The sequence below is a fragment of the Misgurnus anguillicaudatus genome, chromosome 17 (genome assembly GCF_027580225.2).
Source record: "Misgurnus anguillicaudatus chromosome 17, ASM2758022v2, whole genome shotgun sequence".
Taxonomy (NCBI): domain Eukaryota; kingdom Metazoa; phylum Chordata; class Actinopteri; order Cypriniformes; family Cobitidae; genus Misgurnus; species Misgurnus anguillicaudatus.
The window spans coordinates 7036961-7177500 of NC_073353.2; the positions used below are offsets into that span (position 1 = coordinate 7036961).

The 140540-nt window shown below is 37.1% G+C and overlaps 4 protein-coding genes across 6 annotated transcripts in view; 2 read left to right on the plus strand and 2 right to left on the minus strand.

The window, feature by feature from the left end:
* crfb4 (cytokine receptor family member b4) overlaps positions 1-466 on the plus strand; it is a 13610-nt gene extending 13144 nt beyond the window's left edge. For both annotated transcript variants that reach the window (XM_073854894.1, XM_073854893.1), the window contains exon 7: positions 1-466. This exon is cut by the window's left edge and continues 1493 nt beyond it. The gene's annotated coding sequence lies outside the window, so the exon portion shown is untranslated.
* Positions 467-23879: 23413 nt separating this feature from the next.
* On the plus strand, positions 23880-97123 carry LOC129452002 (piezo-type mechanosensitive ion channel component 2). Its single transcript, XM_073854824.1, is given in 52 exon segments — positions 23880-24030; positions 27731-27826; positions 45368-45469; positions 45570-45615; positions 48189-48342; positions 48422-48632; positions 48714-48927; positions 53807-53972; positions 54292-54382; positions 54496-54629; positions 56079-56342; positions 56693-56801; positions 57902-58083; positions 58796-58944; positions 59842-60009; positions 60319-60360; positions 60982-61014; positions 61976-62073; positions 63485-63645; positions 63759-63935; positions 65364-65510; positions 66828-67028; positions 68998-69202; positions 69722-69823; positions 69918-70083; positions 71222-71465; positions 72640-72736; positions 72983-73142; positions 73268-73357; positions 73436-73503; positions 74961-75070; positions 76076-76190; positions 77898-77984; positions 81314-81480; positions 81975-82162; positions 83126-83263; positions 83371-83508; positions 83621-83879; positions 84365-84553; positions 88494-88692; positions 88856-88985; positions 89200-89347; positions 89518-89732; positions 89923-90081; positions 91631-91778; positions 92101-92289; positions 92569-92661; positions 93127-93296; positions 94700-94816; positions 95600-95679; positions 95754-95973; positions 96418-97123. Coding segments are annotated over 52 exon segments (7653 nt in total). The 5' UTR covers positions 23880-23966; the 3' UTR covers positions 96671-97123.
* Positions 97124-99913: 2790 nt separating this feature from the next.
* Positions 99914-121536, minus strand: LOC129451881 (bactericidal permeability-increasing protein). 2 transcript variants are annotated; one of them, XM_055215367.2, is made up of 16 exons: positions 121481-121536; positions 115216-115322; positions 114621-114732; positions 112446-112574; positions 111897-112052; positions 111579-111642; positions 111430-111490; positions 108803-108894; positions 108475-108651; positions 108167-108226; positions 107764-107931; positions 102126-102193; positions 101920-101962; positions 101763-101826; positions 101069-101145; positions 99914-100638 (listed from the first exon to the last, which is right to left on the minus strand). In XM_055215367.2, exons 2-16 carry the CDS (start codon positions 115313-115315, stop codon positions 100570-100572), a joined length of 1440 nt encoding a protein of 479 aa, XP_055071342.2. In that variant the 5' UTR covers positions 115316-115322; positions 121481-121536; the 3' UTR covers positions 99914-100569. The 2 variants fall into 2 exon arrangements, with proteins under 2 accessions (XP_055071342.2, XP_055071343.2); XM_055215368.2 differs by lacking the exon at positions 121481-121536 and adding an exon at positions 120182-120213.
* A 9731-nt stretch (positions 121537-131267) lies between these two features.
* LOC129451882 (bactericidal permeability-increasing protein-like) overlaps positions 131268-140540 on the minus strand; it is a 30005-nt gene continuing 20732 nt past the window's right edge. Inside the window, exons 11-16 of the mRNA XM_055215369.2 lie at positions 137352-137519; positions 135348-135415; positions 135154-135196; positions 135004-135067; positions 134743-134819; positions 131268-131896 (exon numbers count right to left, since the gene is read on the minus strand). Of these exons, the coding sequence (XP_055071344.2) occupies positions 131834-131896; positions 134743-134819; positions 135004-135067; positions 135154-135196; positions 135348-135415; positions 137352-137519 (483 nt within the window). The 3' untranslated portion in view covers positions 131268-131833. The remainder of the gene's footprint in view (positions 131897-134742; positions 134820-135003; positions 135068-135153; positions 135197-135347; positions 135416-137351; positions 137520-140540) is intronic.

Consider the following 140540-nt stretch of genomic DNA (forward strand, 5'->3'; position numbering starts at 1 on the left):
GCTTTTACTCTTTGTGTCACGATCCGGTTAATGTTTTCCCCTATCTTGTACTTTTATTTACGAACATTTATGAACAAAATAAACCAAACAGGAACCAAAACAAAGACAGGCCTGAGAAGACAGTTAACCTGAGGACCAGTAAAGAAAAGAACTACACAGAACTACAAACATGGCAGACAGAGACATGACTTCAAAATAAAAGTACAAGATAGGAGAAACACAAGGACTGGATCGTGACACTTTGAACTCGTTCCTGATGATTTGTGTACAGCTTTTTCCCAGTAATTGTTTCATATCAGCTTTACCAAAAACATTTCAGTGTATAAATAATTTGACTGACATATATTTGGTGTTAGTAGACAATCAGTGATTTGGAGAATTGTTGGAGCAAGCAGGTTCAATGTGGATCTGATGATGTTTGGGCTTCAGTGGTGCTTTCTAGAAAGGAATAGAGCATGATCCATGATCTTTAGCATACAAGCTTCATTTAAATGTTGCCTGTATCTCATCAGAGACCCTCACAACTGACGGTACACAAGAAACAAATACTGTATCAGTCAGGAATTTGTGATGATAAAGTCACCTGCTGAGCTGCGGTATCCCAACACTGGTTTCACATTCATACTGTGTTATACATTTAAAGGGGTCATGAACTGGATTATTTTATTATTTTAATAATTATTTTAATAGGCCTATCACCTAAAAACATCACAATTAGTAAGTAGTAAGTTTTTCTCTATCATGTTTTTGAGCCTCTATTTTAAAATATAGTCTTGAGTACTCTACTAAAGATCTGGGAACCGTTGGCGCTTTGAATGGCCAAGGACCACCCATGAGACCATATGACATGTAAAGCAACCAATCACATTTCGCTTTGTGCCGCATCATGTTTAGGGATGTCTCCACAATAAAATACAGGGTCCTAAGGGGTTTTGAAAAGTATGTAATTTGATTTAAGTAATTTCCAGGTCTGGAAAAATATGGAAAAAAATAAATCAGAGTATGGAAAACTATTTACGTTTCCTGACTATTGTCCCTATTTTGTTTTCTAAGTATAAAATTAAGAATTTCTAAATGTATATAATAAATATATTTTATATTCAATTGTTTTTTCATGGCAATTGGATCAGTCTGCCAGCACTGCCAAAATATCGTTTACACTTACAAATTTCATTTTTGGGTAAATTAATAACCCTTTAAAAATTGTGACTGATTTATAATTTTGTTCGTTAAGGTCACAAAGGCAATATTTTCAAATAGAATTTCTAAATATTTTATTTATAATTAGCTTATTGTTTAAACAGTCTTTTCAAGTTTGTTTTACCTAACAGCCAATTAAGCATTGTCATTTGACTTTAGCTCTATTTTCAAATGATCTGCTTAATTGTACATGAACATCCCTTCTGTTTCTGTATTTACTATTTTAACAGTGTGAGTCCTAGCTAATGGACCCCCCCCCCCCTTCACTTCCTGTCTAGCTACTTTCCTATCCTAATAAAAGGCAAAAACACCAATACTACATGTTTAGAATGTAACATACTTGTTAGCAGTTGAATTTTTTAAAAGTTTATCAGAACAAGTTAAATATGGTAGGGATCTGTAAATCTGTAGGGAAGTCTGGAAATTTGGTCTGGAAAGTATGGAATTTTGAATTGAAAATTGTGTAGGAAGGCAGGAACCATCATTTGCAAACTTCTCTAAGTTTATAACAATAATATGTATTTTCATGGTAATGGTATTTTTAAACCACATATTACAAGTGATTACTGTCCAAGTTTTCAGACAATAACAATGTAAATTGCGTTGATTTAAAGGTGTAATAAAATGGTAGTAATTGTAGTGAATATTTATTATTGTGTAATTATAGAAGTAATATTTCTGTAATTACCAGCCTGAGGCAGGAATCACAAGTGTTTTGTCTTAGACAAATATTAAAGGTAAGGGTGTCACGATTTCGATTTTAAATCGAAATCGATCGAAATTAAGTCACAACCTCGAACTTCGAATTAAAAAATTGGATCGTCGATGCTGCCACGCCCCCATGTCACGTCCGGTCGGCTTGCCAAGCGGGGGAAAATAAACTCTCAGAAGTGCCTTTGAAAACATCCATCCAGCGGAACGCGATTTATATTTTAAACACGAGGGATGTATTGCTCCTTGAAATGCATATCATAAACAGGATTACTACCTAGTGATCTGCCTTCGGACAGAGCGCAGCTCTCTGCACGTGCACGAGAGAGCCGCCAAGATGCAGCGGGTTTACTTTTAAACAAAAGGTATAGTTTGCCTCAGCTCGCATGAAACGCATAAAACTGAACAAATACGTAAGGATTATTACTTTAGTTTATGTTTAGACTTTGGACAGATGCGAGATGCGCATGCACGTGAAACAGAGAGAAGCGCAGCTGCTTATGACGCACCGGTTTTAGTTCAGATAATAGGAGTCCAAGACGCGCGCATTAAGTCCATCTGAGTGCAAGAAGGAATTCACTCTCTACAAGCTCTCTCGCGTAATTGTAAAGCCCACAAACCCCCATGCGAGGAAAAGCATGCAATGTGCATGTTAATGTGAAACTATAATAATAATAATAATAATAATAAAGGCATATAATTTTTTTGTCTTAAAAAATCATTTAAAAATCGAGAATCAAATTGAATCGTGACATCAGAATCGAAAATGTAATCGAATCGAGGATTTGGAGAATCGTGACACCCCTAATTAAAGGTAATGGTTCAATTAAAGGACTGTGTTAAAAGTACCTGTAAATTAACAGACTATTAATAAACCTACAGTATGTTTCCAGACAATGCATATATATATGCTGGTGATGGTAAGATTGGCTACTAACTGTGAACAGTGGGATTGGGTGTGGGTGGAGCCTGATGATTACATAACAGCTCTCATGATTTTTGGATTGGGATAATATAAAGATTTTGGATTGGTATAAAGAAGAGAAACAACTGCTATTATGAATCAGACTGTATTCACACAAGTTTTTTTTTTTTTTTACATATTTTGTACATCTTTCACATCTTCTCTTCTTACAAAGTTGGCAATAATAGTAATTGATTGTGATAACCTGAATGAAAGTATAATCAAAATCAGTCAAATTTTTATACAAAGAAAGAGAAAAAAAACAGAGAAAAAACAAAGCAACCAAAAGAATAACAACAAATGAAGAGTTTGGTTACAAAACCAAATAACTTAATTTATTTTGTCAAAACATGTTTATTATTATATTATCATGTTTTTATTGCGATTTTTGTGCTATTTAGCTGTATTTTTTGTTAGGCTTAAATAAAAACAAACCAACTACAGTTTGATTGATATTAATTGAATGCACAATCAAAAAATGAGATTTCTGAACAATTTTAAAAATAAGAGTTATCTCGTTTTGTAACCAAACTCTTCAAATGTAAGCAGTCTCTTAAAGGCGGAGTCCACGATGTTTGAAAAACGCGTTGGAAAAGGAGACGGGCCGACTACCAAAACACACTTATAGCCAATAAAATCAAATCAAACGCCGGGTTGCGTATGTGTGGGGCGGGTCTATCAACAGAAGGCCCGGATTCTATTGGGGTAGGGGCGTGTTTGTTTAGGTGATTTCAAATATCAACATTGGCTTTCAAACATCATGGACTCCGCCTTTAATGCAGGGTTGCACAGATATTCTGATGCATACAGTTACTAAAGCTGAAGTAATGAAGTACAGCTAAGATGTGAAGCATTAAACATCATTTATCTTAATGGTCACTTCTGAAGTCTAAAAAGATATTTTCCTCATGTTGTCTCTTTTTTGAAGATAGATAGACAAAAGTGTGTTTGTTTAAGGGCAGGGTTATAAAATTGTTATTGTATTTGTTTGTCATACTAAATGTGTTTTTATAAAATACATCATCTCTTTAGGTCTTTTTTGCAGCTTATTCTTGATCTGTAGAGAATGGTTTAGCTTGTGTGTGTTATACCTATCCATGTGTTTGTACTTTATGAGTGTAGAGCAGGTGATGAAGATGACGTGATCCTTCATCTTCACTGCTGCTCACAGTTTTACTCCAGCAGACTGAATGAAGACAGCGTGAGAGTCAAACATGTCAGGAGACATCCGAGTCTTCTTGCTCTTTAATCTCTTACTGCCTCTTTCACTACTGATCGGTGAGTTCTGTTTAAAAGCTTTCCTGTTGTTTAACAGTTAAAATTTTGCTGAAGCAGTCTTTTGTAGATGATAATAAGAGTAAATATTTAGTCTTTCATGTATATCAAGGCAAACATTGTGCTGACTGTACAATGTTTTGTTTGGGAAACCTGTTTATATTATTTCAAATGTATATTTTACAGCATTATTTTATTAAATTATAACTAGACATCAATATTATAGTCTAGACAATAACATTGCACATTTTGTAGGTTTTAGGTTATACATGTGCTTCTCATCCATCACAAAATAAACATAATTTAACTCAAACAATATCTTTAGCATATTTTAATGCTTGAAACAAAACAGTTAACCTGAATGAATATAGATTGAAAGACATATTACTTCAGTATTGCATGCACTTACTGTATGTCTTAATAATGTTAAATAAAAAAATTATAGTAGGCCTACTGTGATGTATTAATAAATAATAAACTATATGTGTTATATGAATGATAGCATGTTACTACTATTAAGGACTCATACTTGAAATGAAAGATTAATGGATAGATTAAAAACTGTAAACATACAGTACATGTAATAACAGTGTAATTACACTGACATGTAAACTATTCTAGATCTAAACTAGTTCACTTAAACTGATTGTTTAATGAAATCTCTTTTGTGCATATATCAATACAAAATGTCACAACTGTGTCTTAGTTTAGGTGCTGTATTGTACAATATATGAAAATGTGACTAAAACTACACTGTAATGGATGTACAGTATTTTTAACTGTATTTTTATTGAGATACGTGTTGCATCGATGTTAAACTACAATTCAAAAAGAATCGTTAGATTTATGTAATTCAATTATTAAAACCGGTTCCACATAATTGAAATAAGTTTTCATAAAATAAACTCTGCAGATACTTATAATTTTATTTTAAGATAACTTATTTTAATCATGTGGAACCAGTGTCTATAATTGAATTACGTAAATCCAACAATTTTTATTTTAGTGTAGGATGATGTTTATCTTTCACTGCTCTCTCATGGACTTTATGATCAGTAAGAAATGGTCTGTAGGATCTTTAATGAAAAAGCCAGACCCTGCTGAAAAAAACAGCATCAAACCAGCATGGACCAGCATGGGAATTATGCTGGTCTATGCTGGTTTAGCTGGTGGTCACCAGCATACCAGCACCAAAAGCACAACATATGCTGGTATGACCAGCATGGGATGCTGGTGCTTATGCTGGTTTAGCTGGTGCTAATGCTGGTTTGGTGCTGGTTTAGCTGGTGCTAATGCTGGTGCTGATGCTGGTTTAGCTGGTGTTCACTAGCAAACCAGCATCAAAACACAACATTATGTTGTTCTTGCTGGTTTGCTGTTTTTTTCAGCAGGGAGACACTCATTGTCCAGTTTATTAGGTACACCTATTCAATGGGCTATATGCACACACTGAAAAAAAGTTTTATATTTAATTTTACGTTACTAATCTTTTTTGTTTAAATGTAGCTTAAATAAATTGATTGCAACCACTTACCTTAAAAAAATTGATTAAATTCAATGAATCCTTTTTTTCAGTGCAGCAGGGCATGACGTATTGTTTTACATATCAATGTTTCAAGACATTGATGGAATGTGAATATGCATTGAATTTCCTTGAAACAGAACAGTAAAAAACACAACAAAACTCTGAATGTCACATTTGAGCTCTCTATTGGTATGGTGTCTCTGCTTTCCTCATAGAGCCGTCATTCTTTCCTCATTCCTTACACATTATTGAGTGTGACTTTAGGCACTCCAGCAAACAATTGTGTGGAGAAAAATGCCTTGTTGATGTCAGACTGGTTGGAGATGATAGAAAGGCAACAGTAACTCAAATAACCACTTGTTTACAGCCAAGGTATGCAGAATAGCATCTCTTAATGCACAACATGTTAAAGCTAAAGCAGATGAGCTACAGCAGCAGATGACCATACCGGTACTGTTAGAGCTATTTTTGTTAAATGGTATAGAACTTACTATTGATTAATTAGCCCTTTAGGATGCTGAATACCTACCCCTAACACTTAAAGGATATAGTAGCACTGCCAGAATGCCTGTCAGTAAAGACAAACACTGCGTCCCAAACCGCCTACTTCCATACAATGGCCCTGTCCCAAATGGCACACTCCGGACTTGTGGTCCTCCTCATCACGTAGTCCAGACTTTAGGGACCCTTGATGCAAGTCCACGTGGGTGCACCGGAGTCGTATTTTGGGACAGACTCGAGCATCACACCGGAAATAGGTAGATAAGTTGCCCGTCAGTGTAAACTCCTCCCTTCCATTGTCTGATTGGTCTGATTGCTCTTTCGCAAGGACTTCTGGGTTGGTAAAGTGTGTGAAGCCTGCTGCAGTGCGTGCTTCGCTGAAGACCGCATCAAGGGGGCAAAGGAGGCACTGATGAGCACACTTCAAAACGTAAAAATGACAGATGGTACACCCTACGGACTCGTAGGGAGCACGCGCAATTTAAGGCCATGAGACCGAAAGTCCACATGAAGTGCGCCATTTGGGACAGTGCCAATATAGTAGGCAAAGTAGTGCTTTTTACATACTATATAGTATGGAAGTAGGTGGTTTGGGACGCAGCAAAACTGTTTTCAACCGCATGGAGTATGTAGCTCTTTCATTCTTACATTTGTTTTACTTTATGTGGATGATGAAGCTTATTTGGAATTTACTGTGTAATGAAATAAATGGAACATATCATCTTGAAAGCGTCTTGACTATTGGATACTGGCTGGCACAAGTTGAAAACTCATTGGAATCGTAAGGAATTCATTGGAAATCAAGGTTGTGAGTAATCTTTTCATTTGGATTTTCAATCACCTCTTGAATTAAATTGAAGTCATGGATAATGATGTGGAAGAAGAAGGTGATTCTGTGGCACAGCTAATTAGAACTCGTAGAGGCAAATTGGCTGTATGTACACGGAAAATGAATGAATTGAAAGGATTGTGTAAAACAAATGAAAATCCAGACAATGTGAAAACCCATCTAGAGAAATTTAAAGATGCTTTGCAAGACCTGGAGAAAATTCACAGTCAGGTGCAATCAATGATGTCAAATGAAGAGAAAGAGGAAGACAGTAAAAACTGGTTTAATCTAAAAATGTTGTACTTCCAAGATTTCTTATTTGAGACTGAAATATGGTTGAAAGATCAAGAGGATCAGAATCCAATTGAAGCAGGAGAAGATGTTGTTCAGCCTAAAAGCATAGTTGCACCTAGCATTTCTGCAATCTCAGAGAAGAAATGTACATCTAATAGTTCTCATGTTTCAAGTAATACTAGTCATTCAAGTCAAACATCAAGATCTTCTTTGTCCTCTACTGCCTCTTCTGCACGCATAAAAGCAGAGGCCAAGAAAGCTGTTTTGTTGCCAAGTGCTGCTACCCTGTCAAAGAAACATGCTTTGGAGTTAGAGGAGGCTAAAATAAGAGTAATGAAAGAAAAACTAGAAATTGAAACTTCAGAAGCTGAAATCAAAGTTTTTGAAAATTATGAGAAACTTTCTCAGGGTCCTCAAGATGTACAGGAGAATCCATTAAATGAGATGATCACATTTCTTGAAGAGCAGCATGAGCCTTTGCAGACATCCATTGAAGATTGTGTACCTATAAATCTTACTTCAAAAACTCCACTGCAAAAAAACAAACAAACAAGAAAAGCAATCTTTGAACACTATAACTCAAAAACAGGCCGATAGTACATCCACAAATCAACAAATGATTGGTAGTCTACCAAGTGACATTTTCCTTTCCAATATAATGAAACAACAAAGGGACCTAACAGAAATGTTGCTCAAACAACAGAGCATGGCTCTCCTACCGAAAAGAGACATTTCTGTCTTTAATGGAGATCCCTGGAGCTTTATTCCATTTATGCAAGTCTTTGAATACAACATTGAGAGTAAAACAAGGAATGACTCTACCACCTTGAGCAATTTATAGCTGGACAGGCAAAAGATTTGGTCAGGAGTTGTATGCACATGAGCTCCAGCAAAGGGTATGATGAGGCAAAACGTCTATTTCAGAAAAATTTCGGAGACGGTGTACTGTAAGAGTGACAAACGCCTACATTGAAAGAATTTTACAGTGGTCTTATATCAAAACTGAAGATTGTCAAGCTTTGCAGAGTTATGTCCTCTACTTAAGAGGATGTTGTAACATAATGCATGAGTTACTGTAAGTTATATGAAGGAATTGGATACTGCAGCTAATCTAAGAGTAATTCTATCAAAAACTGCCTTACAGAATAAAGGAAAAGTGGAGAGCAGCTGCAAATGCCATCATGGAGAAAACCAACCAAAGAGCTGGCTTTAAAGACCTTGTCATATTTCTTGAGAAGCAGGTTAAAATAAGTTTAGACCCTCTATCTGGTAACATTCAGAATAACCCAAAGAGTGGTGCTGAATCAAACTAAAAAGGGAGAAACTATAGCAGAAAGAGCTTTGCAACAACAGCATATCCAGTGGCTATCCAGAACTCTTTACTGGTTAATGTGGAGGATACAAGACGGATAAGAACATCCAATATTCCATGCAGAACAACTGGAAGAGTGTTCGGGAGCCCAAAAATCTTCAGTAGAGAACCCTTTAAGTAGCGCTCTTGTCTCTTAGACCTAGTGAAGATATTGGGGATTGTGCACTATCAATTGTCCCAATGCAGGTTAAAGTGTCAAATGGAAACAAGCTGATATCTACATATGCCTTTTTAGATCCAGGCAGCTCGGCTACATTTTGCACAAATAATTTAATGAGGCATTTAAAGGCAAGAGGAAGAAGAACTGAAATCCTACTTAAAACAATGTCTCAAGAAAAGGCAGTGAATAGATCATGAATTTAGAAGGAGATATAGATGGCAATAATTTTATAACATTGCCAAAGGTCTACACCCAAGATACAATTCCAGTTTCAAGAGAAAACATGCTTTCATATTTCTGATATTAAAAAATGGCCATACTTAAAAAAATGTGGAGATTAAAGAGATTAAAGTGCCCATCTTATGACTTCTTTTCCACAAGTTAAATAGGTGTATGAGTTCTATAAAACATGTTTCAAAAGTTGTTTGCTCGAAATAGCTTGTAGGAAAAGATTGTTACCCATAGTAGCCTCTGTTTCAGTGCATCTCAGATTGTGCCGTATTGAGGTGGTCATTACATATTTATGAGCTGCCTCTCCTTTGGTCACGCCCCACTACTAACGTCACGTGCGCATGCACAATGGTATCGCGAGGAGTACAGATTGTATTATTATTTTTATATATCATATATTATTATTAACGGTTTATGTATTGCCAACAGACAAATCAAGCATAAAAGTATCACTAATAAGTACACTACAGGAGAAGAAACTCATGACACATAATGATTCCAGAGCAAATTGTGATGTAGCAGTCTCAACAATACACTCGTTTTCCCTGGACAATGCTAACATATTCCCGTTATAAAACATTTGCAAATGCATTATTTTCGCAAATTACAGAAATTAAGACCCGGCGGTGGATGTATACTGCTTGAGTCTCCTTCAGCCCCGTCCTCTTTCCGCTCGCTTCCATGCGATAGCCGGATCAACGGGGCCTTCCAACTCTTTAGAAAGCAATGAATTTCGTCTGTCTTTGGCGGAAATAAGTTCGCCCCAGGTCAACCGCACCCTACCCTATTTATGTGCCTCCTCTTCATGCAATCGCCCAATCATGCATCGCCACACTCGTTTCCACACCTGTTGCTAATAAAACCCGATTTGGGTTGCCATGGAGTTGGAGGAAGTGACTGGTGTTTGAGAATCATAGTCTGGGCAGAACTTCTCTCCACCACTTTCGGTTCCGCCCTTCAGAAAGTCACTCCGTGACATCCTCCCCCGCCAATTGGTTCTAGTCCCTAGAACGGTTCTTCCAGCGTCGGGCACAACTCAGGGTGGGGTCTCTGGCAACTTGTTGTCGGCCATTGGGGGACCTTGGTCGCTCGACTCAAGGTGAAATCCTGCCGATTATGCCAAAATCTGTCACAGGTCGGAGCGGACCACAGATGTCGAGAGTCTCGCCCCTCCCTAGTTTCCACCTCGAGGAGGTCCCAAGAGCACCCCAATGACCAGACACACAGAGAGCGTAAGTATAATTAAAACAAACCACCGTGGAGAGGAGTTGTGGGTGAGCCGGGAAACAGTGAGCGAGGGAAGACGCTGGAGTGTCGTGGCGGCGACGTCTACATCTGACGACTCGTGGTATCAGTGTCTCAACGATTTCCAGGATGAGTCTCCGGTCAGACGTGGTTTTGACCCCGACATCCTGACTCTTCTTCCCCATGTGGCGGTGGTGGTATTACTAAACCAAGTAAGAAAAGTGTGGATAAAGTGGGAAATATTAACGGTGAGAAGTTTGGCTGCTGTAGGAGGAAATCAGCTGTGAGTGTAACATTATCTGCTGTGGAGTATCTTCAAAGGTTCGCCCCTGTCTAGATCTCTTGCCCTGTTGGTTGGAAGAGAGGAGAGGGAAGCGTTCGATCCACCCAGTGTAGTACACCCCGGGTGAAACACCTTACCTGAACTTACCTGTGTGGTGACAATAGCAGAGGCCGGTGTCCAACGCAGCAGCAGCTTTCGACACGTATCTCCATCTGTTCTTGCTCGAAGCCTCAGGAAATGTTAATGCCTGACGTCCATCTCCCCTAAGGTCTGTGAGTTATACCCCTTCTTGTCCTTTCTTTGTACTATACTCACTGTATGCCGAGTGGAATCCCAGTTGCCCTTTAATGTACTTACCTTACGCTCAAAGCTAAAGCCAGCATATTGTGTTGTACACCTGCCTGTATGCCCAGGTGAAGCCCCGGCTACCCTTAATGTACTTACCTTATGCTCAAAGCTAATGCCAGCATCTTGTGTAGTACACCTACCTGTATGCCCAAGTGAAGTCCCAGCTACCTTCTATGTACTTAGCTTATGCCCAAAGCTAAAGCCAACATATTGTGTTGTACACCTGCCTGTATGCCCAAGTGAAGCCCCAGTTACCTTTTATGTACTTACCTTATGCTCAAAGCTAAAGCCAGCATATTGAGTAGTACACCTGCCTGTATGCCCAAGTGAAGCCCCAGTTACCTTCTATGTACTTACCTTATGCCCAAAGCTAAAGCCAGCATATTGTGTTGTACACCTGCCTGTATGCCCAAGTGAAGCCCCAGTTACCTTTTATGTACTTACCTTATGCTCAAAGCTAAAGCCAGCATATTGTGTTGTACACCTGCCTGTATGCCCTAGTGAAGCCCCAATGACCTTCTATGTACTTCTATGTACTTACCTTATGCCCGAAGCTAAAGCCAGCATATTGTGTTGTACATCTACCTGTATGCCCAAATGAGCCCCCGTTTGCCTTTTCTATATACTCACTGTATTGCATACTTATCTGTGACTCAAGTGAAGATCCAGTGGCCTTGCTGTCTATCGTTAGTACACGGTCCTTTTATACTTACCTGTATGCTCTGAATGATCTAGCGGATTCCTTCTGAGGCGCCTACCTGTACATCGACCTGTTTCCCAGTGATACATCTATAGAGGAAACCCTCCATATACTGTACCTACCAGGACGGTCCAAGTCAGATCCCGGCAGCCGACGTGCAGCCCCACCTGTATCTGGACGGTCAGGAGTGCAACCCGCTGGGCCGTCTCTAATATGTATTTTCATGGTAATGGTATTTTTAAACCACATATTACAAGTGATTACTGTCCAAGTTTTCAGACAATAACAATGTAAATTGCGTTGATTTAAAGGTGTAATAAAATGGTAGTAATTGTAGTGAATATTTATTATTGTGTAATTATAGAAGTAATATTTCTGTAATTACCAGCCTGAGGCAGGAATCACAAGTGTTTTGTCTTAGACAAATATTAAAGGTAAGGGTGTCACGATTTCGATTTTAAATCGAAATCGATCGAAATTAAGTCACAACCTCGAACTTCGAATTAAAAAATTGGATCGTCGATGCTGCCACGCCCCCATGTCACGTCCGGTCGGCTTGCCAAGCGGGGGAAAATAAACTCTCAGAAGTGCCTTTGAAAACATCCATCCAGCGGAACGCGATTTATATTTTAAACACGAGGGATGTATTGCTCCTTGAAATGCATATCATAAACAGGATTACTACCTAGTGATCTGCCTTCGGACAGAGCGCAGCTCTCTGCACGTGCACGAGAGAGCCGCCAAGATGCAGCGGGTTTACTTTTAAACAAAAGGTATAGTTTGCCTCAGCTCGCATGAAACGCATAAAACTGAACAAATACGTAAGGATTATTACTTTAGTTTATGTTTAGACTTTGGACAGATGCGAGATGCGCATGCACGTGAAACAGAGAGAAGCGCAGCTGCTTATGACGCACCGGTTTTAGTTCAGATAATAGGAGTCCAAGACGCGCGCATTAAGTCTATCTGCGTGCAAGAAGGAATTCACTCTCTACAAGCTCTCTCGCGTAAAGTAAAGCCCACAAACCCCCATGCGAGGAAAAGCATGCAATGTGCATGTTAATGTGAAACTATAATAATAATAATAATAATAATAAAGGCATATAATTTTTTGTCTTAAAAAAAAAATCATTTAAAAATCGAGAATCGAATTGAATCGTGACATCAGAATCGAAAATGTAATCGAATCGAGGATTTGGAGAATCGTGACACCCCTAATTAAAGGTAATGGTTCAATTAAAGGACTGTGTTAAAAGTACCTGTAAATTAACAGACTATTAATAAACCTACAGTATGTTTCCAGACAATGCATATATATATGCTGGTGATGGTAAGATTGGCTACTAACTGTGAACAGTGGGATTGGGTGTGGGTGGAGCCTGATGATTACATAACAGCTCTCATGATTTTTGGATTGGGATAATATAAAGATTTTGGATTGGTATAAAGAAGAGAAACAACTGCTATTATGAATCAGACTGTATTCACACAAGTTTTTTTTTTTTTTTACATATTTTGTACATCTTTCACATCTTCTCTTCTTACAAAGTTGGCAATAATAGTAATTGATTGTGATAACCTGAATGAAAGTATAATCAAAATCAGTCAAATTTTTATACAAAGAAAGAGAAAAAAAACAGAGAAAAAACAAAGCAACCAAAAGAATAACAACAAATGAAGAGTTTGGTTACAAAACCAAATAACTTAATTTATTTTGTCAAAACATGTTTATTATTATATTATCATGTTTTTATTGCGATTTTTGAGCTATTTAGCTGTATTTTTTGTTAGGCTTAAATAAAAACAAACCAACTACAGTTTGATTGATAGTAATTGAATGCACAATCAAAAAATGAGATTTCTGAACAATTTTAAAAATAAGAGTTATCTCGTTTTGTAACCAAACTCTTCAAATGTAAGCAGTCTCTTAAAGGCGGAGTCCACGATGTTTGAAAAACGCGTTGGAAAAGGAGACGGGCCGACTACCAAAACACACTTATAGCCAATAAAATCAAATCAAACGCCGGGTTGCGTATGTGTGGGGCGGGTCTATCAACAGAAGGCCCGGATTCTATTGGGGTAGGGGCGTGTTTGTTTAGGTGATTTCAAATATCAACATTGGCTTTCAAACATCATGGACTCCGCCTTTAATTCAGGGTTGCACAGATATTCTGATGCATACAGTAACTAAAGCTGAAGTAATGAAGTACAGCTAAGATAAGAAGCATTAAACATCATTTATCTTAATGGTCACTTCTGAAGTCTAAAAAGATATTTTCCTCATGTTGTCTCTTTTTTGAAGATAGATAGACAAAAGTGTGTTTGTTTAAGGGCAGGGTTATAAAATTGTTATTGTATTTGTTTGTCATACTAAATGTGTTTTTATAAAATACATCATCTCTTTAGGTCTTTTTTGCAGCTTATTCTTGATCTGTAGAGAATGGTTTAGCTTGTGTGTGTTATACCTATCCATGTGTTTGTACTTTATGAGTGTAGAGCAGGTGATGAAGATGACGTGATCCTTCATCTTCACTGCTGCTCACAGTTTTACTCCAGCAGACTGAATGAAGACAGCGTGAGAGTCAAACATGTCAGGAGACATCCGAGTCTTCTTGCTCTTTAATCTCTTACTGCCTCTTTCACTACTGATCGGTGAGTTCTGTTTAAAAGCTTTCCTGTTGTTTAACAGTTAAAATTTTGCTGAAGCAGTCTTTTGTAGATGATAATAAGAGTAAATATTTAGTCTTTCATGTATATCAAGGCAAACATTGTGCTGACTGTACAATGTTTTGTTTGGGAAACCTGTTTATATTATTTCAAATGTATATTTTACAGCATTATTTTATTAAATTATAACTAGACATCAATATTATAGTCTAGACAATAACATTGCACATTTTGTAGGTTTTAGGTTATACATGTGCTTCTCATCCATCACAAAATAAACATAATTTAACTCAAACAATATCTTTAGCATATTTTAATGCTTGAAACAAAACAGTTAACCTGAATGAATATAGATTGAAAGACATATTACTTCAGTATTGCATGCACTTACTGTATGTCTTAATAATGTTAAATAAAAAAATTATAGTAGGCCTACTGTGATGTATTAATAAATAATAAACTATATGTGTTATATGAATGATAGCATGTTACTACTATTAAGGACTCATACTTGAAATGAAAGATTAATGGATAGATTAAAAACTGTAAACATACAGTACATGTAATAACAGTGTAATTACACTGACATGTAAACTATTCTAGATCTAAACTAGTTCACTTAAACTGATTGTTTAATGAAATCTCTTTTGTGCATATATCAATACAAAATGTCACAACTGTGTCTTAGTTTAGGTGCTGTATTGTACAATATATGAAAATGTGACTAAAACTACACTGTAATGGATGTACAGTATTTTTAACTGTATTTTTATTGAGATACGTGTTGCATCGATGTTAAACTACAATTCAAAAAGAATCGTTAGATTTATGTAATTCAATTATTAAAACCGGTTCCACATAATTGAAATAAGTTTTCATAAAATAAACTCTGCAGATACTTATAATTTTATTTTAAGATAACTTATTTTAATCATGTGGAACCAGTGTCTATAATTGAATTACGTAAATCCAACAATTTTTATTTTAGTGTAGGATGATGTTTATCTTTCACTGCTCTCTCATGGACTTTATGATCAGTAAGAAATGGTCTGTAGGATCTTTAATGAAAAAGCCAGACCCTGCTGAAAAAAACAGCATCAAACCAGCATGGACCAGCATGGGAATTATGCTGGTCTATGCTGGTTTAGCTGGTGGTCACCAGCATACCAGCACCAAAAGCACAACATATGCTGGTATGACCAGCATGGGATGCTGGTGCTTATGCTGGTTTAGCTGGTGCTAATGCTGGTTTGGTGCTGGTTTAGCTGGTGCTAATGCTGGTGCTGATGCTGGTTTAGCTGGTGTTCACTAGCAAACCAGCATCAAAACACAACATTATGTTGTTCTTGCTGGTTTGCTGTTTTTTTCAGCAGGGAGACACTCATTGTCCAGTTTATTAGGTACACCTATTCAATGGGCTATATGCACACACTGAAAAAAAGTTTTATATTTAATTTTACGTTACTAATCTTTTTTGTTTAAATGTAGCTTAAATAAATTGATTGCAACCACTTACCTTAAAAAAATTGATTAAATTCAATGAATCCTTTTTTTCAGTGCAGCAGGGCATGACGTATTGTTTTACATATCAATGTTTCAAGACATTGATGGAATGTGAATATGCATTGAATTTCCTTGAAACAGAACAGTAAAAAACACAACAAAACTCTGAATGTCACATTTGAGCTCTCTATTGGTATGGTGTCTCTGCTTTCCTCATAGAGCCGTCATTCTTTCCTCATTCCTTACACATTATTGAGTGTGACTTTAGGCACTCCAGCAAACAATTGTGTGGAGAAAAATGCCTTGTTGATGTCAGACTGGTTGGAGATGATAGAAAGGCAACAGTAACTCAAATAACCACTTGTTTACAGCCAAGGTATGCAGAATAGCATCTCTTAATGCACAACATGTTAAAGCTAAAGCAGATGAGCTACAGCAGCAGATGACCATACCGGTACTGTTAGAGCTATTTTTGTTAAATGGTATAGAACTTACTATTGATTAATTAGCCCTTTAGGATGCTGAATACCTACCCCTAACACTTAAAGGATATAGTAGCACTGCCAGAATGCCTGTCAGTAAAGACAAACACTGCGTCCCAAACCGCCTACTTCCATACAATGGCCCTGTCCCAAATGGCACACTCCGGACTTGTGGTCCTCCTCATCACGTAGTCCAGACTTTAGGGACCCTTGATGCAAGTCCACGTGGGTGCACCGGAGTCGTATTTTGGGACAGACTCGAGCATCACACCGGAAATAGGTAGATAAGTTGCCCGTCAGTGTAAACTCCTCCCTTCCATTGTCTGATTGGTCTGATTGCTCTTTCGCAAGGACTTCTGGGTTGGTAAAGTGTGTGAAGCCTGCTGCAGTGCGTGCTTCGCTGAAGACCGCATCAAGGGGGCAAAGGAGGCACTGATGAGCACACTTCAAAACGTAAAAATGACAGATGGTACACCCTACGGACTCGTAGGGAGCACGCGCAATTTAAGGCCATGAGACCGAAAGTCCACATGAAGTGCGCCATTTGGGACAGTGCCAATATAGTAGGCAAAGTAGTGCTTTTTACATACTATATAGTATGGAAGTAGGTGGTTTGGGACGCAGCAAAACTGTTTTCAACCGCATGGAGTATGTAGCTCTTTCATTCTTACATTTGTTTTACTTTATGTGGATGATGAAGCTTATTTGGAATTTACTGTGTAATGAAATAAATGGAACATATCATCTTGAAAGCGTCTTGACTATTGGATACTGGCTGGCACAAGTTGAAAACTCATTGGAATCGTAAGGAATTCATTGGAAATCAAGGTTGTGAGTAATCTTTTCATTTGGATTTTCAATCACCTCTTGAATTAAATTGAAGTCATGGATAATGATGTGGAAGAAGAAGGTGATTCTGTGGCACAGCTAATTAGAACTCGTAGAGGCAAATTGGCTGTATGTACACGGAAAATGAATGAATTGAAAGGATTGTGTAAAACAAATGAAAATCCAGACAATGTGAAAACCCATCTAGAGAAATTTAAAGATGCTTTGCAAGACCTGGAGAAAATTCACAGTCAGGTGCAATCAATGATGTCAAATGAAGAGAAAGAGGAAGACAGTAAAAACTGGTTTAATCTAAAAATGTTGTACTTCCAAGATTTCTTATTTGAGACTGAAATATGGTTGAAAGATCAAGAGGATCAGAATCCAATTGAAGCAGGAGAAGATGTTGTTCAGCCTAAAAGCATAGTTGCACCTAGCATTTCTGCAATCTCAGAGAAGAAATGTACATCTAATAGTTCTCATGTTTCAAGTAATACTAGTCATTCAAGTCAAACATCAAGATCTTCTTTGTCCTCTACTGCCTCTTCTGCACGCATAAAAGCAGAGGCCAAGAAAGCTGTTTTGTTGCCAAGTGCTGCTACCCTGTCAAAGAAACATGCTTTGGAGTTAGAGGAGGCTAAAATAAGAGTAATGAAAGAAAAACTAGAAATTGAAACTTCAGAAGCTGAAATCAAAGTTTTTGAAAATTATGAGAAACTTTCTCAGGGTCCTCAAGATGTACAGGAGAATCCATTAAATGAGATGATCACATTTCTTGAAGAGCAGCATGAGCCTTTGCAGACATCCATTGAAGATTGTGTACCTATAAATCTTACTTCAAAAACTCCACTGCAAAAAAACAAACAAACAAGAAAAGCAATCTTTGAACACTATAACTCAAAAACAGGCCGATAGTACATCCACAAATCAACAAATGATTGGTAGTCTACCAAGTGACATTTTCCTTTCCAATATAATGAAACAACAAAGGGACCTAACAGAAATGTTGCTCAAACAACAGAGCATGGCTCTCCTACCGAAAAGAGACATTTCTGTCTTTAATGGAGATCCCTGGAGCTTTATTCCATTTATGCAAGTCTTTGAATACAACATTGAGAGTAAAACAAGGAATGACTCTACCACCTTGAGCAATTTATAGCTGGACAGGCAAAAGATTTGGTCAGGAGTTGTATGCACATGAGCTCCAGCAAAGGGTATGATGAGGCAAAACGTCTATTTCAGAAAAATTTCGGAGACGGTGTACTGTAAGAGTGACAAACGCCTACATTGAAAGAATTTTACAGTGGTCTTATATCAAAACTGAAGATTGTCAAGCTTTGCAGAGTTATGTCCTCTACTTAAGAGGATGTTGTAACATAATGCATGAGTTACTGTAAGTTATATGAAGGAATTGGATACTGCAGCTAATCTAAGAGTAATTCTATCAAAAACTGCCTTACAGAATAAAGGAAAAGTGGAGAGCAGCTGCAAATGCCATCATGGAGAAAACCAACCAAAGAGCTGGCTTTAAAGACCTTGTCATATTTCTTGAGAAGCAGGTTAAAATAAGTTTAGACCCTCTATCTGGTAACATTCAGAATAACCCAAAGAGTGGTGCTGAATCAAACTAAAAAGGGAGAAACTATAGCAGAAAGAGCTTTGCAACAACAGCATATCCAGTGGCTATCCAGAACTCTTTACTGGTTAATGTGGAGGATACAAGACGGATAAGAACATCCAATATTCCATGCAGAACAACTGGAAGAGTGTTCGGGAGCCCAAAAATCTTCAGTAGAGAACCCTTTAAGTAGCGCTCTTGTCTCTTAGACCTAGTGAAGATATTGGGGATTGTGCACTATCAATTGTCCCAATGCAGGTTAAAGTGTCAAATGGAAACAAGCTGATATCTACATATGCCTTTTTAGATCCAGGCAGCTCGGCTACATTTTGCACAAATAATTTAATGAGGCATTTAAAGGCAAGAGGAAGAAGAACTGAAATCCTACTTAAAACAATGTCTCAAGAAAAGGCAGTGAATAGATCATGAATTTAGAAGGAGATATAGATGGCAATAATTTTATAACATTGCCAAAGGTCTACACCCAAGATACAATTCCAGTTTCAAGAGAAAACATGCTTTCATATTTCTGATATTAAAAAATGGCCATACTTAAAAAAATGTGGAGATTAAAGAGATTAAAGTGCCCATCTTATGACTTCTTTTCCACAAGTTAAATAGGTGTATGAGTTCTATAAAACATGTTTCAAAAGTTGTTTGCTCGAAATAGCTTGTAGGAAAAGATTGTTACCCATAGTAGCCTCTGTTTCAGTGCATCTCAGATTGTGCCGTATTGAGGTGGTCATTACATATTTATGAGCTGCCTCTCCTTTGGTCACGCCCCACTACTAACGTCACGTGCGCATGCACAATGGTATCGCGAGGAGTACAGATTGTATTATTATTTTTATATATCATATATTATTATTAACGGTTTATGTATTGCCAACAGACAAATCAAGCATAAAAGTATCACTAATAAGTACACTACAGGAGAAGAAACTCATGACACATAATGATTCCAGAGCAAATTGTGATGTAGCAGTCTCAACAATACACTCGTTTTCCCTGGACAATGCTAACATATTCCCGTTATAAAACATTTGCAAATGCATTATTTTCGCAAATTACAGAAATTAAGACCCGGCGGTGGATGTATACTGCTTGAGTCTCCTTCAGCCCCGTCCTCTTTCCGCTCGCTTCCATGCGATAGCCGGATCAACGGGGCCTTCCAACTCTTTAGAAAGCAATGAATTTCGTCTGTCTTTGGCGGAAATAAGTTCGCCCCAGGTCAACCGCACCCTACCCTATTTATGTGCCTCCTCTTCATGCAATCGCCCAATCATGCATCGCCACACTCGTTTCCACACCTGTTGCTAATAAAACCCGATTTGGGTTGCCATGGAGTTGGAGGAAGTGACTGGTGTTTGAGAATCATAGTCTGGGCAGAACTTCTCTCCACCACTTTCGGTTCCGCCCTTCAGAAAGTCACTCCGTGACATCCTCCCCCGCCAATTGGTTCTAGTCCCTAGAACGGTTCTTCCAGCGTCGGGCACAACTCAGGGTGGGGTCTCTGGCAACTTGTTGTCGGCCATTGGGGGACCTTGGTCGCTCGACTCAAGGTGAAATCCTGCCGATTATGCCAAAATCTGTCACAGGTCGGAGCGGACCACAGATGTCGAGAGTCTCGCCCCTCCCTAGTTTCCACCTCGAGGAGGTCCCAAGAGCACCCCAATGACCAGACACACAGAGAGCGTAAGTATAATTAAAACAAACCACCGTGGAGAGGAGTTGTGGGTGAGCCGGGAAACAGTGAGCGAGGGAAGACGCTGGAGTGTCGTGGCGGCGACGTCTACATCTGACGACTCGTGGTATCAGTGTCTCAACGATTTCCAGGATGAGTCTCCGGTCAGACGTGGTTTTGACCCCGACATCCTGACTCTTCTTCCCCATGTGGCGGTGGTGGTATTACTAAACCAAGTAAGAAAAGTGTGGATAAAGTGGGAAATATTAACGGTGAGAAGTTTGGCTGCTGTAGGAGGAAATCAGCTGTGAGTGTAACATTATCTGCTGTGGAGTATCTTCAAAGGTTCGCCCCTGTCTAGATCTCTTGCCCTGTTGGTTGGAAGAGAGGAGAGGGAAGCGTTCGATCCACCCAGTGTAGTACACCCCGGGTGAAACACCTTACCTGAACTTACCTGTGTGGTGACAATAGCAGAGGCCGGTGTCCAACGCAGCAGCAGCTTTCGACACGTATCTCCATCTGTTCTTGCTCGAAGCCTCAGGAAATGTTAATGCCTGACGTCCATCTCCCCTAAGGTCTGTGAGTTATACCCCTTCTTGTCCTTTCTTTGTACTATACTCACTGTATGCCGAGTGGAATCCCAGTTGCCCTTTAATGTACTTACCTTACGCTCAAAGCTAAAGCCAGCATATTGTGTTGTACACCTGCCTGTATGCCCAGGTGAAGCCCCGGCTACCCTTAATGTACTTACCTTATGCTCAAAGCTAATGCCAGCATCTTGTGTAGTACACCTACCTGTATGCCCAAGTGAAGTCCCAGCTACCTTCTATGTACTTAGCTTATGCCCAAAGCTAAAGCCAACATATTGTGTTGTACACCTGCCTGTATGCCCAAGTGAAGCCCCAGTTACCTTTTATGTACTTACCTTATGCTCAAAGCTAAAGCCAGCATATTGAGTAGTACACCTGCCTGTATGCCCAAGTGAAGCCCCAGTTACCTTCTATGTACTTACCTTATGCCCAAAGCTAAAGCCAGCATATTGTGTTGTACACCTGCCTGTATGCCCAAGTGAAGCCCCAGTTACCTTTTATGTACTTACCTTATGCTCAAAGCTAAAGCCAGCATATTGTGTTGTACACCTGCCTGTATGCCCTAGTGAAGCCCCAATGACCTTCTATGTACTTCTATGTACTTACCTTATGCCCGAAGCTAAAGCCAGCATATTGTGTTGTACATCTACCTGTATGCCCAAATGAGCCCCCGTTTGCCTTTTCTATATACTCACTGTATTGCATACTTATCTGTGACTCAAGTGAAGATCCAGTGGCCTTGCTGTCTATCGTTAGTACACGGTCCTTTTATACTTACCTGTATGCTCTGAATGATCTAGCGGATTCCTTCTGAGGCGCCTACCTGTACATCGACCTGTTTCCCAGTGATACATCTATAGAGGAAACCCTCCATATACTGTACCTACCAGGACGGTCCAAGTCAGATCCCGGCAGCCGACGTGCAGCCCCACCTGTATCTGGACGGTCAGGAGTGCAACCCGCTGGGCCGTCTCGGAGCTCGCCACGTGTGGCCGCAGGTACCCATCTTGCATTCAAACTCTCAATACTTACCACCTGTATCCTTTACGTCCAGGAAAGGAGGGGGCCCTGGACAGTCTCCCTGCAAGCCAGAACCAAGGGGCACTTTATGAATAAGCCGATTGTCGTCGCATAACCAGAAGTAAAGAGGAGTGAAGGACCCACCAGAGATTTCCCGCGACGGAGTCTAAGAGACTCGAGATTGTTCCTCTCCAACTGGAGAGTTGGATTTTAGCCTCCCTTTCACCCTTCCCCATACCCTTTTAAGTAATTTAATAAAGTTTGTTTTAATTGTACTTACACTCTCTGTGTGTCTGGTCATTGGGGTGCTCTTGGGACCTCCTCGAGGTGGAAACTAGGGAGGGGCGAGACTTACGACATCTGTGGTCCGCTCCGACCTGTGACAAGAACAAGAGGCGAAACTCCGATGCATTTTGGCAACAGCCACTAGGTGGCGCTTCAGTAACACTGCTGCCATTTTGGAATGAAAATTCTCACAGCCAATTAATTCTCAATTCATTTTCAGTGAATCTCACAGCCAAATCAGAAGCGCAATAGTAAGTTTATTAAATTTCAATTTTGTTCACTTGCTACACATACACTAAATGCTGTATTGTCTTGTATGTATGTATGTGTTGTGTTGTTATCATTTGTGGAATCCAATCATTAAATAGGTACACATTTGAGGTAGTTTTTTTCTTGCTTTATTATGTAGTTCTATTTTATGCTACTTTACACATTTACTATTATTATTAGATACCAACTCCACTGGGTATGAAATCCGGTGGATTCCGCGTTGATAATATAGATCATGATGCATTGCTCTATTGTTTTTTTTTACTTAAAGGTGCAGTGTGTAATTTTTAGAAGGATCTCTTGACATAAATGAAAAATATTATACAAAACTATATAATCAGGGGTGTATAAAGACGTTTCATAATGAACCGTTTTGTTTTTATTACCTTAGAATGAGATGTTTTTATCTACATACACCGAGGGTCCCCTTACATGGAAGTCACCATTTTGTGCCTCCAGATTCTACAGAAGCCCTTAACGGACAAACTTTTTTTACTAAGTTGTCTCCAACGATTACATGTTTGTCCGGTGGTGGCTAACGTAGCTCCTCTATGCGTTTCAAAAGCGAGGGGTGAGCAGTGGACTGAGACATTTGTTGCAATGCGCAACCTCACCAATAGATGCTGCTAAAATTTACAAACTGCATCTTTAATCTATTTCGAGCAATTCAGATTTATATGTGTTTATATGTGTATGTATATGGAGCCAAAATATTATGAGTGGATGAGTTTATGTCGGTATTAATGTAGGTAGCCTATATATGTATATGGGAGATGTGTTCTATGTTTTTATATTGTGCTAGTGTGGATATATAAAAAGGGATTAATTATCACTGGTCTGATTGTATGTTATTCTGTGTTTTCATCATTCAGTTTGAATTTGATCTTTTAATGTACTTTTTTAACAAAGTAGCTGATATTGCCATCACTTCTAGTTGACTAAAAAAACAAAGCAACAAAAAGGATAACAACAACTAAAGCTGAAGTACTGAAGTACATCTAGAAGATGTGAAGCATTAAACATCATTTAGTGGTCACTTCTGAAGTCAGAGAAGATATTTTCCACAAAATTTCCCTCAAATTGTTTTACATTTTAAAACATTTCTCATATGATTTTTAGCTGACAGATACAGTATAGACAAAAATGTGTTTGTTTTGGGTAATATGCTTTTAAGGGCGATTATATTTGTTTGTCATACTAAATGTGTATATAAAATAATACCATATCTCTTTCTTGGTTTAACTTGTGTGAATTATACCTATCCATGTGTTTGTACTTTATGAGTGTAGAGCAGGTGATGAAGATGACGTGATCCTTCATCTTCACTGCTGCTCACAGTTTTACTCCAGCAGACTGAATGAAGACAGCGTGAGAGTCAAACATGTCAGGAGACATCCGAGTCTTCTTGCTCTTTAATCTCTTACTGCCTCTTTCACTACTGATCGGTGAGTTCTGTTTAAAAGCTTTCCTGTTGTTTGACATATTTTGTTAATGATAATTAAAGTAAATATTTAGTCTTTCATGTATATCAAGGCAAACATTGTGCTGACTGTACAATCTTTTGTTTGGGAAACCTGTTTATATTACTTCAAATGTATATTTTACAGCATTATTTAAAAAAACTATAACAAGACAGCAATATTATTGTCTAGACAAAGTTTGAACATTTGTGGGATGTTAAAAAAATGCAGATTTTGTAGATTTTAGTTTATACATGTGCTTCTTATGTGTCACAAAATAAACATAAGCATGAATTTAACTAAAAATATTAAAAATATCTTTAGCATATCTTAATGTTTGAAACAAAACAATTAACCTGAATGAATATAGATTGAAAGAAGTCTTACTTCAGTATTGAATGCACTTAGGTGAAATGTTAAATAAAATGATTATAGTAGACCTACTGTGATGTATTAATAAATAATAAACAAATGTTTTATATGAATGAGAGCAGATTTATGTTACTATTATTATTAAGGACTCATAATTAAACTGTAAACACACAGTACATGTGATAATAGTGTAGTGTAAATTACACTGACTATTCTAAACTATTCTAGATCTAGTTCACTTAAACTGATTGTTTATAGAAATACAACGGTGTCGTAGTTTAGTTTAGGTGCTGTATTGTACAATAAAAAAATGTGACTAAATTTGATATTTAAACTGTAATGGATGTACAGTATTTTTTACTGTATTTTTATTGAGATACGTGTTGCATCAATGTTAAGATACAATTCAAAAAGAATTGTTAGATTTACGTAATTCAATTATAGACACTGGTTCCACATAATTGAGATAAGTTTTCTTAAAATAAACTCTGCAGATTCTTATAATTTTATTTTAAGAAAACATTTCAATTATGTGCAACCAGTGTCTATAATTGAATTACGTAAATCCAATTTTTTGTCATTTTAGTGTAGGACGATTTTTATCTTTCACTGCTCTCTCATGGACTTTATGATCAGTAAGAAATGGTCTGTAGGATCTTTAATGGTAAAGCCAGACAGAGACACTCATTGTCCAGTTTAGGTACACCTATTAGGTACACTTATTTAATGGGTTATATGCACAGCCATTGATATTCAAGACATTGATAGAATGTGAATATGCATTGAATTTACCAAAAACAGAAGAGTAAAAAACACAACAAAACTCTGAATGCACTGTAAAACATTTGCTGTAATTATATAGCTGGTTGCCAGTAACTTACTGTAGAAGATAAAGACTGAAAATGTTTCATGTTCATTTAACTTTGAACAAGCTGTTGCTAGTAAATAACATAAATGTAAAATCTACAGTAAGTTACTGGCAGCAAGTTGCCAGTAATACCCAGTAATACTGTCATTTCTACAGATTTTTTTGTCTAAGAACAGAAAACAGGCTACAGTTCACACCAGCTCAACAAAATTGGACAATAGAGAATTGGAAAACACTGCCTTGTCTGATGTGTCTCGAATTCAGCTGCCACATTCAGATGATAGGGTCAGAATTTGACGTAAACAAGATGAAAACATGGATCATCCTGCCTTGTATCAATGTTTCAGGCTGCTGCTGGTGGTGTAATAGCACACATTTTCTTGGCACTCTTTGGGGCCCTTAGTACGGTACCAGTTAAGCATCATTTAGGCTTTATGACCACAGTGTACCTACTGTATACTTCCAGCAGGATAATGCATCATGTAACAAAGCTCAAATCATCTCAAACTGGATTCTTGAACGTGACAATAATTCCACAGTCACCAGATCTTAATCCAAAAGAGCACCTTTAGGTGAAATGGTAGATTAGCATCAGGGATGTGCACCAGACAAATCTGCAGCCACTGCGTAATGCTATCATGTCAGTATGGACCAAAAGCTCTGAGGAATGTTTCCAACACCTTGTTCAATCTATGCCATGACGAATTAAGGCAAAAGCGGGTCCAACCTGGTACTAGCAAGGTGTACCTAATAAACAGTGGCGGAGCCAAAGGGGTGTTGGGGTGGCACTGGACCCCTCGACATCTGACTGGCCACCCCGGGTGCCACACTAAATTTAATGCACTTCTTTCACCACATCTAATAATTCACTTCCCGTTAATCGCCGTGTTTATTTAGACGTGCGGCAGCGCAGCATTGTTAAAAAATATTAAAGGCGGAGTGCACAATGTTTGAAAGCCAATGTTGATATTTGAAATCACCTAAACAAACACGCCCCTACCCCAATAGAATCTTGACCTTCTTTTAAAAGACCCGCCCCACACATACGCAACCCGGCAAGAATGTCGGTTAGTAGACACGCTCCTTACAGCTGATTGGCTATAAGTGTGTTTTGGTAGTCGGCCCGTTTCCTTTTCCAAAGCGTTTTTCAAACATTGTGCACTCTGCCTTTAAGAGAATATTAACTTACAGTACATTGCAAATACTACATAATGATTTCAGCGTAGGCTGAAAGAATGTGTATAGTAATTGTCTTTTTGTCTCTGCAATTAAAGTTAATTAAATTACAAAAGAAGAATTTTATTAACTTTTATAACTAAAAAAAACATGAATCCATATTTACTTAAAAAAAAAAATAGTCAAAAAAGTATTTTTTTTGCTTTTTGAAGTAAGGTTTCATGGAGTTTAGATTTCTTTTTATGAAAGTTACTGCGGTTAACAGTAGATATTTTGCTTCATTAACAGACAGTAAATCAGATGTGGGAAAAATAAATGTTTTATTCACTCTTACATGTTTACATCTAGTAATTTATGCAGTTATATGAATATTTATCTAATGTGAGTGTGAAGTAGCTATTCAGCGAGAGATTCATTTGTGATTTTTTGATACACATTGTTTTCTTTCATGGACTATGGACCCCTTAAAGTAGTCTTGGCCATCCCCTGCCCACCCCTTAAAAAAAAAGTCTAGTCACGCCATTGCTAATAAAGTAGATTTTAAATATTAGGGAGGAGTCCTGTCAGATTAAATGTGATGTTTGCCGGTGGTGAAGGGGGGCTTGTGATCAGATGCCAGCAGAAATCTTTTATTTGTTTTAACATTTCAGCCAGAAATGAACTTTATTTCTTCACATTCTTACTTGACGTCTACAAACAATATCCAACATGAATCACGGAAATCTCAAATTTTGTAAACCAACAAATGCTTTTGTTTTTTTATCCGAAATACACACCATTATATAAAATATTCAAAATATTTGTATAACTTAACAGAATTATAGCTTCTGCTCAATTGAATTTTATTTCTGTTGCTGTATCTGAAATATATCTTATTTTTTGTAGTTATTTTGCGGGCCATTTTTGCCTTTATTTGATAGACAGTATTTAAGGAGACGACAGGAAAGTACAGGGTGGAGAGAGGGGTATGGGATCGGCAAGGGACCTCGAGCCGGGATTCGAACACTGGGCGTCAAAAGTGCGACTGCACCATATGTCAGACACTGCCCACTACACCATCGGCTCATACAGACATATATCTTTTTAATGTTTCTGTGAATGCAACTACAGATCAGATCATATTAACTCTTATCAGACACCTGAGATTAATCTTATCATATGTAGTGTTTTGATGAGGGTGGGGGGTGTAATGTTAAATGTAAAGATAGGAATTGAAACAGCATGGAAGCATGAACAAAATCTTATGATGTTGATTTTTTCTTTTTACAGCAATATTATTCAGATACAATGGGCTATCAGTGGTGTATCTGCTGTTCCTTCTGTCCGTCCCTCTGGTGCCCAGTCCAAACATGATTACTATGAAGGGTAAGTGAGAATAAACTCAAGCTTTCTCTTCAGCAGAGGAATATCAGGTGTAATTATGACAGATGTAACAATGCACTGAATTAAAGCTGCGGATAATTCTATACACACAGTATTAATGTAAATAAATATACTGAATATATTGTTAAGATTAGGCAAATAAAATTGTGCATATGTAATTATATGTAACTGTGCACAAAGGCAAAACATTTTCTTCTAAATCATTTAAGTTATGCAATGAATCTTTGTCAGGTATTTGTTTTAATTCAACAAAAGCTGTTAAAGTAAAGCTCCAGACATCTCATAAATGATGCATTACAAAAGATAATTATTGTGCTGTCAGCTGCAGATTACCTTTAAAACCTTTAAAATGTGCATCAGTGCTTTATAGATCCATATAATCATGTTAGATGTTTTTCTTAATCCCACTGAGGCTCTTTCTTTCATTTACTCTACACATACACACACACACACACACACACACACACACACACACACAGAGCGCATTTAATCACTGTGTTTACTGTAAGTGCGAGTAAAGAAGGAGATTATTACTGCATAGCAAAAATGTGAAAGCTTTTAGTAAAAATAAGACAATAGGAAACACATTTGCTGCATCAGCTAATTGTTGGTTTTATTGCTAAGTAATCAAAAACAAAACACGCGTTTACCTGGGTGATATGTAGTCATTTCCTATACATTAAGAGAAATGAATGATGTCAAATATTGATCTACTGTAGAAAAAACAGAGGATAAAAAAGTGAAAGATTAGCAGAAAATGAGCAGTCTTAGCACTTTGCAGATGTAGTCAATTCTCTCCTAATTTAGTCTTAAACATCTTGTTATTTTTGTCTTGCTTTCAGTACACATATCTGAAAATGCTTAAATTAAGATGTACTTTATTAACAAAATGATCTAAGAAAATAAGTTTAGTTTTTTTTGACAAAATTTGTGCTTAAAGGTGCAATTTGTAAGATATTTGCAGTAAAATGTCCAAAAACCACTACGCCAGATTTTGTCCAGCTGATTACTATCAATATCTGTAATGTTTTCAACTACTTGTAAATCGTGAGAAAAGTGCCATTCAAAACATTGACACGGGGCAGTTCAGTCTCTTGTCAATGACGTTAATATCCATGTGACCCTTTGTCACCACATGACAACAGTGGTCGAGTTCGAAAAAATAAAATGGCGGCCAAGGAAGCGACTGGAGCCAAAATTTAATGTAAATAAAGGTATATTTTCACTTTTTACACATTTTAATTGCATTTCTAAATTAGTATTGTAGTTTTCAAATATGTGATTAGTTATCACAAACACGCTGCCTTTGAAGTGCGTCCGAAAGCCTTTCTCTGAGCTGCCTTTGAAGTGCCTCCGAAGTCATGGCCTCATGAGGCAGCGAGGCAACAAGTCACTGCCTTGAGTTTTCGGACGCAGCCAGTGTCGTGGACAAATGGGGAACTATGCGATAGCGCCTGTCGGGCTACGCGCTTGCTTATGGACTTAAGGGCATGTTATAGTCGTGCCTTAACCCTTCAAAAAACGTATGCTATTATATTGATCACAACATTAGTGTGTAGATTGTAATCAGCGCGTCTTCCCGCGGACGATATGCACATCAAGAGGTATTGTACAGCAATATAAATGGTCATTTTAAGACACTTCACAATAAGATTTGTACTGTCAATACACTGAAAAAAACCAACTTGTAAAATTTACTTAAAAAATCCTTGTAACAATTTTCAAGTAAATTACTGCTTTTTTATAAGTAAAACTTACCTACTAAAATAATTTTACAAATAACAAATAAAATTTACTTATAATTGCATGATAAAACATATGTTAAATAATTAATTAAATGTTACTTAATTATTTTATTTAGAAGTTTGATTTATTTTAATCGTTTACGTAAAGTCTATTAGGTTTTTTTGAAAATTAAAACATTGCTGTCCTAATAATATTAAATAAATCTTATTTCTGTTTGTTATTTTCTTTAACATATTCCTATGGACCTAGTTATTTTTAGTGTTATAAATGGCATTATAACACAAAATTCATGACTGACAACAAGTCAGTCATTGAATAAACTTGATTCGGAACAGAAACGCACACAAACTGTGTTTCTGACATGCATTATCAGCACTGTGGAGAGAATTACAATACAATGTTCTGAACAGGGTTCATGTAAAGAAACACTGATCACATAAACGGTGACTTCACAAAATTATTATTTACAACAAAACAACATCAATAATATAAGAGCTTAAACCTTTATGACATTTTGCTAAAAAAATTTTAAGCAGTTAAAGTTCTTATCAGTTCTTATTCTGTGATAAAGCTTAAAAAATAAAAATATTCAGGCGCAAAGAATTGTGGGTATTCCTTACAACATGTGCAAATAAATGTAATTAAATTTTTATTCGATTTTTTAGTTTAATGGATTTAATATTTTTAATTAAAATGAACTAAGATTTTTACTTGAATCTGCTAAAGTTTTTGATTAAAATTTACTTAATTATTTTAGGACTATGTGCAGTGATTATAAAACAGTTAAATAATACAAGAAAATATCTAATAAGACTTACTATTCCCACACAGTTCATTTTTTACATGAATCAATTGTGTATTTATCATCATTTTACTTAGGAAAATGTAGTTCTACCAGAAAGACTCGAAGATAGGTTAAGACTTGATATATGAGTTTATTTAACAGTAGTTAGCAACCAAGGTTAGAATGTAACACAGTATAGTTCTTTGGCATAGGCCCCGACCATAGTTCAAATCCGGGGGTCACGGATTCTTGCGGTTCCTGTCTGAAGATGAAGACAGGCCAGAATCTAATCCCCAAAAATTGATCGCAATGATCGGTACCCACCAGTGTTTCTTTGAGGTTCCTGAAACAGATAAGAGAAATTGTTATCTACTGACATTGAAGGATGCCATAAGAGGCCATGGGATTACCGCTTAGGCCATAGAAGGCAGCGATATGCCCCAGAGAGATAGGCTGGAGAGATGGGCCGCATAGGCCGTAGAAGGCAACGATATGCCTAGTGGGAAAAGCCACATAGGCTTTAGAAGGCAACGATATGCCAGACAGAGATAGGCCGCACAGGCCACAGAAAGCAACGATATGCCTAGTGGGAAAAGGCGGCGTAGGCCTTTGGAAGGCAACGATATGCCAGAGAAATAGGCCGCGTAGGCCATAGCAGGCAGCGATATGCCATATAGAGATAGGCCGTAGAAGGCAACAATATGCCTAGTAGTAAAATGCCGCGTAGGCTTTTGAAGGCAACGATATGCCAGAGAAATAGGCCGCGTAGGCCATAGCAGGCAACGATATGCCAGACAGAGATTGGCCGCGTAGGCCATAGAAAGCAACGATATGCCTAATGAGAAAAGGCCGCGTAGACCTTTGAAAGGCAACGATATGCCAGAGTAAGAAATGATATAAATGGCAAAGGCCATGATTTAGCAAGGTTAAATACACCACCATCACCAGTAATTTGCTTAAACATACCTTGATTATTGCTTACCATTATTGAATTGAATGTAATAGTGTTTTCCTGCATACGGTAAAATTAGGAGCGCGGCTCCTGATGAAGAGAGACAATTGACGTATACATGCTTTTATATTGTCATTATAAAAGTAGGGAGAAGATTAGAAGGTTACAAACAAATCTGACTGATGCTAAAGATTGCACAGTGTCTGTCGTGACTTGGGTTTCTCCAGTCTTGTACTCTTTATTTGAAGTTCTGTAATGTCATCCATGACTGTAGTTCTTGTAGTTATTTGGTCCTTGTTCTAGATTGTTTTCCAGGTGTGTCTTGATATCTTGTTTACCCAACGTGAATATATACAGTCCTTGTGTTTCAGTTGTCCTTTGTCGATTATGTTAGCTGTCAATCACTTTTAGGTCCTGTATTCTGGTCTTCATTCTGGTTCTGCTTTGTGCACTTTTGGTTTTAAGAAATAACCCATTGCCTTGTCTTGCTTGCTTCGCCATGACACACAGATGATTATATACAATTCTCCGTTTACGATATAAATTAAGACCCCCCCAAAACTGAGGTGCGGTACCAGTAGGGTTGTGCAGTTGATAGATGGACGTACTCCGAACGTAATAGCCTTCTAGATGAAAGTTTACAGCTTAAATTTTGACTAACCATAATAGCATGATTAAACGTAACAATTTTGTGCAAATAGTCTTACATGATATGCACTTAAGAAGTTCTAAATTATTTGTTGAAAGATCCTCCGCCACACTGGCAATCCAGCAACGATCGAAGCCGCACCATACACGACTGCGGACGTGAAACGTGACAACCTGCGTGCACGCGGCAAGTGTGCACGGCCAAATACTAACGAAAGCAAATTTCTTGTACATGTAGCAATTATGCATGCCAAATCCTTGCAGCCGTTTGTAATAAGAGTTCCTGGAAGTCGATAAGGAGGCCTGATGGTAATGCAGGCACTGAAAATAAAGCACTTATAGAACTGCATGTCCGTAGTCTGAGTAAAAACATGTATATAGTTTTAAAATAGCTTGCCTCATGTATGCAGCCGCGCTGTTATAATGTTTTAAATCCTAGCAGCCGGTGTCATGTGGTTATATGGAAAGTTGATGCATGTTTCGCTATTTACTTGAGGATGCAGAGTAAGTGGATTGTATGCACCTAATTCCAGACAAAGTTCCTTGTAAAGTTATCATTTAGAATCATAACTGCATGATTTTTTGCTTTCCCAGACGAAGATTTGCATCGTGGAACAATCATCACGATTTCTATGATCATGGCTCTTCGGTGGTAAAGTGTTGTACGGTGCATGGGAGAAGTTCAAAGATGGACGTTTTCCTGGTCTTGTGTCCAAGATAGGCTACAATAGTTTTCTGACAGTGTCAGAAATTCAGCATGATCACCGCACAATGCATTTGCTGTTACAATCTTGTCGGAGTGCAAAAATCCTGTAGTGTATTCCAGGCTTTAAACAGAACATAGAATTAAATTAGAAACAAGTTATTTCAGATGCATTCCAATTCTCCAGTCATGTTGGACGTCATTAAAACAGCATGAAACAATTGAAATTCAATAGTTGAAACACATAAGATAATCGAACACCACCATATTCAAACATAACACCACTTGAAGAAATATTTAGACATTATTTCCATTGGGTTCCATGTTAAAACAAGGAAATTGTGTTTGTATTCTGTGTTTATAGCTGGTGGCACCACCATTTCGGGCGAAACATACGTTACCAACGTTCAACAGCACTTTAAATTGGGATTACGTGCTGTGATATACAGTAAAAGCTAGCAGTCACATTATTACATCTTCAAACCAGTGTCCAGACATCCGCTGTAGCCTACCCATGCGCATGCTCTGGGTGCCTGCATCGCAAACAAAGCACAATGCGCTTAAATGGTTCAAACTGAAGCAAGCTGTTGTGTTCTTAAAGCAGCAAGGCGCGCGTTTTTCAACTGAAGTCTACTGCCTAACAAACACACTCAACATGGTGTACAGGCTCAACTTTTGTTGAGACATCCGCAGAATGCAGTGCACACCGATCAAAACAACGGCAAGCCCTCAGGAATAACACAAATGCACGTTTTAATTGTATTAAATACACCACACAACCTCAGCTCCGTCTCCATATTGCCTGTAACATAGTCATCTTTCGGTTGTAAAAGCATGTACTGTGCACTATCAGCCAATCCAGTATAATGAATAAGATAGCTTACCGTAGGAGAAGATAATCCAGATAAATAGATGGGATGTTCAACGCAACCGAGCTCGGATAAGAAGTTGACTGAGATCTGGAATAAAGTCTCATTTGAAAAGTACAATTAAAAGTTGATGCATTCTCGTACTTTATACATGTGCATAACTGAAGATCTTAAAGCACAAAGCTTTAGATGGAAACATTTATGCTGAACCCCGTGCTCAATGAAATTGACAATATGCATTACTATTGCCATTCGACCACACACACACTTACGATTTGCTCAGCAACAAAATGTGTGCTTGAAAACTATTACCATAAGATTTAAAGTTCGAAAATAGCGTATCCCCGTATCCTTAAAGTCTGTAATTAGGATCAGGTGAGTGAAGATCTAACGTGAATATTTGCATTTGATATAAACAGTTTGCATGAATACTGTTAATAAGCATTAAGCAACTTGCATTGTAGTACCGTAGCAGGTATAGGACGTTGCAAGACCTGTTACATGAATAAATAGTACCTTATATTATTGATGTTTTAGGGAAACACTGAAAGGGACAGTTCAGATGAAGCTCGTATACTTTGCGCATTCCTTATTCCAATGAAACACACGAACATTAGACCGCGTCATTTGCCTGTTTGCATCATGTCATGCACTGCATACACTAGTGATGGGTCGCTCGCGACAAGCGGCTCTAAGAGCTGATTCTTTGTAGCGAACGAGCAGAGCCGAATCTTCAGACGCATGCAGGGGAGCCGGCTCTTCTAAGGGAGCCGAGCCAGAAGAACCGAATCTATGAAAAGAGCCGGACTGCCATCACTAAAATGTAGAGCCAGCGCTTGAGCCGAGAGAACCGAATCAATGGAAAGAGCCTGACTGCCCATCACTAGCATACACGCCGTATTTAATGTGTGAAAGTTTCGCGAGCAATAGTCGTTCATCCAAGTCGATTCCATGTCTTTGCTTCACAAAACATTCGCGTACGGTTTAAAACCAGTGATAAGCGGAGCATTTGGTATTGTAGACGAAAGACAAAGATCCATGTGATGAGGGAGATAACAAGCTTCGGCATTCTTCCAAACCCGTGCAGGTGCAGCGCTTCGCCAATCAATGATGATTACTGACATCTGCTGCGGGCGTTCAGAGTGTGCGACAGTCAATATTAATATTACACTTTACAGATCATCCAAATGTTCCTGCACTGTACATAAAAAGAAACGCATGTGGTATCCTTCTCTGTGTACTGCAGGGTTACACACTTAAGGAAGCTTGCAGACTTCCCTTTTTAAGTCTTTAACCTTTTGTGAGAGCTCCTCGCGATGTTGCAGGTGAAACGAAACGAGATAATAAAATCCCAGGAAACCAGTTCGAATGCCCGATAAAATCACTCAACATTTGAATCGGCGTAATTCGGGTAACTAACGCTTTAGTTAGCATTAGCATATTCACTGGACATCGAGCGTGTAAATGCTGGCATCAGTATCTGCGAACGCAAAGACAGGTGAGTACGAGGTTTATATAGGCTGTTTCTCAATATGCGTTCTTCAGCGATCTTGCGTCCTCGTGTCCTCGCTCTACGTCATCATTAACGGTCGAATTTCATTCCAATTCTCAAGAACGCAAGGACAGAGGACGCATGAAAATACCCGGATGTGTTCTTGATATCGAGGATGCATCGAGTGCAGACTTGCTGAAATCGCTTAACGCCCCAGAAGTCATTGCGGCAAAACTTCCGAGTTCGTTCTTCCAAGGTCGCCTGGCAAGACCGATCTCCACGAGGACGCAAGTCCGTTCTTTGCGTTCTTGGAATTGAGAAACAGCCACACTCTCAGTATCAGGGGTGATTGATTGCACCTTGTGAAATGAATGACGTAACATTCGAGTTTCCTGGTAGAACTTGCGCACCGCTACGCTAATGCTATCATTTCTCAATAAATGTTAATATTATTATGTAGAAATTATGAGAGTTAACACCAAAAAGTTCGTTTTTTCAGTGTACATTATGTGAAAAATCATTGTTTGTAAGTTGAAAACTTAATTCTGTGCTGTGTTAACCATCGAATTTGGACTATACTGTAACATCTATGACTAACAATTTCGTTTTGAACATCACATATAAACTTACATAATAAAATAAACGATATCATCAAACTCAACATTTATAAGACTTGATTACCTTATCCGTCAACGTGATTTCTCGTTTGTGTCTGATTGATGGCCATCAGCGATTGAGTTAAAGACTACAAATCCCATAATTCCACGCTGCTTCAGAGCGTCATTAATCAACATCATTTGATGTTATTGTGTTTTGGTGCCATCTAGTGGTAAAAATTCTACGTATTCCACCTTTAAAACAGGTAAATCTGCCAATGGGGTAAGAAAAAAATCTTGAAATTTTAGGAACATTTAAGAAAAAAAATCCCCCATTGGCAGATTTTTTGGCTTGTTTTAAACACAAATTCACTTAAATTGCGTATTTTTGGTCTAAAAACACAAGACTTAAGTTAGGTCTTTTCTCAATTCATTGTGCTTATTAAGAAAATACATCTTGATCTAAGAATTTTTAGATATTTGTACTGAAAACAAGACAAAAATACTAAGTAAAAAAAGTCAGTTTTTTGCAGTGTAACTTAGGGATGGACCTATGGCAAGCCGTTTTAACTTTTATTCATTCGTAGGATATGAATTTGTGATATCAACAATTCAATTTTCACTAGTTAAAATTGTAATTCTTGATATCAGATATTACATTTCTACTAGTAACAATGGCAATTCTTGATATCAACAATTACATTCCCACTAGTAACAATGTTAATTCTTGATATCAGCAATTTAATTCTTGATATCAAGAATTCAATTCTTTATATCAACAATTCAATTCTTGATATCAACAATTCAATTCTTGATATCAACAATTAAGTTATTGATATCTGTAATTGTATTTTTACTAGTGAAATGTCACCATAGGTTGCCATTCAAATTCAATTGTTGATATCAAGAATTACATTTCCACTAGTAACAATGTTAATTCTTGATATCAACAATTCAATTCTTGATATCAACAATTCAATTCTTGATATCAACAATCGAGTTCTTGATATCAAGAATTCAATTGTTACTAGTTAAAATTTTAATTCTTGATATCAAGAATTCGATTGTCACTAGTGACAATTTAAATTTCTGATATCATGAATGGGATTGTTACTAGTAAGAAAGCCATTTTAGATATCTGAAATGATATTGATATCAGAAATACAATTTCAGATAACAGAAATTAACATTGTTACTAGTGACAATCGAATTATTGATATCAAGAATTAACATTTTAACTAGTAACAATTGAATTCTTGATATCAAGAACTCGATTGTTGATATCAATAATTTAACTCTTGATATCAAGAATTAAATAGCTGATATCAACAATTAACATTGTTACTAGTGGAAATGTAATTCTTAATATCAAGAATTGAATTTGAATGGCAGCCTATGGTGATATTTCACTAGTGAAAATACAATTACATATATCAAGAATTTAATTGTTGATATGAAGAATTGAATTGTTGATATGAAGAATTAAATTGTTGATATGAAGAATTACCATTGTTACTAGTGGAAATGTAATTGTTGATATCAAGAATTGCCATTGTTACTAGTAGAAATGTAATTTCTGATGTCAAGAATCAAAATTTTAACTAGTGAAAATTGAATTGTTGATATCAAGAACACAACGAATAAAAGTTAAAACGGCTTGCCATAAGGCTACCATTCAAATTCAATTCTTGATATTAAGAATTACATTTCCACTAGTAACAATGTTAATTGTTGATATCAACAATTCAATTATTGATATCAAGAGTTAAATTATTGATATCAACAATCGAGTTCTTGATATCAAGAATTCAATTGTTACTAGTTAAAATGTTAATTCTTGATATCAATAATTCGATTGTCACTAGTAACAATGTTAATTTCTGTTATCTGAAATTGTATTTCTGATATCAATATCATTTCAGATATCTAAAATGGCTTTCTTACTAGTAACAATCCCATTCATGATATCAGAAATTTAAATTGTCACTAGTGACAATCGAATTATTGATATCAAGAATTATCATTTTAACTAGTAACAATTGAATTGTTGATATCAAGAATTGAATTGTTGATATCAAGAATTAACATTGTTACTAGTGGAAATGTAATTCTTGATATCAACAATTGAATTTGAATGGCAACCTATGGTGACATTTCACTAGTAAAAATACAATTACAGATATCAATAACTTAATTGTTGATATCAAGAATTGAATTTTTGATATCAAGAATTAAATTGTTGATATCAAGAATTGAATTGTTGATATCAAGAATTGAATTGTTGATATCAAGAATTGAATTGTTGATATCAAGAATTAACATTGTTACTAGTGGAAATGTAATTCTTGATATCAAGAATTGAATTGTTGATATCAAGAATTGAATTGTTGATATCAAGAATTGAATTGTTGATATCAAGAATTGAATTGTTGATATCAACAATTGAATTGTTGATATCAAGAATTAACATTGTTACTAGTGAAAATCTAATTCATGATATCTACAATTGATTTGGAATGGCAACCTATAGTATGGCAAGCCGTTTTAACTTTTATTCATTATGGCAAGCCGTTTTAACTTTTATTCATTCGTAGGATATGAATTTGTGATATCAACAATTCAATTTTCACTAGTTAAAATTGTAATTCTTGATATCAGATATTACATTTCTACTAGTAACAATGGCAATTCTTGATATCAACAATTACATTCCCACTAGTAACAATGTTAATTCTTGATATCAGCAATTTAATTCTTGATATCAACAATTACATTCCCACTAGTAACAATGTTAATTCTTGATATCAGCAATTTAATTCTTGATATCAACAATTCAATTCTTGATATCAACAATTCAATTCTTGATATCAACAATTCAGTTCTTGATATCAACAATTCAATTCTTGATATCAACAATTCAGTTCTTGATATCAACAATTAAGTTATTGATATCTGTAATTGTATTTTCACTAGTGAAATGTCACCATAGGTTGCCATTCAAATCCAACTGTTGACATCAACAATTACACCTTCACTAGTAACAATGTTAATTCTTGATATCAACAATTCAATTCCCGACATCAACAATTCAATTCCTGATATCAACAATTCAATTGTTGATATCAACAATTCAATTCTTGACATCAACAATTCAGTTCTTGATATCAAGAATTACATTTCCACTAGTAAAAATGTTAATTCTTGATATCAACAATTCAATTCTTGATATCAACAATTCAATTCTTGATATCAACAACTCAATTCTTGATATCAAGAATTCAATTGTTACTAGTTAAAATGATAATTCTTGATATCAAGAATTCGATTGTCACCAGTGACAATTTTAATTTCTGATATCATGAATGGGATTGTTACTAGTAAGAAAGCCATTTTAGATATCTGAAATGATATTGATATCAGAAATACAATTTCAGATAACAGAAATTAACATTGTTACTAGTGACAATCGAATTATTGATATCAAGAATTGACATTTTAACTAGTAACAATTGAATTCTTGATATCAAGAACTCAATTGTTGATATCAATAATTTAATTCTTGATATCAAGAATTGAATTGTTGATATCAACAATTAACATTGTTACTAGTGGAAATGTAATTCTTAATATCAAGAATTGAATTTGAATGGTAGCCTATGGTGATATTTCACTAGTGAAAATACAATTACATATATCAAGAATTGAATTGTTGATATGAAGAAATGAATTGTTGATATGAAGAATTAAATTGTTGATATGAAGAATTACCATTGTTACTAGTGGAAATGTAATTGTTGATATCAAGAATTGCCATTGTTACTAGTAGAAATGTCATTTCTGATGTCAAGAATTACAATTTTAACTAGTGAAAATTGAATTGTTGATATCAAGAACATAATGAATATATGGCAAGCCGTTTTAACTTTTATTCATTATGTTCTTGATATCAACAATTCAATTTTCACTGGTTAAAATTGTAATTCTTGACATCAGAAATGACATTTCTACTAGTAACAATGGCAATTCTAATAATATGGCAAGCCGTTTTGACATTTTTTCATTTACATTTACTAGTATCTATTTTTAAGGTACTAGTTCTTATTTTTTAGTTACTAGTATCTATTCGATTAGATACTAGTTCTTAACCATTAGATACTAGTACCTAAAAAAATAGATACTAGTGCTTATTTTTTAGATACTAGTGCTTATTCATTAGATACTAGTACTTATTCAATAGATACTAGTATCTATTCGTTAGATGCTAGTTCTTAATCATTAGATACTAGTAACTAAAAATTAGATACTAGTGCTTATTTATTAGATACTAGTGCTTATTTATTAGATACTAATACTTATTAATTAGATACAAGTACTTATTCATTAGATACTAGTACTTTTTAAATAGATACTAGTGCTTATTCATTAGATACTAGTACTTATTGGAATAGTGACTAGTATTTATTCCATTGTTACTAGTAACAAATTTCAAAAATTTCCCATTGATTTCTATGAGGATCGGTCATTCAGATATCAACTATTCAATTCTGACTAGTATGTATTCCAATCGTCACTAGTACCTAAACATTAGATACTAGTGCTTCTTTATTATATACTAGTACTTATTAATTAGATACTAGTACTTATTTAATAAATACTAGTATCTATTCATTAAATACTAGTTCTTTTTCATTAGATACTAGTACTTATTTATTAGATACTAGTGCCTATTAAACAAATATTAGTACTTATTCGTAAGATACTAGTACCTTTTAAATAGATACAAGTTCTTATGTATTAGATACTAGTATTTATTAATTAGTTACTAGTACTTATTCAATAAATACTAGTACTTATTCATTAGACACTAGTACTTTTTTAAATAGAAACTAGTAAGATAATTTATTTTACTAGTAAGATTTTTAATTTTACTATACAGTGGCCATTTTGACTAGTCATTCCATATGACAGGTACAAAAACAATTGTGACTAGTAAGATTAAAAATGTTACTAGTACCTATTGTAAAAGACACTGGTGTCTAATATATGGGTGCTGGTGCTTGGTGAATAACTACTAGTGTCTGTAAATGGGTACTAGTATCTAATGATTAAGCACCAGTGTTAAATAATACTTACTAGTAGCTAATGATTAGTTACTAGTAATATTTAAAAAGATACTTGTCACTGTTGGAATATATACTATCCGAAATGATTAGTTGATATCAAAAACAGAATAACTACTAGTACTTATTTATTTGGAGATATCTTCAATCTCAAAAGGAACTAGTAAGAAGCTGTTTGGAGATATCTTGATTCAAAGAGATCATTACATAAACATGAGTACCCCTCAACCATCCAATCAGAGTTTACATGGTAATACAATGTATTATACTATTTAAAGTGATATTGATGGTTTAGTAACTGGCTTTGTAAATGTGAGCATATCTGGCTAATCGGTTAGCATAAAGACACAAATAAAGACTTTGTTTAATATTTATTGCTTTGGGTGAACAATATTATGTAAGAAAAATGTCTTCATCATGGTAGAGAGTTGAATTAATCTCATGTTATGACATTTGGATTGATTATTGGCAGTTCAGAAGAACAGGTAGATAAACCTACTGTAGGGTCTGTTCTGTTCAAACGACAATTCTGTTCACACGAGTTTACATTCACAGCTCTAAAACAGTATGTATGAATATTGTAAGGCAGCAGGTTAAACAATAACAATGTAAAGCAATATAATCTGCATTTGACCCTCAGGTGGGGCTGTTTACATTCATTCAACCCCTTTTATCTCTTTATCAAAAATTTGAATATTTCACCCTAAACCTTCCCCCTTCAGGCTCACATAATTGGGTATCTGCAAAAAAACAAAAAAAAAACATGATCTTATGCAGGGCTTGACAATAACACCCGCCAACCCGCCAAATGCGGGTAGATTTCGGCTGTGGTGGGTAAGACAGCCAATCCCACTAGCCACTTTGGCTGGTTGAATATACTTTTTTTATTGTAATTTTCTTAAAAGTTATGCGAATTATAAACAATGCAAACTGATACTGGGAAACTAAAACTTCCATGAGCACTCCCTGCACCCAGCGCAACGTACTGAGACCGTCTGTTGAGAGGCGCGTGCAATCAGTGGAGCGTTGCTAACCAAAGCGCCACCCTTTTACCAGAGAGAGCGGGAGAGCTGATGGATTTGCGAATGCACGGGACACAGTCTGAGGGTACACTTCGGGAAAGATAAAACAATTGCATGGAAGTGATTGAAGAGATTTAAAAAGCATACGCTCTCTGGGAAAGAATGCACACATCATAGTTTTGTCCTAAATCAAAAGGAAACCCACCAGTGGAGAGGTTTATTAATGTTATAAAATATGTAAGCAATAAGGTACGAGAGGCTCCGCTTCGCGTCATGCCTAACAACGCCCTTCAGCCGTTACTTATTCACGATACAGCACTTGCCTCAAGTACCTTATTGCTTTTATAAAACGGTTACCACACAATATTAAAGTAAAAAAATGTATTAGTGCAACTTTCATGAAGTTAAATCAATAAAAGCATTCCACCCGCTACAAAAAATAGTCCCTGACTGCGAACAACAACATGTAAGCTCAAATAAAAACAACAAACTGTTCTCAAACTTTGTTTCATTATATGTGTTGCTAAGGGTGTTGCTAAGAGCGCAGTGATATTAAATAGAACCGTTGGGTGAAGCGGTCATAGCAGTGTTTTATCGTAAATAAAGCACACCTATTGACCAATCAGAATCAAGGATTGGAACTAACCGTGCCAAAGTCAATTTTAAAAATATAAAATATATTTTTCCAACAACAAAATTGTGGCCAGCGAACATGATGAGTGACTAGTAACTTTGGAAAACCAAAGTGCCCTGTTTACATGCAAAAAATTTTGTCAATACAAATGAATTTAATGATTTAGGTTAAGACAGTAGAGTTTACATGTACCTTAAACATTGCAATCTAATTAAAATGTTTTTTACATTATATATAATACGATCTAAATGATGTCAGCTCAATCCCACAACCAGTGTTGCCAGATTCGCTTATCAAACCTGCCCAATAAACATTAAAAACTATCCAAAAAGCTTCCCAATCACTATTCATGGCCCAAATTCCAATAACTAATAAATTAAATCCTTTCATCTTTAACCCACAGAAAAAAATAAACTTGCCGAAACAGTTTAAAAGTACCCTAAATCTGAAGTCTGCAAAAAGGCAGAGGACTTGGCAATGCAGCGCACAGCATCTCTCACTGAGTTCACGCTTTATCTCCTGATAAATGTTCAAAGTCAAAGTTGAGTTGGTGAAAGTTGTTCTTACGAAGTTTTCATATAAAGGCAATGAAAACACACTTTTTTAAAAGGCAAAAAATTAATAATTTCATTTCTTTATGTAATCTTATGTAAGACAGGAACCCTGCAGAATGTACAGCACGTGACTCCATGACCTTAATAATGTGTGTTGTCATTGCCTTGCATGTTTCTGTGATGAGAATCATGTGATCCGTAAATAAGAGATAAATATAAGACATGAACTTCAGCACAATTCTTATGCGCATAATATGCACAAGGTATTTTTGCATCCGGTTGAGAAAATACTACAGAGTTAAGTATGTGTGCTCAATGTACACAGACTGCAGGAAATAATGTGACTATAAATTGACTATAAATTGACTATAAACATCCTACCAAACTGGTTAGTAAATTGACATTGTAACAGCTGGACATGATTTTCATGATTTTATTCACTGCAACCCCATTGCAGACGCCACTCATCCCTGTTTTAGAAAACTTATTGGATCTAGACAAATCACAAGAATGACCTATTTTTAATCCAAAACAGCGATTTTGCTGAAATGTGACACGTTTGCATCCCTAGTCTATTACTTAAAGCAGCTGAGAGATGCTAGACAGTGCTCTTTAATGTATGCACTATGCACACACTTAGTTTGTTATAAACTAAAATGTTCACTCACAAGTTAATTGCCAATCTGTGGATTTTATTTAATTGGTCTTCATTTCAAAGAAGCAAGAACAGTCAAAAAGTCAAATTATTTACCAATACATAGCTGCATATTTCTCACTTGCTTAGTGGCATAGCTTATCCTTGTGTAGCAGTCAACAAACTGAAAGGTTCCTACCTATATTCTGTGAATTGTTACCCAAAAGTGACCCCTACTGGACACTTCTACATTACAATGTTTTAAGCTTACATAATGTTGCTTCATTATTATTCAACATATTATTTGCATACTTAAATCAAAAAGTACTAGTATCTATAAAGTTCAGGATATCTTTGATCAAAAAAGTTGATAGTAACTAAATAATAAGTACTAGTTTTATATTTTTCTTAACTAGTAAAGTATAATTTAATCATAGTCACTATTGGAATAAGTACTAGTATCTAATGAAAAAGAACTAGTATCTAATGAATAGATACTAGTATCTATTGAATAAGTACTAGTATCTAATGAATAAGCACTAGTATCTAAAAATAAGCACTAGTATCTATTTTTTAGTTACAAGTATCTAATGATTAAGAACTAGTATCTAATCAAATAGATACTAACTAAAAAATAAGAACTAGTACCTAAAAAATAGATACCAGTAAATGTAAATGAAAAAATGTCAAAACGGCTTGCCATAAAACTAGTAGAAATGTAATATCTGATATCAAGAATTACAATTTTAACTAGTGAAAATTGAATTGTTGATATCAAGAACATAATGAATAAAAGTTAAAACGGCTTGCCATATGGACCAGCGTTCAAAAACTGCAGAGGACAAATAGCTACAGATCCATCAGAACTCACTGCAGATAGCCTTATATAAATAATAAATACATGAGCTTTGACATTTTCTGTAGGGGTTTTACATTGCTAATCAATATACCAAATCATAAAGCCCAGTTGCTGAGACATAGAAAAGGATTTGTTCTCAAGTCTCATACTGTATTCTCAAAAGACCATCAAAGAAGTTCCTCTTAGATTTATTGACAATTTAATTATCATCATTATTAAAAACATTCCTTTATGAGATATAAAATAAAAATAAATACTTTATTAGACATGGCCCCTGTGATACAACTAAAACAAATTTAAACCATCCACCACAAATGGCTGTGCTTTAAGTTTTTTTTTTTGTTTCACTTCAATGTCTCAGAATCATTTCATTTGTACGGCTTACATAATCTTGCTTAAGCTGTGAAGCTTTGCAAAAAGTGAAGTTAATGTAATGTGCAGTTCAAAGAAGAAATATAAGCAGGATCTATAGGCAGTTAGTGATTTAATAAAGCAAAGAGTAATCATTAATCATGAAATGAAATGAAATGAAATGACAAAACCGAACGAAACTAAACTTTACTAGAAGACGTACAAGAAACAGAACAAGAATTGACCAGCAGCACACATTGGAGAAACATCTGGCTAACACAATTAATGTGGGGTAACATAAAAGAACTACAAAGACATAGAAACAGGACTACAACAGGAAGTGACATAAACCTCATTTCAAATGCACAATTCAAAATAAAAGACATGGCACAAACTAAAACATAGATACCTTACACTTAATAACTGGAATTGCAAATGCTTAAAGTCGAACTCAGATCATGTCTCAAAACAGAATCCTCACAAGTGGCTTTATGGTATGATTATAATATTATAAAGGTTTTTCAATCGTTTTCAAATGTGTGTGTTTATGTATACACAGGAAAAAGTGGCAGTTTTCTTCGCACTGTTTGCTCTACCGGTGTGATGTTTCTAGCATTGCAGTGTGGGATGCAAATTCCTTTCACATATATTCCTAAAGATGGTGAGATCACATTCTGTTCCTTTCAAGTCGTCCTGATATATTTATGTCTGAATAAAGTACTGAAATACAAACTAATGTCCTACATATCTTTATTTTTCAGTGAGTGGACCATGGGACAGTGTCTTCCTGCACCTTGGTATTGTCAGGTATGAAAATGATTTGTTCACCTAATAAGACATTTAATCTCATGCTATTTTATTAAATCCTGAATTTAAACTCCCAAATGTAGATGAGGGTGAGACGTACTTTTGCTCTTTTTAACTTTATCTCTCATATTATATACATACAGTAACACAACACCATTTTAGTGGCACAATATTTAAGTTATAGTGGTTTGAGAATCAATGTAAAATTATGAGATTAAAGATATCAGCATTCATTTTGTTATATAATGGTTTGCTATAATAATAAGATTTAACACAAAAAAATTGTATATAAAAAAATCAATACATGTGAAAAATAGCCTTTTCTACAGTCTTTTTTGAGAAAAGGTATTGGCATACTTTTGAGCTCAGGTACACAGGCTTAGTTTAAAAGGGACATGAGGTACAAGGCATCATGCCATAACCCCTTTACCGAGCTTACCATCGCACATGCTAAAGGGACTCTCATAACGCACATCATTCACAACACTCCCTGCGACTAGACCAGAATAATGCACATGTTCAACTCGGTGAGGGGAAAAGCGTAAAGCAATTGACTTACCCAACCAGCTGCCTGATTCTCGTGTACCAAAGCCCTTTGACACCCTAGCAACAAGGGTTATGAAGAGAATAAAATCTCATATAGGTATTGGTTGTAGCAACCCGCTGTTCTATATACTGTATGTCTGCTAATGGAGAACACCTTCCCAGTGCCTATGGGGACACGGTAACCCTAGTGGAGTGCAACCAGAATACCAAGCGGGCAGAGCAGATTTAGTGAACTTTTCTGGGGTAATACGTCAGGGGGCAAAAGCTAATTGACCTATGGCTAAGCCAAGCACTCCACGCACTCGGACAAACAATCAACATTCGGTGACAGGCGCTATGGCCTCTCTGCTAAGAGGGTAGGTGACCTTCATGCATTCTCCATCGACGATTCGTGGATCGCACACAAAGCCTCAGGACCTCAGATCAGCTCTTTGTTTGTTACGGTTTTCAGCAGAGAGGGAAAGCTGTCACTAAGCAGAGGATGTCTCATTGGATAGTTGATACTATTGCCCTTGCTTATAATCTGCAGGGCATTTCTTGTCCATTTAATTTGAGAGCTCACTCTACTAGAAGTGTTGCCTCATCTTGGGCACTCGCTCGTGGTTCCTCGCTAACAGACATCTAAAGAGCTGCTGGTTGGGCGACACCTAATACGTTCATTAGATTTTACAGTGTTCGTATCGAGCCTGTCTCCTCTCGTGTTCTTTCCTCATCAGGGGAAGCATGGAGAACAGACTCGCATGCCGGCTTGCAGCCTCCGACTGGTTCTCCAAAATATGTGTCAGTATGGAAGGCCATTAAGACAAAAATGCGTAATGTTTTGATTTGTCTTTCCTCCACTGCCTTGGCAGCCTGATGTTGCGGAGCATCCGCTGCCAGCCTCTCACTAGCTGTATCCTCGCGAACCTGTGTTTGGCTCAGGCATCCACATTGCGTCCCACCGGATTCCTTTGTGAGTATTTTTCCGTTGGGTTAATCCTACTAGCCCACGTTTCCCTCAGCAGAGCACTGCTTTGCTTACACAGCCAAGGCTGTCTTTTTACCTCAACTATGGTTGACTTTCGCCCACCATCAGCCCTTAACGGGCGGTGGCTTCCGCAGCGTTCCTATCCCGCTCAGACAGGGTGCTTCCCAGTCGCTGGCACTACTGTGGGGTTAAAGGAACATCTAGTGCCCGGCCTTCTGCCTTAAAACTTAATTCTCCTTCTTCTTAAGTGGAACCGGAGGGCTTTACGCAGACACTGGAAGAGGTCAGCCCTCAGTGGCGTTTTGGTAGGGATTCCCAATTCATCGGTCACGACGTGACGTCGTAGTGACCGACTGAAAGGGAACGTCTCGGTTACGTATGTAACCCACATTCCCTGAAGGAAGGAACGGAGACGTCACATCCCGTCACCACAGGGCTGCTCCCTGCTGTTTATCGGCCGGTCACAATTTACGGCTTTCTCAGCGAAACGAAGCTAATTTCCATATTTGCACCTGTGGCTTATATACGCACCTGGCGGGGCAGCCCCAGCATTATGCAAATATCTCATTGCCAAGTTCATTGGCGTTTTAGTAGTATACGAAGCAGATTGGTCTCTCTAAGCGAGTTCCCAATTTGTCGGTCACGACGTAACGTCTCCGTTCACTTTCTTCAGGGAACGTGGGTTACATACGTAACTGAGACATTTCATGCCCTAAAAAGGGCCAATATTATTCCATTAAATTTATTCAAAAACTACTGAAAGGAAACAAATGTGTTTGTGTTTTTCCCTATGTTTCTATTAAAAAAATGTGGGTATTGAGCCCAGAAGATTCCCTTAGCAGTGTAACATAGTGAGCAGCTATAACTACCACATACACCTTCAGGGTGGAAGGAGACGGCTGTCCTACATCATTTAAAGAGCTCATTTCAAGGACTCTGCCCTTCGAAGGGAGTAGGGCACAGGAAAGCTCACTTCCATTTGAAATTTTAATTATAAAAACTTCAGTCTATTTGCTTGTTTTATTAAACATATTTTTTGTTTGTTTAACCAACTTACCAGGTTCAGTGATGTGGATGCACGTAACATTATACGTCTACTGATGCCAGATGTGATTGTGTTTATGTCTACGCTGTTCATACTGCGGCTGTGTGCTGCCAAGCCTCCACGTCACCTGAAGACCAGCGACCACTGCCAACAGAGCTTTGATACTGAGGTGACGAACCTCTTCAGACATGATACAAAATTATCCAAAAACTCCTCTCGACTGTATTTACTGTTCATATACTTGACAGGGTTCAGATGGAGAGATTTCTGACTCAGAATCTGAAGAGGAGAGCAGAACATCAGAGACTTTATCCTCTGATGAGAAGTGTGAGCCCTCGCCCGTCTCTCCAGGTCTCCTGCAGAAGATCATTGTGTTTATGACTGGTCTGAGACTTCTCCTCTCTTCGCTCATGAACACTGCTGGGAAAGTGTTGGTGACTCTTCTCCTGGGATTGGCAGGTATCACAAATATATCAGCATGTGTGAATGTGTTTTGGACCGTGATGCAGTTAATGATGTATCAGGTATCTTTTGTATCAGGTATCATTTTGCCATCACTGACGTCAGCGCTGTATTTTGTGGTGTCTCTGGGCCTGGCGTGGTGTTGGGTGCTGGGCTTCAGCATCCCTCTGCTTTACTTCAGCTCTTTGTGTGTGATGATGGTCATCTTCAGCGGAGGACACATTATTATCCTTTACCTCTATCAACTGCCTCTCATCCAGCAGAGCGTTCCTCCTGAAGACGTCTTTGCCAGGTTTCATACAAGCAGCATTCAGTTCCAACAAAACACCCAAATCGATGAACTCATCGATTTTTTTTTTACTTTAAATCACTTTAAATAAGAGCGTTTTTCCAAATGGACATGTATAAAAGAACATCTTGTAAATCAGGGCTTTGAAGAGATGAGCATTTGAAGTCAGATTAATGATTGCCTTTTGTATGAATAGAGTGGGAGTTTGTCTAACACTAACAGAATAGCTTGGAGAGAAAGCTGAAGGTGGGACCAGATAAATAAATACAATCAAACAATGATCAGGGATTACAAATAAAACTACAATAAAAGTAACGACACAGCATGAGCATTTAGTGTGTATGAGCTCATCTTATGATGTTGTTTAGCAGCACAACTTTACTCTATATCATACACTCAGTGCAAGTTTTTCCATGATAGACTAAAAAAATCTAAATAAATGCAATATTACATATTAGCACTTTTTAAAAGCAAAAAATATCTGCTTACTTATCAGGCTTCAGGTGAAGCGTCTCAGCTGATCACAGATTCACCCCTTCTAAAGTCCTGTAAACTATCCTCATTTATGTTCAAAACACGAATCTAATAATAATCTTTTACATTTGAATCCTTTTATTTAAAGTCATATTTTTCATATATTTAAAAACATTTGTTTGCTGCTTTGCATCCATGTGTGTAATAAGCAAATGCTCGTTGTCATCCAGTTTATAGGCGCATATTACTAATGCGCTCTTTAAATAAATAAAAGTAAGTGCTGGGCATAGATTAATCTAGATTCTAGATCTAGATTAATCTCATACAAAATAAAAGTAATTTTTTGCATAATATATTAGTTTGTGTTGTGTGTAATTTTCACAGGGGGGGTCTGAAATTGTGATCCTAGGTGCATGTCCACTGTGAGAGACATAATCTAAAAAAAATCCAGAAATCACAATGTATGATTTTTTTTACTATTTTTTTGAATGATACAGCTGCAAATAAGTATTTGAACACCTGAGAAAGTCAAAGTTAATATTTGGTACAGTAGCCTTTGTTTGCAATTACAAAGGTCAAACATTTCCTGTAGTTTTTCACCAGGTTTGCTCACACTGCAGGAGGGATTTTGCCCCACTCCTCCACACAGATCTTCTCTAGATCAGTCAGGTTTCTGACCTGTCGCTGAGAAACACTGAGTTTGAGTTCCCTCCAAAGATTCTCTATTGGGTTTAGGTCTGGAGACTGGCTAGGCCACGCCAGAACCTTGATATGCTTCTTACAGAGCCTCTCTTTGGTTATCCTGGCTGTGTGCTTCGGGTCATTGTCATGTTGGAAGACCCAGCCTCGACCCATCTTCAATGCTCTAACTGAGGGAAGGAGGTTGTTCCCCAAAATCTCGCTAATACATGGCCCCGGTCATCCTCTCCTTAATACAGTGCAGTCGCCCTGTCCCATGTGCAGAAAAACACCCCCAAAGCATGATGCTACCACCCCCATGCTTTACAGTAAGGATGGTGTTCTTGGGATGGTACTCATCATTCTTTTTCCTCCAAACACGCCTAGTGGGGTCTAACCACATGACTTTCTGCCATGACTCTGGATTATCCAAATAGTAATTGGCAAACTTAAGACGGGCCTGGACATGTGCTGGTTTAAGCAGGGGAATCTTCCGTGCCATGCATGATTTCAAACCATGACGTCTTAGTGTATTACCAACAGTAACCTTGGAAACGGTGGTCCCAGCTTTTTTCAGGTCATTGACCAGCTCCTCCAGTGTAGTTCTGGGCTGATTTCTCACCTTTCTTCGGATCATTGAGACCCCACCAGGTGAAATCTTGCATGGAGCCCCAGTCTGAGGGAGATTGACAGTCATGTTTAGCTTCTTCCATTTTCTAATGATTGCTCCAACAGTGGACCTTTTTTCACCAAGCTGCTTGGCAATTTCCCCCTAGCCCTTTCCAGCCTTGTGGAGGGGTACAATTTTGTCTCTAGTGTCTTTGGACAGCTCTTTGGTCTTGGCCATGGTAGTAGTTGGATTCTTACTGATTGTATGGTGTGGAGAGGTGTCTTTATGCAGCTAACGACCTCAAACAGGTGCATCTAATTTAGGATAATAAATGGAGTGGAGCTGGACATGTTAAAGGCAGACTAACAGGTCTTTGAGGGTCAGAATTCTAGTTGATAGACATGTGTTCAAATAGTTATTTGCAGCTGAATCATACAAATAAATAGTTAAAAAATCATATATTGTGATTTCTGGATTTTTTTAGATTATGTAGTGCTGCCACTAACGACTAATTTTCTAACGACTAATCTTTCGACTAATTTTTCGAATAGTCGACTATTCTAAAAGACTAATTAAAAAAAAACTCAAGTGTTTGTTATTTCATTGTGTCCATTTTATTTTGAACCCACCGGTGTCATAAACAATATGAATAACTTAAATGTTACCAAATAAAAAATTACAATGTAAACAATATAAATAATAATAAAAACTTCCAGTGCAAAGTAGATGCTTAACAGAAATATGAAATGTTTCACTTCTACTCTTTGATCTTATATTGCATTTTAACACAACTGAATGCTATTTTACATATTATCTGTTCTGTTGTAGCCTATAAAATAGTGACTAAACATGACCCATCACCTCGTTTTTTATCCAACCAGCTGTTCCTTTAACTGCTGCTAAAATCCTGATTTAGATATGCAAAAATCACCATACATTTACATTGTAGCTTTACTGCTGTTGCTCTTCTCATAATTGTTGTTGTGTTTTGAGCCATTTCTTGATTTTAAATGCGAGTGATATAGCGCAGACAATTCGGTGCAAATTCAGAAATATAAGAGAATACACTGTTGTTGTTACATAGACTACAGAACACGGCATACAGCATCATAGTGAGGGAGAAAGCTCGCACACAGACTCACACTACTGCTAATCTTTCTTCAAGTCATGTTAACTCGATCAGTCGTCTTTGTCAGAGACATCTGTGAATGTTGACGTTTACGCAAAAAAGAAAGTACATTAAAAACACTGCCACCTTTTCACTGTCACGTAAGAAAGGCGCGCGCGCTCGAGGCGCTGCAAGCAACATGAGTGATAGAGAGAGAGAGAGAGAGAGAGAGAGAGAGAGAAAGAGAGAGAGAGAGAGAGAGACGCGCTGAACACTCGCAACAATGAATTGAGCCGTTTAAAATAGTAAAATAAAAATGTAAATGGGAATCATGAAAAATCTATTTGTTGCGTCCAGTGTTGATTCCGTGGCGGAATCACGAGCAAATGATAGCCTTTAACATCCAAAGACAGAGTCATTGTACTTCTCAAAAGAGTTAATAAAACAGTACTGACTAGCTCGCCGTTTCATTAATAATCATATAACAGTTACTTAAGTTGTCCTATTCTCTGTGGGTGTATCGTCAATAACTGCCGAGTGTTTTCGTTTGAGATGCTCGTGCATTGTCGTTGTGCTCCCGTGATAAGCCAGCGACGTTTGGCATGGTGTAACAGACCACTCTTTTATCACAACTTGGCTTAAAATACTTTCATACTTCGGAAGCTTTCCGACTCATAATTCCATAGACTCACCTGCCACCGCCAATTTTTCAAAATTAAAGCAGTGAAGGCAGGGGGAGAAGGAAGAAAGATGATAGCGTAGCAGATTAACCAGCAGGGCGCGCACAGACTGGTGTGGAGGTGAATTACATTGAGCCATTTGAGACATGAGACAGAATTACAGTGGGCCGTTTGAGACGGAAAAAAATAAATATGCGACTCCTCGACTAAAAAAATTGCCGTCGACAAATTTTCATTGTCGATTACGTCGACTACGTCGACTATTCGCGGCAGCACTAAGATTATGTCTCTCACAGTGGACATGCACCTACGATGACAATTTCAGACCATTCCATGATTTCTAAGTGGGAGAACATGCAAAATAGCAGGATGTTCAAATACTTATTTTCCTCACTGTGTACGTACTGTATGTGTGTGTGTTTAAATATACATAATATTTAAACACAGGACAAACTCATATATTATGCAAAAATTACTTTTATTTTGTATGAGATTTTTTTCAGTTCAGTTCAGCAAATTTATTTCAAGCATACCATGCAAAATGTACAATATGTACAACACAACAACAATTAAAGACAAAAAAAAAACAACAACAACAAAAAAATACTGATAAACCAACAAACAAGATTCATCGCATGCTTGAAAAGGAGTGGGCTGAAGTTTAACACTTATTAATTCCCACCCCTCTTTCAAACTCTTAATACATTACATTTCCTTAATACATTACATTTCCTTAGATTAATCAATGCCCAGCGCTACTAAAAAATATTGTGCATTTAGTTGCCTCAAAATAGCAACGTGTCAACAATGCAACACCTAATTTTTCAAGCCAGCGCTGGACGTGAAAATGATAACTGCGTAGGGCTGAAACTAGCAAAAAACAATTGCATCGTACATTGTGCTGCATTGTGCCAGGTGTATGATAAGGCCCTCTGTGTTCTTTTATTATGATTTTGAGCAGAAATTAAATTTACTGATGGTGAGCAACTGGTTTCTCTAAAAAAAAGGCAGAAGCATTAACATAAAGATCATAAAGATCTGAGAATAATGATTTCTTTAGTTAAATTATTGATGCGTGAAGTGCGATCATGACAGTGTTCTTATATTCAGAAAAAAAAGTGCTACTATCCTAGATTAACCCAATAAATGTAATGCTTTGTAATGGCATTGATGCTTTCCTATTATAAACAACGTAAGAATGTATTTACAGCCGCTATATCTGTTGTGTGGAATTTTCGAATAATTATTTTAAGTAAAGTATGATGTGCATGAAGTCAGTCTGAATAACAAATGCTAAAGCAGAGGTACACATCTGCTTTATGTATCTCACAGGTTGTTTGGTTTAACTGCGCTCATCCAGACTAACCCGTCAGATCCACACAACCTCACCCTACATGAGGATGGCGGCTGGCCTGCGATAGTTAATCCACTACTGCTCCTCATTCTCTATTTCTCACTCATTGGTTTACTACACAAATGGACTCAATCTATCTCAGAGGTATTTCAATATATTTCACACTTTATACAGTAAGAAAGAACAGATCATTCACCTTCTGTTTATATGCTTAGCCTCTGTTTCTTCTTTGTTTTATGTTTGCAATCTCTCTGTAAGGAATTGTTGTAAAAAAGATTTTTGTCATGCACAAAGCAAAAAATTTGACACAATTTAATGCCAACACAAATCTGCGGAAGGCTTTTTATAATTTGGGCAAAAAAATGTAAGAAAGATGATGAGAGATGTCTTGCTCTTTTTGATGTTATCTGAAGAGAAGTGCTGTAATGTACTATATATATATATTTCACTCTGTGTTGTGTAGCCTGTGGCCGTGATGTGGAGGAACGCATGGGAAGATCAGGACATTAACTCTTTGATGTTAGAGGAACACGACTCGCATCACTTATCTTACGGTAAATCTCCAATAACAAGACATTATTGCAAGAATTATTAATATCAGATATTGTTACCAACTCGCACATCATGAGTGTGTATATACTGTGTTCGCTGTGTGTGTGTTTTTCAGATTATAACGTGGAAAAGGAAAGCAGAGAAAATAATGATTTTGAATCTTCTGATGGTCCTGAGTCCAGCGCCATCATTCTGCTCGGACACTTCATCATGAAACAGAGTTATATCATCGCTCTCATCATCATGATGGTAATGTTGGGTTCTCATATTCAGAGATACTGTATGATAAATGCCTATATAAAATGCTTGAAAACTTGACTAATTTGGTGACCTTGAAATTGTTTTAGGCACATAGAGTCAAATGATATACCTCTCTAATCTTTGGTACAACATGATTGAATGAGAACTATTAGATTTGCGCATCAGCTGCACTAGCAGTAGGTTACATATTCATTTTATTTAAACTATAAACCTATGTATTTTGTCTAGCCTTAAACTTGTGATTTTTTACTGTTGTCATTATTTTGTGTACTCATAAATTATTTAAGGACATGTTCGGTATTTTACCCTTAAAGCCCTGTTTTCAGATTGTTTATGATGAAATAGAACAGTTTTGACTGAAATTTGGACATATGATGCTGCCCCGAGAATTTTCGGGTGTTTGTTGTTTCGCCTCTCACCTCTACAATGGGTGCATAGGTGCACAAGGAACAATCCTTCCTAAAATGCATTAAACTTTCATTTACAAAGACGTGAAACTCACCGAGTGGTCAGGGGTGTTCACTGATATGCTTATACAAAAATCGCTGCAAAAGATGCATTCCAACAGGTTTTATAGTAGTTTTTGTCCAACTCTATTGACTTGTATTAGATGTGCTGTGAGGTGGTATTACTCCGCGCCGGAAACCTTGTTTGTATTCTTGCAATTGGCAAAGGCGGATTATCGCCACCCACTGGGCTGGAGTGTTTATTATTCAAGCTCTCAGCGGAAGAATGTACGGGTGTGAGGCGTTTGGAAAAAATAGGTCCACAAGTTTACAACAAATGATAAAACAGCTGTTGGAAATCATCTTTTGCAGTGATTTTTGTGTGAGCATATCAGTGAACACCCCTGACCATTCGGTGAGTTTCACATCTTTGTAAACGAAAGTTTAATGCATTTTAGGAAGGATTGTTCCTGTGCACCTATACACCCATTATAGAGGTGGGAGGTAAAACAACAAACACCCGAAAATTCTCGAGGCAGCCGCATATGTCCAAATTCAGGCAAAACCGTTCTATTTGATCATAAACAATCTGAAAACAGGGCTTTAAGTGTAAAATACCGAACTTGTCCTTTAAGCACTGGATATTTAATGTCTCTCTTATTGTATTAATAATTTATGTGAATCATACACCACATTGATCAGCTGTTAATAATAAGCTATATACCTCAAATAATAAAGTCAGCAATCAGATATATTTGTGTCTGTCAGGGGTATCGACCAACAGACAATATTGCTACGGACTGTTCAGTTCACTTAAATAATGCAGCCCTTTTTAAACACATAAACACGCTAGCCGTACTTTTGATTGATCTTTTATTCATCAGTATATTGACTTTGCCCTGAAATTGAGTCAGTCAGTGATTTACTGTGGAAGAGTAACATTTCTTATTTATCTTATAGACGATGGCTGTTTGTTTGTGTATGTCTACAGGTGTGGAGCATCAGCTATAACTCATGGCTTACATTAGTCTTATTGGTGTGGTCGTGTGTGATCTGGATGCTGAAAAATCGCCGGCGGTTTGCTATGCTGAGCTCTCCGTTTCTTGCCGCCTATGGCACATTGCTGCTAGTTATTGCATTTATCAGTGAACTTCATCTTAACCACAATCAAGTTTTCCCTACCTTACCAAAAGTTGTCCTGATGGACTTTGATGTGTATGGTTATCCAGTTCCCTGCGTGCACCTTGCCGCAAAGGTATGGGACTCTCTATCACAGAGCTTAATGACGAGTTTATTTGTTCACTGTAAAAAATGTCTGTAGAAATTACAGTATTACTGGCAGCTGGTTGCCAGTAACTTACTGTAGATTTTACATTTATGTTATTTACTGCCAACAGTTTGTTCAAAGTTAAATGAACATGAAACATTTTCAATATTTATCTTCTACAGTAAGTTACTGGCAACCAGCTGCATAATTACAGCTAATTTTTTACAGTGTTGTTTAAAAGTTTACATAAAGACATTTAAAAAAATAATTTATGAAACATTCTGATATTATACTTAAGATTCTTATACAATTACTGAAATACAATCAATTATTTGCAGGGATTTTATACATTTAGTTTCTTGATGTTACTTCATCAACGGTTGAAAGAGAAAAATGAAGAGCAACAGCAGAGTGAGGAGTGTTTAACAGAGCTCAAAATTCAAGCATGTACGTATATCTTTCAATTAATTTTTTTAAATTCCTATACAATTGTATAATATAATATTTAGGATATAGTATATCTTCTATAAGATCAGCTAAGTCTGGCTCTCTCAAGGGTTTTTTTCTCCCAAGGACTCTTTTCAACCCCTTGGGTGTCGACTGACATTAGCTTAACTTAGATATTACTCCGCTCGCTAGTCCGTTTTAATCTGAGCCGCTGCATTTTTCTACTTTTGTTGCATTTGATTTTGATTTTGTTGTCCTCTGAACAATAAAAATATTGTGAATGCCCTATATAAATAAAATTGAATAAAAAAATTATGCCAGCTTTGATAAAAAAAGAATTTTACTGCACATTAAACATCAAAAATGCCTCAAAATGAGTAATCAAATCATCAATAATAAAAATGTTTTGAAACCTTGTTGTTGTGATGTAGTTTAATCATGACTCTCAGAATGTAGTTTTAGCATTTAAAGGTGCAGTGTGTAAATTTTAGAAGGATCTCTTAACAGAATGCAAAATAATATACATTATCAGGGGTGTATAAAGACCTTTCATAATGAACCGTTATGTGTTTATTAACTTAGAACGAGACCTTTTTATCTACATACACAGAGGGTCCCCTTACATTGAAGTCGCCATTTTGTGCCACCATTTTCTACAGAAGCCCTTAACGGAATTTTTTTTTTACTAAGTTGTCTCCGACAATGACATGTTTGTCCGGTGGCAGCTACCGTAGCTTTTCTATGTGTTTTAAAAGCGAGGGGTGAGCAGTGGACTGAGCCGTTGGTTGCAATTCGCAACCTCACCACTAGATGCCGTTAAAATTTACACACTGCACCTTTAATGTCTTGATGGTCTGAATGAATTAACATAAACATGATTTAAATAGAATATGATTTATGTCACAGTTAACCTTTTAATTCATGAAATTATCTTTTAAATAAATAAATAAAAGCTGCAAAAGTGATAGCTAACTTAATATAAAACTGCTACTAAGTTTTGCTTTACTTACAAATGTAATAAGACAACAAATACAGCATCTGAAGCATCATTTGAGAAAATCTGTGAAAGAAATGTGTGTTTCTGTTTGTGTGTGTTACAGTTAATAATAATCAGTCCTCAGATATCATGACTGTGTTGGGAGTCTTAATAAAAGACACATTGGTGAAGTACTGGATCTTCTGCTGTTGCTTCATGTTTTTCCTTATCAGTTTCTCGGACAAAGTAGCGGTCTACAAAATACTTTATATTTGCTTATTCCTCTTCTGTGTGGTTTTATATGAGGTAAGTTAAACATCAAGTGCTCTCTCCTTTTAACTAATGCACAATACTCTTACTAACTATTACTAAAATGATCTGAGATCTCTGTTATTTAGGTCAGTCTGGACTCTCAGCTTACTCTTTCAAACCGCATTGTGCTGTTTTCTTAGCATCTCAATGGCATTCGCATTGTGTTTGTTATGGGGGTGTGCCTTAGTCTTTAAAATGACTTGAAATCCGTGAGTGTCAAGTTTCATTAGTTAAATGTTTTGTGTAATATCATCACCTCATCAGAAGCTAAGGAACATAACCAAAGGGAAGAGACCGATTGTTATGGTGTCTTCTCATATTTTCAAAAGGATCATAGGAACTGCATGTGATGCAAAGTGCAGTATAAAGGAAATCATAAAAACATAAATACAGTGAAGAAAATGTTTATTAAAAATATTTTTATGAAATACAGCAAACCCAGAATACTGTTTCTGGTTATTCAAACACACCAAGTTTAATGTGAATTTTACTTTTCATATGAATATGAGCAAGGACTAAAAATATAACTGGCCAACATCTTTCAAGCTGAAACCCAAAAACTTTTGTTATGTGGGTGCCGAACTGAATAAAGGAAAAATCTTTTAGCGTAATTTCTTTTTCATGATTTCATGAGTTTTTTAACATTTCAGTCTTTAACATGAGTCGTTTAACATTGACATTACAGTGATACGATTGTTTTGTCCAGGTCCATTATGAGATGTGGAGGAGGCTGTTGAAACATTTCTGGGTTGTTGTGGTGGCATACTCGATGGTAGTGTTGATCCTAATCTACATCTATCAGTTTAAAAGTGTCTCGGGCCTTTTCCAGCAGATATTTGGAGTAACAGAGGAAAGGTGAGCATCTCCTTCATCTGACATCAGTGTGTGTGAAGTATTAAAGCTCACGTAACACACGCTGTTTCTGCATTTCTGATATTAATCTGGAGTACCTATAGAGTAGTATGACATCCTTTATATCTCTGAAGAGTCTTTAGTTTAATCAGATTTATAAAAGAAAGATTAGCTTTACCGAATCTTTCCGATAACGCACGAAAAAATGAAGAAGGAGGAGTTATAACACGGGAGGAGCGAGTACGAGTCATACAACACTATACAACACTGTTTTAACTTATGATTCACTACATGTTCGTGTCATTTATATAATATACACGCGCCTATTTCCAACATAAGACCGAGGTCTTACTTACCACGTGTAACTCGTCATGACCCGGTTCTGAAAATCCACAGCATCAAACACACACGCAAAACTCCGCTGCTAATCTGGATAATAAACTATATCCATTGTTTCCATAAGGCTGGATGTCTTCTCCTTACATCCAAAAACACACTTCTTGTTGTGCCATTGTTGACTTTTGAAATTAAACAAGGCTGAGTGGCGTGATAAGCTGTTAGCAAGCTCTAGCGTCTCCCGCTGACTGACGGCTGGGCGGGGTTTTCCGGGGGAAGTTTTCCGGCGGAAGCCCATATAAAGAAGTGATACGTATCGAAAACCCCTGAAACGTCAGTTAGAACCGTAATCGAAAAAAATTAGCCGAAACTTGTACGAACCCTGGCGAAGTGCATTCGGCACAGAAATACTCTGAAACACGCCCAACTGCATTTTTGACACTTTGCCTACGTTTAGCATGAGGAAACAACTCTATAACTGTGTTAATAAGTCAGAATGCTTGAAATACCATTAAACCCCCCCTTTAAGAGAGAACTTCATGTATGTTCATGTGTGTGGTTCAGGTTGAAAGACTTTGGCCTTGAACAGTTCGACGTGGTTGAACTCTTTGCACGAATTTTACTGCCAGCCTCATTCCTTCTGGCCTGCATCCTTCAACTGCATTACTTCCACAATGATTTCCTCTCTCTAACTGATCTGAAGACAGTACAGATGGCCAACATGGAAAGCAGGTAATGATGAAAAACAGATGTGATGAAGAGAAAAGCCTCTTTAAATGATTAGTAGCTTTTGGATATAAAATAATTCATCTATTTCAACAATTATTATATTAGATATTAAAACAAATTTAACAGAAACACTCTCATTACACCTGATTTAGTAATGAACAGGGATGACATCATTACTACATGTTGGGCTTTTTGTATCTTTCATCACAGTGTGATACACACATTTTCTGATTAGCAATTCGGATATCAGCTTCAAGAAATCACATGTGTCTGTTGTATTCATTGTTTTGTGAAATGTGTTTGTGATTTCAGAGAGGACGAGCTAAGAGAAACACTGAAAAGCATTTTTAATGTGTGAGTATTTGATCTCTTGTTGTTACAGTTCAAACTGTGTCAGATATGTAAGGAATAATTATCGGGCCATTGAATTATTAGAAAATAATGCACACCCAAGGTGGAAATGCGGCTAAGCTAAGTAACACACACACAAAAAAGTTACCACAAACTAATCAACACCCGTGAAACGTCTCAACCAATCAGAATAAAGACTCATGATACATTATAATGTGTTTTTAACTTTAGGTGAAGGCCTTTCTCTCTGCTTTAGTTGCATTTGTTGACATATGCAATAAGACTATCATGACACAAAGATTTTTATAACTGTCCCAAATGTGTTTTGTTGTTGTTAATAATGTATGCGGTGCCATGTATATGACCACTGTTATCATGTTAGAGTAGTTTATGAATTCCGTACATTGTTTGAATGTGCTGTAAAATAGTTATATTTTTATTTAGTTTGAAAGTTCAAATCAATTAGTCGAATAACAAATAACATTTTCTTACAGAAATCAAAAGGTTGAGCATAACATTATTGATCCAATTGCAACTGAGTTATTATTCATTGTCAATCTCTAATTCACACTTTTCAATGCATTATAGCTTTATTTAACGGTATCGGTTTGTTTTTCACTGCAGGATAAATCAAAGCATTGAGAAACTGAAGAAACGGTGAGTAAGGTTTTTGTTGACTGGTTCCTTTTTGTGTTTTTTTACATTTTTATTCTGATCCGCTCCTATAAACCCACACCTATGTAGTACACTTTACATTAATGTGTCATGTTTTTGTGTTGCCTAGCAACTGCATACAGTTAAAGGTGCTCTAAGCGAATTCACGCGTTTTAGACCATAAAACTTTTTTTGTTACATACAGCAAACATCTCCTCACTATCTGCTTGCTGCCTGTATGTGATCAAACTGTAAAAAACGTGATCTCTGTACACAGCCTAGGCTCCACAAACTACAATAAAAACACAGTGGCCAAACCTAGAACAACAAAACATAACAAAGTGTTCCACCCAATAAACAACAAGAAGGATTTGGGGGTGGGGGGGCGTTCATGAAAGCACGGAAGGGAGGGGGAGGAGTTAGCTACACTCCGTTTGTTTGAAAACAGTTCAAACATCAACAAAAAGTAACGTCTCACAGATTTGCTTAGAGTGCCTTTAAAAATGAATCCTAAGATTTGATGATGAAATTGTTGATTAGGGTTACTACTAATAAATTAAACTGGTTATAACACACTGATGTCTCATTGTTGCTGATTTTATGAAAACAGAACGCTACTTAAGTTACAATAATTTAACAACAACATGATTATAAAAGGACAGTACCAAACAACAACTTCACATGGCAATCAGTGGTTAGATATTTCTAAATAACCACTGTCTGCTAAAACACAGGGTAGTAAAGTCATTAAAATATTATTTATAAAAAGAGTCTATATGCAGCCTGTACTGTAAATAACTCATTGTCAATAGCTGTATCACTTATTTCAATATCTGAAAACACTTTGTGTGGTATTGTTTAGGCATATAATGATTGTACATGCGTGTGACTTAAATGTCTCATTGTGTAATTAAAGTAAAAATTTGGTTTTGTACATGATTTAGTGTTATCTCCTCTTTTAAAGACTTATGCAGGAGAAACTGAATGGTGAAAGTGGTGACGATGTGAACAGTTTGTCCTCATGCTTGGACTGGAATCATGCAATGGAATTAGATGATGATGGTAAGATCAATTCTTAACCTAATCGGGTTTAAAGGACAAAGTAACCTAAAGCCTTGATAGATCACACGACCACTATAAGACACACAGCCTCTATAGGTCACCAAGCCTCTATAGATCACACAGTCTCTGTATGACACAAGGCCTCTATAGGACACCAAGCCTCTTCAGGACACACGGACTCTATAAGACACATTGACTCTATAGGACACAGGACCTCTATAGGAGACACAGCATTTATAGGACACCAAAGCTCTATAGATCACACATCGTCTATATGACAACACTGCCACTATAGATCACATAGTCTTTGTACAACACACTGCCTCTATAGTACACAGAGCCTCTATAGGACATATGGCCTCTATAGAACACAGGACCTCTATAGATCACACAGTCTCTGTACGACACACAGCCTCAATAGAGCACACATCCTCTATATGACACAGTCTCTATAGGTCACACAGTCTTTGTACAACACACTGCCTCTATAGGACACACTGCCTTTATAGGACACATGACCTCTGTAGGACACATGACCTCTATAGGACACATGGCCTCTACAGGACACATGCCCTCTATAGGACACACAGCCTCTATAGGTCACACAGTCACTGTACAATAAACAGCCTTTATACACCAAGCCTCTATAGATTGCACAGTCTCTGTATGACACACTGCCTCTATAGGACACACAGCCTCTATAGACACAAGACCTCTATAGGACATATGGTCTCTATAGAACACACAGTCTCTATAGGACACATGGCCTCTATAGATCACACAGTCTCTGTACAACACACGGCGTTTATAGGACACATGGCCTTTATAGGACACAGGACCTCTATAGGACACACTGCCTCTATAGGACATACGGCCTCTACAGGACACACTGCCTCTGGACGACACACAGCCTCTATAGGACACACTGCCTCTGGACGACACACAGCCTCTATAGGACACCAAACCTCTATAGATTACACAGTCTCTGTACGACACACAGCCGTCATAGGATACCAAGCCTCAATAGGTCACACACTCTCTGTAGCACACACCGCCTCTGTAGGACACACGGTCTCTATAGGTCACACAGTCTCTGTACGACACACGGCCTCTATAGGACACAATGTCTCTACAGATCACACAGTCTCTGTATGACACAATGCCTCTATAGGAGATGCAGCCTCTATAGGACACGCAGCATCTATAGGACATGCATCCTCTATAGAAAAAGCAAACTCTATAGGACACACAGAGTCTATAGGACAAGCAAACTCTATAGGACATGCAGCCTCTATAGGAAACACAGCCTCTATACTGTAGGTCACACAGTCTCTGTATGACACACTACCTCTACAGAAAACGCGGCGCTATAGGACACATGTTTTAATAGTTGAACACGGATGTGTTGCAGTCCCAGTGAAGCAGTGGTTGGTGGTGGTGGAACGGGTTCATGATTTCGTTTTGCGAGCTGTCCTGGGGTTGTGGAGTGCTCAGGGAATGTGCTGGAGAATACTGGAGATCCACAGCTTCAAACTGGTCTCTGCTGGTATCATGATGGTCTGTGTGCAGGAGGTGAGACATGAACCAACACATAAATTACACACAGAGGTTAGCATGACACAATGTCTTTCTCATCTAGAACTCAGAAACTATAACAGGTACAGTTCAAACACTTTTGTCTACAGGTGTGTCTGATGAACTTCTTGTTTTTGGTGTTGTGGGCGTTTGCTCTGCCATTTCCGAGACTACGGCCTTTGACATTCAGCGTGTCTTCTGTTTGGGCATGTGTGATGGTGGTGTGTAAAATGATGTACCAGCTCAAATTTATTAAACCTTCTGAGTATTCCTCAAACTGCACAGCTGTAAGTATGTATTCTTATTTGCACTTTATATACTATTATAAAACATAATAGTATCATATAATCTGTCGTCATTTATATATGGTTTATAATTCAGGCATAATGTTATATACAACACTTAGTTGCGTTCTTTCAGCATATTGCAGGCTTATGCAGAATGAAGTTTGAGTACTTTTTAAACCCACTATAATTGAGCTTTGCTCGTGTGGTCTTATTTTAAGTGTTCATTTGTTTACACAACACTTATATCAACTCTACTCTGCTACTGTACATCTACTTTACCCTATCAAAACACAATTGAACCAACTGCTTAGGTTATCTAAAAATTTTAAACTTGGGTTTGGATTCAAAGTATGCGGGGAGATACTGTAGACCTCCAGGAACAGGGCTGAGGATTCATGAACTATAGGGGAAAATATGATATTGGAATTTTTGTATGTGGGAAAGATTTAAACACAACCACTGCTTGAGCAAACATATGTCTGCTTTATTGGACCTTTGATACAAAACCGTATAACCCAGGGATGGGCAACTTCAGTCCTGGAGGGCCGGTGTCCTGCAGAGTTTAGCTCCAACCATAATTAAACACTAGCCTGGCTCCGCCCTCCTAAGTGCTTCCGCTTAATTTTCATTTCGCTGGCTAAGAACGATGACGTTGAGGTCGTGCGTCAGTTTGAGTTGTAGTTCAGTAATGGCTGCGGAGAAAGACGTGAGAAAAGCTATTCGGTCCGTTGTTGCAAAACTGCCGAATATACAGAAGTTAAAGCTGGAGCAGGAACCAGGTTTGCTAAGTTTTGTTGGTCTAATTTTTCGGACTTGTTGTTTCCAGCCGGTTTCGGCGCATGACATACGTCACGATCACATGTTAGCGATCGCCTATGGCAGATCCTGAGTGACTCTGGGCAGATCCAATAGTTTTAAACTTCAACAGAGGACCCTCCATAACGGAAGTAACGCTTTGCAATGGAGTGTGGCCAGACTCTCTGTACAAATGAAATAAACGTACGAGAGTCTGGTTGGACCAGGCTAATTAAACACACCTGAAGCAGCCAATTAAGGTCTAACTAGGCATACTAGAAACTTTTAGGCAGGTGTGCTGAGGCAGGTTGGAGCTAAACTCTGCAGGACACCGGCCCTCCAGGACCGAAGTTGCCCATCCCTGGTATAACCTGTGTGACAACTAGCCCTGACCTCCCACTTTCAGGGAGTGCAAAATATCAATCACATTTATAGCTGACATTTCAAGTGTATTTTTAAACTTTTCACTTTTCATGCACTATTCAGTTTCAAATTTTGACAAATGGTCAACATATAGTTACTGTAAACATTTGATGATCTATTTAAATTTATTTATCTATTACATTCTACCATCATTGAATATATATATTTTTTTTTCTGAACTAATCCTTTCATTCTTGAACATTTCCGAAGGGCCTGCAGCTCTCTAATGTGAGTTGGGTTGGTGGTAACATGGCCGAGCTCCTGAGACATTCAGTTCTGTATGTAGCACCAGTAGATCCAGGATTGTGGATCGGTGGATTGAAAAAGTGTGAGGATCGCGTCCTGCCTTGTCTCTGGGTAATCTACTCAAAATAGTTAAGAAACAGTGGCACGTTCAATTCAAGTGTTTTCAGGATGCATTTCAAAATATATTATGTTGCTAATATTTAAGCACACAGTTGATGGCACCCTTTATTTCTTTCCCACTATGGAAGTCAATAGGTGCCGTTAACTGTGTGGTTACCATCATTTATCAAAATATCTTTTTTGGTATTTAACGAAATAAAGTAACTCATACAAGTTTGGAGCAACATAAGGGCGAGTAAATGATGAATTGGATTTTTTGGGTGAACTATCCCTTTGAGTTTTAGGTGACATCTCCTTGACTGCAGATCATGTGTGTTTCTGTCTCTTTGATTGTCAGGATATAATCTGCCCTGATCACTGGCTGTTTTAAAACAATCATTGAATGTCCGATAGTGGGAAAATTGCTTTTATCTGCCAATACCGCCAATACATTTTATGCATCCCTAGATGCCATGGACCTTAACCTTCAGCGTTTAGATACAGTGTCTCCTCACAAGTGTTTGTCCTTTACAATGCGCTATAAACTCACAGCAATCCCACATTTACATTTGATGCACAGTATAATCAAGGAGGATTAAGGCTAAAGTCAACATAACGAGAATGAAGTCATAATATTTTGAAAATAATGTCACATTTTTACATTAACGTGTAAGATCTGCAAAGCAGATAACAAATGACATACCTGCCTTTTTAATAAAACAATATGAGGGAGATGCGTTCAGATTTAGCAAACATGTTTTTAATAAACATTCTGTGTACAGCAGAAGATCCCAGAATAAGAAAGCAAAACGCTAAAGGGCAGGATTTTATGTCTGTAAAGGTTAATATCATTCAGTTAAAGCCGTTAAAAACTCATTGTTGTGCTATTTATTAAGTCCAATATGATACAAATGACATAAAGTACAAAATAGCTATAAATAAAAACTAAATATTGATAGCTGTAAAGCTTTGAAACTTTTTAAAAATGGATTGATCTAAACATAAGGTAACATACAGTACAGTACTTTATATGTCTCTGTGTGTTTAGTTTCTAGCAGGTGATCAGACTCATATATTTGATCAGAGGTGTTATGATGCACCTGCTAAGAGTTCAAGTCAGGGCTTCATCAGCCTATATAGCAAAAAGTAGGAACTGCTTCTTTTAATAATCCATTAAAACTTTACTCAACATTTTTTTCTTTCTTGTATATCCGGTTTCACATCTTTTTATGAAATAAACACGAGCCATGAATGTTGGTTCATGCTGACTTTTGCTGAAGTAAACTCTGAACAAAATAATGTTACTGATTCATTGCTTTATGTGTTTAGAATCACCTGTTCATTTTAGGTCTTCTTGTGTTCGAAGTTACTGTCCGTCGTCATCAGTTACATCATCATCTTCAGAATGGCTTTAAAGCGACATACAGTGGCATTATATTTCAGGGCGTGACCCGCCAGCATCTTGACCACAACATTCTGTCCTGTCTCAAATACTTCACAAACTTTTTCTTCTACAAGTTTGGTTTGGAGGTATGTTTTAAAAAAGTAAACTTGAAAACATGTTGTCTATAATATGCCACATATACTACAGGAATGTTTAAGTGTGATACATGAATCGTCTTTGCTCAGAACTGTTACAGTACACTTAAAGGCGCTCTAAGCGAATCTGTGTGACGTCACTTTTTGCTGACGTCAAAGTGTTGCCAAACAAAATGGAGCGTAGCTAACTCCTCCTCCTCCCTTCCGTGCTTTCTGAAAGAGTCATGAACGCACCCAACCCCCACTCCCAAATCCTTCTTGTCGTTTATTGGCTGGAACACTTGGTTATATTTTGGTAGGTTTGGCCACTTTGTTTTTGTTGCAGTTTGTGGAGCCTGGGCGGTTTACAGAGACCACGGTATATTACAGTGTGTTCAGGGGACAAGCAGCAACAAAAAAATGTTTTATGGTGTAAACCGCGTGAATTTGCTTAGAACGCCTTTAAAGATTTAGTGTGGTGAAGCATCAAGCCGCTTACCCACAATCCTTGTTCTCCAGCTGAGTTCAGGATGTCAGAGGTCCAAAGGGCCATTCACATTATAACTATAACGTTAACTATAACTAGATTAGTGTCCACATCACCGAACAATAAATATACATTTATGCTAATTGGCTCACACGCACGGCACTCACGCAAATCACTTGCCTTTAATATTGCATATTTCTTGTAATAAAAACTTTTGCAATTGTTTACATGTCACTGAATATGTAAATATGCTGTTCGTGTTGCATTTACATAGTGGGTAACCAGCAGATGTCCTTAACACACTGCGTTTTGCGTAACTCTAAACAGTGATTCTAATAGTTTGTGTTATCTCTTACCTTTTGGCGTAGTTAATGTAGTAGAATAAAAAGCATTATGTAGTCAATTTCATAGCAACTGCATCAGTGCTGGATACTAGTGGTAATTTTATTTTATAGACCTCAGCAATGAGCTTCACTGTCATTTCAAGTGCAGCCTTGCACTTGAAGTTCAAATAGATTTGATTGGCTGTCAATGGTTTATCATTCATCAGGTGGGAAAAAACGCTCAAAAAGTGATCCTAACGATATCGTTCATTGTATCTTTATCATTATAGTTGTGGTGTGAACTCCGCTATTGTCTTTAATATAAAACGATTTTTAAAACTTTTTTTTATAGTTATAGTTATCGTTATAATGTGAACGGCCCTCTGGCTGTTCAACCTGATCTCACGAATTTCAGTGGCATAGTCACGGAATTTTTTGCTCATTTTTCCGTGGAATTCTCACGGATCTCCGCATATTTCCCTGGCCCTGCCACGGACTTTCTTTTCCGTGGCATTCTCACAGATTGGTTACTCAACTGTTTTGTCCTATTTTCTTACCATTGTCGCTTCGGTTTAGGGTTCGATTTACATAAAATGACATTCCTACCTAAACCCAACTCTAACCCCAACGCCAGGCGAAAATTGATTAAAGTTTAGAAAATATAAAAGAATACATCAGAAAAAATTGTATAAACCAATACTTACAGTGACATATTAACGCAAACACCAAATCTAACCCTAAACCGAAGCGACAATGGTTTGAAAATAGGAAAAAGCAGTTGAGTAACCAATCCTTGAGAATGCCACAGAAAAGAAAGTCCACGGAAATATGCAGAGATCCGTGAGACTGCCACGGAAAAATAATCAAAAATTCTATCCCACGGAACTTTGTGAGATCATGGCTGTTGAATGTGCGCCACCTGTTCAAAGCATCACTTTGTTGTTTTCCTCACTTTTGTAAGTCACTTTAGATCAAAGCATTTTCTTAAAGGATAAGTTCGGTATTTTACACTTAAAGCCCTGTTTTCAGATTGTATATGATGAAATAGAACGGTTTTGACTGAAATTTGGACATATGATGCTGCATGGATTTGTTTTTGTGTTGATTTTAAGATGAATGAAATGAATGAATGAATGTACTACTATATTCTCTTATGTCTTGCATGTGTCAGGTGTGTTTTGTAGTTGCGGTGTTTGTCATCGGCCAGCGGATGGATGCGTGTGCCCTTCTGCATTCATTTGCATTGATTGCTGTTCTAGCACGTCGTCGCAGGAAGGCCATAGGAGAAGTGTGGTTAAAATACTGCTGCTTTATCGCAGGTGTTATTGTGATGCAGTATCTGCTGTGCATTGGCCTGCCACCAGCGCTCTGTGCCGGTTAGTTGATCAGTTTACTATGTCACATTGAAGACTAGATAATAACAATACACTGAAAGTCTCAACAGAGAGCTAACGCAGTATGCCACCGCTGAGGTTAACTTTCAAAAGGTTTGCTCAACGAAAAGTAAATATGATTTATCATAGGCTTTTGTACATTGCAAAAAATAAGTTCTGTAATCAACAAAAGGTTACCAAGCTTAATTTTTTTATCAAAATAATTTGACATCTAAATACAATCACCAGAAATAAACAGCTATACCATGCACAAACTACACTATGGTTGCTGGTTTGGCTGGTTAGGGTTGCTCAATTGAGTTATTAAAAATGATAGATGACAGACAAGACAGTTCCTGCTCCAGCTGCATGGTGTCTGTTCAGATGATGTAGTCTTTACTCATGAGCTGGTTAACAGAATTATGTGTATTAAGGGGACACTTCTGAATGCTCCTGAACCAACAGTTTCTGCTGCGAGTCATGTTTGTACATTCTCATAAAGCATGTTTTGCTTTATATTAGATTATCCCTGGAGGACGTCGTCTCCCGCTTTGAGTTCTAATCAGATAAAGTGGCTGTATTTACCAGACTACGCTATGAGTCCAGATGCCACCTTCATCTTCTGTGAGTTCTCTATCGGACCACATATCCACTCATCCAGTCTATCCTCAACATGTGTCTCTCTTACAGTACCTTCTTCTCTCAATCCTGTCTCTAGATGACTTCCTGCTGTTGTTGGTAGCATCTCTACAGTTGCAGGTCTTTGAGGATGAAAATCAGGCTCGTGTGAGACTCCTGGCAGGAGAGAACGTGGAGATCAGCCGAAGTCTGGATCCACAAACCCTCAACCAGTACTCTCCAGTCCAAAATTTTCTGCATTGCCGGTGTGTGGACCTGAATGTTTTTGGTTTTGAACCCTGGATTTTTATGGGTTTTTATACCTGTACATTTGTACAGTGCACAAATAATTAAACAATTAAAATTAGTCCTGTACAAGTTAGTCTTGTAAACACATGTATCACTTTATGCTCTATATATCTGTCACCTGTCCAGATGAAATTTTCTCAAACGCTAGTCATATGCAGTTTTTTACTTTAACGAAGTTAAAGCAGGCTCTGCCAGTGAAAATGTAGGCTTTATGGAACTTCTGGCACGAATATAGCACCGACACACGAGCAGGGACTCTCCGTGTTTCTATCCATTAAATGTGAGTACACTGAAGGATATCGGCTCGATACAAAGGCCATAGAATCTAGCCAATGTGTTAGATGTAGCCCAGCCCACATTTCTAAAAATGTCTGATAGCGAGGCATTGCGTGCCAGCGCCCAGGAAGATGCAATACTCCTAGTGGAGTGCGCTTGCAACCTCAGCGGGCAAGGTGGCCCTAAGCTAGAAATGCGAGGGCAATAGCATCCACTATCCAGTAGGCCATTCTCTGTTTGGATACAGTCTTCCCATTCTGCTGTCCACTGTAACGGACAAAGAGCTGCTTTGAGGTCCTGAAGCTTTGGGTTTGGTCCACATATATCTGCAAAGCCCATGCAGGACAGAGCAAAGCTAAGGCTGGGTCTGCGTCTTCCAGGGGCAGCGCTTGCATGTTCGTTACCTTTTCCTTAAACGGAGATTGCAGCAACATGTCTCGTAGACGACGCTTACGCTGAAGTGATGGTATGCACTACCTGCTGGGGTAGTCTACCTAGAACCTCCTCCAAGGACCCAGCATAGAGTTTTTAGAGGTCCGGACTTGGGTGCTAGAGGGTGCCTCGTTTCTGAGAAAGCAGATCCTCTCTCAAAGGGACCCATCAGGGTGGGGGGATGTCATGAGAAGTACTAGTTCTGGGAACCAGGTCCAATTGGGTCAATAAGGCGGCACCATAAGGTTGTGCAAGGTTGTGCAATGAAGTTCAAGATTCCTGCTAACAAATGACCAGCATAAAATAAACACAGCAATCACAGCACAGATGTACAGCTAACTCAGAAAGATAAAATCCTTCACCTTTTGTTTTTCTTTATGTGCTTAGATCCTATCTTGATATGGTGAAGGTGTTTCTATTCAGTCATTTCTTCTTGCTGGTGTTATGTCTCATATTCATCACTGGCACAACCTGGATTAAGATCTTTTGTCTGGGTTATTTGATGGCCTGTTTCTAATTCATGTTGTTTGGAGGCACATTACTGCTGCAGCCGGTGCGATACGTGCTCAGACTGTGGGACTGTCTGATAGCATACACCTGTTTGGTCATCAGTTTCAAGAACTTGCTCTCGGTAAGCATGCACTCGTCTGACTGATTTGTCTAGAATTGGGTTTTTGTGAAAATTTTAAAAATACCTTTTGTACCAATAAATCTGTCTTTGTCTTAAAATAGTCTAGTACAGTAATTGGCCGTAGATTCATTTTTCTTCAACCCAACACTTATCGATATAATAATCAAATAGAACAGGGCTGCGTTTCACAAAAGAACTGTAGGCCTAAGCAGATCATAGAAACTGAATGTACTCAAATAAATTGTGAATGTATCTAAAGTGAGGAAATTTAAGCAAAAACAACATCAGGTACATACAGTGCTGTGAAAAAGTGTTGGCCCCTTGCTGATTTTTTTTGCATGTTTGACACATTATTTTTTCAGATCATGAAACAAATTTGAATGTTACTCAACGATGGTGCAGGTGAAGATAACATGCAGTTTTTGAGTTGGGGTTTTTGTTATGAAGGGAAAACGGAATTCAAACCTGCATGGCCCTTTGGGAAAATGTGCTTGCCCCCTGTTAAAACTGTGGTTAGAACACCTGGAACACCTAGGTCGAATTACTGCCACACCTGTACGCAATCAAGAAATCACTTAAATAGGACCTGACTGACAAAGTGAAGTAGACCAAAAGATCCTCAAAAGCTACACATCATGTTGAGATCCAAAGAAATTCAGGAACAACACCATTCAAAGAACTGCAGGCCTCACTTACCTACAATGATTCAAAACACACCAGCAAGTCCACCTCTGAATGGCTGAAGAAAAACAAAATGCAGACTTTGGAGTGGCATAGTCAAAGCCTTAAAAAGGCAGTTCATGCTCAAACTCTCTAATGTGGTAAAATTACACAATTCTGCAAAGATTAGTGGGCCAAAATTCTAGACTCATTGCAAGTTATCGCAAATGCTTGATTGCAGTTGTTGCTGTTAAGGGTGGCCCAACCAGTTATTAGGTTTAGGGGCATGTGTGTTTGGATTTGGTTTTCCCTTCATGGTGGAAGCCTTCGTTTTAGAACTGCATGTTGTGTTTACTTGTGTTATGTTTGATTGATATTTGGGTTTGTTTCATGATCTGAAACATTAAAGGTTGACCAAGTTAAAAAAAACACTTTTTCACACCACTTAATGTGGATTTAAAACGAAAATCTTACTGATAAAATGGTATTTGTGCTTCTGTGTTGGTGTGATCAGCTGGGTTCTTGTGCGTATCTGGATGGATTACAGATTCATGGTTGTTGGCTCATTCAGGCCTTCAGTATGTTCTGCACCATCAAGGGCTACACTTTACGTGAGTAACACATTACTTATCTATATTATTGTTTAAGTAGTACGCTATTAAAATATCGCATTTATCTTTTGCAATCTTTCATAAACCCTGTATAGTTTGTTTTGTTTGTTAGTGGTTTTTTTTTTTACTCTTTGTTACCACTCCAGGTACATACAACTGCTATTCGGATTAAGATTAAAATATGAAAACTTATTATAATTGTACTGTATCAGAATAAACATGAATGTCTCTGTATGTTATATACAGCTGAAGCAGACGATAAGTGTGAACTACCAGAGGGTGAAGCAGGAATTATCTGGGATGCCATTTGTTTTACTGTGTTGCTGATTCAGAGGAGAGTCTCTCTCAGCTATTACTTTCTCTATGGTGTGTCTGACCTTCAGACCTCGAAGATTCTTGCTTCCAGGTCAGAAGGCATTTATTATTATTTATACAGGTCTTCTGACTGTTTTTACACATTGTCCCATGTCTTTATCTAAACTGCCAACAAATCTACAGTATTTTTTATGTTTTTTTTTGTTTGTTTTTAAGAGGAGCCGAGCTGTTTGAAGCCAAAGTAAAGAAACGAGTGGCAGCCAGGTTAGAGATGGAGAAAAAGTCTGTAGAGATACTAAAGAAACAGTAAGTGTGTTACAATAATTAATAAGATGTGATAATAATCACCGATTGTCTACATCTAGTATTATTTTTGTCTTACAGAATGGAAAAAATCAAGTCTAAACAGAAGAATTCATTTGACGAGTCTTCACATCAGCCAAAGCAAAACGGTACTTTGAACACATTCATAATCACACATTTATTGTGTTGAACATGCTGATGTCTGTATGTATAAATCTTTAATTGAAAGGAACAATAATCTATTCAATTGTCCAGACAAGTGTCTCAGACACAGATTTAGAGCGGTACACATGGCCAGATCAACAACAGATCACAGATCAATTAATAGTTTCAGTTCTTCATCTTACATTTAGCCATTTAGCCGATGCTTTTATCCAAATTTACATTTTAATCTAGATTTTATCTAGGACCGAAAAGATAAAGATTAAATGGGCCATGGCACAAGACTTTTTAAGATGCCAAATAAATCTCTGGTGTTCCCAGAGCACATATGTGAAGTTTTAGCTCAAAATACCATATAAATAATTTATTTTAGCATGTTAAAATTGCTACTTTGTAGGTGTGTGCAAAAATGTGGCGTTTTGGGTGTGTCCTTTAAAATGCAAATGAGCTGATGAAATTCAAACTGATCACAATGATGGTGGTTTGTTGAAATTAAAACTTAATTGTGCTTTTCTCTGCACTAAATGGCAGTGCTGTGGTTGGATAGTGCAGATTAAGGGGTGGTATTATTATAATAAGAGCTCCTTATGACATCATAAGGAGAGCCAAATTTCAACGACCTATTTTTTCTTGTGCTTGTAGAGAAAGTTTTGGTAAACCAACTGGGCTGATCTTTTTCACATATTCTAGGTTGATTAAGGCACTGGGGACCCAATCATAGCACTTAAACATGGAAAAAGTCAGATTTTCATGCCATGCCCCCTTTAAAAATTAGAAAAAGATATTAAGCTCTGTATAAGCAAGTAAGGTGTTGGTGGAAGAGATGGGTTTTTAGCTGACTCTTAAAGACAGGTACAGAGTCAGCAGATCGTGTTGCGACTGGCAGATCATTCCACAGATAAAAACAGATTCAGAGAAGGTACCGAGCTGTCGCTAGGTGGCAGAGCGCAGGGATCAAGAGGGTACATAAGTCTGTATAAGCAAGAAAAGGTAAGGGGGTGCTGACCCAGTGGTGGTTTTAAATGCCAGAAGCAGAGCTTTGAATTTGATGCGAGCTGCTATAGGAAGTATACCTGACAAAGAGAGGAGTGACGTGCGCCCTCTTTGGCTCATTGAAGACAACTCTTGCCGCAGCATTCTGGATCATCTGTAGGGGTTTGGTTGCACGGTCCGCTTTTTTCTTTCTTGTCAGACTGATCTTAGATGTAGAGAGTAACATATAGTGAGTGATTATCATATAGTCTGACAGTCGTGTCTTTACATTTATTGGCATTTAGCAGCTATAGGATTGTGTAAACAATCCTACCATTCACATTCAGCTTCTGCATAACACAATACAAGTAGCTAAATGATAATAACTGGATGTACTCAATGTGTCATCAATGTGTCATCAGAATGTGAAGAGTTAATGATGTATGTATTGTATGTCTGTGTCTATGATTAGATGAGGACTGTGGCTATCATCTGTTCCAATCTGATAGTGAGGAGGATGAGGAGGACACGCAGGACCAAACACATGAGGACATTACACCAAAAAAGAAAACTGCTTTTCAGGTATAAAGAGAACCATGTTATGTCAGATAAAGCAGATATGCTTGGCAAATTACAACGAAGGATTTAGACTCAAACTTTGAGGCTAAAGAACATACTAGACACACATGTCCTTCTACTGAGGAGAGAATAAATCCAGATAAAGACTAGTTAGCGTGTTAACAGAGTAGCATGCTAGCTAACTAACCTGCTAATGCAGTTTATGGTTAGCCTAATGAGGACCAATGATCAAAATAATTCAAATGTCAGAGAAGCTGTGGGTTGATCCCAGCAAAACTGGATGGGGCATAACACATAAAAACACTGGACCCCAAGGTTTATAATATTTGACAAACATTGTGTACAAAAAGCAATTTTTTAATCTCTTGACCTGTGGGTGGTCCTGTACTCAAATTTTGCATGTGTCCTCATTGAGGTGATGAAGTATACTAAGTGTCATTTTGTGATATGACCTCTATCTTAGCCATACTTTGCTCTTTTTAATGACACTTGGTATACTAACTCTGTGTTGACATCATAACAGAGTTATTTTTTATAGGATAAAGTTTACAAAAGTTACCATTGAAAAAGTTAAAAGTGAATACATTTCTTGGATTCAGAAACACTTGCAGTATGCAGGGTTGTCATAGACCCCCACATCTAAGAATGAGTAGAAAATCAACAGATACAATAAGTTATTCACATTCAGTGTCCGGGCCCCCTCATAATAAGGATAATAGAAATGATTTGTGACAATTACATTGACCAGGATGTGCTGGAAGAATAGATTGCTTTCCTGGATAAAAAAGGCCAAATAAATAAAGAAAATCAATTATTTAGCTTTAAAAAAGCTGATGTTTTCATGCACCTTGGAACAAAGCAGATATGTTTCAACTTTACTCTGAAATAAGGCTGAGGCATTAGTTTATAGTATATGCATTCATGTGGTAGGTAACTCACAGTGCCTGAAGTACTGTGGGTCAGAGCAGATCAAAATTACTCTTTGCCATTTGTTTTTGACCTCAACAGTTGGCCTATGAAGCCTGGGTGGCCGGATCCAAAGCAGCCCTCAGAGATCATCAGCGTCAAGAGCAAAAACAAGAGACGCAACGTGATGTCAAAAGAAAATTACACAGACAGAAGGGTACCATAATCCATAACATTTACTCTGAACCTTATTGTACCATCCAGCTCAATCTATCAAATCTATGCACGGTAACGCTTTAGATTACAGCCCGGAAAGTACTGGGTAAGTACAGCGAATTTACAGCGTATGTTTCTGTAATTATAGTTTACTTATGAAGTACGTACGTGTAATTATAAGGGAACAATTTATAATATTTGAGGAATAAAGGGGTAACAACCAGGAAAAATACAAATAATATATGCAGTAAAGTACTGCGTAAGTACAGCGAAATTACAGCGTATGTTTCTGTAATTATAGTATACTTATGAAGTACGTACGTGTAATTATATGGGAACAAAGGGGCAACAACCAGGAAAAACACAAATTATATATGCAGTAAGTATTTTAGATTACTAAACAACAAAACCTGAAATTCAGTTAATGTGTTTATGCTATTTATTAGTACGATTCTATTTATTTAGAATTTTCAATAAAGGTTACTTACCTTAAGAAAGAAAAAGAGTACAGGAATTTGTTGGGTCATCAAGCAAAATTAAAAATAGGCAAGGCAACTATGGTGAAAACAAAGCAAGCAAAACTAGAACTAAACTCTTAGAACGAATGTGTTAAAACAAGAGATGGGTGGATTCTGGGACAACGCATTTAGTGTGTCATTCAAGAATCCACCCATCTCTGTGTTATTATGGAAAAAACACATTTTGTGTTACTTTGAACACAACCTGTGTTATATTTTAACACAAAATCAACACAAAATGACACATAATGTGTTAAAATTACACATAATGTGTTAAAAACTTAACACACAAAGATATGTAAAAAATTAACATATCCTTTCTAAGAGTGTATTTTCTGTAGTTACTGTGTAAATATACCATTGTTTTGTGTTGTTACAGTCTAAGTAAAAAATTTTTACCCCCTTGTTTCATGTAGTTACAGAGTAAGTACAGCACCTGCGGGCTGTAAATTAAAGTGGCACTTGTTACCCCCTTGTTTCACGTAGTTACAGAGTAAATACAACATCTGCGGGCTGTAAATTAAAGTTGCACTTGTCACCCCTTTGTTCCCAAAATATTATAAAATGTTCCCTTAAAATAACATGTATGTACTTTATAAGTACACTATAATTACAGAAATGTATGCTGTAAATTCGCTATACTTACGCAGTACTTTACTGCATATATTATTTGTATTTTTCCTGGTTGTTACCCCTTTATTCCCCAAATATTATAAATTGTTCCCTTATAATTACACGTACGTACTTCATAAGAAAACTATAATTACAGAAACATAAGCTGTAAATTCGCTGTACTTACCCAGTACTTTCCGGGCTGTGATCTAAAGCGTTACCTAAAACCACATATTTACCCCTAACTAATTAATCATGACATACTGTACCATCATTGTATTTAAACAAGAACACTTCTCCAGGTCACTCAAGTGAGTCCATGATGGCTGTTTTTAATTGAAGGTGGGACTTTTGAGACTCATTGAGCGTTGCATTTTTCCCCATTCACAGAAACAGAATGTGGCATTTTATTAATATCTATAATCTTTGCCAACACATCAGGTCAAGACATTTAACACTGTCTCAATTTTTTCTTAGCAGGACATTACATCAACTCAAAGCATCTGTAAAAAGTAAATCCTGAACCGGTGAATATAGTTCCTCTATTGTAAGAGAAGTGTTTATTTCTGATACTGTAGGCTGTGAGAAAGAGGATTCTGATGAGGAGGAGGTCAGTCAGGAGGAAGAACAGGAGGCACTCAGTCTTCAAGATGAGGAAGAAAGAGGTATGACACAAACATTTAAATGTTAAGTAAGATCTAAAATAAGTGTATAATACACAAAGCACTGAAGATTCCAACCAATCATCTGACTCATAAAGAATATAGACGCTTTCATCGAACACATACGCATTGTCGAACACATACGCATGGACGGAACTTAACTTCCGGTCTCTGTTTGTTTAATGGTCTGATTTGTGGCTAAACTGAACTCTGGAACAAATACCTCGTTGAAAATAACAAATGTTTTGGTTTCCTAAAAACGAGGGGAGACGGCGATCATGGATTACTGCTATGTGAAGGGAGGTTTGGCATCAGTTAACATTGTAAACATTACACATTTTATCCACGAAAATTAATAACAAAACAAACATGGTAACTGTGGTAAAACCATAGTTACCACAAAATAACTATGGTTTTGACAACAATACTTTTCAAAAACCATAGTTAAACCATGGTTACTGTAGCTGGAGCAGAACAGACAATCGCTTGGCTCCCAAGCAAAAAGATGAATATGCAGTGCGCCTGCCGCCTATTTATATTCCTCCTGTGGGGCGTGGCCAGCAGATGCAAATGCTGGATGCCAATATTCATTGGCTTTTTCTAGTAACATTTGAAGCAGATTGATCTCTCTAGTGAGTCCCCAATTTGTTGGTCATTGACGTGACGTCAAAGTGACCGACTGAAAGGAAACCGGTATTTCTGAATAGCCTGAGGGTGGGATTAAGCAGATTTATTTTTTAGACGCGAAAGTATTTAATGAATGTAAAGTACAGTACGTGTCAGCTAGCATTTGGTTACAATCATTATCTCATTTTGACAGAGGTGGCGTTTATCGGCTTTTGCATCTGAGCTCTTCATATTTATGTGCAATATAAATACACTTAAGTCCTTGCCATCTTAGAAACAATCTTTCAATTTTTTAAATGTAACTTCTGCAGAACACAAAAGGTGAATTCAATAAAATGTCATCAACACTTAAAAAAAACTTTCTGAGGGTTTATTATCTTTTAAATGCATCTAATTTGTTTACATTACACATACCATAGGTGTCATTTACAATGGGGACATGTCCACATCACTTTTTGAAAGCATTTGGTTAAAGACACACTATGCAGTTATTTTACCTTAATATAACAGCTTCAAAGTTATTTTGGTGGTAAACAAAGTCATAGTAGGGCGAATCATCCTCCTGTTGAAGCTCGGGGAAGATGCCGTTAGAAAAACCAGCAATGCAAGCTTGAGAGAAGTGCCCCCGACAAATCTCGCGAGAATCACGACTTGCTTTACGGCAACGATGTCACACACGTTAGGCTTGTTCGAATTCGTGTGGCGCTGCAAGAACCGACCGCCGGATGACGTCAAAGTACCACGAGAGTGATCCGAGACGGCACTTTGACGTCATCCGGCTGTCGGTTCTTGCAGCGCCACATGAAGTCTGCAATAACTGCACGTGCGAATTTGAGACATGATGCTAAACGATTTAAAAGTTAAGAAAGCGCGTTCGGAAGAAAGTAGGAAAAGGAAAAGAGACTCTGACCACGTTAGTAACCGGACAAGAGTCCCACTCGGTCAGGTTTTTACTCGTTGGCGTCAGCTTAAAGCGTAACTAAACCCCCGGGTAGAGCCTGACTCCACCCACTGGCAATATCTGAAAAATACAAGAAAAGTGGGCAGATCCCAACGGAGATAGAGGGGACGAACTAAGCTTGTACAAAGTGTGTGGGAAGATCGTAACAAGGGCAAGGTGAGCTTAAACCTGCTTACATCACGAGATATTTTTTGGACCCAACATCCAATAGGAAAATATCAAATTCAATATTTTTTCCATCCTACTGTAATGTTTTTCATCTGATCTTTTGTCCCCACCACTTTTTAAAACAAACGTACGCCCCTGACACATACACTTATTTATTTAGCAGACATTGTATACGCAATGCGACTTCCCATTTGTCTTAACACATGCCCCCGTATAGCTCAGCGGTAAAGCATTGCATTAGCAGTGCAAGCAGTCATGGGTTCAAACTATGTGAACACACAAACTGATAAAAAATATAAATCACAATAATGCACTGTAATGGGCTCGTTATAGTTGTGGGTAGGTTCTATGGCGTAGGTTCCGCGTCGGTTTTCATTTATACTTTGGCATTGACGTGCAAACATGCACAGACCGATGGTAGGCAGTATCCACGCGTGTAACCACAGTAGCAGCCCGACCGTCAATGAAGAAGCAGCTTGGCAAGTTTAACAGCAACTTGTTGTGTATGATTTGAGAAGCCCAGCAATGATGGAAGTAAATAAACAGTGACTTTTGTTGCAGTTTAAAGGAACACCCCCAGATTTTGGGAATTAACTTATTCACCGTATCCCCCAAAGTTGGATAAGTCCATACATACCTTTCTCATCTCCTTGCGTGCTGTAACTCTGTCTGACGCAGCCCCCGCTAGCTTAGCTTAGCACAAAGACTGGAAGTGAATGGCTTCAGCTAGCATACTGCTCCCAATAAGTGACAAAATAACGTGAACATTTTCCTATTTATGTGTTATGATTTGTATAGTCACACCATGTACAAATAACAAGGTCATATGATATGGTCACAGCGATCTTTTAACAGTATACATAGTGGGAACTATATTCTCAGAAGGCGAAGCACTGCTACTTGGCTCCTAACTCTGACCGAACTCTCTGCTCCTCACCAGGGGGCTTCTCGTGTGCTGTGAGCAAATCACCCAAGTAGCAGTGCTTCTGGGGGATATGGTGAATAAGCTAAATTCCCAAAATCTGCGTGTGTTCCTTTAAGTTAAATCACTCCACAACTTGGCCCATCTTTATTTTCACCGTCACAAATGGAAATATCAGTGACAGAGTTTTTTTTACCTGATGGGAGGGGTCCTGGTGGACCAATCAAAGCGCTTGCGGTCCGCATAGAACTGACGCACTGTTAAAAATTTTGCGAGGTGCACGTCAGGCTATGTAGAGCTAAACACAGAGGCTATGGATAACCTACGACGTACAGCTTATGCATGCCCAATATAAATTGGGCTTTAGTCGCTTTGGATAAAAGCATCGGCCAAATGCATTAATTGTAAATGCCTTAAGAGCAAACAATAAAATTTCATTTACTTGAATACCTCAAGTCTCTATAATTTAGGCGGTACATTTGAATTGTAGAATGGAACGGGAAGATGATGATGTAATATTACAGTACCGTTTTGACAGCTGTGACTACAGCAGGTGAATCACATCTGTGGCCTTCATAGCCAGATGAATGACTTTGAGAGAATGGAACAACTTCAATTATTCGATACTTATTTCATTCTCCCTGTCTCGTCTAGACCACATATTGAAGCGGATACTTGATACTTTGAAGTTTCTATGGGTTTTCCTGCTTTCTCTGGTGGAGGATATCATATCAGGCCTGAAGTCACTGTGTAAAGACAGTCTGGACATCTCGAATGTTCTTCACTTTGAGAAAGCTCTACTGAGCAAACAACAGAAGAAGGTAACGCTCATGTTCTGTCAGTTGTCTTTTACTTTCATTTCCTTTTGCATAAAGAAAAATCATGTGAGTGGTTTGGACTTTGCAATGGTGGAGAAAACACTGGAATTGCCCCATAGTCCTGCTTCCACGGATAGAAAATTAGAGACTGGATTTAACCCAAATCATTTGCACTTATTTGCATGCCAAAATACCCGAATGCCACGCCAGGACACTGAACAGCTAGCATATTATTGGGACAAAAGCATATATAACAAAAGCACCACATGTAAAATACATAAGAAATAATCTTGCATAAAATTAGAGAGAACCCGAGAAGCAGAAGTTTGCCATTCAAAAGATAAAATTTTATTTGGAGAATCCAACCTAACTTCTGACTAAATGTTAACTTTTAAAGACACTTACAGGTATGAGACTATACTCAACAAAGAATAGACTTAAAGTCTGAGATGAAGTTAACCCACTTCAATACTTTTCTTTAAACTTGTCTTGGATAGGGTAAGAATGTGACCCATGACAGTATTCATCAATTCTACAAAAACTGGCTGTCCAGACAAAACACAGAAGACATGTCCAGAGAGGAGATACCGGAAACGACGTCCTCATCGCCTGTGGCTGTAAGCAGATCACCATGTGCCTACACCAAACTCAACAGCGTCTATTCATTTGCCAGCAGTATTTCCAGGTATATTACAAACATATCATACATGTATACAAGCCGTTGAATTATTCAATAATAATGCACACTCAAGATATTTAGTAATGAGCCCTATACAGCCTGCCTGTTTTACTTAGAGCTGTTCCCTCCTAAGCGTTTTTTAAATTTGACATTGTAGCTTCGTCATGATTTACGAAGAACGGGACCCAAGTGCAAGGGTTTTGGTGAACTCAAAAAAGGGTTTAATCACAACAAAAAGCACACGAGGGGGGCAAAAGACATACATAAACGTGTTACAATGGGAGAGGTTAACAAGACAATATACAGAGCTAATAAACTGAGAACCAATAACTCCTAAATCTGAATAGCTGTTAAACTCAAACACACCGGCACCAAAGCAATAAGCAATTAGGGTCTAAACATAGTTAACCAACAGCAACCATTTTTTAAAACTTCTGACTTGTTTTTCATTTTTAGTGCTTGCTCTGCTAAAATCAGACCGTTGGTGATGAGGTCTTTCTAACAACATCTGAAATAAACAACAGATCACATTTGTTTTGTGTGCTAAATCCATGTTCACAAGAGACAAAAACAAAATTGGTATGACCTCGACTATTTGAAGGATAACTGCTGAGAGGATGAAGCTTACAGTATGAATCATTGAATGACATTCACTTGATCACTTAACACTTTTCTTCTACATCATATGGGCAGTAAGAAGACAGATTAGTCGAAATGGTTTTCTGTGTTTCCATTTCTTATCTCATCATCGGCTTACGTGCAAAATCTTTGTCTCCTTTAAACCGTGAATGTCTTGTTGTGTAGGACCGTTGGAGACGTATAACTCTCATTTACTAAAGTTTTACAGTCAGTTTATTAAACCCTGATCATCACAAACTTGATAACAGCAGCCTTACTGTATGTTTTCTTTCTGTGTGATGTGATTGAATATCATGCTGTCTCCTCTGCGTGTGTTTGTGTTTTTTTTAGCTGTCAGACCGATGAGACTCCTCTAATAACCCATGAATCACCTGTAGATGATGTGAACGCCATAGATTCAGTCCAGCTCTACCCAAACCTTCACATATCTGAAGATCTACATCAGACTCTTGAGAACAGTGATGTCATGTCAGAGTCAATGCTTTTCTTTATCACTATTTAACCCAAGTATATAGTTTCTCATAGATGTACTGTACAATGACATTCAAAGTGTTTCTGCTGTTGATTCGACATAGAGATCCTGACGGCACCGAAGAGCAGACGGATGATGACAGGACGGAATGGAAAAGTGAAGAAGATCATCTTCATGAGGAGTCTCGAGCGCTCAGTCAGGAGACCAGAGAACTTACTGCCAGTGAACTGCTGCTTAACAAGTGAAACACAAAAAACATCATCATTATTTCACAAAGACTAAACAAGCACACAATAGTTTTAAGATGTCAAGTTTATAAATTCCTCCATTTTCTTTGATCTCTTCTCCTTCAGGATATTTGATATTCCAGAGATCGAGGCGTCGGAGGGTTTTTACGCTTCTTTGCCGTGCAGCGTGCGTCTCATCTTTGCTCTTTACCACACAATGGAGTCTCAGTCAGAGATGTTCTGTTATTTTGTCATCATCATAAATCACATGGTGTCTGCCTCTCTGCTGTCAATCTTTCTGCCCGTCCTCATCTTTCTGTGGGCGATGCTGTCGGTGCCCCGACCAACCAAACGCTTCTGGATGACCGCTATCATCTACACTCAGGTGAGGTTTACACAGCTGCTGCTGCTGCTGATGAGGATGATATTCAGTCATGATGCCTAATTAAGATCAGTAGAGTAAAGCACTGTTATATGAGGAACAGGTTCCTTTATAGTTCTGGCCAATTATACATTTAATGTTAATATACTCATGTTGTATTTGTTTTGGGATGTGTGGGTTCTTGTGTTTCCCCTGAGAAGAAAAAAATTAACCCTTTTTAAGTCACCTCAGAATAAAAAATATCATATATCAAAGGCTCTAAATATCAAAGGTCGGTTTGAGTCAGTCATCGCTAAACACCAGTTAAAAATTATATCAATAAACACTGATGGGATTTTTTTACTGTTGAAACTTATTTGTAAAATGTGCAATTTTATCATGTCATAAAATTTGCCTTAAATGTAATTTTGTTACTTTGTTAAACTATAGAAGTGCAGTGTTTTTATCGTACTTACATCTGTTCTTTTTTACTCTCTCTCTTCAATCAGCTCACAGTTGTAGTGAAGTATTTTTTTCAGTTTGGCTTTTTTCCGTGGACTACATCAGCGTATCGTGGGATAAATGTGGAGCGAGCGTTTGCATTGCCCAACATCGTTGGGATTGAGAAGAAAGATGGATACGTCCTGCTGGATCTCATCCAGCTCATCGCTCTGTTCTTTCATCGCTCCATCCTGAAGGTGCATCACCTGAGTCTCACACACAAGAGATGAACAACAACAACACTGAAACGACACTACCTCACATCAAACCTGTTTGGTTCAGTAACTCTTAGGTTATACATTACAGGGAGTGCAGAATTATTAGGCAAGTTGTATTTTTGAGGATTACTTTTGTTATTGTACAACTACAGTGCTCCTGGTCAACCCAAAATGCCAACAAACCCCCAAACCTGAAGTAGTAAAAGTGAAACTTTGGCTTTCTTAAGAGAATATTTCTATGTATTCATCATTATTAGGCAACTACTAGTGTGCAGATCTACTAGGCAACTAAATGAAAAACAAAGACCCCACCATCCCACCCGTCTTTCTTTCAACTGTTAAAGCGAGGATAATAAACACACTCCACATTTACAAAAAAAATTAATAAAACAATAAAAAATAAAAAAAATATATAGACTCAGTGACCAATATAGTAGGGATGCACCGAATCCAGATTTTTTAGGTTCGGCCGAATCCCGAATCCACCGTTTAAGATTCGGCCGAATCCGAAACCGAATACCGAATCCTACTCGCATCCTTATTCCATTAACACAGTAAAGCACATTAATGAGGTAAACAACGTCCACAGCAGTGTATTTTTCATTTTGTTTAATTTTAACTGTACATTATGCCAGGATGACAAGTTGGAAAACAATTTTGACAATTACCATAAGCCTATGCATAATGAAAGCGATGCGTTGCGACACGCTCGTTTTTCCAATAAGCAAGCAGCTCCGCGCTGAAAACTATACTTTGAGTTAGAAGCTCCGCTCGTCAATGTCACAGTCTTCACACGGCCATCCAATTACAGTGGAGGAGGGGCGGGACATTACCACAGCAACCAACCGGCTCACAGCTGAAGCATCACTGCGACCAAGCGCTTGGCTGAAAAACAGCTGGCATTTGGCGTCCTCAAGGCGTTTTCAGCCGTGTTTAAAAGTTTTGGTGTGTCCAGACCCTAGGCTTACCGAAAGAAAAAGCTCATCTCCACGTCAGGACCCGATGTGTGTAATCAACGGCCGCGTGACGTCGACCAGCGTAGCGCAAGCCTAGGGTTCGGTTCGGTGGAAAAAAAATCTAGGATTCGGCCGAACCCGAACCCCGTCAAAAAGCCCAGTATTCGGCCGAATCCGAAACCGAATCCTGGATTCGGTGCATCCCTACAATATAGCCACCCTTCTTTTCGATAACAGTCACAAGACTTCCATTCACGGATTCAGTCAGTTTCTTGATCTGGTCTGAACCAACATTTTATCCAGACGCAACCACAGCCTCCCAGACACTGTTCAGAGAGGTGTACGGTTTACCTTTACTGTAAATGTCCTGCCTAAGAAGGACTCAAAAGGTCTCAATAGGGTTTAAGTCAGGTGAAGAAGGGGCCATGTCATTAGTTTTTCATCTCTAAGGCCTTCACTGGCCAGCCATGCAGTGGAGTACTTTGATGCATGTGATGAAGCGTTGTCTTGCATAAAAAGTCTTCTTGAAAGATGCAGATTTTTTCCTGTACCACTGCTTGAAGAAAGTGTCTTCTAAAAATTGGCAGTAGGTCTGAGAGTTGTTTTTTATTTCCATTTTCAACCCAAAAAGGTCCAACAAGCTCATCTTTAATAATACTTGTCTGTGCCTGCCTGCCTGTAATGTAGTAGACACTTTCTTCAAGCAGTGGTACAGGAAAAAGTTTGCATCTTTCATGAAGACTGATTATTTTTCAAGACAACGCTCCATCACATACATCACAAGTACTCCACTGCATGGCTGGCCAGTGAAGGCCTTAGAGATGAAAAACTAATGACATGGCCCCCTTCTTCACCTGACGTAAACCCTATTGAGAACTTTTGATCCCTTCTTAAGCAGGACATTTACAGTGAAGGTAAACCGTACACCTCTCTGAACAGTGTCTGGGAGGCTGTGGTTGTGGCTGCACAAAATGTTGGTTTAGACCAGATCAAGAAACTGACTGAATCCGTGAATGGAAGGCTTGTGACGGTTATCGAAAAGAAGGGCTATATTGGTCACTGAGTTTATATATTTTTTATTTTTTATTGTTTTATTATTTGTTTTTTGTAAATGTAGAGTTTGTTCACTATTCTCACCCCAACAGGCGAAAAAAAAACAAGTGAGATGGTAAAATCTTTGTTTTTCATTTAGTTGCCCAATAACTCTGCACACCAATAGCTGCCCAACAATGATGTTCATAGAAATATTTTCTCAAGAAAGCCAAAATTTAACTTTTACTACTTAAATGTTCAGGTTTGAGGGTTTGTTAACATTTTGAATTGACCAAGAGCACTGTAGTTGTACAATAACAAAAGTAATCCTCAAAAATACAACTTGCCTAATAATTCTGCACTCCCTGTATAACTCAACCACAAGCATGCGTTTACAAGCGTGTATGATCTGTTCACTGAAATGAGGGATGGAAATGCTCTGAATCAATTATAAAGTCACGGCAGTTAATGGACAGATTTTAAGGACCTCCTGAACCAACTGAGGCTCAAACCATGGACTTACTTTCAAAGAACAGAGATACCCACGAAGTGAGAAAAAGAAACAAAAAGAAGCAAGTAAACAAAAAGAACGGCTGCATTCCGAAAGCTTAGCCCGCTGACTTGTTGCCTCACTGCCTCATGAGGCAATGACTTCGGAGGCAAGAAGGCAGCTTCAGGAAACACAATCAGACAGCCTTTATAAGCACGTAATAGGATTTTGTTTGAAATATAAAGAAAGAGAGCTCCTTTGTGATAACTAGTCACATTTTTGAAAACTGTAATACTAATTTCTCGCTAGAAAGGTGTAAAAAGTAAAAAATATAACTTTATTTACACTAAATTTGTTATCCAGCTGCTTTCTTGTATGCCATTTACTAGACCAGGCTCGACCCACACACATGCATAAAATTGTGAGACAAGAAGATATCTCTGGAAATACAACAAACATTGGATATTTTGTATTTTATTATTATTTTGTGTGCACATTTATGAGGAAGAAACAGCGTTTTGGACGTGACAACATTTTCACTTACTTGACCTTGGAAAATAATAAAAAAAAGCTTTTTTGAGACTTTGCATGGGTATTAAAACGCAGTGTTGGTAGTAACGCATTACAAGTAATGTGCATTACGTAATAATATTACTGTTCTGAAGTAACGAGTAAAGTAACGCATTACTTTATAAATGTACACATTAATATTTGAGTTAATTTTTAAAAAAAATTATGCAAGGTACTTTTCCGTTTAATTAATTCAATTTAAAAATAAAATAATGTACTGAATTAAACTGGACATATTAATGTACAATTATGCACTCTGTGCGCCTGAGCGGCAACAGTTTGAGTCAGAAACGGAGATGGCAGGCCAGAGCTTGACATTTTTGCGATCATAAAAAATACCTGCAATGCCTGAAAGAGTTGAAGTCTCAGCCAAATAAGAAAAAGTAACTTAAAAGTAACGTAAGCATTACTTTCCGTGAAAAGTAACTAAGTAATGCAATTAGATACTTTTTTGGGGGAGTAACTTAATATTGTAATGCATTACTTTTAAAAGTTACTTTCCACAACACTGTTAAAACTGACAAATATTGATATCTGAGATATCAGTATGGTTAAAACTTTACTTTTCATGATAAGGTTGACATTGTATGGAATTGCCCAGACTATTATCCAACATTACACTCAAGGTTTTATGCAACATGACAGTGCAACCCTCAAGATGGAGTTATATTCCGGTTCGTTATATCCAGGTATCCATCCAATAATCAACAGTTGTGTTTTATCAGAAAAAAAGTCACCGCTGATGTGAGCTTAGGAACACATAAATTAATGCTGACTAACTTTTAGAAGAGACTTGATTGTTCAGAGAAAGTGAGAGATAATTGTTAAAAGAGTTCATGAGATGAGGTGTTCATTCATTTTGTACCTTTAGTGTCACGGCCTTTGGGACAACAAAGAGGTGGAGATGCCAGACTTCTTTAAGAAGCTGAAGAAGAAAACCGAAAAGAACAAGATGACCGGAGCTTCAAGACGACAAGAAGAAAGAACGAGAAGACTGCCTTTCCTTCCTCTGCAGACCTCATACACATCTTTCTTTCAGAAGCAGAAAGGAGACAGCGTTGAGAGAAGCGGTGAGATTCCAAACATAAATACAATATGGCATCTTCAAAACTGCACTTTAAAAATGCTGAATGTAATTTATGTCCTTCTAATGACACCAGATGCAACTGTACATTTTTTTTAAGGAACAGCCATTTATATCTGTTGCTAACATGCTTAAAAATGTTTTGGCAGATGGGAAACAACACAAGAAACGAAGTTCAAAGAAAAAGCAGCCGGTGAAAGTGTCGCTAAGCAGAAAGGATCGAATGAAACAATACATGAACAACCGAATGTTGGAGGCCAAAGCTGCAATCATAGAGCTGTGAGAACTGAACAACATCATACAAATAAACATAAATACATACAAATAAAAATATACTACGCTTTCATGATGCACATTTAAATGCACTTCATCAACAACTAGTTGTTCAGTTCGGTTCTGTACACACAACACAGAGTTTCTGTGAATGATGCTGTGAAATCTCTGTGAAATGTTGTGATGTAAAACAAACCTCCTCCTCCTCTTTTCCTTTCAGGGCTTTACACGTATACTTACCCATAAGACAATTCTTCTATGACATTATCCACCCTGAGTACAGTCCCGTGTGTGATGTGTATGCGCTGATGTTTCTGGTAGACGTGGTGAACTTTATCATCATTATATTTGGATACTGGGCGTTTGGAGTAAGTGTCACGACTGCTCTATCAATCCCACAATGCTTTTCTCATATTTTAGCTTTGACTTTATAAAAATCAATTGTGCACACTGATGTCATTCCAGTTGTGTTAAATATATGAAAATCTCCATCCAGAAATCCAGTGAGTGTATTATTTGAGTGTATTGGTGGTTACAGAAGCACAGTGCAGCGGCTGATATAACAGAGTCATTGTCTGAGGATCAGGTTCCTGAAGCGTTCCTCGTCATGTTACTGATTCAGTTCAGCACCATGATCGTGGACCGAGCTCTCTATCTGAGGAAAACTCTTCTTGGAAAGTGCGTTTTCCAGGTGGTGCTGGTTTTTGGGATCCACTTCTGGATGTTCTTTATACTGCCCGGTGTCACAGAAAGGTGAGGAGTTTCAGAATATCTCAGCTCGGTAAGTTAACATGGGTGTGCAGTCTCTCATTCCCTCCTATCAGGCACCCAGGGTTTGAAAACATATATCATTCCCAAAGCTTCAGCTGACTACATAGGGACGCTGTGCTACAAATTACATAACACAACCCTAATGTTTTTATTACGGTATTTTCTATTGCAGGAGATTCAGCAGGAATCGAGTTGCTCAGCTGTGGTACTTTGTAAAGTGCATCTATTTTGGTCTCTCAGCGTATCAGATCAAATGTGGCTACCCAAACCGCGTTCTTGGCAACTTTCTTACCAAGAACTACAATTACTTCAACCTCTTCCTGTTTCAGGGGTACATCCACATTCACTTACTTATTACTCTTATACACGGGTCACCAATCCTGCTCCTGGAGGGCCGGTGTCTCTGCAGAGTTTTGCTCCAACCCAAATCAAACACACCTGAAGCACCTTAATTAGCTGCCTCAGGTCTGTTTGATTAGGGTTGGAGCTAAACTCTGCAGAGACACCGGCCCTCCAGGAGCAGGATTGGTGACCCCTGCTCTTATATATCAATGAAGATGATGCTTTAAAATCAGTGGATGCTAGTGTCTACACTGAATGAGTGAGTGCCGAATTAAGTTTGGATTTAAGCAGTTTTTGTTTTACAAGTTTCTTTGGGTTCCCTACTGAAAAATCCAGCTAAGACCAGCATAAGCTGGTAAGCTGGTTTTAGCTGATGTCCCAGCTGGTATTGCTGGTGTAGCAAGCTGGTCTAGCTGTGTTTTGATCACTTTTTAAGTTGGTCTAGCTGGACTTTGCTGGTCAGGCTGGGAGGACCAGCTTAGAGCAGCTACTGCCACCTTAAACCAGCTAAAACCAGCTACCAATTTATGCTGGATTTTTCAGTAGGGTTAAAAACGGTATCATTCCCGTTGCTTAAAAATTAGAGAGTCTATTCTCACCGGATCTTATGCATTAAACACTACGCATTATGCGCACTGGCCAATACTGTTAGCTAGTTATTATAGTTTATATAGTTTTAATTATGGATATTATTCTTACAAAAGCACATGGATTACTCTCAAAAGGCCTTTATTAACCCCTTGAAGCCATGTGGATTATTTCTGTGGAGGATGCATGCACTTTTTTGGACTTGAAAGTCATTGACCTTGAAAATCATTTCTACTATTATAAAGCTTTGACATTTACTAAAAAAAATAAAATTGTGTTCGTATGAAAAATGATGAATTTATGTATCTCTGATGGCTTGAGTAAATCATGGAGAAATTTTAATTTTTTGTTTAAATTATATTAAAAAAAAATCGCTGTCGCTTTAAATACCCTGGGGTCCATCTTTGGCGACAAGAGCATCTCTACCATCCTCTTTAGTGTCTGGCCAGGGTTAGTGTCTTTAATAGGGTGCTGAAAGCTTGGGGCCGTGGAGAGTCCTCTCACAGGAAACAACATCATATGGTTTGGAGCCACCATGGCCAAGGACTGAAAAGCACTGTTCAGAGTGATGAGAAAAGACCATTAAGACTTCTCTACCCTGCATCACAAACATCTTAAACCAGCCAAAACCAGGACCAGGAAGATTGTAAAAGACAACCCGGGAACAGTCTCTTCTCTGATCCAACACAAAGAGACTCAGGAGGAGTCCGGCTACTGACTGAGGACACTTGAGACGTCTGCACATTACTACTGTCCTATAGACACCTATGAAAAAATAAACTCTTTTTGAAGCATTTGATGTAGTTTAAGAGAGTCACTTGGCAGCTGGAGCTAAAAGAATGAAATTTCGACTATGATACCTGAATACCGTATCGTCGTTTTGATTTAAGACCGATGCTTGTTTATATCTCTAGTTATCGTCTGCTGATGTTGTTTTGTTTTGGCTGTAGTTTCCGGATTGTTCCCTTTCTGACTGAGTTGCGGGCCGTGATGGACTGGGTGTGGACAGACACGACTCTCAGCTTGTCTAACTGGATCTGTGTGGAGGATATTTATGCCAATATCTTTATCCTGAAGTGCTGGAGGGAAGCAGAAAAGGTGAGAGTTGGATTTTGTTTTATTCCAAGCTGTCATCAACATTCATTTGCAGTAATTGCATATTATTGATACACATAGTGACTTACAAATATCACAATAATAACATGAGCAATATCACTGCACAAATATAATAATAAAGGCTATTGTCACAGTTTAGAGAGAAGGATCAAATGCAGAGGTTACAAAGCAAACATGTGTTTACAGAACATATTTCCAAAAATGTAAAATCATAAATAAGCTGTATCATGAATGATGGTTCTTGCATGTAAAGGCGGCATGTTTGTGCTGTATTTGAAGTTTCTGTCTTATTTTGTGGCTTTAGAAATATCCGCACAAACCCGGACAGAAAAAGAAAATGCTGGTGAAATACACCATGGGTGGCTTCATCATTTTTGCTCTTATCTGCATCGTCTGGTTCCCTCTTCTCTTCATGTCATTGGTCAAATCTGTTGCAGGAGTAACCAATCAACCGTTAGACGTGTCTATTCAGCTGAGCATATTAGGATATGAGGTGAGTTAACACTAGTTTACATGTATTCTTCATTTTGCATCTACACTGTAAATTGTAAAAGTTGGATCAACTTAAAAAATTACTTCTATTGGTAATACCTTAACATTTAGATTACATTTAATCTTTCAATTTCTCACTTTAAGTGAATTTAAGTTGAAAATGTTTTTTACTTAAAGAGATACATTTTTTTAAATATAAACTTAAATAAATAATTTATCCTGAAAATTGTTTGTGTGTTTGTGCATGTGTGTGTCTCTGTGTGTGTGTCTGTGTGTACAGCCGTTATTCACCATGAGTGCGCAGGAACAGAATTTGATCCCATACTCTGAATCAGCACTCCAGAAGATGACCAGTCACTTTGCAACACATCCGGTACAACACATTTGTTGGGCAGCACATATCAGTGTAAACGTAAAATAAATATTGAAGACACCATTCAGGATTGCTTATATCCTTAAACAGCCTTATGAATGAAATACCATACTGTGTACTTGATGGGCTAAATACTTGTTTTGACAAGCTTTGCATTATGGACCTCCATAAAAGAAGTCACATAAGGGTTCCACCGAGAACTTTTCATTTAGAAAGAATGTGATTGTTCTAGACTAGAGGTTTCACTGAAAAACCCAAAGAGTTTTTCTAACAGTGTGAACTCATTTAACATTTGTGACTTTAAATAAGAAGCATTAAAGTAGAATGTTGGTTTAAGCTCTTTTGTTCAGATTATTTCTGCATTGCTAATGTAATTAGATATTGTTTTAATACAGTGTGATTTATTTACCTAGATCTTGTCTGTCATCTTTCAGTTCTGATCAAATCGTCCTCTTTGTTTCTCAGTCAGCAATGCAGTTTATTATCAATTATATGCCAGAGGACATTGTGACGGCAAAGATCAAATCTGATGCCAGTTTGCTATGGAGCATCAGTCCAGCCAGCAGAGAAGCCATGATCCACGAGCTCAGCATCTCCACACATATCTACATCACACTGCGCTGGACTTTACTACGGTACACACTACACAGGCCACCATTAATGATGATGAGAATGATCAGAATAGTGAAAGCAATTTTATCCTCTCACTTCACACATCTGGAGATATTCATCAATGAGTAAAATGGGCTGTTCTATTAACTGTATTTAATAAATATATATATATATATATATATATATATATATACACTTACCTAAAGGATTATTAGGAACACCATACTAATACTTTGTTTGACACCCTTTCGGCTTCAAAACTACCTTAATTCTACGTGCCATTGATTCAACAAGGTGCTGAAAGCTTTCCTTAGAAATGTTGTCCCATATTGATAGGATAGCATCTTGTAGTTGATGGAGATTTGTGAGATCCAGGGCACGAAGCTCCCGTTCCACCACATCCCAAAGATGCTCTATTGGGTTGAGATCTGGTGACTGTGGGGGGGCATTTTAGTACAGTGAACTCATTGTCATGTTCAAGAAACCAATTTGAAATGATTCGAGCTTTGTGACATGGTGTATTATCCTGCTGGAAGTAGCCATCAGAGGATGAGTACATGGTGGTCATAAAGGGATGGACATGGTCAGAAACAATGCTCAGGTAGGCCGTGGCAATTAAACGATGCCCAATTGGCACTAAGGGACCTAAAGAGTGCCAAGAAAACCCTCCCATACCATTACACCACCACCAGCAGCCTGCACAGTGGTAACAAGGCATGATGGATCCATGTTCGCATTGTTTACGCAAAATTCTGACTCTATCATCTGAATGTCTCAACAGAAATCGAGACTCATCAGACCAGGCAACATTTTTCCAGTCTTCAACTGTCTAATTTTGGTGAGCTCATGGAAATTGTAGCCTCTTTTTCCTATTTGTAGTGGAGATGAGTGGTACCCGGTGGGGTCTTCTGGTGTTGTAGCCCATCCGCCTCAAGGTTGTGTGTGTTGTGGCTTCACAAATGCTTTGCTGCATACCTCGATTGTAACGAGAGGTTATTTCGGTCAAAGTTGCTCTTCTATCAGCTTGAATAAGTCGGCCCATTCTTCTCTGACCTCTAGCATCAACAAGGCATTTTCACCCACAGGACTGACGCATAATGGATGTTTTTCCCTTTTCACGCCATTCTTTGTAAACACTAGAAATGGTTGTGCGTGAAAATCCTAGTAACTGAGCAGATTGTGAAATACTCAGACCGACCTTTCTTTCCCATTCTGACATTCAGTTTAGAGTTCAGGAGATTGTCTTGACCAGGACCACACCCCTAAATGCATTGAAGCAACTGCAATGTGATTTGATAATTTGATAATCTGCCATGATAATTGCATTAATGAGAAATTGAACAGGTGTTCAGAATAATCCTTTAGGTGAGTGTGTATATATATTCCGTTTATTCAACAATGATGTATTTTTCTTACATCTGAGCAGGAACGCCTCTTTGGTGATGAATGTAGAGGCTTCTGGTGAACGCACTGTCAAGTATGAAGACAGAGCTCTGAAAGATGAACTGGTGTCCATGCTCAGAGGAACACAGAGTCGTCCAGTGTGAGTCTCATAGTATTTTCTTAATCGGATGCAAAAATACCTTGTGCACATGCGCAGGACAACTGTGCTCAAGTTCACGTCTTATATTTACCTCTTTTTTATGTACTGTATCACATGATTCTCGTCACAGAAACAAGCAAGGCCATAGCAACACGCATTATTTAGGTAATAGGGTCACGCGCTTTACATTCTACAGCGTTAATGGGTGTACTTTCAAAACATTAGGCTACATAAAGCAGTAAAATAGCGCCGTGTCTTTCAAAAATTGTGTTTTATTGCATATATCTGAAAAGTTCTTAAGAACAATTTTCTCCAACTCAACTCAGCTTTGACTTTTATCCAGAGATAATACGTGAACTCGACGTGATGTCTGCAGCATGGTGCTGCCAAGTCCTCTGCTTTTTTCGAGTTCAGATTTGAACTACTGTTTAAACTGTTTAAGTTGTTTTTTCAGCGGGTTAAAGATGAAGATTTTGTTGATTAGTTATTGATATTTGGCTGTGAATAGTCATTAGGATGCGTCTGCGCTAGTTTGAATGTCCATGGTTTTGATACGCGAATCTGGCAACCCTGCCTGTGCACATACGTTTGGTTCGGATTATATAAAATGTAAACAAACATTTTAATCAGATTGCAATGTTTAGGATGCATGTAAACTGTATTGTCTTTACCTTCAATCGAATTAAATTCAGTCGGATTGACACAATTTTGTGCACGTAAACATAGCCATTGTCTCAAACACATTACTTTTCTTTACAACTTACTCACTGTGATTTCTGTCAGGATGCTGGAAAATCTGCTACCTAAATACATCAGAGGATCTTCAGGACCTAACGCTAAAGTGGCACGTCGACTTCAAGTGGGTGAGTTAGTGGCTAAGATGATGAATTTCACTGCATGTTCTCAGGTCCTTCATTTTTGACTTCATCTTTCACAGAACATTCCAGGCGTCCTGATGACCTTCATCTTCAGTTTTTCCGTCCTCTGTCCATCAAACTGCAGCGGGCCAATAGCAGTTCTTTAGAGATGAGTCCACAGTGGTGGGTGGTGGAGGAGTGTTTCCCCGCTCTGTCGACTAGCAGATGTCAAAATATTGAGATGGTGGTTTTTAATGATAAAGTCAGCCCGTCCAGTGTGGGCTTCCTGGCCGGATACGGGTGAGTTTCAGTAACACAACTCTTACGTTTGGAACACAGATGATGTTTTGAAGAATGTTCACACTGCTTTTTGTCACAGCTGTCTAGATCCATAAACAATCACAGTAGTCCACAGTAGATACAGTGCATACATACAGTAACACAATACTTTATATTCTGCAGTTTTGGCTCTCACTGACGTTTGGGGCACTATTTTACCCCCATTGCAATGGAATACCAGCCCGACGAGTTATTTTCATATCCAGCGCTTACACTTGTGTTTCCCACACTTTGATTTTACTTGCGCAGGCCCTTGCTAACCAAAAAAGCACAGAATCAATATTTATGACGAGCGTTATCTTTTGGTCTGAACAGCTTTGAGATGAAAAACCTTTAAGTTCAGCCGCTGTTCCTCATTGTTTCTCTCTAACATTTCACTTGTTTTCTGCTCTTTTTTTGCTCTAGAATCGTGGGTCTGTACATGTCTGTAGTTTTGGTTGTCGGTAAGTTTGTACGCGAGTTCTTCACCGGAATATCTCGATCCATCATGTACGAAGAGCTGCCGTGCGTGGACCGCGTGCTCAAACTGTGCAACGATATTTTCATTGTGCGAGAGACAGGAGAGATGGAGATGGAGGAGCAGATGTTTGAGAAGCTCATCTTCTTGTATCGCTCACCAGAGACCATGATCAAAATGACACGTCAGAAAAAACAATAACTTTTGCACACTTCAGATGTATTTTGCTATTGTGTGAATACGGACGATGACAAATGAAAGGAAAATCAAAACAGGATGAATGCAGATGTTCTCCCACAAATGAACCGCACATCACAATATATACTGTAACTCAACGTAAAAACACTCAGCACACCCAGATCCTGATTTTCTATGATGACAAGAGGATCTCGGAGCATTTGGGCACAAAGACATGGTAACCTCTTCACAAGGCATGTATTAAGTTGTTTTTATGTTAAAACTCTGTTTGCTGTTTTCCATTTAAGCTATTAACATGAAGTATATTTGCAGTGATTTGAGTAATGGGCATACCTGTAGCTTAACTGGTAGAGCATCCACGGATACTGATGAAATGTATAGCATGAATGCATTGTATGTTACTTCAGATGAAATACATACATTAATAGAATATTAAACAATGGCATGTGAAAAGGAGGTTAAGATTTAATTATTGTATTTTAGTTTCACAAAAAATTAAATTTTAGTAAATAAATGACAGTAAATAAAAGCTGTAAAATTGACTTATCACATCATCCTAACACAGCATGTCCTAAACAAGGAAACGTTTGTAATGTCAGCAAAACATCCTATTATTAATGTATTATTTATTATAAGCTACTTGATTTTTCATATGTGAAATAAAATATCTGAAAATCCCTTTATACAGGCAGTGCTTTAGGTTTTAAAAAATTAATCTTACTGTCCAATTTACCATTGCAACTACAATTCAAACTTTCCCATTTACAGGCTATGAGGATAAATTGCTGTCTGTTAGCAAACCCACACTTTAAAGGTTTACAAAGGTATTTAGAAGATTTTTTTTTTTAATTCTGATCTGTTTATTCATTATGTGCCATAAGTGTGAAGCACTAAAATAAGTGTGTAATGTTTTCTTTATGATCATGAGCATGTCAATATTTTTAATCAAAGCAAATAAACCTCCTGTGAGTAGATATGTGATGATCTTTGCTGTGACCCTGCAGGTCAGTACTGAATAGATTACTGTGCAAAATTATATATTTATATATAAAATCATATAGACAATTGCCTTTACAGTTAGTATTGTTAATATATACGGCACTGTGCAAAAGTCTTAGGCCACCATGCCAGAATTAGATTTGTTGTTTTCGCAATGTTATAGTGATCATATATAATTCTTTCTCAGTCTCTTTAATAAAATACATCCAGAAAATACAGGAAATGTGTATCTAGTATTAAAAACTGTTTAAATGTAAACTAAAGTGTTAAGTATTTAGGGTAAACTCCTCTTCGACTTGAGCAATAGCAGTCCCTGCCCCCTCCTTCAACCCTTACCAGTTTGCCTACCGAGCAAACATGTCTACGGAGGATGCCATTTCCCTTACACTTCATACAGTGCTGAGCCTCCTTGAAACAAGAATAGCTATGTGAGCGTGCTCTTTGTGAACTATAGCTCAGCTCTTAATACAATTATTCCGGACATTAAAAACTTTCTATCGAGTCGCCCACAATCTGTGAGACTCGGCATACACCACTTCTCCACACTTACACTCAGCACTGGTTCTCCTCAAGGCTGCGTTTTGAGCCCACTGCACTGTAAACATATGACTGTTCTCCAACTCACCCAACCAACCACATTATAAAATACGCGGATGACACCAGAGTGGTGGGATGCATCTTCAATGAGGACGAGACGGCGTACAGGGCAGAGGTAAGGATTTGACGTGTTGGTGCTCAGAAAATAATCTGAACTTGAATATCTATAAAACAAAAGAACTGATACTGGACTTCAGGAAGCACAGACAGGACTACACCCCCCTCCCTATAAATGGAGATCAGATGGAAATTGTCACCACCTTTAAATTTCTGGGCACCCACATCTCTGCTGAATACTCCTGGACTAATAACATCAGGGCCTTGGTTAAGAAGGCCCAGCAGTGGCTACACTTCCTACGTGTCCTCAGGAAGAACAATCTGGACACGAAGCTGCTGCTGGCCTTCTATCACTCCTCTGTGGTGAGCATATTTACACATTGTGGAAAACATCTCTACATCCTGCTGCCTCAGGAGAACCAAAGCCATCACTAGAGATCATCAGGGGGTCCCTGCTCCATGCCTCTCTCGTCTAAGGTGTCCTTGTCCCAAAAAACATTTGAAAACCCCTGCATCACATATAAATGCAAGTGATCTTGAAATTGTGTGCCGCTGAAAAGTTTCAGATCTCCGCCTTTAAATTATGTCTAATTAATCTCATTGACATATAAAAGAGCAATGTTTACATCCCTTTTGAGCAGCAAGAATGGCTTATATTTCCAAAAACTTGCAGCAATCTAACAAGCAAAATTGCATACGAATGCCCAGACCCTGACATGGCGCAAAGCATCTTCCCACATCAAAACCCATTTTCATTAAAGGTGACATAGAATGGATGAACGGAGTATTTATCCTTGTTCTGTGATGTGACATGTAGACAAAAAAATGTTTGTTTGGGTCTGTAATGCCTTAGAAGCTTCCTAAAAACCTCTCTCAGATAGCTCTATTAGGGTGGGGGATTTCAAACAAATGGTTTTGCACCTATTTGACTCCCCCTACCGGCTTAACTTGCAATCGCATTACTGATTGGCTGACTTTGCTGCCACTCAAAAAATATAGCCAATTATTTTAAAGTGAATGGGCAGTTAGATGCCTGTGATGTCATAAGCATCAGTTTTTCAGATTGGGCTGTTTTCTGGCTGACATTTTTAAAAGAGGAATTTCTATGAGACTGAGATGTTTAGCATGTTTAGCACTTTTTGTATGTTCGTGAATGTGGGTAGAACAAAGACAAGGTAAAAATGTTTTTTCATTCTCTGCCCCCTTTAATATGAACAATGTCATGAATTTTTGCAGCTTGATTAATGAGGCCACATGTCTGTTAATTATAACTCCCAGAGGTATCATGCACTTTGAAAAGCAAAGGGCCACGCACTGAGCCCTGTGGCACTCCACACTCTACTGGTGATCGGTTCAACACCTCTTTATTGATAGCTACAAATTGGAATTTGTCAGAAAATGACAATTTAAGCCATGCATGCCAGTGCACTTCCTATAACCCCAACATATTTTTCCAGCCTATTCAAGAGAATGCTGTGGTAGATGCTATCAAAGGTGGCATTGAGGTTGAGTAACACCAGTAAAGAGATACAGCTGTGATCAGACAACAAGATCAAATCATTTGTATCTGATAAGAGCAATAATGACAGAGACTGACGAAAATAAACTGGTTTTATTGATGATTTCTTCTGAGTTTACATTTAGACACAGATTTTCTGCAGTGCTTTTAAAACAAAACCGGAAAAAACACCTTCTTTAGAAAACAGCATTATGCCAAATGCAGTCTTAAAGCTGCACTGCAAAAAAATGACTTTCTTACTTAGTATTTTTGTCTTGGTTTCAATAGAAATATATAAAAATTCCCAAACCAAGATTTAATCTAGTTTTTAGACAAAAAAAATCATAAGTAAATTTGTGTTCAAAAAAGCAAAAATATCTGCCAATTGTGTGAGAATTTTTTTGAATTAAGTGTTTAAGAAAAAAAGTTAACTTATTTCTTACTCCATTGGCAGATATATTTGCTTGGTTTAAGCACACATTCACTTAAATTGAATATTTTTGGTCTAAAAACTAGACTTATTTTCTTGGGGATTTTGATCATCAAGAAAATACATCTTGATTTAAGAATGTTTTTGATATTTCTACTGAAAACAAGACAAAAAATAATAAAAGTAAGAAATTCATTTTTTGCAATGTGAACATTTGAATATTAAAGAATATTCTAATTTAGTTTCCATCATTTCTATCATTATTACATTCTGACATGATCAGTTCACAGGTGTGTATTTGTTTGGCACATTCTGGCCTGACTAGTCCCAGAAAAAAATGCTGAGATTGCCTGGCGTGGTTTCAACATCTGTCAAAATGATCACAAATCCCTGAAAAAAAGTAACAACTTGGCATCAGGACTGTACAACAGTAAATCATTTAAAAGCCACACACATCATTGCAGAAGGTTTCAGCTTCAGTAGCTAACACAGTGATAACACAACTCCCTAATGGGGTGATGGCTCAGGATCCAGTCCAGATCCTCAAAACTCCAGCAATATAACCACAACACAAAAAGATATTTGATTCCTCAAGCAGCACATCTAACCCTTGTGGTATTACAGTACTGTGAGTCCAAACATTTATTTACTGATGCTAAACTTACAGAAACCAATTAACAGAGGTCTCTTCTAAAAATGCAAGCATACATTATATTCCAGCAATGATGTAATGTGTTTTGATAAGGTCTTCACACCGTTCTATTGTGTCAGCATTAAATAAACCTATAAAAAGCAAACACAATGCAAACACTACACTCACATTTTTAATGAGCATGTTAGTATTAATCAGACTGAAGTCCTTCAGCACAGGTAAGGGAATGCCATTCTTCAGCTTCTCTAAAATAAAAAGTACACTTATTCAGAATAATTTGTTACATTTATATAGCGCTTTTTCTGCAGACCTCAAAGTGCTTTACATATGACTGGGGGAATCTCCTCAACCACCAATGTGCAGCATCCACCTGGATGATGCGACGGCAGCCATATTGCGCCAGAACGCCCACCACACACCAGCTTATTAGTGGAGAGAAGACTGAGTGATATTGCCAATTAGTATGAGGGGATGATTAGTAGGCCAATGGGCAAGTCTCGCCAGGATGCCGGGACACACCCCTACTCTTTTTCGAATGACATCCTGGGATTTTTAACGCCCACAGAGAGTCGGGACCTCGGTTTAACGTCTCATTCGAAAGACAGTGCTTTTTTGACAGTATAGTGTCCCCATCACTATATTGGGATGTTAGGACCCACACAGACCGCAGGGTGAGCACCCCCTGCTGGTCTCACTAACACCTCTACCATAAAATTTACATTATTTTTAAAGTAAAATGTAATCATTTATTTTGTTGGCAAGAGCATTTATACATCCTAAAGTCAATAATGGTCAGACATTGTTTATAAAAAATTCTGTAGAGTATAAACTGAGTGTATATAAAGTAAATAGAAATTCTTACCATTTAATTTTGGAAGTACAAACATGCTCATTGCCATCTTTATCGCTTGTTCAAGTGGTGCTGTCTGAACAATGACAAAATGAAACTTAACATTATTACAGGTTTCTTATATGATAAAAAAAATTATAAGAGCCATTTGTCTTCTTGTAAATCTTACCTTGAAATCACCAATTTCAGATGATCCAAGATTCAGAGTTAAACTTCATGCATTGGTCAGGGCAAGAGATAGAGGATAAATAGATTAATTTTCTCATTTTTTAAAAGATCTATGAAAAATAAAATAAGACAATACCGACAATTATTTAGTGATAACCCAGCGGAAAATAAAAACTGATAGTATTTCAAAACAGCACAAAAACTCACTTGTTCATTTTAACAGCTCCGGTCAGGCGTTTGTTTTCAATCTGAGCGTTTCCACTGAAAAAGCCATCCTGAAGTCAGAGATTCAACACTGTTATAAACCAGGGTTCTTGCAGGTTTCAGCAAGTTAAATTTAAGACCTTTTTAAGACCTTTTAAGACCATTATGAGTAAAATTTAAGACCAACACGACACATTACTAGAAGCATTCAAATGATCTCAGAAATTCTTAAAACGTTCTATTTTTATTGATTCAGTTATAGAAAAATATAAAATGAACGCAGTTTTAAAACAGATAATCAAAATACATGGACATACATTATGCTTAACTCTATTAGACCGCAAGTGTTGGCGCCGACAAATTTTACCCATAGCCCTTTAGGAAGAGACTTCTGACAATGGAAGCCCAAAAATGGCTCATAGTGAGCCATTGATATACATTGAGTTAGATGCAAAGAGCTGTGATTTTTCTTAATTAATAGTCAAGAAATGCATTGATTTACAATATTTATACATCACACTAAAATGTGTAAGTAGTATTTTTATAAAATTCTATCAACAATGTTTTTTGACAAATAAAATTCACTAATATTAGATCAGTTAGTATGGTCAGCTGCTGGTTTGTGCCTAGTTTTACACTGCCTCATACAACTTTAAAGCTTTAAAATGCATCACACTCTGTAGTACGTAAGCTTATAGGGGAGGTTTCCCAGACAGGGATAAGAGCTTTCCAAACTTGAAAACAATTTGCACTGACATATCTTAAAATACATCAAAATGCACACAAGTAATGGTTTTAGTAAGGCATGCTTATTCAAACTAGTTATATATGTCATAATTAAACTAAGACCTAGTCCTGGTTTAAGCTAATCCCTGCCCGGGAAACCACCCCATAATGTTTAATGTACAACTGACTGTGTGCTGTGTATATATCTTGTGCCTGTTTATAAATATACAAAGAACAAAAGATCACTTTCAATTATTATTAATCCCTAAAAGCATTATTACATGCATTTTATTAATACAAGTTATTAATAAATTAATGTATTGCATTTAATTGAATACAGAATCACAGAGCCAAAAAAACACTCCACCCATACGTTTTATGCATAAATATGCACTATATACTGCCATCAGGTTTAATAGCCTCTCTAATTACACAATAACGGATGAATCTGCATTAAGAAAATGAAATTTACCATTAAAAGGCTGTTTGATATGTGCTGCTAACGTTATCCACTAAGACCGTTTCTCAATCCGAAGGGTCGCATTTCTTATTTCAGAAAGGGTCTTATTTCAGAATATTAACTTTGAAATTAACTTTAAAATATTGATTATTATTCTTAGTTAATCGTTAATTGTTGTAATATGCTTATGACTTGCGAATGTAATGCTCAGTTAACTTAAATAAACCAGGCGATGCCGTATGCAGCAGCCTGCCTATGCGAAAGGGCTCTGATCTACCGCTGTTCATTTAACCGTAACTCCTGAAGCATTTGCGCAATCAAAAAGTTTGAATTGTTCCTAAAAGAAAACAATTGCACTTTTTTGAAATATATGGCTAATTACGGTACTTTCTTGTTTTCGGTCTGCCAATCGCTGCTGTTTGTGGAGAGCTGAAGGGAAAGCGAGGTTCAAGTGCATCGCAGCAAAGAGCAATATTAAGGTCTAAAATATAAAACTGTGTAACACTAAAGTTGACACGCTGTTGGTGGCTCGTGACTCGACGGCACGACTGTTTTAGTTGATTTTCAATAAAGCAGCATTGATTTTTGTTCGCTTCTGTGTCCTCTATGTTTCAGAACCTGGCAAATGCTCAGGTAAGCCACGGGCTTATAAATTACCCCGAAAAAGATTTTTGCTTATACAGAACTAAGTTTAAGGATTGTTTCTCGCCAAACCCACAGTAAACAGTCAGATCACAACACCTGAAATATAGCTTAAGGCACGATTTGCGTGGATTATGACAAAGTGCGGAACGTTTCTTTTTAGAGACCCACCATCATACACTTTCTGCCTTCGCCACTGATTAAGTTAGTTCTTCAGCGTTTTAAATTACTATTTTATATTCTGCGGACAACGCTTTTTGGGAATGAAAAGAGGTAAGAAATTTAAGATTTGGGTAAATTAAATTTAAGACCTGGGATAAAAATCTGGGTGTTTTTAAGACTTTTTAAGGCCTTAAATTTAACATTCTGAATTTTAGACTTTTTAAGACTTTTTAAGACCCCGCGGGAACCCTGAATAAACTGAAGCTCTGCTGATCTCAATGTCTCTTGTTTGTGTTTTAAGGCAAACACACTACACTACACAACAAAAGTTTCTTGTCATTTTCCTGTTGTAGCAGTGGGCATAACTGAGCAAAAAACAACAGTGGTACGGTCCAAAACTTCAAAAATTCCCATGAGAACTTAACCAGCCTTTCTCCATTTATTCATTTATACCATTTATCAGTGGCGGCTCGTGAATGCTCAACTGAGGGGCGCTAATTCAAAATAAGAGTGTCATGTGTGTGGTTCCTTTTCTCAAAATACGTGTTCTGCGCGCCAAGAGATCCTGTATGCATCACATGTTTTGTCAAAATAAGTGCCTGCTGCACACGCGTCAAAACCGTCCATGACAAAAGAGACGTTCACGTTCACAAAGTACACGCAAGACACTCCCTTAACAATAAATTCTGATTACGCATGAGATTATGCGAGTATCTGGCAAACGCAAGGGTCTCTTCCATCATAAACCCCCTAGACGCGTCTGCAGGCACTTATTTTGACAAAACACGTGATCCACACAGGATCTCTTGAGGCGCAGAACACATATTTTGAAAAAAGGAACCACACACATGATGGGCTACATACATGTTGTGACGAACTTCTCACCGAGCACCCTCGATTAAAGTAGTCACCGGCCGCCACTGCTATTTATACTGCCCAGATAGCAACAGTATGGATACGTCTCAGAGTTTATTGCTATATCACAGTCATGGCTTGTGTTTCCCCAGTCTTGTACTCTTATTTTGAAGTTCTGTATTGTCATCCATGTCTGTATTTCTGCATAGTTCTTTTGTTCATTGGTCCTCGTGTTGATCGTTTCCGAGGTGTGTCTTGTTATCTCGTTTACCCACAAGTGTTTCAGATGTCCTTTGTTGAGTATTGTTTGCTGTCCTGTGTTTTGTGTCCTGTGTTCCGTTCTTCGTTTCCGTTCTGCTTTGTATGCTTTTGGCTTTTTATAAACAAACTTTATTGCATATGGATCCGCTGCCTTATCTTGCCTGCCTCACTGTGACAATTGCTATCTGGGTGGATCAGTTCCACTTTGTCATTTAATGTTACACAGTAATAGATCATGTGACAATAATATCAAACAGGGTCTAAAATATCTCAGCATCTGTGACCTCGAGATCGGATCACATGGCAGTGCACTTTAACATGCATCACCAACTGCAACAAGCACTAACTTGCCTCCGATCAGGGAGTTGGCCTGAATACGTCAGCTGGAAATGTGATGCTCTTTACCATGTTTGAAAGATTCGGTCACAATGCAATGCAATAAGCATTGAGTTAACTAACAGACTGTGAGTCCGAAGCGGAGGAATTATGATAATAGTGGTCTTGTCTACATCACCACACTGCAAAAAATGATTATCAAGAAAAACATATCTTAGTATTTTTGTCTTGTTTTCAGTAAAAAATATCTCAGAATTGTCAGGATCCTGCCAAGGAGTCTGGTTTTGTATTTATATCAAGTCATGATGGCAGGGTTCTGGCAGTCCCAGGCTCTATGTGTAGGCTCATGGCCTTGCTTATTGGGACATGTGCCTCCGGTGTCTTGTTTATTGTCCCCGCCCCCTCGTTCTCCTGTTTGTGAATTATCATTGGTTTTCTCCCTTTACCTGTTCCCCCTCGTTATCTTGTTTAGTTCTCTTTATTTAATGTCATCTTGTCCTTAATTCTGTGTGGGTTTATTTGGTGTTGTTTAGTGTTTCATGTGAAGTATCTAGCCAAGGTTTCAAGTCTAGTCTAGTTTTATGTTATGTGATTGCCTGTTCTTCGTGTTTCTTGTTGTGAACCCCCACAAGGGTTTTGTTTTCTTGTGCATGTTAATAAAGTGTTTCTGTTACCCCGACATCATCTACGATTGGATTCATTCGTACTTCCTGACAAAAATTCTTAAATTAAGATGCTTTTTCTTTTTAGATATTTTTTCTAGAAAATCATTTTTTGCAGTGCAATCCCAGGAAGTAAACTGTTGCCTACAATTCGTGTGTTTGTTGTCAGTGGCGTGTTTACCCACCATGCAAACCACGCAATTGCGTAGGGCCTCGTGTGCTTGGGGGCCCCCTACTGGCCACAAGGTGTGCGAAAGTATGTTACGTTTATTCAGACCCAAATCTAAGGCACGGATAAAGCACGCACGAGCGAGAGATGTGCAAGTATGCACGCAGAATAATATATGCGCGCATCCTCGCGAGGGCACATATAGTATGGGAAGCCGAACCCATCAAAAGAAGGACGAAACTGCGCCACTCGAGTGATCTGCGCTGCGTGAACCAATTATATGCGCGGCTATGGCGTTTAATCAGACCCAAAAGTCGTGCGCACAAAAAGGACAAGCGTCCTCGCGAGCGCGCAGATGAGCGAACTCTACGGGACAGCGCACCTCAGCACAGCGCGCACAAAAGCAGCCACACAAGTGCTGGAATGAGCGCTCGCTTGACTCTCTCTGTGCTCTCGTAACTGCACAACATTCACTCGATGGTCAGTTTTACTTTAAAGACTTTGGGCGTCACACTTGTGATTGGTGGTTTGGTTTGATCTGTGACACGCATATTTTGTTCCACACTCGTACAGGTATAAACATGATAAAGACACCACTCAGGGGTTTAAATAATGTCTAAAATACATAAATCATATTCTGTATCTCATCGTTGTCATTAAAATCTCATCTTTAGTGTATGTCTAGTCTATATGCTTGTTGTATCTCACATTAAGTTTGTTTTTACAATATGAACATGAGAGTTATGTGATTCCCATCCATGAATTCAAGCAATAACCAACTTACAATGTTCTTTGCTGGTGTTTGTTAGTTCAGTTTGTTAGATCAGTCTGAATAATAACCTAATGCTTTCTCTTTTTCCTCATTTAGTTTTCTTAGTAAGATGTCAGACACTGAAGTTGCAGTATTAATTACATTGTTTTAAATACATCCTGTAATACATTTGCAAAAGAAATATCTGAGAGGGGCGCGGAACATTTTTTTTATACCAAGAATTTTTGTCATGCCAAACTGTAACAATTTAGTGTTATTTTAAGCAGTGTAAAACAAAATAAACTTGGTTTATATATATCTCACTTAATTCTATATACTGAATATTATTGTTGTGCAATTCAATTGAAAAATCTTGGGCAATGCTGGGGCATGGGGGGCCTTGGTTCTTGGACTTTGCATAGGGCCCCCAAAAGGGTAAACACGCCACTGTTTGTAGTAGTCCAAGAAAAGAGATTTCCGCTGGAGACGATAACTCGCGTCACCGTTTACTTTGGGGTTTGTACCATTTGCATATCGTTAACATGTACTAACACACACTTACACACCAAAGGAAATGTAAAAACGTGAATCGGACAATAGGTGCTCTTTAAACTCACCACATCCAGTCTGAAGAGAGGTACGAGACTGCCATCCTGTTTAACAGCAGAGAACTTTGCTGATGCCGGTACATGAAGGTCCAGCTCTCCTGGATTGAAGAAGAACAGCGGTGTCTCGCTGGCATATAACAGCACCTGCATCTCTGTGTCTGGATATAATGTGGCAAGCTGAATACAAATCACAATCCACATTATTCATCTGAAAACAGTTAATGCTCTGTACTTACACAAGCAAACACACGTTTAGGGTCACTTCACTGATTCTTGATTATTTTTCCATTATGGAAGACAAATAAATCTATTGGAATCCAAAATCAAACTCTTATATTTGATCATCTTTAGTGTTGTCACCCTGTGTCTCTCTTTGTGTGTGTAAAATGACCTGTATTAACTGTATACTCACCTGTGGAATAAAGATGCTAAACTGCCGGGTGTTTAGGTGGATTGGCAAACTCTTTGGTATCTATGATTGACACGGTTCAATATTGAATGATTATTTAAAAATTATTTCAAATTGACTGATTATTAATATTATTTTCACAATTGTCATTATTTATACAAATAAAATATTATTATTTACTTATACACTAATGTCTTTAAATAGATTGTGTACAAACCTGATGGTGATGATCAAAGATTAGCTGTTAGATACATTATGCTAAGGATGTCATTGCAGTGTAAAATACCCATTTTAAAGGAAAGCTTCCTCACCATTTCATCTTTAATGTTAATCTGAAAAACTCCAGAGCTGAAGTATGAATATGCTGCTGAATTAATGAAGAACTCAGATACACCCAATGAGATCATGTAGTCGTCTGTGTACTGCAGGTCAAAGTCTTGAGCATAGAAAGGCGGTTCAGACGGAGAGATTTTGCTGTAGAACTCACCCTGTCACATCAACAACAACAGTTTAAAATCCTTACAAACACAAAGAGGAGGCTGTGGCATTGACATGTTCTTGGCCTTCCATCATTATATGAATTTATTTGACAAATGATAAAATGAAATAAATCATCAGAAATGCTTTACTAGGCTTTACCTTTATATCCAATTGAATGTTGTCATTTGTCACAAAGGGAGAGGATGTGAGAGGGATGCTCAGATCTATATACTGATCCACAGCTACTTTGACTAAAACAGATAACAAACATTGTAAAAGATTTTCTTAGCAGCTGCAAAAAGTATTTTGTTTTTAATATCATAGCCAATTACTGTACATTGCAGCTCCATGATATTCACAAAGGCCTGCCAGGATGTTTTTAATGTATTAAATATGAGTTAGGATTTTAGTCCAGAATGATATGATTATAAGCAGCGTGAACAATATCCCCAGAAATTCAGTCAGAAATTAAATGTGCTCACTAATCAGTTGCCTTGACATATAGTACATTTCTGTAAAATCAGCACAGGAGGAAAAGTTCAATCAGAATATTATGCTTTCAATTATGTTTTTAATCAGTATTACCACATGGCTCTCTTAAATGCTTGATTCTGATTGGCCAGTCACAACTTTTGTAGGTTTGTTATTCCCAGATAACAACCGCTCAAAATGATAACACACAGCTGCAAATCATTTTGACAGGTACAGATGTAGGGCTGCAAAAAATGATTTTCAAGAAAAAAAATTCTTAGTATTTTTGTCTTGTTTTCAGTAAAAAATATCTAAAAATTCTTAAATTAAGATGCTTTTTTGATGAACAGATTGAAGAAAACAAGTCTAATTATTAGCCCAAAAATATCAAATTTAAGTGATTTTGTGCATAAAACAAGGGAAAAAATGTGCCAAGGATGTAAGCAAATTTTTCTTGAATTTTTCTTTTTGGTCTAAAAACTAGACTTATTTTCTTGGGTCGTTTTGCTCATAAAGAAAAAGCATTTAATTTAAGAATTTTTAGATATTTTTACTGAAACCAAGACAAAAATACTAAGAAATGTTTTTCTTGAAAATAATTTTTTGCAGTGTACACCCGGCGCAATGCAGCGCAATGTGCGATGCAAGTGTCTTTGGCTAGTTTCAACCCGGCGCAAATTATTTTATGAGATTACAATGGTTATGTAGGATATCAAACCATTTACAGCTATTAAAAGCCTGCTATTTGTACTTCTATGACTGAAAGAAAAAGGCTTTTTAAAGGTTTTAATCCAAAAAATTTACATTTCAGTAAAAATGAAAACAACACATTTTTTTACATTATTCTTAAACTAGGGGTCTTTTTCCTCCGCTTAGTTTTTCAGTTTACAAAGTCCGTCATCTAAATAGGGATTATTATAGGTGCAACTGGCTTTTAAAGGGAATGAGAGATGAGACTCTCATTGGTTTATTGCACGTTATGCCCAAAATACTCCCATTAATCATTAGGAGAATAGGAACAACCCTTTTCGACCGTGCCCTCGGCGCACAAACCATTTTTCCCGTCGTTAAATTAGCAAAAGTGGCATTGAACACGCCCATTTAGATGTTGCGCCGTGCGCTTTAGACAATATGCTTAGATTGTTAAAATAGGGCCCTTAATATTACACAAAATTACATATAAATATGTATTTTAATAACATATATAACATTTTGTGTTCGTGACATTTTAATGTCTTGTCTTATCTTAAAACCAAAAGTAAGGGGTTTTCCTCGCGAAAGGTCTGCATTTGTTAATAATGAGCAAATAAAATACTTCAAATGAATATTTAAGGTTCCTTACCTTACTTATGAGGTAAATAGCTGTGTAATAAGCGGTTATAAGCCCCTTCAGTGTAATACAAGACCCTCCGCTGTGCGTCAGATCCTGATCACACTGTCTGGGCTTATTTTGCCATAACAACCTGCTGCTATCCTGTTTAGTACACGCTATTATGTTTATTTCTGCTATAACAACAAGCTCCCTGGCTGCCTGCTCCATATTGTTTCCACACTTCCACAAGCCATTTCTCCGTCTCTGCTATTTCAAAAGGTCATTTATCTCCATCCCCCATTGGCTGTTGTGAATGTACTGATGTTATTTTTCTGATTTTAAATCCATGATTGAAGAGGCTCCAATTTGCTTGTGAGTACATCAGGAGATGTAAAATTTTAACTGAAAACATCACACATTACATGATAATCTGAGACAAACATCGGAACCGAAATTCTCTCAGACTGTCATGAAAGGAAAGTCGTAGTAATTTCGTGCTGAAAATGTCTATTTTTTATCACTAAACACTGCAAAAAAATGACTTTGTATTTTTGTCTTGTTTTAAGTACAAATATCGAATAATTCTTAAATGAGAGGCATTGTCTTGATGAGCAAAATGACCTAAGAAAATAATTCTAGTTTTTAGACAAAAATATCAAATTTAGTTAAATTTTTGCTTAAAAAAAGCAAAATAATCTGCCAATGGTACAAGAAAAAAATCTTGAAATAAGTTAACTTTTTTCTTAAACACTAAATTCAAGAAAATTTTCCTTACCTCATTGGCAGATTTTTTTCCTCGTTGTAAGCACAAAATCGCCTAAATTTGATATTTTTTGTCTAAAGACTAGACTTATTTTCTTAGGTAATTTTGCTCATAAAGAAAATAAATCTTGATTTCAGAATTTTTGTATATTTGTATTGAAAACAAGACAAAAATATTAAATAAGAAAGTTGATTTTTGCAGTGAAGTAACTAAAGTGTGAGGAGGAACTCTTGTCAGTACCTGGCATCTCCTGTAGATGCATCTCTACATCATCAATCACTTGCTTAATTGTTGGGCAAATCTAAAGCCAATAACAAAATCTCAAATTACAAGCATGAAAAACAAGTAATGGTGTAAATTCGGCATATATGTCTTAAATCACGACAAACCTGTTCACGAATCGTGTTTACGATTATTCCTCTGATTTTACTGTCAAAGGGCTTAAACAAAACGCTGCAGGAGAACACAGATGAGTAGAAAGTGTTAAAGCATATTACATTTATGCAGACGCTTTTATCCGACACAACCTAAAGTCCATTTTAAGGTATACATTTATCTGTATGTCTGTTCACTTGACCCATGAGCTTTTGCACTGTAAACACAATACATCTACCACTGAGCTACAGGAGCACCCAACACAGTGGTACAAAAAATCTGGCATCATTTTTTCAATATTTTACCAAGACTTGGTTTTGTACTGGACGCACCTCGCTCCACCATGAAACGTCACGTCTACTCCTCCAACATCATCAGTGCAGGAGACAGAGGAGATGAAGAGGCGACCAGACTCATCATCACTGAACAGCAGGAGCAGATTGATATTGATGTTGTGCACAGCCAGATCAAATGAACCTCCATCGTGACTGCAGACAGACACAGATAGTAGCTCACCTCTCTGCTTCACTAGACTTCACATTCATTTATTACATATCAAACAGACTCAGGTGTCTCATCCACTTACTTTCTATTCTCAAGTTGCATAATCAGATAAACACAAAGACTTGACTTCCAACAACCAGATGATTTCACAAATGTGTCATCTGTAGCTTTCATTTTCTTACATGGTCATGACTGCTACAATTTTCATATGAATTACCACAAAACTGTAAATAATGTTATAAATAATACTAGTCACACGACAAGTTGTTGTTTAGACTGTGCATTTGTAAAGTGTTTTGGTATGCAGTCTATCACTTAGTGAAAGTGATATCACAGATGGGAATATACCAGACTTCAGTAATTCACTGACCACTTACATGAGTCCAAAGTGTGTCGCCCAGTCTCCTGTGACAGCCAATGACAGCTGACTGACCATCACAGATACACCTGTACCCTCTACAAACTCCATCACAAGATCTGACATGCTGCTCTGCCTAATCCATATACTGCAAGGAGAAACAACAGAGCAGTTAATAGTTCATAAAACAAAAAATTTAACACAATATTCATCAAATACAAAAGATATTGCAGAAAAGTAGGAGCTACTGGTGAGTATTGCCAGTATCAATTTCAGGTCTTTCAGGATTATATGGGAACTGCAAAACATTACACACACTTCTTGTCAAGTCTTGCTTTTTAGAGTTGTGTTTGGATGTGATCTTAGATACAGAGGTTGAGATCTTATCGTCTTAAGTCTTACATGATCAGGCTTTGAGAATATTAAGCACCAATGATATTTTAAAGGAAAAAACAAAAGAAAGAAAAAGTTTACAGTTTATCTGCGTTGTTTTTACTTTCACTCAACTAAATGTCCCCTCCCAGCCCATAAACAAGAAAATATACATAAATATAATGTATTAATCCATGAGGTGTGTAATATATGTGGTAAACATGTTATAAGCAAAATAATTGACTTTGAATTATTTGAAAATATTGCACACTTGCTTTGTAACTCCGCCTCGCGTCGTGCCGCATTACCACCTTGGGCGTGCATTATTTTCTTATAATTCAATTGGCCTGTCATCAATTATTCTGCTTATACCACCTACATTGGTCTGGTGCCTATTTTTAAGACATTTGACAAGTTAGGTGTGTGGTAATCGAAAAATAATGCATACCCGTGAAACATTTCTCAATCAGAATACAGCATTCAACAGCCCCGTGGTATAACTAAATATACACCATCATTATTATTTAAATTTACACCAGTTAAAGTCATATCTAAAAAAATATTCCCCACATTTTAGAAAAATACACTGCAAAAAATGATTTTCAAGAAAAAAAATTATTTGTATTTTTGTCTTTTTTCAGTTAAAATATCTAAAATTCTAAAATTAAGATGCTTTTTCTTGATGAGCAAAATGACCCAAGAAAACAAGTCTAAGTTTTTAGACCAAAACTATCAAATTTAAGTCATTTTGTGCATAAAACAAGCAAAAAAAATCTGCCAATGGGGTAAGGAAATGTTCAAGATTTTTTTTGCTTACCCCATTGGCAGATTTTTTTTTTTTTTTGCTCATCATGAAAAAACATCTTAATTTAAGAATTTTTAGAATTTGTTTTCTTGAAAATAATTTTTTGCAGTGTAAGAGAATGCATGAACTAATGTAAGGGGATGAGAAGGATAAATATAGATTCATGCAGTCTTCAAAAGGATTTGGATATGGCAGGCATACACGATCAGAGATATTCTTTCAGCTCACTGTATTGTGAAAGTTAAGACATGTCGTGGCGACACCAACCTCAACAGCCTAGCGCTGAATTTTGTGTATGGCTTTACTCCAATTCAACTCGTATCTCCTAGATACCCAATAAACATGTCAAACAATTATCTAAATTACGCCTGTTAATTAAGTCTGTTAAAATAAATCTCACACTTTTCTTCTGACAACTGTAAGCCAGCACTGAAGTTTTTGAGTTATTGAAAGTTATCATTTCAAATAATGCGTGCATATGCACAAAATTTATCGTAAAGTGTGCGTAAGCAGAAATCCACTGCAACGTTCAGATTTACAAAAACTTGTCTTTGATGTGAAAAAGTGGACCACGTCATGGTCTGAGCAGACGTTCACACTTTTGCTTGTTCGATTTCTGCAGGTTTTTGAAAAATATAAGCCATTTTTGCTGTAAGATTAAAGGCGGAGATCTTAAACTGAACACAATTCAAGATCATTCACATCTGAAAGTGAAGTCATTCAATAAATCACGCTTACAGGCTTTTGAGAAATGATTGTAATCACAAAATAACCATGGTTTTGACAACCATGGTTTTTAAAAAAACAAAGTTAAACCATGGTTAGTGTACTAAAAACATGGTTTTGCTAATAGTAATCAATACACCAAAAAAAAACATGGCTACTACACTTTTTTTCTTAAGGGTACGCAGCATTTTATGCCCCATGTGTTTCTTAGCCTTACTGTTTTCCTTTCATCTGGTGGTTTCCAGGTCAGTTTAGTTTCTAACACTTTTATTCGGTTGGTCATGTACTTGCTTTGATAAAGTGTAGTCTACAGTGCCGATCAGGATGTCCAACTTGCCATGGACATCTGCGATTTCAGTGCTCTTCAGTTTCTGTTGTATCCACACAGACATCATCTGAGACCCTGAGAAACACACACAACATCACATACCACAACACATGGGTACTTACTGTATATATACAATAATATATAACTGATGTACCGTTTGTGCTGTATTATTCATATTTTGGTTTCTGTAAATCTGTAATGGATCTGTATAATGCTGCTGTGGACTTTGTGTCTGATTCAGGATCAGTTACTGGCTCAAAAAGATACTGTTGTATTTATTATTTCTGTAAAGGTGTCAGTCAATAATATCAGTGTGTGTTTATAAAGTTTTAAATCACTTTTATACATGTGCTTTTCAACTTATGAATTTAATCCAAAGTTTAATGGACTAATAAATGTGGCATTGAAGCAAAATGCTTGCCGTGTTTAGGAAAGCTTTCATATTTGAAGTTTATAGTTGATATCATCTGCTCTTAAAACTCAGTTTAGCTGCGTTTGTAGATATACATTTTTTATATACAAACGAAGTTTATACTGTTTGTGTTGTGAAGATCTTACCGTCTGTCAAACTCTTATGTAACAGTTGAACTTTTAATGCTGGATAAGCTGAACATGTTTGTGTTAACATCAGTAAGAAGAAAACAAACAGCCGCATCATTCAGCTCCTGTTCAGACAAAAACATCTCACACAGTTTCACTCAAATTCAAGATTTCATTTAAATCTTAAAAGACCTCAGGTAAAACATTTGATACATGAAGAGATCACTGTAATTATTGAACACCAAATCTGACAGTTAACAATGAGGTTGTATATGTTTATATAAGTTAATACACCAGTTAACATTAACTAACAATTAACAATACTTCTATCATCATGGGACAGTTTTTAAATTTCCGGTTTATTGTAAGGCTTCTGGCCATAAATTTAAACCATCAGCCCAACACATGAAACATTTCTTTAATAATGAAGATGTTGCCTATCCGCCTGAGCAGAGATGGGCATAAATACATGGAAATGTATTTCAAATACAAATACAAAATACTGTGTCAAAAAATTTATTTAAATACAAATACAGTATTTTGTATTTTGAAAATACACAAAATACATGTGAAATTGGTGATTCAGTGCAAGTATCCCTATTAGGCTGAAATCTATCTGGGTCTATTTCTGAATGCCAAAAAGCATTTAGATGTGTGCAAATGCTTAGAAACTTTCGTTTTATTTTACGTACCTCTTGCTTTCCCCTGCCCTGAATAAAAAACCAGAAAAAAAACTTGGTAACACTTTACTTGAAGGGGTGTGCATAAGACTGACATGACACACCTTCATAATCCTAACATGACATGTGTCATGAACATGAAGAAGATTTTATGCACATTATTGATAACTGCCAGTAAGTGTCATTTATAACTGCCATTAAGTGTCATTTACTCAATTATGTAATTTTTTATGCAAAGATGACATTGTTTGAGATATCTTTGTTATGACAACTTGACACATAAACCAATACAACACAACTTGTTATAAATCATAAACAATAATTATCAAACTTAAGAAACTACCTAGCTTTGTGGGTTAACATTACATTAAACTGTGATTTAAATGTCCTTAAGTGTTAATACTATGTCAAATATTAATAATACTTGGTCAAATAAACATTACGAACTGACGAATATTCATGATGCTGTTATAAAACTGTTTAACAGAGTATTAACACTTAATGACATTTTTAATTTAATTGATTAATTAAAATTAATCAAATTAATTTAATTAATGACTAATTCAATTGGTATCACTGGTAAAAAGTGGTCAGTTATGTTGTCTTGATTAATGTCAAGTTGTCATGACAAGTTATGATGTATGGGTTAATGTCAAGTTGTCATGACAAGTTATGATGTATGGGTTAATGTCAAGTTGTCATGCAACCCTATATCACGAAATTGCGTGACTGTTTCGCGCATGGACCGGCGTGGGAGTGTCGCGCTTTGGCGCGTTTGAGCGTGGGCATGTCGCGCTTTTCTGTTTGTGTCGCTGTCACATATTGGTTACTCAACTTTTTTGTCCTATTTTCAAACCATTGTCGCTTCGGTTTAGGGTTAGATTTGGTGCTTGTGTTATATGTCACTTTAAGTATTTGTCACTTTAAGTATTGGTTTATAAAATAAAAAGATACAATACTTATTCTTTTATATTTTCTAAACTTTAACCAATTGTCACCTGACGTTGGGGTTAGAGTTTGTTTAGGTAAGGGTGTCATTTTATGTAAATCTAACCCTAAACCGAAGCGACAATGGTAAGAAATTAGGACAAAAAAGTTGAGTAACCAATACGTGACAGCGACACAAACAGAAAGCGTGACATGCTCACGCTCAAACGCGGCAAAGCGTGACATTGTCACGCTGGTCCATGCGTGAAATAGTCACGCAATTTCGTGATACTGGGTTGTGTCATGACAAGTTATGATGTATGGGTTAATGTCAAGTTGTCATAACAAAGACATCTCAAACAATGTCATCTTTGCAATAAAAATGACATAATTGAACAAATGACACTTAATGGCAGTTGTCATAAACGTCCATAAGGTCTCCTTCGTGTTCGTGACACGTGTCGTGTCGTGATTGTGGATGTGTCATGTCAGCCTTGTGAACACCCATTCAAATAAACTTTTTCATGTGTCGTCGACCCACAACCTAAACAGTTTATATGTGAAGAAATCCACGTATTTACTTCTCACGAGACGAGTGTTTGACAAATTATTCAGCAAACTACTTTCTCTCATCGCTGCTTTTTGATGGTTTTGAGAACAATTACTCACGAGTTGCCCTCTGTCATTTCACAGAATTATACAACGGAGAGGACGTCAAGCATAAAAGTCTTGTAGGTTTACTGAGGAGCCTGCAGGTTCAGCAGGTTCACGCCGTAGAGTAGAGCCATGCGAATTGCAAAAGTGTAAACAAGGCTTCAACTGCACAAAGCTAAAAAGAAATTAGCAAATGTTTGCTGATTCCACCACTTGCCGTGTCACGTGTGCCTTTAAAGAAAAACACCACAGTTTTTCCAATATTTTACTATGTTCTTACCTCAACTTAGATGAATGAATACATGCCTATCTTTTTTCAATGTGTGCACTTCATCTTTGCACAGCGTGTCATGAATGTGTTAGCAGTTAGCCTAGTCCCATTTATTCCTTAGGATCTAAACAGGGAAGAATTTAGAAGCCACCAAACACTTCCATGTTTTCTCAATTTAAAGACTGTTAGTAACACGAGTAAGTATGGTGGCACAAAATAAAACACTATTTTTAAGTGAATAAAAAATTAGAACTATATTATATGGCGGAAGAGCACCTTGTCTGCAGCACCCCAACCCCCGGCGCAGCAACATCATCACTCCTGTAAAGATGCCACTGCGCGCTGAGGTCGAAATGCTGCAAACTATGTGCTCTTTCTCCATGCACTGAAAATAGATAGTTATGTATTAATTTGTCTAAGTTGAGGCGAGAACATAGCAAAACACTAAAAAATGGTGGTTTTCTTTTAAGTCAAAAGTGTAGGCCTATTTGTCAGCGTTTCACACTCTGTCTCAGTCGTGCAACGTGCAACTGCCTGCCAATGGGCAAGTTTGAATTTGAATTTCCTTTTGCGACAGTTATAACACAAATCACATCACCCCCAATAATTCAATCGCCTTTGCTTTATTTCCCACTCCAACATTTGAATTATTGCCCACTAAAAGCTGGACAGATATATTTGCTTACCTGAACTCTGTTGACTGGTCTGAACTAGTTGATGCATGAAAACAGCACCCTGACTGGTTGACTGGCTCAAAGTATTTTGAGTATTTTAAAAATACAAAAATACTCATCTTAAATGTATTTAAATACAAATTACATTTCATTTTTTTTCAAAGGCTTTAAAATACAAAATACTATTTTGTATTTCAAATACGTATTTTAAATACATGTATTTGAAATACTGCCCATACCTGCGTCTGAGGAGGGTTATATAATAAAATATTCTGCTGGGTTATTAAATAAACCAATGATTGTTTTTTTTCAACTAATGGTTGAGTTAACAACAACCCAGCATGCATTCTGTCCAATATTTACCCAGCACTAAAAAAATAACAGAATTAAGAGTGCACCCTTTTATGTAAAATTAGTAATTTCTGTAATATTTGGGTGATTGGAACAGCACATAATGCTTTTGGCTACTGAAAGCAGATTTATTGCACAAGTTAGTTTTGAAAAAGAGATTTTGTTTTCTGGTGCCTATTTTTAAGACATGTGACAAGTTATGTGTGCGGTTATCAGAAATTAATGCATACCCACGGAACATTTCTCAGCCAATCAGAATACAGCATTCAAAAGACCTGTGGTATAAATTATTATAACAAAGACCGACACAATTTCAAGGCAAGTCGTGGTATAGTCAAAAAATATTTGATTTATTTATTGGTGTTCATGGACAAGATATTCTGTTTTTTGTGTGTCATTGAGCACGAATGTCTTTTTGTAGTTTCACTCAGCACGAATTTCTATAGTTTTTCGTGTCCGTTACGACTTTCTTTTTCGTGTGATTTTATATTTTGTTTTCTCATTGTTTTTTCCTATTTTTGAATCATTCTCCCTTGGGGTAGGGGTTTGATTTTGGTTTCTACATGTTTTTCTTCCGATATTAAAACTATTTTCCCTTGGGGTTGGGGAAAACATATAGAAACCAATACATAGAATTACATCCTAACCCAAACCCCAAATCTAACCCCAACCCCAAGTGACAATAGTAAAAAAGGAAACAACTATAAAAAGCCAATACATAAAAATTACACCCAAAAGAAAGTCGTGCTAGTACTACGGACACGAAAAACTATCTATAGGAATTCATGCTCAAAGACACTAAAAAGACATTTGTGCTCAATGACACCCCCCCCCCCCCAGAACATATTGTCCATGAACACGAATAACTAAATCAAATATATTGTGACTATACAACGACTTCCTTTGAGATTGGGTTGTAAAGACACACTGTAAAAACACTCTTTTCTTTATTGCTGTTTCTTTATCTCTCTTCCTGTCTCTCTGGTACCATTCTGCTCTGCAATAGCTTTAATTAATCAGGATTAGTTAGGAATATATTAAAAAGTCAAAGCCAAGGCTAAACTTGGTGTTAGGTTTAATAATGCCATAGCTAATATATTGCACAAACTTTTGGTGGAAATATGAATATGATGTACGACTGTAAAAAATAACTGTAAAAATGTGTTGCACAAGTCAGGAGGTTGAGTCTGTCTGATTCAATCATGCCGTCATGCCGTCCCATCTACCAAACTGTATATGGATGGATGGGACAAAATAAAACACATAAATCTGAAAATAGAAACATGATATTAGCATAATTTCTACAGATTTTGTTTCAGAATTACATCATATTCATGCCTCCATCGAATGCCTGTGCAATAGACCAGCCGTGACAATTTTATGACCTTATTATTAAGACTAGCTAAAGCTAATGTCATTTTCCTCACCTCATGTGCTGCAGGGTCAACTTCCTTTTTAATGCTTGCCCCACCCACCTATGTGATGTCACACCAAAGAGGACATGCAATTTTGATGACGTGGTACCACAGCTAGGGTTTTGCCAAAAAGTTGTTTTATTTTCAATCACCAGGCAATGCTTTTTCAATTTGACCTTATGTCCCAATTGCTCTTAATTCACACTTCTTAATATTAATATTTACTAATACATTTAAAAACTAATTTTATTGGCATGAACACATGCTAATAAAAGCTGTAAAACTATATTACTCATTGTTCATGTTAGCTAATGCATTTGCATATGTTCATGAATGAGACTTTATTATGAAATGCTGCTGTTTTATGTTTATAAAGTAGATATGTTTTATTTTTTTATCATTTTTGTGATCTCATTTTACAGCTGAATAGTGCAGTTACTTCCCTAAATTACAGAGAACTGATACTGAGACTAAAACAGATTTACTTATCTGAAGACTGTGCTGTTGTATTTATGTGCATGCATGTGACCACGGACGCATTCAAACAACACATGTTAAACCTTCTGTATATTGACATTTCATTTAAAGCACTTCATATGTTTGATTCTCCTAAAACATATAAATTGTATTAGGTTTAGATAATATGATTGTAGTAACAGCATTATAAATCTTAAGACAAGAGACACATAGAGATGTACAGTACACAGACACGGATGTAATGCAACAGTGATGCTGATGAAAAGAGATTGGACAGTTCCAGGATCTGTATAAAGTAGTTAATGTTTATAAGCACTAATAAACCGTACAGTATAGCAGTGGATGAAACTCTGTTTTAAACTAATAATATTTTGAAGATAATTTATTTTGAGTTTGCTATAAAGACAATTTATTGACAACCACTTGTTTTACGAATAAATGCCACGTTATACTTGTTGAGCAATAATAACATATGTTTTTGTATTTGTTGTTGCCTTTGTGCCTTTCATAAAGTCTCACAATCTAATGATAAGATCTCAAGTTTGATTTCAATCTTTGTCATGATCATACTTAGTCAATATTAAAGATATCTAGATTATATTTTCACAGAATTGTTATTTACATTACATAGAGTGTTTTGATGTAGAAAAACTTTGGTTGGGTTTTTACAGCCTATACAAACAACACAAAATCCTTGCAGTGAAAATAAAATACTAGACATAAGCTTTTTTCCCTTTATAATATTTAAAAACTGTCCCATGAATCTCTTTAAATATATTTATAAAATGCAAACAAGTGAGTGATATATGAAGAAATAAATACAGGAGAACATACCTGAAGTTTTCAGTACAGTCAGGTGTGAGAGAGAAAGCACTGATATGTGATTTCATTTCCTTAAAGGCTTTAAATAAACTGAAATTCAGTTCCTGATGTGGGTGTGTTTCTCTTCAACAATACGAACAAGAAATCATTTAACAGAAAGACACTTTCACACACACAAAAATAAAAACACAAATAGGAACATATTTCAAATGATACTAGAAAAAGGTCTTTAAAACATCCTTTTTCAAATCATCAAATGTTCAGTAAATACTTTCACACCAGTGTCTTTAATCGTTCAAAGGTCTGTTTCTGTGAAGACTCTCATCAGCATCATTTTATCTACTTTATATAGTTCACCCAAATTTTTTTTTTTTTTTTTTATCATTTATTCACCCTCATTTTGTTCTAAACCTGTATGAGTTTTTAATTTTTAATTTGATGAACACAAAAGAAGATATTTTGCCTGGTTGAAATAACAATTAATTTTAAGTTTAATGTACTTAATGTTTTAATTTTTTCTAATATTCCTGCACTCTTAACCCAGATTAGATGACATTACAAGAAATGTGTGAGGAAACCAATTGCATATAACTTTAGTTTTTATCACTTTATATTACTTTTTATGTTATAAATGGTATTATAACAAAAAATTAATGACTGACTTTAAATACCATTCTACATTTGATCTTACGATCATTTATCAAACATGCGTATGTGTGATTCATAAACTGAATGTACGCACAGAAAACGCATGCACGTAACCCTTTCAAATTTATAAATCGCAAATGAACATGAACCTGTGCGCAGCCGAGCAGTTTCAGATCTTCGCCTACAAATTAATGTCATATAAAAGAGCGCTTGTCAATGTTTAAATCTTTTACGAGCAGCAAGAATGGCTTAAATTTCCAAAAACCTGCAGCAATCGGATAAGCAAAAGTGCGTACGTCTGCTCAGACCCTGACGTGGCACGAGGCACATTTCCACGTCAAAGTTTTTATAAATATGGACTTGGATTTTTGCGTATGCACACTTTACGATCAAATCTGTGCGTACGCAAAATGAGGCCCCTGATTCCCTTTATTTTCTCTTTCATTTTGCTCTCAGGTCCTTGGCTGTGTTTTCAGGTCAACCAGACATATTCTGCCAAACACTGCCCATGCTTGAGTATAACCAAAAACAACTATGGCAGCTTAAAGAAATGTGTTTGTGCTGCTCAAGATACTGAGTTTATTAACGCTAAATTTGATTGTTTTATAGTCCAGGGTCACTTGTTGTTGTGAGGGTTTGGTAACGAATGAACCCAGACACAGACAGCAGATGAATCACACAGATAATTTATTAAACAAAAAAACCCATGAGGGGGCAAAACAGAACAAGATGAACAAGACACTAAACTGCAAACTTGACAATACGCTACACTCTAAAAAAAAATCCGTAAAAAAACGGACAAAGTACTGTGTAAATATGAAGGAATTTTCTGTATTTATGTTTTACAGGCATTTATCTGTTTTTTTTAATAACATTTTGCATTATGGGTGCAATAACCCCTGCTGCAATCTTTCACTTTTGCCTCTCTATCACCATCTCTGTTTGAAACCTAAAATTACAACTTGCTTGCAGAGTTATTGTCTAACATGGATGATGTTTAACTTCTAAACAAATGCTGTCAGAACAAGATACAAGTGTTAAACTATTCCAGCATCGAAGTGATTTAGTAGACACATCTTCTTTCTGACATGACATGTAAGTCAAATGGATATTTACCACAACATTTATCATATTAAATATACAGTTTGTTTTTGTTTTAGATTCTTTTGAAGTCACCACTATGATGATTAGTGTTCCCTTTAGTTCATACCTGTCAAGTTTTGGATTTGAAAATAAGGGAAATTTTCCGGCGCCCACCGCGAACAGTCCCACCACCAACCCAAACAAGCTCCAGTATTCCTTACATTTTAAGACTGGTGAGGGCCGGATAATTTTTTTTAAACCTTAGTGCTGATAATTGTGTTAAAATTAACTAAACAAACTAATTCATTGGTAAGAAAACTAGTGAAACACACAGCTCTGTGAAAACTACATTTCATAAGTCACACTCATACTGTAGCCTACATACTATACACACAAATTTGCATTTGTACAAAACCCAATGCCCTTAGTTTGAAAAGCCTTATTTTAACTTCTTTTGCATTATACCTTAATGCCAAAATTATTTATAAACCATTCACTTTTCTTTGTAATGAGAACTGTCATTTAGAAAATGAAAATGCTAGATGGGGCAGTGGCCCAAACCAAAAAGGGCACTACGGGGGGTGGTACTATTAGTGGTTTTAATAAAAGTATTATAAATAAATGATGTGTTACTATATTGCTAGCATCAACTTAGACAAGTGATTACAAGTGATTATAATGGGAAAATATAATAACAAGAATTAAAGTTTGACAATAGATATTCAATATGATTTACCTGCTGGCTTGATGGAGCTTTGAATCCATGTTTGCAATGTTTAACTGCCTTTACCAGCCTCCCTTTCCGTTCTCTGTCTTTATTTTGTGAAGGCATTGGTGTTTTTTGTATTTTTTGTCTACAAAGTGTGCCAACAAAAGCAAATTTAGTGTTTATGTTAACTTAGATCTGACCGGGAACATTTAATTCATTAGACAAGCATTGTAACGATAATAATGTGGATATTTTGTTGCTATTTGCTTGCTAACTTGTTTGCACTTTTAGAACACCGACAGCAAATCATTAACCGAAGAAATACATAAACAAACTTCCAAATTAGTAATTCTGCGGTTTAACAACTGATATAATGTAATAAATCTACCTGTTCATGCAACAAACTTCAGACAGAAACTGTCGTCTTCGTTCTCCAGGCAGAGAGTGCACACAGAGATGCTGCGGAGCGGGTGGGAAAACACGAAGTGGATTAGCGGAATCAGTGGATCTTTAGCGATCTGGGATTGGGAATGTTTTTTTATTACTCCGCCCGGGCATTATTATTTTTGTAATAACGCAGGTTAAAATACGGGAGATTTATGGGAAAATACTAATACGGGAGGACGGCGGGAAAGAAGGGTAAAATACGGGACTTTCCCGGCCAAAACGGGATACTTGACAGGTATGCTTTAGTTAGGCTTTTGTCCCTTGACCTTCACAGAACTGACTCTGCTCTTTTAGCATTGCAACAGTGCTTTTGCTTGTAGCAATTACAACTTGTTTGTTGCTTGAGGAAAGAGAATTTTCTATGATGTCATATAAGCTTGTTTGTTTTTATGTTATACTGCCTAACATTTAAACATGAAATGACAAAACAAGAACAAAGAACCGAAATGTATAAGAGTGACACTCCACGCCGATCCACAAAAACACCGCCCCGAATAAGATGGCTGAAAATGTGCCAGCTGTGGTTTTTGCTTCAGAGACATCAACACTTTGGATACAAATCTCAACAATGGTGAGAGTAAATGTTAAGAGAGTTTTCTACAATCCTGGTACCCAGCATGCATTGCGGCACAAAGCTTTGTTGTTGATTGTCACCATTGTTGCGTTTCATAGGCAGATTGAAGTGTCCCTAAAGGCTACGGAAAATGTTCTGAAAATCTTCGGACAGTGTTCTATAAATCTACAGAATGTTCAGTTTTTGAATAAACAGAAATGTCTGTAAACATGGCGGAGAAGGTGCTGGTAATTTTCTGCCAGGACATTATCCGTTTTTTTACGGATTATTTTTTTAGAGCACAAATAAAGACAAGATTACACAATGAACCAAATATACTCTTTGATTTAAACTCACAAGAAACAGGACTGGAATAAGGAAGAAACAAAACGCATGTGTACAGAACATCAAACACAAGGACATTAAATAGGGAGAACCAAATGACACACACCTGAAAAGAATCACAAGTAAGCGATCACGGAAAAAGTGACGAGACTCGGGAAATGCGTGGTCAGAATAAACCAATACTAAAACCACGCTTCTCCTACATAAAACATGGTACTGCCAGAACCCCGCTACAAAGACAAGATAAAATTCAAGACAAGATTCTGACAGGATCCTGACAGTTTACTTCATTATCTGTCTAAACAAAACTGATCAATGCTTTTGCTGTCTTGATTGCTTTTATCTCTCTGTAGTCGAATGTGTGTGGTGCAGTGTTTGTTTACAAAGTAACATCATCTTCTTAGTCTTTGTGGATTCGTGTAAACAATGATCTTTTTGACAGCACTGCCATCTGTATGTGAAATTGTTCAAACTTCTTAATTTTTCACTATATCAATGTCCAGTAAACATAGCTTAGACCCCAGAGACCCTGCCGCTGTGCACCAATGGCCACTGTTAGTTTCTGTGCACCACACGTTCTGTTGTCCTGAGCTCGCCCCCTCATTGCCTGATTCATTATTTCATTATTGCTTAGAGTTTTGATTATTTTGACTTTTTTGTCACAACCTCATACAGTAATTACATGTGTGCTATTCTATAGTAAGTTTATGAATTTTTATTATTATGTAAAATGGGGCAAAATGTAAACAATTAATAATGAATGAGTGAAGTGAATCTAAACTTATGAAAAGTAGTTTATATTGTACAGGAGAACTGGTCATCCAATGTGTCTTGGTTTCTGACAAAGTTTTTTTTTTGGTATTTACCACTAAAATGAAGTTTTTGTTTCTATGTCACAGTTGCCCCTCATTGTTACAAATGTAATATTACATAAAAAATTTGGAAAAATTGAAATTTGCTGGAAAATTCAATAGGATTGTCTGTTTTCCTTGCCTTTATAAACTTTATAAAGCGACTTTCTTTAACCTCCTAAGACCTGGATGTCCACTTATGTGGAAATAAATTTTTTTATGTTTGCACCATAATACTTAATTCTGTGTAATGGGAACCTGTTGTACACAAACATGGTCAAAAACACCACTTTATGTTCTTAGAAAAATATTTGGTTATTAAATTTATTGATTCTTCCTAACCCCAAAATAGCTGGTAGAAATCTAAAAAGAAAAACACACACCAAAACTTGGGTCATACGAGGTTAAAACTGATCTATATCTGTGTGTATTTTGACAAACGCTATAAAATATACAGGAACTTTGACATATAGTCATTAAAATTAAACTAATCGTGTAAAAGTTCAGCAGAGGATTCACATCTGAGTTCATGTTTACTGTATGTAAAACAATATGAAAACATTTAAAAGAATATTTGAAACCAAACCGATCATGAGCCCCATTCACTTCCATAGCTTTCTTTTTCCTATGGAAGTCAATGGGGCTCATGATCCATTTGGTTTCAAACCATTCCTTTGTGTTCATCAGAACAAATAAATGTATAAGGTTTGTAACAATATAAGAGTGAGAAAATGATGACTCAAATTTAAATTTTTGGGTGAACTATCCGTTTAAGTTGGCGACAGTGTGTTGAGGGAACATGGCACAAAATATATATTTTGTTACAGAAACTGCCAAACTCTGTCTAAAATGTAAAACATATTAAAACATATGTCAACAACTTTTCTTGCTCCTGGGCCATGCCTCCCCACGATAACAAATGCTTGAGATCAGTTGGATTCATCCCCTAGCAGGACATGAGGTCTTCATCGCACCTCCTCTAAATACTCAATTTTGTTTTCCAACCTTAAGACAGAATTTCACAATGTAAAACAAATAACCCAACGTTTTTTTTTATAATGTATGTGATTCTGTTTTTTATATTTTAGGAATTGAAAAGGATTTTAGCACAATCACAAAAATAAGAGAGTTCCTTTATTGATAAACATCCAACACAGTGTTTTTTAACATTTGTTAGAGTTGCTTTGAGTTCCCCAGTTTGTATTTTGGTGTATTTCCCTTTTGTTGTTTATGTCAAGTGTTGACTGCAAGTTAAACCAGTTTTCATCATTTTGGGTGATTTGTTGTGAATTATTAATGTGGACCTGAAGAGAGACTAAAACAACACAGAACGCTGGTTACACCAACGTTTCGACACAAAGCCTTTGTCAAGGTATAATTTCGCTTGGAGTACAACGAACATAAATAGACAATATCATTCTAAGAAAACTGTCAAATAAAACATGACAAAATAAATACACCACAACAATATCCAATATTTGTCAATAGAAACATCACCAACATCAAAAGATAAAAAACATTTTTAAAAAACAGCTTAGATAAGTCGACATTTAGACCATAAGAAGCAAGAGTTCTTAATTTATGTATCCAGCATGTTTGAGTAACATATGATCAAGATCCCCACCTCTCATCGGTAAAGGAACTTGCTCGATACCTACATAACGTAAAGAGGCAATGGGTTGGTTAAATGCAACAAAGTGCCAATGGATAGTTCAAATTTCTACATCAAATTTTTTCAGCTCGCGAGTTGTTTTACCGACATGATTTCCCACATGGGCGTGTTATAAATGACTGCTTTAGTTTTACAGCATATTATTCCTTTAATAGGGATACGTTTCCCAGTATGCGGGTGTTTAAACGAAATACAATGGAACATATCGTTACATATACTACATGTGCCACATTTATTTGTTGGTAAGTTTGTACACAAATTCTTCACAGGAATATCTCGATCCATCATGTACGAAGAGTTGCCATGCATGGACCGCATGCTCAAACTGTGCAATGATATTTTCATTGTGCGAGAGACAGGAGAGATGGAGATGGAGGAGCAAATGTTTGAGAAGCTCATCTTCTTGTAGCGCTCACCAGAGACCATGATCAAAATGACACATCAGAAAAAACAATAACTTTCGCAAAATTATGGAAATGCAGATGGAAAAATGCAGATGTTCTCCCACAAATGAACTGCATATCTCATCATAAAAACACTCATCACACCCAGATCCTGATTTTCTATGATGGCAAGAGAATCTCAGAGCTTTAGGCACAAAGACATGGTAACATTTACACAATGCATGCATTAAATTGTTTTTCTGTTAAAATGTAAAAAAAATCTGTATGCTATCTTATATGAGCTATTAACACCTTAAAGTTCAAATGTACAGTGGAAGGAAAACATCAGCATTTTTTAAAGTAAACCTCATGACTTACAAAAACAAAAAGCTAAAGATGTTACATATCTTTGGAAAGCTTTGATTTTTAAGATACAATCAACACAGCAGGTACAATTATTGTCATTTTTAGGCATTTTTTTAGCCTTTTTCAGGAAGTGTGTTCAAAATGTGTTCTGATCTTCATCCAAGTCACAACAACAGTGAAACACAGTCTGCTTAAACTAATACCACACAAACATTATACAGTTTCATGTTTTTATTGAACACAACATGTGAACATTCGTGGTGCGGGGTGGAAAAAGTATGTGAAACCCTAGGCTAATGACTTCTCCAAGAGCTAATTGGAGCCAGGAGTCAGCCAACCTGGGGTCCAATCAATGTGATGAGATTGGATGTGTTGATTTAAGCTGCTCTGTCCAATAAAAAACACACACCAGCTTTGAGTTTGCTGTTCTGAAGAAGCATTGTCTGATGTGAACCATGCCTCGCACAAAAGAGCTCTCAGAAGACTTACGATCAAGAATTGTTGACTTACATAAAGCTGGAAAGGGCTACAAAAGTATATCTAAAAGCCTTGATGTCCATGTGTCCACGGTAAGACAGATTGTCTACAAATAGAGAAAGTTCAGCACTGTTGCTACACTCCCTAGGCATGGTCGTCTGGTAAAGATGACTGCAAGAGCACAGCGCAGAATGCTCAATGAGGTAAAGAAGAATCCTAGAGTGTCAGCTAAAGACTAACAGAAATCTCTGGCACATGCTAACATTTTTGTTGACAAATCTACAATAAGGAAAACATTAAACAAGAATGGACTTCATAGGAGGACGCCACGAAGGAAGTCACTGCTGTCCAAAAAAACATTGCAGCACGTTTGAAGTTTGTAAAAGAGCACCTGGATGTTCCACAGCACTACTGGCAAAACATTATGTGGACAGATGAAACCAAAATTGAGTTGTTTGGAAAGAACACACAACGCTATGTGTGGAGAACAAAAGGCACAGCACACCAACATCAAAACCTCATCCCAACTGTGAAATATGGTGGAGGGGCCATCGTGGTTTGGGGCTGCTTTGCTGCCTCAGGCCCTGGACGGATTACTGTCATCGATGGAAAAATGAATTCCAAAGTTTATCAAGACATTCTGCAGGAAAACTTAAGACCATCTGTCCGCCAACTGAAGCTTAACAGAGGATGGACGATGCAACAGGACAACGACCCAAAGCATAGAAGTAAATCAACAACAGAATGGCTTCAACAGAAGAAAATACCCCTTCTGGAGTGGCCCAGTCAGAGTCCTGACCTCAACCCGATTGAGATGCTATGGCATGACCTCAACAGAGAGATTCACACCAGACATCCCAAGAATATTGCTGAACTGAAACACTTTTGTAAAGAGGAATGGTCCAAAATTTCTCCTGACCGTTGTGCAGGTCTGATCTGCAACTATAGGAAACATTTGGTTGAGTTTATTGTTGCCAAAGGAGGGTCAACCAGTTATTAAACCCAAAGGTTCACATACTTTTCCCACCCTGCACCATAAATCTTCACAAGCTGTGTTCAACAAAACATGAAAACGTACAATGTTTGTGCGGCATTAGTTTAAGCAGACTGCGTTACTCTATTGTTGTGACTTAGATGAAGATCAGAACACACCTTATGACCAATTTATGAAGAAATCCAAGTAAGCCCAAAGGGTTCACATACTTTTTATTTCAACTGTATATATTAGCATTACTATAAAAGTGATTATGATTGCAGACTCTACTGGGGATTTATGAGCTGTAATAATCTGGCAAAGGTGAATGCAGAACATAGGTTCTTCAAATCAGAGAGCCCTACCCAGTTTTCCAGTATATGAAAGTATATGTTGTGATCTACCGTGTCAAAGGCAGCACTAAGATCTAGTAGCACCAGCACTGATATTTTACCTGAATCAGAGTTTAATCAAATATCCTTTATTATCTTTATGAGCACTGTCTCTGTTCTGTGATGCTGACGGAAACCGATTGTCCAAATAGCCATTTGATTTTAAGAATTTGTTCAGCTGATTGAAAACAACCTTTTCAATAATCTTGCCTATTAAAGGAAGATTTGAGATTGGTCTGTAGTTGACAAGTATGGTTTTGTCTAGGTTACTCTTTTTCTAGGTGAGGCTTAATAAGTGCCTGTGATCAGAGGGGTATTTATTATTTTAAAGAGGTCAGTTTCTAAATAGTTAAGTACTTTTTTGAGAAAGGATGTGGGGAGCGTGTCAAGGCTGCAAGTTAGTAGGAAGTTGCTAGTCCATTTTTTTATATCAGCTATGCATTCTGTCAATTTGGTTAGTTGATGTGTACAAACAGAAAATGTGCGTACACCTCATATTGAGATGTGAGATCTAGAAATTGCACATGAAATTGTGTGCAGCTGAAGAGTTTCAGATCTCTGCATTAAAGCCTGAAACAATGCCTAATTAATGTCATTGACATATAACAGAGCACCTGTCAATGTTTAAATCCTTTTCGAGCAGCAAGAATTGCTTAGATTTTCAAAAACCTGCAGCAATCTAACAAGCAAAATTGTATAGGTCTGCCCAGACCCTGCCATAGCGCTAAGCACCTTTCCACGTTAAAACCCGTTTTCATTCATATGAACAATGTCATGTTTTTTTGCAGCTTTATAAATGAGGCCACACGTCTGTTAATTATAACTCCCAGAGGTAGCATGCATGCTAAAAAACAGAGGTCCACAAACTGAGCCCTGTGGCACTCCACACGCTACTGGTGATCAGTTTCGACACCACTTTATTCACAGCTACAAATTGAAATTGCTCTGTACTAATTTGAATTGTGTGTAGTAGCTAGTTGTCTGTGTGCGCAATTCAACAACCTCATCCTCCAAAACAACCTTAAGACTCAAAGTATGTTAAAGCTCACAAATAAACTTAAAGATTAAAAAGAAAAAAGAGGGAACAAATATGTAATGTTTGTAATGTAGTATGTGATCAATAACATAGTAACTGCACTCTGATTATGAGTAATTAAAAATATAATAACATGTAACAAGTACTACTTGATTTCTGGTATGTAATTATGTCATCCAGAAGATTACATATAATCTGTTACTAACCGGCACTGATGGAGGCCAATGAAGTAGGAAGTGGGCAGTTTTCAGGATTCTTGTTTTTCATTATTATTTTAGTAAACCATATGTATAAATGATATAAACAATTAGATTATACAAGCATTGTAGCACTACAGCACATGCTGCTGACGTCACCTGCAGAGAAATGTGTTCTGAAGACAATCAAAGGACTTGGTTTAAAACAATACCCGAACCCTTTAAGCCTAGTCTCAGAATAAAATGCTGAGATTGCTTGGTGTGGCTTCAACATCCGTCAAAATGATCACAAATCCCTGAAAGAAAGAGTCACAATATGGCATCAGGACTGTTTAACAGTAAGCCATTACCACATACATGGTTTGGTTCCAAAACGCAATAAACGCCTTTTTTATTAGTTACCGCCAAAATCAGTATTATATCTGGTGAGTATTAAAAAGTGAATTCTTATTTTTACGTAAAATCCAATATCCGACGTGTAATTCTGTCATCTTTTCTCACTTTTTCCCAAAACACGATAAAGCCTGTCCTCCTTTTCTGCAGAATGCAACAAATCCGCTCAACAATCACAGCGCACCATTCCAAGCATTGTAAACAAAGATGGCGGCGCTTTGAATACACACAAAATCCTAGTTTTCCTCATCTAATTTGTATTTTGTGATCAACAAACAAACAAAAACAAAAGATTAATTTTGATGGCATTGATAAACCTGTGCTGGTTTTCTGTAGCATGGAAGAAACGTAAGCCATCAAAATTGAATAATTTATGCGAGAGGCACTCGGGTGAAGGAAAAATGCCGACTGTTGCTTGTTCTCCCGACAGCATAAAGCTTCTGTCATGCAAACACATTGACCCCAGGGGATCTTATGAAAAACTTTCCATTATTTTACTTGAAGTAAACGAAAATCAAGCAGGACCAAAACATTTTACAGCTGATCGCTGTCAAAAAAGTTCAGCAACGACACCCCAAGGATGACAGCATCAATGACAGTGTTAGTAATATGACAAAGTAAGTGCTTTGATTGATGTCAATAATGTATATTTTTTAATCAGTGTATACAACTTGTCAGTAGTCAACTAAATGAATATAACATGGATGACAAAGATGAATGCACATTGATTCAATAGATTTATAGCAGAGATGGGACCAAGTCACACATGTGCAAGTCTCAAGTAAGTCTCAAGTCTGAACCTTCAAGTCTCAAGTAAGTCCCAAGTATTTTTTGTCTTGGGCAAGTCAAGTCAAGTCACAGGCTATATCAAGTCAAGTCAAGTCAAGTCCTGTAGTAGGTCAAGTCAAGTCCAAGTCAAGTCACCTTATTATTGTAATTTTACCTGCAGAATCTGATCTTAATAAAGTGAAAAGACAAGATATACAGTAAGTAACTAACAGTTAATTACAATAATTTGGATTTGCATTGTAAATTACTCATGTTCAGTAAAATACATCATGGAATCAAACAAAATTGTAACTTCATAAATTATTTATGTTTCACTTCTGCCAACCTTGTTTGAAATGTTTGAAATTTTCAACATTGAGTCCATAAAACAAATAACAGCTTAACATCCAACAGACTCCTCTCTGAACACCTCCCTCTCTCTCTCTCTCTCTCTCTCAAACAGAGTTTACACTCTCTCTCTCTCTCTCTCTCTCTCTCTCTCTCACACACACACACACACACAAACTCTCTCTCTCTCTCTCTCTCTCTCTCTCTCTCTCTCTCTCTCTCTCTCTCTCTAACTCACTCACACACACTCTCTCTCTCTCTCTCTCTCTCTCTCACACACACACACACACACACACAAACTCTCTCTCTCTCTCTCTCTCTCTCTCTCTCTCACTCACTCACACACACTCTCTCTCTCTCTCTCTCTCTCTCACACACACACACACACACACACACACTTGTGTAATGCTCTGAATGCTCAAGGCTGCGGCCAGAAAAACGAGCGCGTCGTACCGCGTGCGCGTCTCTTCCGTTCGTGCAACTACATTTGAAATAACGAACTTGAGCGCGCAAAAGACGCTTACAAACTTAGAAAAAGTAGCCAAGTCTCATACCGCTCAGATCAAGGGAAGTATTTAAAAAAAAATCTAAATTCTTTTGCCCACATTTGTCCCCAACACGGTATAATGACTCATCATTGATGAGGGTTAATGGCTACTTTAGCGATTATTACATTAGCTATCTACCAACTAACCAGACATTAAAAAAATGACAAGCACTTACTATGGCTCTTCAAATGACGGACAAAATTGGAGGTTGTCACGTGGCTGCCCGTGATTTTAATGTTGCATGTCTTGCAATGCACTGTTCGTCTTTTGACATCTTGTTGAAGCCGAAAGCGACGACCCTCGGTACCCCTCCGGCTGACATGTTGATATCTGATCTAAGTGGGCGTGGCGTGCGTAAGGTACGAGAGCTGATAATAGTGTCGTGATTCAGTCATGACAACGCCATTCTTAGCCTGCGCTCCAGGTGCGTCAACTTTATTTTTTAAAATTATTTATATATTTTATATTCAAACTGAAAACATGATGTGATTAACACTCAAGTCATTCAAGTCATCGTGTCTCAAGTCAAGTCAAGTCCCGAGTCTTTAACTTCCAAGTCCGAGTCAAGTCTCAAGTATTTTACTTTTTGTCAAGTCAAGTCACAAGTCACAAAAATAGCGACTCGAGTCGACTCGAGTCCAAGTCACCAAGTCACAAGTCCCCATGTCTGATTTATAGCATTTTGAAAAAAAATTGCCATGGATTTATTGCATATTGTTTTTTTTTTATAATAAATCTTTGAAAATCAAATTATGGATTTGAATTTTTAATGTTATTAAAACCTGATGATGCTCTGTGAAAATTTGTATCAGAAAATAGTGGTTTTCATTTTGTCACTTTCTTGGTTTAGAAAAGAATGTTTATCGAAATTAGTCAAAATGGATTTATTGCGTTTTGGAACCAAACTCTTCATTTGTTTCCTTCAGCACACTAACCTCGTGGTGCTACACTTACAGTAACAAATTTACAGATGTCAATATAATCCAGCAATGATGTAATGTGTTTTGATAACGTCTACACTGTTCTATTGTGTCAGCATTAAATAAACCTATAAAAAGCAAAGACAATGCAAACACTGCACTCACGTTTTTAATGAGCATGTTAGTATTAATCAGACTGAAGTCCCTCAGCACAGGTAAGGCAAAGCCAACCTTCAGCTTCTCTAAAATACAAAGTACACTTATTCAGAATAAAACTTACATTTGTCTTAAAGTAAAATACCAACTAGGTAATCATTTATTTGTTTGACAAGAGCATTTACGCATCCTAAAGTGAATAATTGTCAGAAATGTTTTTTAAAAAATTCTGTATAGTTTGTCTATACTATAGTGTATAGAAATTCTTACCATTTAATTTAGGAAGAACAAACATGTTCATCGCTATCTTTATCGCTTGTTCAAGTGGTGCTGTCTGAATAATGAAAAATTATACGAATGATAAACAACATTATTACAGGTTTATTTCATGATAAAAATAATTCTTGTCGTAGATCTCACCTTGAAATCGCCAATTTCAGATGATCCAAGATTTAGTGTTAAACTTCATGCATTGGTCAGGGCAGAATACAGAGGTTAACTCAATCATTTTTTTCCCCCAAAGAACTATGGAAAATTCAATAACACAATACCTACAATAATAATCCAGTGATAACCCAGCAGAGAATAGAAAGACTTCAAAACAGCAAACTCACTTGCTCATTTTGAAAGCTCCGGTCAGGTGTTCGTTTTCAATCTGAGCGTTTCCACTGAAGAAGCTGTCCTGAAGTAAGAGATTCAGAGATTCAACACTGTAATAAACTAAAGCTCTGCTGATCTCAATGTCTCTTGTTTGTGTTTTAAGGCAAACTCACTACACTACATAACAAAGGTTTCCTGTCATAGCAGCGGACATAACTGAGCAACACAACATTGACAAGCTGCAAAAACTAAAAGACCCGTGGTGGTCAAAGGGCAACAGCAAATAAACATTTTCAAACATAAATTCATGCGAGAACTCCATTTATACTATTAGCACTGTTATTGGCTACCCAAATAGAAATAGACTCTGTGGGGGACTTTTCCGAAATCGACAGCTCTGGTGTGGATCTGCCCATAGTAGATACAGAATCTATTGCTATCTGGGTGGATCAGTTCCACATTGTCAGTGGTTGGCACACAGTAATACAAGATCATGTAACAATATTATTAAACAGGTTGGATATAACTCAGCACTAAACATACATCACTGACTGCAACTAGCACTCAATCTGGGAGTTTTGTTGCAGTTCTTTCAGTGTACATGATGTAATACTGCCCAGATATCTTCCCCACATGGAAAAAACATATATAAATATATATGTTTCAATATAGGTTTTGATATTTTACATATATGTGACATATATAAAATTGGCCGTTTTCCTATATTATATGTACATATATGTACATATATGCACATATATGTTAACCTATATATTGGTAACATTTTTAAAATCTGTAGCTGCTAATAAATTAAACATAAATAAAGGTCCAACCAATGACAGTGAGTCTGCACCTGCAGGAGCCAGGATTCAAACATCCAACCTTCCGATAACAAAAAAAAATGCAATCCCATGCACCACTGCTGGGATTCGAACAACCGACCTTCCGCTCATTAGACAACTCACTCTACCATCTGCACTACTGTCGCTGTTAAAGAACTTGAAACAGTAGCTGTTAAATTGTAAACCATTTTGTTATACATGTCCTAGACAGACCTTGAAAATGTTTTAAACATGCAGACATCATAACTTTTCTCCCTGTAATTACCATACACTCTTAAAACGAATGTGTTAAAATAACACATCTAATGTGTTGTCCTTAATACAACTCTGTGTTATTTTTGTGACAACACACTTTGTGTTGTTTTAACACATCTTGTCCCTTTTCTTTATTTTAACTCAAAATCAAGATGGAATGACACATAGTGTGTTAAATAGGATTAACACATCCTTTCATAGAGTGTATAAATTCCATAAAATGCCAATTACATGTGACACAAATTTCATGTGTTTGCACATACATAAGTTCATGCATTTTTTTTTGTTAGTTCTTAGTTATTGCCTTGATAATAGAAAATATGAGCTGGGCATGTATGACATTTGCCAAAGTGAGATATGAGCTACAAAATGACCAGATCCTGCTTTATAGGAGACATAACTTATAGGGCTCATATGTGGATATAAAGAAGCAATACAGGAGACCTATATGGCCTGTATATGCACATATATGCACCTCAATTTTGCATATATGCAGCATATATATTATCATATATGGGCATATCTGCTGTATATGTGCAGCATATATGTGCATATTAGCTGCATATAGGTTTCATATATGTGCATATATATATTATTATATATGTGCATATATGCTGTATATGTGCAGCATATATGTGCATATTAGCTGCATATAGGTTTCATATATGTGCATATATATTATTATATATGTGCATATATGTTGTATATGTGCTGCATATATGTGCATATTAGCTGCATATATGTTTAATATATGCGCATATATATTTTTAAATATGTGCATATATGCTGTATATATGCAGCATATATGTGCATATAAGCTGTATATAGGTTTCATATATGCACATATATTCACATATAGGTTCTTTCCATGTACTTGTGAGTGTAAGGGATGTTGATGTTTTGTGTGGATTTTAAACTCACCACATCCAGTCTGAAGAGCGGTACCAGACTTCCATCCTGTTTAACAGCAGAGAACTTTGCTGAAGCTGGTACATGAACGCCCAGCTCTTCTGGACTGAAGGAAAACAATGGTGTCTCGCTGGCATATAACAGCACCTGCATCTCTGTATCTGGATATAATGTGGCCAGCTGAATACAAATCAAAATCCACATTATTCATCTGATAACAAATTCAAAACAGCAGTCACACGTTTAGTGTCATCACCCTTTGTCATTTTATGAAGAAATGAGATGACTGAATAGTACTGAGGTTCACATCTATTGTAGACTCTCAATAGATGTTTTGTTTAAAGGGGACACCAGACTTTCATTCACAAAAAAAATTTAAGATGTCAAATAAATCTTTGGTGTCCTCAGATTATATATGTGAAGTTTTAGCTCAAAATACCATATAGATAATTTATTATATCATGTTAAAATTGCCACTTTGTAGGTATGAGCAAAAATATGCCGTTAAAATGCAAATGAGCTGATGAAATGCAAACACTGATCACCATAAAGGTGGTTTGTTAAAATTGAAACTCAATTATTTTGTCAATTAATTTTCTCAGCTGCTATGGTTGTATGGGGCTTGTTTTTGTTTTATTTTAATATGAGTAAAACTAATATTGCATTCCTGAATGTCCCGGCTAGAGTGCTAAGATCCGCTAATCTTGCCCTTTTGGATGTACCGTGAAGCAGACTAAAAACCAGAGGTGATCGAGCCTTCAGTGTAGCTGCCCCTAACTTGTGGAACAACTTGCCAGTCCATATCAGAACTTGCCAAACTCTGGAATCCTTTAAATCATTGTTAAAAACTCATTACTTTTCTTTGGCATTTTCTTCGAGTTAGGCTTGTTAATTTCCCGGTAATTTTATCTCATATTACGTATGTTTTATTGTTGTAAATGTATGAGTAGTAATTTGTTGTTGTTTTAAACCTGTGAAGCACCTTGGTCAACCATGGTTGTTTTAAGTGCTATATATAAATAAATTGATTGATTGATTGATTGATTGATTGATTGGTCGATTGATTGATTGATTGATTGATTGTCAATGAAGCAAGGGATAGCAAAAAAAGAGCAGAGATCTATGAGTTGGTTAAGCTAAAACATTTTGATGATGGTTTTTTTCAAGAGACACAGTGATACACAGAATGCAGTTAATTGGGCCATGGAATGGGAGGGGCTCTCTTTTTTGAGTCACAATAATTCAGTTAGTGCAGGGGTTGCTGTTCTTTTTATCAAAATATTTTACCGCGGTTTCTTATGACGTGGAAGAAATTCTAAAAGGCAGAATTTTAAAGATTAGTGTGTTTGAAAATTTCAATATATGCTCCAACTGCATCAGCTGAAAGAAGTGTCTTTTTAGATACATTGGGGCAGTTTCCCGGAAAGGGATTAGAATAAAATGTAAGAGCTGTCCAAACTGCAAACAACTTGCACTGACATATCTTAGGGCGTTTTCACATTAGCACTTTTGGTGCGCACCCGGGTTCGATTGGCGTCAGAGTTCGGTACATTTGGATGATGTGAACGCTGTCTTCCGAACTCGGGTGCGCACCCGCGAAACGTACTCGAGTCCGCTTATAAAGGGTGGTCTGGGGTCCGTTTCATGTGAACTCCAGATCGGTTCGCTGCTAATGTGAGCGCAATCGTACCAAATCGCGGAAGTGAACCGCTGTTAATTACGTATTATATGGAATGTCCCACCAAAACAGACGTGTGTGTTTGTGTGCGTGCACTAACCTTGACAACAAATTGCATAGAATGCTTGCTTGACTTTTGTTCTTATTTTTTTAAACCTTTGGTTTTGTTTTCAAAGAAATAATACAGAAACGCACTTTCGTCTGTCTGCCTAAACATACAAAAGTCGTTTCGATGAAAACGGTCTGTCCGCTGACGTCAATTTTTGCGGAGGCATTCAGAAATCATCTCTCTGCTTGCAGTTCGTCAATCCTTCTCCATCAATCACGCTTGTCGTCTCCTCGTTTACAGCGGTTGCCAAGCAACATGAGAGCACGCCGGCTGCAGCTTGATGATGCAAGCGTACCACGGTTTGGATGCAAAAATAATATGTGAACACAGTCCATGGGGGGCATGGGGAGGGGGGAGCAATCGAACTCGGGTTCGGACCAGGCAATCGCACCAAATGTGAATCCGCCCTTAAAATACACCAGTGCCATTGGTTTTGCCTCAAAATTCACACAAGTAATGTTTTTAGTAAGGTATGTTTGTTAAAACTCGTTATATTTCCTAATTAAACTAATCCCTGTCCTGGAAACCACCCCTTTATGTTTAGCTTTGCAAAAATGTAGTAGTGGTGATTTTAATTGTACTGAACAGAATATTGACAGAAATCACATTGAACCTCATATGCCATCACGTAAAAGGCTAATACAACTAATTTAAACTCATGAGCTTAACGGTGTATGGAGGAATTTTCATGGGAATATTAGACAGTATACATTATCTCATTTTCATTGTGTCTTTGGCAAGATTAGATAAGATATATTGTTTTAAACATCAGATAAATGTTTTTAGAAACTGTTGTATTACTCATGTAACTTTTGCCGATCATTGTATGGTTCAGCGCTCTTTATTTTTAAATTTTGTAAAGCCAAAAAGTGCATATTGGCATTTTAATAATGCACTTTTAAGTGATAAAGATTTTAAAGATGCTTTTGAGGTTTTTTGGAACATTGTAGAGACACAAAAACAACTTTTAGTTCAATACAACAGTGGTGGGACTATGGAAAGTCCAAACTAAGCAGTTCAGTCAGCAGTATACAAGGAATTTCACAAGAAATATAGAAAGGTCAATGAAAGTTTTGGAGATGGATATTATTAATTTGGAAGAACGGCTACAATCCACCGTAGATTGGATATTTACGAGGTGTATTTCTGAGAAAAAAAATCCAAACTGAATAAACTATTAGAGATGAAAGCACAAGGGCCCTTGGTCATGTCTCACTTTCAAAGCATTGAAGAAATGGATGTACCATCAAAAAAGATTTTTGTATTCTTTAAGATCTGAGTCTGGGAGAATGTTAACTGATGATAATGAAATTCGTAAAAGAATTGCTCGTTTTTATAAAAAGCTATATAAATATAAGCTGAAAACAGAAGAAAACTTTAATTCTTCTTTTTTTAAACTTACCTCAAGTCTCTA

Excerpts from the sequence above, each read along its gene's own strand:
- LOC129451881 (XM_055215367.2), bottom strand. The coding sequence starts at position 115,315 with ATGATGCGGCTGTTTGTTTTCTTCTTACTGATGTTAACACAAACATGT. Across the intron at positions 102,194-107,763 it reads CTCTCTTCAGACTGGATGTG|GATGGCTTTTTCAGTGGAAA; the intron begins GTGAGTTTAAAG and ends CTCTGACTTCAG. Across the intron at positions 101,146-101,762 it reads TGTACTTCCAAAATTAAATG|AGAAGCTGAAGAATGGCATT; the intron begins GTAAGAATTTCT and ends TTTTTATTTTAG.